This window comes from Haliotis cracherodii, unplaced genomic scaffold (genome assembly GCF_022045235.1).
Source record: "Haliotis cracherodii isolate W230 unplaced genomic scaffold, xgHalCrac1.p SCAF_16, whole genome shotgun sequence".
Lineage (NCBI taxonomy): Eukaryota > Metazoa > Mollusca > Gastropoda > Lepetellida > Haliotidae > Haliotis > Haliotis cracherodii.
In genome coordinates this window covers 22,757,835-22,902,013 of record NW_027266271.1, presented here as the reverse complement: position 1 = coordinate 22,902,013, position 144,179 = coordinate 22,757,835, and the positions used below count along the sequence as shown (strand labels likewise).

General features: G+C 39.7%; 5 protein-coding genes across 11 annotated transcripts; 2 read left to right on the top strand and 3 right to left on the bottom strand.

The window, feature by feature from the left end:
- Positions 1 to 3,412: 3,412 nt before the first annotated feature.
- On the bottom strand, positions 3,413 to 12,221 carry LOC139463942 (uncharacterized). Its single transcript, XM_071245406.1, has 5 exons — positions 12,084 to 12,221; positions 10,023 to 10,103; positions 9,228 to 9,329; positions 7,768 to 7,894; positions 3,413 to 3,661 (listed from the first exon to the last, which is right to left on the bottom strand). Exons 1-5 carry the CDS (start codon positions 12,123 to 12,125, stop codon positions 3,576 to 3,578), a joined length of 438 nt encoding a protein of 145 aa, XP_071101507.1. The 5' UTR covers positions 12,126 to 12,221; the 3' UTR covers positions 3,413 to 3,575.
- Positions 12,222 to 27,664: 15,443 nt separating this feature from the next.
- LOC139463487 (uncharacterized) lies at positions 27,665 to 32,454 on the top strand. The gene is made up of 2 exons (XM_071244759.1): positions 27,665 to 27,728; positions 31,756 to 32,454. The coding sequence occupies exon 2, from the start codon at positions 31,764 to 31,766 to the stop codon at positions 32,166 to 32,168; it is 405 nt and encodes a 134-aa protein (XP_071100860.1). The 5' UTR covers positions 27,665 to 27,728; positions 31,756 to 31,763; the 3' UTR covers positions 32,169 to 32,454.
- A 16,158-nt stretch (positions 32,455 to 48,612) lies between these two features.
- On the bottom strand, positions 48,613 to 140,151 carry LOC139463940 (beta-1,3-galactosyltransferase 1-like). 7 transcript variants are annotated; one of them, XM_071245399.1, is made up of 3 exons: positions 139,947 to 140,151; positions 98,930 to 99,002; positions 48,613 to 53,232 (listed from the first exon to the last, which is right to left on the bottom strand). In XM_071245399.1, exons 2-3 carry the CDS (start codon positions 98,974 to 98,976, stop codon positions 52,101 to 52,103), a joined length of 1,179 nt encoding a protein of 392 aa, XP_071101500.1. In that variant the 5' UTR covers positions 98,977 to 99,002; positions 139,947 to 140,151; the 3' UTR covers positions 48,613 to 52,100. The 7 variants fall into 7 exon arrangements, with proteins under 7 accessions (XP_071101500.1, XP_071101502.1, XP_071101501.1 ...); XM_071245401.1 differs by lacking the exons at positions 98,930 to 99,002; positions 139,947 to 140,151 and adding an exon at positions 84,496 to 84,754; XM_071245400.1 differs by lacking the exons at positions 98,930 to 99,002; positions 139,947 to 140,151 and adding an exon at positions 73,352 to 73,693.
- On the top strand, positions 77,652 to 80,948 carry LOC139463486 (nuclear apoptosis-inducing factor 1-like). The gene is made up of 4 exons (XM_071244758.1): positions 77,652 to 77,801; positions 78,573 to 78,705; positions 78,986 to 79,133; positions 79,887 to 80,948. The coding sequence occupies exons 1-4, from the start codon at positions 77,652 to 77,654 to the stop codon at positions 80,083 to 80,085; spliced, it is 630 nt and encodes a 209-aa protein (XP_071100859.1). The 3' UTR covers positions 80,086 to 80,948.
- Positions 80,372 to 82,440, bottom strand: LOC139463485 (putative nuclease HARBI1). The gene is made up of 3 exons (XM_071244757.1): positions 81,707 to 82,440; positions 81,103 to 81,211; positions 80,372 to 80,572 (listed from the first exon to the last, which is right to left on the bottom strand). Exons 1-3 carry the CDS (start codon positions 82,438 to 82,440, stop codon positions 80,372 to 80,374), a joined length of 1,044 nt encoding a protein of 347 aa, XP_071100858.1.
- Positions 140,152 to 144,179: the final 4,028 nt, after the last annotated feature.

Genomic DNA, 144,179 nt, shown 5'->3' with positions numbered 1-144,179 from the left:
TGCCAATTGTCTATAACAGTGTCTTTGTTCTTGGTAACCCTGCCAAATAATTTTACAATTTCAAGCAAGACATTGCTTACTCACATAGTTAACATGTCCAGTACAGTGACAGCAGTTGTGGGGGAGACATAACACTGTTCATATAATTATATATACTCACAGACAAAAGACACACGAATACCATACATGTTGGTTAATGTATGAAGAATTACTCATATTCAAGAGCTGTTAGATTGGTTCGACACACAAATGAATATACTAGTATGTTGTGTGAATCGACGCTCACGAACGATTCACGTGTAATGTCATAGATCCATGACTCGAGATGCACTATTTGTCTCGTGCAGGATTAGCGTGTGAAGTTTGGAAATCTTGGCAGCATATCGTGAAAAGAATAAAGACACTGTGTGGTAACATTTGACTAATTGTTAGTTTCGTCATTTAGTGATACACATTGGAAACATCTGTTCTTAACATACATACTTCTTTATATGTTTCTCTGGTTCAAGTTTCTTTTGGTGGTGAGTATATGTTCGAAGGATAACCCTTGTATCAACACTTGGAACCTGTACAGTCTTAGTCGGTGACCCGACCTATCTCATTTGAATATGCCTAATTTGTAATTTCCTGCTTTTGATTTCATGGAAGTTAGATCGCATGTCAAGCAGTTGAAGTTTGTGATGATAATACTTCAACTAACTGCTATCACCCCCTGATGGAATTTTAAGTCTACAGTCTTGGTGTTATCATTTTCTGATTACTTTTATAGTTCAAAGGCAGGGCTACTCCCATTAATTTAGTGACCCATTAATTTCATGATCCATCTGGTCCATTTTGATTCCTGGTCCATCGATTACTTGATTGTCTGGTTTGTTATCATTACTTGATTGTCTGGTTTGTTATCAGGCCACCGTCACATGGTTTGAGGAGTCCTGCTGTGCGGCGTCAACAATAACTACTTACTTTTTAGGCCAGTTTCGTGAATGGTGGTTCTACTGACAGGGCAAGACATGCTTACCTTTTTTGCGAACACCTGGTGTCATCGCTGACCTGAGGCAACATTTTCCTTTGACCATGTCTCACGTGAGGTTTTGAATATTTGTATTCAAGTTGTTAAAAAAATAATTTAAAATCGACTGAATTGAGAAGAACTGAAAATAAATCCAATGTCTCCTAAATCCAAGTCTTTTTTATTTTTTTTATGCAAATTGTCTGAATGGCGGTTCTACTTGTAGTGCCAGACATGCTAACCCTTTTTTCGAACACCTGGTGTCATCACTGATTTTCAGTGGTCCATTCATATAGTTTTCACAGCTATTTTGCCCTTCATGCCAAACAGAATCTGTTTTGGTGGATAACGAAGACTGGTTATGACACTTCATGTTTACAGTATCCTGTCTGTACTTCCAGGTAGGGAGGGAATCAACAATCTCTAATACAGAAAGCAGTGGGCGTTCTCCATGCATCTGTCAACCATGAGTCTGGTGTAGTGAGATCATGTGACACTGTACGTTTCACCTGAGGCAACATTTGTCTTTGACTATTTCTTACATGAGATTTTGAATATTTGTATTCAAGTTGTAAAAAATATTCTAAAATCGATTGAATTGAGGACAATTGAAAATATTTCCAATGTCTCCTAAATCCAAGTCTTTTTCATTTTTAAAAATATTGTTTCACAGATTTTAAAACCAATATGTCAGATCCAAGGAGAAATGATGAAGGGAGTTTGGAAATAACATATTACTTTCAAGGGAATGGTTCATAAGAAAGCTGCTTGATGCTTTTCATCAAATTATTAAAAAAAACAATAACAGAAAGCATTGTCAACATGATATCTGTTCCAAGAAAATACATTTCTGGTGTCCCCCGCCGTGATATTGCTGGAATATTGCTAAAAGAGGCGTAAAACCATACTCACTCACTCACTCCAAGAAAATACAGTGAGTGTTCCTTTTCAGTATGTTTGTCTAAATTTAGGACAGCTGATCCTTAAAACGAGAAAAACTATTTGACAATAAAAGTATTATGGTTACCAGTTTCAATGATTGTGAATGCAATTTTCATTCTGAAAAATATATATGCAGAAATGTTTGAAAATTGTTATTACCGACCAAAGACAAACTTGGAGTGTACTACAGTCAAGTCCCGTTAATCCGACATGGCTGGTTGCATATGATCATGTCGGATTAACGAGTATGTCGGATAAACGAAATTAAGTAGTATCAACATTCGTGATCGAAAATCGGACATTTACACGATAGATAACGATACAAACACGTAATAAAAAAAATGAAAAATGAAATATTCATATTGTTATGTTACAATGTTAGTGGAATAAGCTTTCTGATCATGCAACCTCTAAAGCTCAACACAAAAAAACTGTTATGGACTGTATGACTATTCAAAATACTTTAAAAGCATAGTCTGGAATGGAAGTTGCCAGTTTGAAACTGGTACTGCAAAGCCTAAGAAAGCTGCTTTCTGAACGAGACTTGACTGTAGTTGGATGAAACAGTCACAACAGATGTAAAATGAACGTAACAGACATGAACAAATAATTTTCTCATTAGATAACTACTGGAAGTATTTGAATGATAGCCATTTAGGCTGACAAAGGTAGGTATTACTTGAGTACTAATATAGTGTGGGAGACAGTTTGGTGTAACATGGCTTTGAACAGTATTTTAGTTACATCATGGTGTGTTATCTTGATGTGGGTGGAAATTCCAGAGTGATGTGGGTCTTCGATGTTACTACTCTAGTGAAACCCACAAGAATGGTCATGGTGCTGACAAAACAAGAAACAATCGGGGCGAATCTTGGATTCAAACTCATGATCATAGGTTTCTGGTGCACCTTTCTGTCCAAAATATTTAGATTTGCCTATTTCTGTGCATTCAGAACACAACAGTGATGAGAAATATATGCCTTGGACTTTTTATATTAAATTAAAATTTATTTTCGCACGCACTGCTTCCACATGGCATGTCAGAGTCGAATATAAATTCAAAATATTTCGGGCGGTGGTAAATAAGGTATGCATATGAAAATTTAAAAAAAATGGACATTATAGGTTATGATGCAATACGCTATATGATATAAACTACCCAAAAGAACACCTGATACTTTCATTTTACTTAATGTGATGACAAACTTCTTTTGAGTAGTATATATGAAATTTATCTTAAAGAGCAGTAAGGCATCTAAGGGATTGACTAGAAATGCAACCAAACTATCTTTGATTATAACCAAGCTGTCAAAGACACAGCAGTCATGTCCCTTGGGAGTTTCAGGATCCGATAATCAGAGGGAACCCTAGATTCCCCTTGATTATGATCCTTTGTTTCTGAACACACTGCCTGTGTCTGATGGGTTTCACCACAGTGTGAAATGTAAAGCTAACACACCATGAAAAAAAAGGCTGTTTAAATTGCGTTAAACACAATTCTCTCAGTCAGACAGTCAGAAATGACTATATTACAATTCAGTTCCACACCGCATATCTTGTTACAGTATTGTCATAGTGTTCATTACTGAGTTTCTGTGTAAAGGGATGTAGTGATCTTCTTCAGTTAAGAGTGGGCATGGACAACTTCGGCATTGGGTGCTATGCTGCCTTGGAGACCAATGCTGGAGAGATCGTTCAAGTTCATATGCCCTGAAAATAATAGAATGATTTGGTTACATTTACTTTTCCATCACAAGTCTATCCCCATATTCATAATAAACACTTACAATCAGAACTATTACTCCCTCTAAGCATCTTTTGCAACCCACTACCCATCTCCATCTCCATTACCCATCTCCCTCTCTACTACACATCTCCACAAAGCATCTCCATCTCCATCTCCACTACCCATCTCCATCTCCATCACCCATCTCCATCTCCATCACCCATCTCCATCTCCACTACCCATCTCCATCTCCACTACCCATCTCCATCTCCATCACCATCTCCATCTCCACTACCCATCTCCATCTCCATCACCCATCTCCATCTCCATCACCCATCTCCATCTCCACTACCCATCTCCATCTCCATCACCCATCTCCATCTCCATCACCCATCTCCATCTCCACTACCCATCTCCATCTCCATCACCCATCTCCATCACCCATCTCCATCTCCACTACCCATCTCCATCTCCACTACCCATCTCCATCTCCATCACCCATCTCCATCACCCATCTCTATCTCCACTACCCATCTCCATCTCCACTACCCATCTCCATCTCCATCACCCATCTCCATCTCCACTACCCATCTCCATCTCCACTACCCATCTCCATCTCCACTAAACATCTCCATCTCCATCACCCATCTCCCTCTCCACTACACATGTCCACTAAACATCTCCATCTCCACCACCCATCTCCATCTCTACTAAACATCTCCATCTCCACCACCCATCTCCCTCTCCACTACCCATGTCAATCTCCACTACACATGTCCATCTCCACCACCCATCTCCCTCTCCACTACACATGTCCATCTCCACTACCCATCTCCCTCTCCACTACCCATGTCCATCTCCACTACACATGTCCATCTCCACCACCCATCTCCCTCTCCACTACACATGTCCATCTCCACTACCCATGTCCATCTCCACTAAACATCTCCATCTCCACCACCCATCTCCATCTCTACTAAACATCTCCATCTCCACCACCCATCTCCCTCTCCACTACCCATGTCAATCTCCACTACACATGTCCATCTCCACCACCCATCTCCCTCTCCACTACCCATGTCCATCTCCACTACACATGTCCATCTCCACTACCCATCTCCCTCTCCACCACACATGTCCATCTCCACTACACATGTCCCTCTCCACTACCCATGTCCATCTCCACTACACATGTCCATCTCCACTACCCATGTCCATCTCCACTACACATGTCCATCTCCACCACCAATCTCCCTCTCCACTACACATGTCCATCTCCACCACCCATCTCCCTCTCCACTACACATGTCCACTAAACATCTCCATCTCCACCACCCATCTCCATCTCCAATAAACATCTCCAATTCCACTACCCATATCCCTCTCCACTGCCGATCTCCAGTACCCATCTCCACTAAACATCTCCATCTCCACTACCCATCTCCCTCTCCACTTCCCATCTCCCTCTCCACTACCCATCTCTATCTCCACTACTCATCTCCATCCCCACTACCAATATCCCTCTCCACTACCCATCTCCTCTAAACATCTCCATTTCCACTTCCCATCTCCCTCTCCACTTCCCATCTCCCTCTCCACTACCCATCTCCTCTAAACATCTCCATCTCCACTACCCATCTCCCTCTCCACTTCCCATCTCCCTCTCCACTACCCATCTCTATCTCCACTACTCATCTCCATCCCCACTACCAATATCCCTCTCCACTACCCATCTCCTCTAAACATCTCCATTTCCACTTCCCATCTCCCTCTCCACTTCCCATCTCCCTCTCCACTACCCATCTCCTCTAAACATCTCCATTTCCACTTCCCATCTCCCTCTCCACTTCCCATCTCCCTCTCCACTACCCATGTCCATCTCCACTTCCCGTCTCTATCTCCACTACCCATCTCCATCTCCACTTCCCATCTTCCTCTCCACCACCCATCTCTATCTCCATCATCCATCTCCATCTCCACTTCCCATCTCCCTCTCCACTACCCATCTCTATCTCCACTACTCATCTCCATCCCCACTACCAATATCCCTCTCCACTACATATCTCCCTCTCCACTAAACATCTCCATCTCCACTTCCCATCTCCCTCTCCACTTCCCATCTCCCTCTCCACTACCCATCTCCTCTAAACATCTCCATTTCCACTTCCCATCTCCCTCTCCACTTCCCATCTCCCTCTCCACTACCCATGTCCATCTCCACTTCCCGTCTCTATCTCCACTACCCATCTCCATCTCCACTTCCCATCTTCCTCTCCACCACCCATCTCTATCTCCACTACCCATCTACCTCTCCACTTCCCATCTCCCTCTCCACTTCCCATCTCCCTCTCCACTACCCATCTGCATCTCCACTACCCATCTCCATCTCCACTACCCATCTCCCTCTCCACTACCCATCTCTATCTCCACTACCCATCTACCTCTCCACTTCCCATCTACCTCTCCACTTCCCATCTCCACTAAACATCTCCATCTTCAGTACCCATCTCCACTAAACATCTACCTCTCCACTTCCCATCTCCCTCTCCAATACCAATCTCCACAAAATATCTCCATTTCCACTACCCATCACCATCTCCATCACCATCTCCATCACCATCTCCATTTCCACTACCCATCACCATCTCCATCACCATCTCCATCACCCATCTCCCTCTCCTCTACCCATCTCTATCTCCATCACCCATCTCCATCTCCACTACCCATCTCTATCTCCAGTACCCATCTCCACTACCCATCTCCCTCTCCACTACCCATCTCCATCTCCACTACCCATCTCCCTCTCCACTACCCATCTCCATCTCCACTACCCATCTCCCTCTCCACTACCCATCTCCATCTCCATCACCCATCTCCATCTCCACTACCCATCTCTATCTCCAGTACCCATCTCCACTACCCATCTACCTCTCCACCTCCCATCTCCCTCTCCACTACCCATCTCCATTTCCACTACCCATCACCATCTCCATCGCCATCTCCATCACCCATCTCCCTCTCCACTAAACATCTCCCTCTCCACTACCATCTCTCTCTCTCCACTACCCATCTCCCTCTCCACTACCCATCTCCATTTCCACTACCCATCACCATCTCCATCTCCATCTCCATCACCCATCTCCATCTCCACTACCCATCTCCCTCTCCACTACCCATCTACCTCTCCACCTCCCATCTCCCTCTCCACTACCCATCTCCATTTCCACTACCCATCACCATCTCCATCGCCATCTCCATCACCCATCTCCATCTCTATCTCAACTACCCATCTCTATCTCCACTATCCATCTCTCTCTCTCTCTCTCTCTCTCTCTCTCTCTCTCTCTCTCTCTCTCTCTCTCCACTACCGATCTCCCTCTCCACTACCCATCTCCATCTCCACTACCCATCTCCCTCTCCACTTAACATTTCCATCTCCACAACCCATCTGCATCTCCACTACCCATCTCCACAACCCTTCTCCATCTCCACTACCCATCTCCACTAAACATCTCTATCTTCAGTACCCATCTCCATCTCCACTACCCATCCTCCTCTCCACTAAACATCTCCATCTCCACTACCCATCTCCCTCTCCACTACCGATCTCCACTTAACATCTCCATCTCCACTTCCCATCTCCCTTTCCACTACCCATCACCATCTCCACTACCCATCTCCATCTCCAGTACCCATCTCCACTAAACATCTCTGTCTCCACTACCCATCTCCACTAAACATCTCCATCTCCACAACCCATCTCATCTCCACTAACCATCCCGCTCCACTACCCATCACCATCTCCACTACCCATCCCGCTCCACTACCCATCACCATCTCCACTACCCATCTCCATCTCCACTACCCACCCTGCTCCACTACCCATCCCGCTCCACTACCCATCTCCACTACCCATTCCGCTCCACTACCCATCTCCATCTCCACTACCCATCTCCACTACCCATCCCGCTCCACTATCAATCCCGCTCCACTACCCACCCCGCTCCACTACCCATCCTTTACCCCTCAGGTTCTTGTAGCAATGCCTGTAATTCCATAATAGTCTCAAGCTGAAGTCTTGCGTTCTCACCTCGGTGGATCAGGAAGCTGTCTCTATGAATGCAATGTCCCACAACGGCGAAGGCCATGTGGTCGAAGTTGATGCGGTTGATCCTCGTCATATCAAAGCCGTTCCCAATTGCTGCTACAAATGTGTTCTGTTGAATACAAGCATAATGAAACATTAATGTTTTCGTCTTACTCATGGGTCCCGAGCAAGCTGTAAATGATCGCCTAGAACGTTAATACCTTATGGTTGGTTGGATGGTTGGTTTGTTGTTAACGCCGCAATCAGCAACATTCCAGCGATATGACGGCGGTCTGTAAATAATCAAATCTGGACCACACAATCCAGTGATTGATATCATGAGCATCGATCCGCGCAATTGGGATCGATGACGTGCATCAACCAAGTCAGCGACCCTGAACACCCGATCCCGTTAGTCGCCTTTTACGACAAATATAGTCACCTAATGGATGGGTTTGTTTGTTTGTTGATTAACGTCGCACTCAGCAATATTCCAGCTATATGACGGCCTTATGAATGGGTACGGGTGGACAAATCATCTACGGCGCCGTAAGAGTTGCGTCCTTTAGTCGTTCCAGAATCTTATGACCGTTGGTTCGAGTCCATATTCTGCCTGATTTATGCTTTTTGGTTTATCTGCTTCTTTCGGTGCTTGTGGGTTTCACCAAAGTGGTAAACGTCTCAGACGCACAACCTTTGGGCGTTCCTCACAAACATAAGGGATTGTTAACACAACGTAGATCGCTTAAGTACAAAGTTTATTTTCAGATCTGCCATACGAAGGCCAGTGGTTTCGCGAACTTTGACCGACCACTAAAATGACTAACAAGAAGTCGACATCAGCCAATTAGAAAGCTTCCGTTTCAGACTACGCTTGAAAATTATGTTGACACAGTTCTCGATTAAAAATTTGAAAACTGCACAAACGAACATTCCGGAATATGTCGAATATACGGTTTAGATTGAATGGCAGTTCTTCCCACGTACTGTGCAACGACTTTTTCGTTCAAATGTTTCTCCCATGAAAGGAGAGATAGGCGATTATTTTGACGGAATCAGTCGTACGGGCCGTAACTGTCGTTCTGAATACGTTTTCGAGGTTGCGTGATTAGAAAACACATTCCGACTGTCACTTTCATGATCTGGTAAGTGACGATCTGATTGGTTGGATGAAAGGTCATTCTGACGTAACCCGTAATGGGATGTCCTCAAATCTTTGTTTAGCGATAGCGAGAACTAAGATCTGGTTTTAATGAGATTGGTACAGGACGCCTGGCGGGCCGATTGACTAGTGTTTGATCTTACAAGAGGGTAACTGGGCGCGACAGAGGTCCAAATGTACAGTTGTCATACGGGTGCGATACAGGTGCGACACAGGTCCAATGTACACTTGAGGTGTGATACAGATGCACGTGTGATGCAGATGCGCGTGCGATACACGCCACACCATGAAAGTCACTTACCTCTGTGTGTCTAAAGCCGCCTGGCGAGAGTCCGACCGAGATCTCGTTTTGGGTCAGATGCCAGAAGTAACACCCATCCGGCATCACCAGTACAAGGAAATTCTACAACATATAGTATCATTCAAGTGATCAGGGTCTATATTGTGTCTATCGTCTGTATCATGAGTCGAAGTCGTCTGTATCATGAGTCGAAGTCGCCTGTAGAATGAGTCGAAGTCGTCCGCATCATGAGTCGAAGTCGTCCGCATCATGAGTCGAAGTCGCCTGTAGCACGAGTCGAAGTCGTCCGCATCATGAGTCGAAGTCGCCTGTAGCATGAGTCGAAGTCGTCCGCATCATGAGTCGAAGTCGCCTGTAGCATGAGTCGAAGTCGTCCGCATCATGAGTCGAAGTCGTCTGTAGCATGAGTCGAAGTCGTCTGTAGCATGGGTCGAAGTCGCCTGTAGCATGAGTCGAAGTCGTCCGCATCATGAGTCGATGTCGCCCGTAGCATGAGTCGAAGTCGCCTGTAGCTTGAGTCGAAGTCGACTGTAGCATGAGTCGACCGATGCAGTTGTCAAATTGTAATTTTAATACGACCCATTGAATACAGCACGAATGATGATTATATATATATTATCAACAATAGGGGCGGGGGCAATTGGTAAGGACGTTTGAGTCATTGCCAAAGCAATGTTGGTGATGATCTTAATACTGACTTTGTAACTTGTAAAACCCTTCAGGCTGTGAATGTCCAAGGGAATATATACACGTAAAACAGACCCTGTGCAAATCAGATCGTAACATTATACTGACATGTCCAAGGTCTTCATAGAACAGCCCATTCCTGTAGTCAATGATTCTTGTTTGGGTGCTGGAGTCCGACTCGGCCGCCACCTGTCGGACAGAGAAACTGGGTATGTATACCTTTTTCTTTTTTGTTTGTTGATTAACGCCGCACTCATCAATATTCCAGCGATATGACGGCGGTCTGTAAATAATCGGGTCTGGACCGGACAGTCCAGTGATTGACATCATGAGCATCGATCTACGCAACTGGGATACGACATGCATCAACCAAGTCAGCGAGCCTCACCACCCGATCCCGTCTTACGAAAAGCGGGGGCACGGGTGGCCCTGTCGTCTAAGGCGCCGCGATTCGCTGTGCAGAGTTATGTCCCTTGGGCACGCCAGAAACCTATGATTGTGGGTTCGAGTCCCGACTCGCCCCGACTATGTTTCTAGGTTTGTCAGCACCATACCCGTGTTCGTGGGTTTCACCGATGTGGTAAACGTCTGAGACCTGCATCACTTCGGGCTTTCATCCACATTACGCTGACACGCCGTGACATAACTGGAATACTGTTCAAAGCGGCGTTAAACCAAATACTCACTCACTTCTGGACAACGCACAATCATATAAAACCCACTGGTAACCGAGTTTACCTACATATATAATTAAACAATATTTTTAGTTGCAGCGATTCTCAAACAGACTAGTCTAAAAAAAAGGCTGCAGCATACCCGTGCTCGTGGGTTTCACCGAAGTGGTAAACGTCTGAGACCTGCATCACTTCGGGCTTTCCTCCCACATTAAGCAGACACGCCGTGATATAACTGGAATACTGTTAAAAGCGGCGTTAAACAAAACTCACTCACTCACACACTCACTCACTCACTCACTCACTCTTACGAAAAGCATTGTCGCCTCTTTCACGGGTGCGAAACACACAAAAATATGAAACAAAAGGTAATGGCTAAGGGTTGGTTTGTTTTGTTTGTTTGTTGTTTAGCACCACCCTCAGCAATATTCTAGCTGTATGACGGCGGTCTGTAAAAAATCGAGTCTAGACTAGGCAATCCAGTGATTGATATCATGAGCATCGATCCACGCATTTGGTATCGATAACATGCATCAACCAAGTCAGCGAGCCTGACCACCCGATCCCGTTAGTCGCCTCTCACGGCAAGCATGGGTTGCTGAAGACCTATTCTACCCCGGATCTTCACGGATCGTTATGGGTTGTCGATGTAGTTGATACGAGTATCACAGTCGTCTTTGGACCTTAAGTTTGCAGGGTTTCAGGGACTGTTTTCAGCCTTGTAATGGTTTGATAACGTTTGTAAGTTTTTGGTCAAATCCAGTTATACTTTCTTTTGCCCGGCTGTTTAGTTCCTAGCAGAGACGACGAGGACTGATATTTTCAGCCGCAGTGAACAATGTTCCAGCTATAACACGACAGCCTGTAAATATTTGAGTCTAGTCTAAAAACAGTTGGGGTTGACAGCATGAGCAACGCTGCCTGTGCACGATAAGTAACCATGGCCCCGTTTCACAAAGCGATCGTAGCGCTACGACTGTCTATACTTTAACATAACAGTCGTAGCGCTACGATCACTTCGTGAAACGGGACCTAGGTCGCCATTGTAACCATCCGATCCTTATCAGCTCTGACGCCAAGCATGGAGCAATGGGAACTATGGACAGGAAAAACAGAATTTCAAATACATGTAAAACATTTAATTGTTTCAACTACCTGTGAAGATCCGGGATAGAATAGGTCTTCAGCAACCCATGCTTGCCCTAAAAGGCGACTATGCTTGTCGTAAGTGGCGAGTAACGGGATCGGGTGGTCAGGCTCGTTGACTTGGTTGATGCATGTCATCGTCATGCGTAGATCGATGCGCATAATGTCAATCACTGGATTGTCTTTTCCAAACTTGATTATTTACAGACCGCCGCCATATAGCTGGAATTTTGCTGAGTGCAGTGTTAAACAATAAATAAACAAACAAACAAGCTTGTTTCAACAGTATCTCATCACGTGTAGGACACACACGGGAATCGGGAATGATAGACCACCAAATAATACTTACATACATTAACGCCAGGACAAGACATGCAGGTACACGAACCATGGTGGATGATGGCTTCAGATAAACCTTGGCTGTCGAGGAGTCTAATGACGCGTTTATGTAGGGCTGGTAGTCTAATTCTGGTGAATCAACATTATTATCAGTGAAACAGTACTACCGATAACACTGCGCTTCAAAAGTTATCTTGACAAATTACATACTTTGACTCTAGTACATTTAAGTTCGCGGCTGCCGTCACTGAGGTCAGAGGCTGCCACACCTAGATACTAGCTAGATAGTATCTATTTTACAACAAAATACCTGCTGTTGTCATGACCCACCCTAACTTGTGTATCTTGTTAGAAGACCCTATGCCCGAATGTACAAGCCATTTTGGGCGAACCCCGTCCCCCCTGTCCTGTCATTGTCTTCGAATCCCCTTCTACCAAACTGTCATGGTGTTTGGAGATCAACGCTCCTAACGTGCCACCCCCAACCCACCACCACCCCACCTACCACCCCACCTACCACCCCACCCACTTGTAAAAGGTGACTATGCTTGTCGTAAGAGGCAACTAACGGGATCGGGTGGTCAGGCTCGCTGACTTGGTTGATACGTAACATCGTATCCAAAATGCGTAGATCGATGCTCATGATGTCAATCACTGGAATGTGTGGTGGTTCAGACTCAATCGTTCACGGCGTTAAACAACAGATTTAACGTTTATGGTGTTTGGAGACACTATCTCTCCAATCTCATTAAAATCAAATCTTAGTTTTCGCTTCCGCTAAGCAAAGATCTCATTTACCTGAAGCGAGAACTAAGATCTGATTTAAATGAGATTACACTCTCTCGGGCAGAGTGGCGGTGGGGTAGCCTAGTAGTTAAAGTGTTCGCTCGTCACGCCGAAGACCCGGGTTCAATTCCTCACATGGGTACAATGTGTGAAGGCCATTTCTGGTGTTCCCACACCCTGATATTGCCGGAATATTGATTAAAAACGGCGTAAAACAATACTCACTCTCTCGGACACGTTGCTGTTTGAGTAGATCATTTTCTAGAACATGTCATCCGTGTTTTTGGGTGATGCTCTCCCTAAACGACATTTTGTGCCCGAGGCAAGGGATTTAACTGACTCAAAAAGTGGACTTGCCTCTGGCAAATGAAACGATATATGCTGGTCGTAAGAGGAGACTTAATGGATCCGGTGGTCAGGCTTGGCGACTTGGTTTACTACATGTCATCGGTCCCCGAAGGAGTGAGTATTTGTTTGTTTGTTGGTATGTTGTTTAACGCCGCACTCAGCAATATTCCAGCTATATGATGGCGGTCTGAAAATAATCGAGTCTGGACTATATCAATAACTGGGATGTCTGGTCCAGGTTATTACAAACAGCCAGCATATATGATACTGCTGGGTGCGGCGTTAAACAAACATACAAACATAACAGATACTTACGACAGTGGTATGAACTGATGATATCTGGCTGGGGAACAAGAATACTCAAAAGCTGTTAGTTAGATAATTTTCCATTGGAGTGTGTGTTGCCAGCGTTGCTCTGGTCACGGATCTAAATGGTTCAGTAATTGATGCAGGCCTTCGCTCCTAATGATGAACTGGGGAGGCGGAAGTTGTCATTTATTCGTATAAATACACAAGGTCGGACTTTACAGAACTATAAGCACTGTTCACATGACACAGAACACAGTGAATCGCCGACAACCGTGTGTTTTACAGCAGACAGCTCTCATTAGTCGGTCTGAATGTCGGAAACTGAAACTGAAAATCAGATACGTGTTTTGCAATTTGAAATTCAACAAAATACGTTCACTCGTTTAAAAGGGGTTAAGACTTTATAAAGTCAGTTAACACATTTGCCGCGGGAAGATGGGTTCAGATGGTGCAGGACATGTTTGAAAAATGAAAAGTTATTGTATTTCTGTGACATTTAGATGAATGAACGCAAGTGCGTGGCATATCGAAGCTCCCCAGCAGGTAGAATTGCATTAGATCAGAAGTTAGAGGTTGGCGCCGCGTCTGTTCACATTGAGCCGTATGACTCAAGAGTTTAACATCATTTAGATTACATCCGTATCCATAGGTCTGTTCTAACCTTACATACAATCAGTACATGTTCGACCATCGATACACTTTATGTAGGGCAGGACATGCATACCCTTGTCGTGGACATCTGGAGTGATCACTGATTTTCAGTGATCCATACATATAACTTTCACCGCTATTTTGCCTTTTCGGCGGATAAATGAGAGTGGTTATTCTCCGGAAATGACGTTTTCTATGTACATGCCAACCCCTAGGGATACTAGGTTAGAATAGCCCCCTAGCAACGTATGCTGGTTGTGAAAGGCGAACCACTTGGGATTCTAGGTTAGAATAGGTCCCCAGCAGCTAACGCTGGTTGTGAGAGGCGCCCCCCTTTGGATTCTAGATTAGAATAGGTCCCAAGCAGCTAGGGCTAGTTGTGAGAGGCGATCTCCATGGGATTCTAGGTTAGAATATGTCCCCAGCAACTAACGCTGGTGATTAGAGGTGAACCCCTTGGAATTCTAGGTCAGAATAGGTCCCCAGCAACTAAGGCTAGTTATGAGAGGCGAACCCCTTGGAATTCTAGGTCAGAATAGGTCCCCAGCAACTAAGGCTAGTTGTGAGAGGCGAACCCCTTGGAATTCTAGGTCAGAATAGGTCCCCAGCAACTAAGGCTAGTTGTGAGAGGCGAACCCCTTGGAATTTTAGGTTAGAATAGGTCCCCAGCTACTAAGGCTAGTTGTGAGAGGCGAACCCCTTGGAATTCTAGGTTAGAATAGATCCCCAGCAACTAAGGCTAGTTGTGAGAGGCGAACCCCTTGGAATTCTAGGTTAGAATAGGTCCCCAGCAACTAACGCTGGTTGTGAGAGGCGAACCCCTTGGAATTCTAGGTCAGAATAGGTCCCCAGCAGCTAAGGCTAGTTGTGAGAGGCGAACCCCTTGGAATTCTAGGTTAGAATAGATCCCCAGCAGCTAAGGCTAGTTGTGAGAGGCGAACCCCTTGGAATTCTAGGTCAGAATAGGTCCCCAGCAGCTAAGGCTAGTTGTGAGAGGCGAACCCCTTGGAATTCTAGGTCAGAATAGGTCCCCAGCAGCTAAGGCTAGTTGTGAGAGGCGAACCCCTTGGAATTCTAGGTTAGAATAGATCCCCAGCAGCTAAGGCTAGTTGTGAGAGGCGAACCCCTTGGAATTCTAGGTCAGAATAGGTCCCCAGCAGCTAAGGCTAGTTGTGAGAGGCGAACCCCTTGGAATTCTAGGTCAGAATAGGTCCCTAGCAGCTAAGGCTAGTTGTGAGAGGCGAATCCCTTGGAATTCTAGGTTAGAATAGGTCCCCAGCAACTAACGCTGGTTGTGAGAGGCGAACCCCTTGGAATTCTAGGTCAGAATAGGTCCCCAGCAGCTAAGGCTAGTTGTGAGAGGCGAACCCCTTGGAATTCTAGGTTAGAATAGATCCCCAGCAGCTAAGGCTAGTTGTGAGAGGCGAACCCCTTGGAATTCTAGGTCAGAATAGGTCCCCAGCAGCTAAGGCTAGTTGTGAGAGGCGAACCCCTTGGAATTCTAGGTCAGAATAGGTCCCTAGCAGCTAAGGCTAGTTGTGAGAGGCGAATCCCTTGGAATTCTAGGTTAGAATAGGTCCCCAGCAACTAAGGCTAGTTGTTAGAGGCGAACCCCTTGGAATTCTAGGTCAGAATAGGTCCCTAGCACCAAGGCTAGTTGTGAGAGGTGAACCCCTTGGAATTCTAGGTCAGAATAGGTCCCTAGCACCAAGGCTAGTTGTGAGAGGCGAACCCCTTGGGATTCTAGGTTAGAGTAGGTCCCCAACAACAGGAGTCTAGGGTAGAATAGGAGTGTGCACACCGGTAGCACACCGATAGAACACTGCTTTTCAGTGATCCATATAAATATTTTTCTCCACTGTGTTGCTTTTCAAGCCCAATGGAATATACTAATCGAGACTGATTCTACTCTGACGTTGAGGTTATATATGTATTGATTTATTCCTGGTTTGACGTGGGAAGGGTTGGGGCAAGATTTAATGGAATATGTCGGAACCATTCCTCTGTGTAAGGAACTTTCGCCCTACATTACCAGCTGATTACCCGGCGTCAAATACACAGCACCAGAACAAGGCTCCACGAGGAGATGCCGGCGCCACCTGCCGGCTGCAGATTCCTGAAGACCAATGTTAACATTAACCTTGTAACTAGTTTTTCATGAAATGGAGAAACAATACAAAGCCCTCCTCCAACCCCCATCCCCAAAAATAAAAACAAAACAACAACAAACAAACGTATTTTCATGTTTACCTGTAGTTGCAAATCCCTTTATGAACAGGACAATAAAATCTCTTATTTCATGGACGAGCAGAAATTACATCGCCCCCAAAAGTACAATAACAACACGAAAACAAAACCCCAAAAAGATCCCCCAAACCCTAAAATCCCCCAAACCATCAAAAACAGCCTAAACTAAACAAAACAACAAAAACGAAAACAAAACAAATACAAACAGACAAAACAAACACACTGAAACAAAACACAAACACATTTTTTGTGAAACTTTCAGCATCTTGAAAGAAATTCTTGCAATGATTCATGAAGCTGGTAATTTTTTTCAAATATGTATGGTTGACCTATTTTTATACCTACAATGTGAACTCCGGTCGTTTACAGGCTACAAATGAAACGTTTTGGGCTGTTTTTTATTGACTTGGAACACGGAACACCCAAAAAAATTTATCCGACAACGAACCTTTGAACTGGTCCCTCACAAAAACTACCCGCCACATGCCCGACACTAAAATACTCAGGTACAGACAGTCGCATGCTTAACCTATATTTTTTTATCTTACCACAGAGGGGGTCAGGTGTCTAGTTTCATAACACTCGCCCACCTTGGTGGGTCAGTTACGTGTGTTTAAGCGACAGTGGGTCAGACGAGGAGTTCCATGCAGTCCATCACGTGTTCACATAAATAAAGAGTACACTATATACAGGTTTATTTAAATACAGTGAGTGAGTGTGGTTGAACGTTGTGTTTAGGAATATTGCAGCAATATCACGATGGGCTTCAGACATTGTACCTATGTGGACAATCGAACCCGGACCTTCAGCGTGGTGTGTGTGTGTGTTTGTGTGTGTGTGTTTGTGTGTGTGCAAGGATGTGCACGTGTATTAAAAAAACCCACGGAAGTGTTTGGGGGTTAACACGATAAGCGTCATAATATTATTTTCAAAAGAGAAAAGGGTCGTACCCCATATCCACCAGACCAGACACCACTGATCGGGGTACCATGACACACGACACACCATCATTTAACAGCCTACCCTCGTGGGCTTTACGTGAGAAGCTAGTTAATCCTCAATAGATGGATCGACCCAAAACTCCATCTTCACAAGGCGTTTTAGAAGAATTGTACCGTCAAGATAATCATGGTTATCAATGAATATAACAAATAAACGCCGAACAGTTTTAAACTATGATAATCTGAACCTAACAATGCTGTCCTGCCACTATTCCCCGTGCAAGACGTGCCAAGGGACAAAGGGATTATATTTGTCAAAATTGTCCAACGTTTTACTGAAAAAGATCCTCCTTGGAGTGTCCTTGAATCACCAGGAAGTAATGATCCCTTCATTTCCATTCCCAGCCAGACCTATCTCCCACGACTTTTTCTTATTACGTCGTAAACATTGTCGTCAATAGGTATTTTTGATTTGATGCTGTAATACCTCTCTCGAAAGCAAGGGACCGGCCATTTCATAATCGGGGCACAGAATGAGAGATATATTTAAAAAAAATATTCAAACTTTAAAACTAAAAAATTATTTTTAAAAACCCCCTCTTGCAACAATGTGTGTTTGTGGCAGACAATTAATTTTTTCAGCAGTCTAAAGCATTTTTTTTTTCAAGCATTTTCTGTGACAATTTCTTTTTTTCGATAAATTCCCAGTCCCCCCTCCCCTCTCCAGAATATCAAATGATCGGTCCTTTACGGCAGTGAGCCTTTCTCTTTATCTCCCAGTATTACCACAGCTCGAATTAGCAGCTACATCGGTTAAATTGTTGTGTGTGTCGTGCCTGGCATCGTCAACACAGCAGATCGATCACAAACGACTCCCGCCATTTTCTGTTACAGACGTGTGTTGACTGGCAAGATGGCGTCGGAACGTCACTTGCAGACGAGAAAAGGAAGACCGGCATCAACTTGCTTTGATTTGAAGCAAATAAGACTAAATCAACTTGGCCTGTGTAAGGTATGCGGGTCCCCTGCAGTGATGGAGAGTATATGTATCTTCGAGATGTGTTGGGCGAAAACCCGTACAACGTGGTTGGAACAGTTCTTGGTTCCTAATGATAATGTTTACAAAATACACGTGACTTTCACATCCTACTTTTTCAAATCTGTGTTTGTTTGTTTGTTTAACGCCGCATGCAGCAATATTCCATCTATATGACGGCGGTCTGTAAATAATCGAGTCTCGACCTGACATTACAATGATTGACATCATGAGCTTCGATCCACGTCAGCGAGCCTGATCACCCGATCCCGTTAGTCGCCTCTTACGACAAGCATAAGTCACCTTTTACGGCAAGCATGGGCTGCTGAAGATCTATTCTATCCAGTATATTCACGGGTAATTTCAAATCTTAGATGTCAGGTTAAACACAAGTTGTTCTTAACAAACAAAAGTTGTTTTCTCTCACCGACAATTCCCTTTCATATCTAAATCCATTTATTGAGAACAGCTAGTATGTAGACGATTGACTCAGTGAGTATGGTTTACGCCGCTTTTAGCAATATTCCAGCAATATCATGGCGGGGGACACTAGAAATGGGCTTAACACATTGTACACATGTGGGGAGTCGAACCCGGGTCTTCGGCGTGATGAGCGAACACTTTAACCTCTAGGCTACCCAGCCATCCCTACATTTTAATTATAATGTGGGCTTAACGTTGGAGGAAAGTGATGCAGGACCTTTACCATTTGGTGATCTATATTTCTGTAGTGGGTTCCATGTATACATATACAGGACATAGGTAACAGTAGTGCTGACAAGCCAAGGGTCGATCGTAATCAGGTTGAATCCGGGACTTGAACCCACGTTTCTTGGACACCAAATGTATGTCTGTTTGTTTGTTGTTTAACGTCCTACTCAGCAATATTCCAGCTATATGTAAATAATCGAGTCGGGATAATCGAGTGATTAATATCATGAGCATCGATCCACGCATTTGGTATCGATGACATGCATCAACTAAGTCAGCGAGCATGACTACCCGATCCAAGCATAGCATAGTCGCCTTTTCCGACAAGCGTAGGTTGCTGAAGACCTATTCTACCCCGGATCTTCACGGGTGACATCTAATGTACTAAAATCTACATAACTAAGTCTGGCGCCTTAGACGGTTATGGTACCGGTGTCTCATGTTAATGTGTTTATACCACACTTGTTCATTGGCTGTTTGGTCGTTACAACATTCAAGGTCTCAGTAAAGCTTTGGAAAAGTTTAATGGTAGACACGTGGAGGACATTTCCAAATTTGAGGCATCAGTGGCAAAAATGATGTCCAATGCGATTACCTATTTTGATTTGTACCATACGTTCCCGTTTTTGCCTTGCCTTTGCATGTGTTTGTGACGGGTGCCATCGGCGGGGCAGGACAAGCTCGCCTTTTCGCGAACACCTGGTATCATCATTGTTTGGTAATGGTTCCTAAAAACATGCTCATGATAGTCCGTACAGTTGTACTCTGCTTTTAGCAGATATTTCTAATGAATATGTAAAGGGTTTTGTCGCTTTTATTTTCATATCAAACTATGAAAACTCGATGATCAATCCATGATGATTAATCAGTGATTGAATGCGTTGTTGTTTGAATCCGCTTTGGCGAAATGTTCAAGCGCACGTTGCGATCGAGGGATTTGAATATTAATGTAAAGTTCTAGATACATGGCAGCGTAGTATTATTAACCCTATTTTAAAACCCGACTCTGATCCTCGAAAGCCGTCTACTGGAAGAGGTATTTCTGTAAGGTGTACTATTATTAACACCAGGTTGAGTGACTGGTGAGAAAAGAACAATATTCTTTCGGAAAAACAAAATGGCTTCAGGAAAAGTCACTGTTGCCTAGAACACAAAAATAATGTTACTATTATCAGAAACGGAAAAAAAACAGTCTGCATTTTATGGCTTCATAGATATGACAAAAACCCTTTCGACCATGTCAACTGTGACTGTTTGTGGTTTCAGATGCAACGTTAAACTACTGGAGGCAGTGAAGTGAAGGTGTAGAAGGATGTGAAATACACTGTCAGAGTTAATCGCCATCTGAGGAAAACAAGGTTGTTTGATCTCTCCGTTATTGTTCTCACTGTATGTTAATGACTTAACGGAGTCTTTACGAGAATGTAATTGTGGTATAAATGTCAATAACAGTAATGTCTGTATTTTGTTGCATGCAGGCGATATCGTGTTGATTGCCCCCCGTGTAGACATATTGCAGTGTTTGCCGGACCATGTCCATTCTTGGCGTCAAAGGTGGAGACTCAAAATACAATTTAGACCGAAAACTGCGTAATGCTCCCAAGGCTAGACGAGGTGAGTGAGTGGGTTGGATTTAACGCCGCTTTTTAACAGTATTCCAGTTATATCACGGCGTGTCAGCTTAATGTGGGAGGAAAGCCCGAAGTGATGCAGGTCTAAGACGTTTACCACTTCGTTGAAACCCACGGGCAAAAAACCGAGAAACGTAATCGGGGCAAACCGGGATTCGAAACCACAATCATATTTTCTGGCGTACCTCTGCATCTCTGAACAGCGGATGACAGCGCCTGAGACGAGGTGAATATTGATGACTCAAATAACTATAAATATCTTCGGCTTTGGCTTAATCAACATTGAGATTTTACAGTTGGATCGGACCAGACGCGCACTAGGTGCACTGTGCACTAAGTATTTTGACGCAGGTAGTTTTATCTATGACGTATTTACAGAACCATATGAATCACTGGTCCAACCTATAACCCTGTACGGCAGTGCTATTTGGAGTATTTATGAACAAAGGCGTTTAAATATAATACAAAATAGAGCATGTAAGTTCTTTCTAGGTTTGAACCGGAACGCCCCAAATATTGCAGCTCGAGAGGATATAGTATGGGCAGCCAGTGTGACTAAACAAAGACTTGATCTCTCAGATTTCTCCAGCGTTTGGGAACTATGGCACGACACAGACACCCCAGCTGTATTCATTCGTGGTCCTACCCCTAGACGCCACTCTTGGGAATGAAATGTGCATGAATTAGCGAAAAGGTTAAATATTTAAGTAAATACTAAGTGGGTGTGCCTAGTATGGATTCGACGCCGGTTATTTCAGCAAGATGAAAGTAATTGGTTCTGTGAATTGTGGAATGACCAAGGTAACCCTAGAGGCAACAAACTCCGGAACATGCCGCCTAAGCAAGAAATACATGAAGCCTGAAGCCTGTGTGTGTGTGTGTGTGTGTGTGCGTGTGTGTGCGTTCATGTGTGTGCGTGCGTGTGTGCGTGCGTGATCGTGTGGGATCACGTGCTATTGTATCGTATCGTGCATTTCAATTATATTTATACGAATCTTTATTATGTTTCGATTTTACTAGTATCTCATAGCCATCGGGTCGAGACTGGTTATTCTCTGGCGTTGACTTTTCTATATTTATGTTTTATATGCAGTGCCCGGCACGTAACGAAAGTCCCCTCGCACGTGTCTGTGGCGCGAAGACTTCACATCACGATGGCTATCGTAGTGAAAAAGATTTCCATGATCGCGTGACCCCACGTCATGCCCAAAGCAGCCAATGTAATAAACCGATAAGCAAACCTAGGGAAAAGGAGCACTTGATTTAGATGTGGTGTGGAAAGTTACACATAGAGCAGACGTCAGAAAACGCAAAGGTGACGCTTGTCACTGTATTTGGGGGCTTGTCACCGTCTCAGGCGCCGCAATTCGCCGTGCAGAGTTGCGTCCCTTGGGCACGCCAGAAACCTATGATTGTGGGTTCGAGTCCCGACTCGCCCCGACTATGTTTCTAGGTTTGTCAGCACCATACCCGTGTTCGTGGGTTTCACCGATGTGGTAAACGTCTGAGACCTGCATCACTTCGGGCTTTCATCCACATTACGCTGACACGCCGTGACATAACTGGAATACTGTTCAAAGCGGCGTTAAACCAAATACTCACTCACTTCTGGACAACGCACAATCATATAAAACCCACTGGTAACCGAGTTTACCTACATATATAATTAAACAATATTTTTAGTTGCAGCGATTCTCAAACAGACTAGTCTAAAAAAAAGGCTGCAGACAATAACTTAGTTGACGGCGTGGAATTTACCGTCCTAACAATCTACCATTTTTCAAACATAGATAATTGTGGTTTTCAGTCAAGTGTCTGTTGTGTTTCCACGAGGACAATCCCTGACGTCTAGTTTACATCGACCTGTACGATATATTAGAGGCGAACCCTAGATACCAACATGACATCACAGGGACTGTGCATTAGCCTTGATTAGAAGTTTCTTTATTACAGCACCTGGTCTTTGGGGGTTCACACTGACCATCATTCTGACCCAAAGTCGTGAACGCAGGAGGTGAGGTGGTGTTGAAATTGGGTTTAACGTCGCGTCCAAGATTATTGCATTATATAGCGACGTGTATGCGTGTGTGTGTGTGTGTGTGTGTGTGTGTGTGTGCTTGTACAAGCCCTGACTGATGCCGATTTATAGTGGTAGCCCACTGAGATACCATGCCGGAGTTCAACATGAATACCCCACTCAGACACAGTATATTGACTCCGAACCGCCTGGTCCTTGTTTTAGCCCCTTAATGCCGAGCGCCAGACAGGGTAACAACAAGTACCATCTTTTAACGTATTTTGGTGTGACGCGGCCGGGGATCGAACCCAGGACCTTCCGCTCTCCGGGCGGACGCTCACCACTAGACCGTGAACGCAGGAAAGCAGGCCTTTTGCACCAATGAAGTAATCCAATACGATGCACGCACACCAATGGACTCGCAGTCTCTGGCAAAATACCAACTACATATACTTAAGTAGGGGGTCATGAAATGTAGATGTCAACAACAAGTATTAGAACAACGAAGAGTGTTGACGACAAAAATCCTCTGCAAAAACGGTTATGTCTGTAAAACATAACACCAAAGCACATCCTATAAATCGCATGTGCCGCACGCAGAAGCGCCACACACGTGCGTAGGGTTTCATTCCTGATTTTGACACTTTCAAGGAAGGTCGATTAATCTCCGTGGATCATTATTCGTGTCAAGCTTATTGATTCCTCTTGTCATAAAGTTGTAATTTACTTGAGTCCATTCATTATTTGTGTATGAACTACCGATGTGGCGCCTGAAACGAACGGAGCGTTTATCGGCTATTGACATGGTGGAAACTGGCTGAAGTCGGCATACAGCATCTTCCCGAAGCAGGGGAGTTAACTGGCTATAAAAGTCCGTTGCCTCGGGAAGATGGCATACAGGGGCAAATATGTTCAATTGTTCTGTGATTAGTTGTCTATGGAGCAGGTACCAACAAACCCAAAATGTTGACGATCAACCTCGTTCACGGCATCCCATGTCAACGAACCAGGCTCTACGACATCGAGCTCAAACGGCAAATCCAATAGCTGCAAACGTTCTTCAGTTTACTGGGCTTACGAGTTATGTGTCAGATGATTAGGAATCGTCGACATGCAGGTCATCTCCATGCTCTACGGCCGCGTTTTGTGCCGCCCATTACTAATCGTCATATTGCCAAGAGACGTCATTGGTAATACTATACACAAGGTCGAAACGTGGGTAATTGTCGTTGGTCTGTTGTCAACTCTTCAGGTATCTTGATTCACTTTGCACTTCCTTCATAGACGTAGTCGAGTCTGGCGACGTCGACATGAACGTAATGTCAACCTGAGACCCGAAGACAGATTTGGCGATGGATCGGTTATGGGGGGTTGCATCAATGTGACTGGCCCAACCCCACTCCATATTGTGCTAGGAGGGGTCACTAGACAGTACTATCGGGGCAACATACTGACACCCTTTGTTGTCCCGTTTGCAAGGCGTGTGGGTCGACGTTGTCTTTCGGGGCGACTTCCTCGTGCTCACCGTGCACCAAGAGCCAGTGCTAACCTCCAGCAGCACAAATTCCATAGAACTGTAGAACGCCATGGCCAGCAATGGGCCCAGACCTTTGACACTTTCAACAAGTCTGGAACATGAGTCAACCTCATGGGCTGCCGACCACGTTGGCTGAACTTGGCCAGGCGCTGCAACAGGAGTGGGACAGACTCCCTCAAATCACCATTGGGAGACTCATGGGCAGTATGAATTTTCGACTGAAATAATGTTTGACAAATCGTGGCGGTATTACGCACTACTGATCCAAAAACGTCAATTTTGTAATGTCTTACCCCTATTGCCCTAGATTGACATGTAGTCCCAGAAATAAAGGTATCTTATTAAAAATATATATCTACAAAATAAAAAGAATAAATCTAAAAGGAGTGCAGGACAATCCCTAATTTCTTTGAGCTGAAGCAATCTAGACTTGCCAAATCATTAGCGGTCATTACATCTACTACTACACTTCACTGAGGATTACCATGTGTTCCTAATTCGTTCAATATTATCATACAACTATTACTAGAAACTCATATCTCTTACAATTTTGGAAAAGTTAAGATATTTCCAAGTATTCCTCAATTATGTTTAGAGAGTATATAATAGTAGTGACATATTTCGAGTGTATGGAAACTATACGTGTTTTGACGAGAAATGTATTTGGGAGACAGTGTATTAAGTAGTAGAGAAATTATGAGGAGGTAGAATCAACAGATTCAAGTGATTTCTCCGACTTTAAAGCACGTTATGGTTGATATTAAATCCATCTATAATTTTGCATAATGACCTATAGTTGCGTCAATTTTGTTTGTTCACGTTCAAAGTGGCCAGTAAATTCCTAGCTTAGAATGAACTGCAAGGACAATAGCGTGACGTCATCATAATGATATAAATGTGCTATTAATATAACAAACGTTAATTATTTCTTAACTTAAGTTCAAGTGAGTAAGTGAGTATGGTTTTAAGCAGCTTTTAGCAATATTCCAGCAATATTACGGCGCAGGATCACGTTCTTCCTTTTGTGCAAATGCAGGGACGTAAGGTCACATTGCTGCAAGATAATAATAATAATAATAATAACTACCGATTTATATAGGGCTGGTATACAGTTCGAAGAACTGCTCAAAAGCGCTTCATTTGAGTCTAAACAAAAAGAGACATTACACTAGGAAAACACAAAGCCTCAATACTCCAAGAAAGATTTGGTGAAAAGATAGGTTTTGAGTCTTGATCGGAACAAAGTAGGACTGTCGATGTTCCTGATATCCAATGGCAGCCTATTCTATAGCTCAGGGGCAACTTTGGTGAAACTCTGACCTCCGAAAGTCAGCGTTTTAACACTAGGCACAGAGAGTAGGGACTGGCAGCTTGATCTGAGAGATCTCCCAGGCACGTACTCTTCAAGAAGCTCGCTGATATAAGTTGGTTTTTGATTTGACTCACATCGAACACAATCAGCATCACTTTATACTGGATTCTCTCATTGATAATGCCCACCAAGACGTTGCACGTGTTGTAACATACATATTGAGGTATAACATTGCTGTACTGCCATGGCCGGCTGTTTCTCCATACCCCTCCCCACAGAACATGGTGAAGATCCGGGGTGGAATAGGTCTTCAGCAACCCATGCTTGCTGTAAAAGGCGACAATGCTTGTCGTAAGAGGCGACTAACGGAGGTCAGGCTCGCTGACTTGGTTGATGCATGTCATCGTATCCCAATTGCGTGGATCCATGCTCATGTTGTCAATCACGTGATTGTCTGGTCCAGACTCGATTATTTACAGACCGCCGTCATATAGTTGGAATATTTCTGACTGCGGCGTTAAAAACATACAAACAAAGAAACATAAAAACTGTTTGACGGTCATTTTTTGGAGTTGGTAAGTAACAATAAAGACAATATATTTTATGGATGACTACTTCGTTATACTATTATGATGCAATGGTTCGTTATAGATCCTTATACGGTTGCTTGTCATCCACAACATGTCTTATAGCAGCAATAGTGTGAAACAACAAACAAACAAACCCCAATGTACGGCGATATTTTCTAAGCATGTATTAACTAAGTGAGAACGAGGGAAATATACACAAATTTACACATTTTAGGAAATTTACACAATAATAACATATAAGAATATAATGTAGAATGTATGACACTATATTACAGAATGTGCTTGAGGTTGTATTTGTGTAGAGTAGATTTGCAAGGAAATCAACGTGCTAGTGATCACTGGACAGTTTCAGTTCAAACCAGTTCTGGTTTTAACGATACCACTGTTCTGGATTTCTGGTCCATCACTTGATTGTCTGGTTTGTTTTCATGCCACCATGGCATGCAAGGAGTAATGCAATGCGGTGTCAGGCAACAAACATATATATTTTATACAAATTGCGCATTCCCTTTTCGCGACCACCTGGTGTCATCAATGATTTTCAGTGATCCATTCATATAGTATTCACCAGTATTTAGCAATATATTCCCAATGGAATCCGTTTCGTCGGAAAATTCTCTTGCACTGACGTTTTATATTAACTTTATATTTACACATTTTTGTCGTTATTTTCTCAAAGTTGTGTGGTCTTCTATTTATTAAACCCGAAAGCTCAACTAGCACTGTTTGAATCAATAAATTCGAATTTCGTTCAAAACAATATGCAGTAAACTACGTTTAAAAAGAACACGCATGTAACGAACTAACGGATATAACGAACTGTTTTTTTGGTCCTGGCAATTTGCTGTATATATGCTGTATACCTGCTTTTAACGAATTATGGTTATAACGAACTAGGATTTAATGTTCCCTTTGAGTTCGTTATAACCGTAGTTTACTGTAATTCTTTCATCAGAAACCTGTCACAAGCCGAAACCACTGGTGACTGTTTACATCGGGTCACAACGCGAATTCAGCTCTAGTTGGAAAAGGAGGGGAGCTGTCCAAATGCAATTTGATTAAAATATGTTTTTTTCAAATCAATCTTAAAGAAAAGTTTATAGGACCATAAGTGCCAACATGTGGGTGGTCCAAGCGATGTCAACACCACCATAAACAGGAGATTTCAAAGGGAGATAATCTTTGAGAAGAGGGAATCCTGGAATGGTCAGCAAGAAGATTGGCAGAAGCAGATCGTCCAAGAGTCCAACTATATTAGCAGCAAATCCTGAACTGATCTGAGACAAACCACCCCACGCACAACCTAAGCATGTCACAATACCTAGCGCATAATCAATGCAAATTCTTGCCCAATTTCGACGTTCACTCCAGTACAGCCATTCCCTATTCTTTGCCGTTAATCCCCGCTGATAATTGCCTGTCAACGTATAAATGACTCGGCAGAGACAGTTCTATCTCTTAGATTTAAATCTCTCACCGGCAGAAGTCTATACGGTAGCGAGCGTTCCGAGACGTGTATCCCCTTACACACGAAACAAGGTAAGATGCTTTCATTATTTTTCAATAGTGCCTTGTATGCGAGTCCGTTTCAAATGCTTGATATTGTATGCTTTAGTTGAAGATTACACCTTGTTAGCGTCTCAATCATGTTCACGTTGGTCTTAAATAGTGCGACTGATTTGCTTGTACTTCAAAGCGTGTATAAAAGTGATGTTATAACATTTGCGAATTATGATTTCCACGACAGCAGTAACCTTGTTTATGAGTTGGATTAAAGTAGCCTCTAAGATTCCTTAGTTTTGCGCGAGAAATATTCACATGTCATATGCTATTGTAACCTGGAATCCCCAACGGCGTGGAGGAAGTGTAAGTGTAAGCTATTGTATTAACTACGTTACATGGTTATTAGGTTACGAAGGCACTACATTCACTGAAAAGATCATTAGAGTGAGTTGTGTTTAACGCCGTTTTTACCACTATTCCGGTTATATCGCTGCGTGTCAGCTTAACGTGGGAGGAAAGCACGAAGTGATGCAGATCTTTGTTGAAACCCACGAGCACGGATATGGTGCTGACAAACCTAGAAACATAACCGGGGCGAAACCAATCATTGAAGCTGATTTTTCCAAAGTGGGGTTCACAATAGACAACGAGCTATTGGTCACACAGCCAATAGGCAAAATGTATATTGATTAGTAGATCACCAATTGTCGAGATGTTGGCTTAGGTTTTCAATATTTCTTTGAAAAGAAAGCGCATCTGACATTCTGTTAAGTTATACGTAATTCTGAAAATCTGTACCTATTCCATTCTGTTACTTCTCGTTTGTACCACGTACTGAACCGCAAAAGAAACGTCCCTTAATGAAAATAATTCATGAAAGCTTCCCATTGAAATGTGAATGAATTCTTTGGAGGTATCTCGTTTTGACATTAGTCTGTGTCCAAATTTATCATTAACGGCAAAAACGTGACACGATTTATGGATATTATGGGTCGCCAAAACGCAGCTTAACACACATGGTACAACGTCCCGAATGCTTTCCATGAAAATCAAAATGAATTTGCGTTTCCTTGTGCCATTTTGAATAAACGGTATTTCAATACGTAGATCCATATTCTTGTATCGATACTAGCGCCATGCCAAGACTTACGAAGAATCAGAGAAACCACACGTTAGGACGACTGCATGCTTTTCAGACTGCATGAATGGCTGCCAAGTCTACAGATTTCAGCAATGCCAACAGCAGGTCACCAACATCATGCAGTGGTCTTATCAGTGGCACGTGTCTATTTTTTAAATGAAATGAAGCTGTGCATAACGGAAGTTAGGTAACTCCTTATCCGTGCATGAACGTCATGCGAACCCTACCGTTGTCTGACGGACAGACGCTTCATCCACTAAACTAAGGAGGTTGTTCACGGGTGATGGAAGAGTTAGTGAGTAAGAGTTGTTTAACGCCGCTTTCAACAGCATTCCAGTTATATCACAGCGTGTCAGCTTGATGTGGGAGGAAAACTCGAAATGGTACAGGTCTTAGACGTTTACCATTTTGGGGAATCCCATGAGCACAGGCACGGAGCTGACAAACCTAGAAACATAATCTGGACGAGCCGGGATACGAACCCACGAATACCGGTTTCTGGCGTGCCCAAGGGACGCAACTCTGCACAGCGAATTGCGGCGCCTTAGACGACTGGGTCACCCGTTCCCCCAGTTTATGTGTACACAAACCATTGAAGTACTGACGAAGGTAAATAATCGAGACAGACCATTTGTTAATAGCATGATCAACGATCCACACTGTCTGGACACGATGAAAGACAGTCAGTCGAAAATGATTATTCTCTTGCTTCGACGTTTTATATTGTCATGTTTACTTCATGAAACCTCTTTAAATGTCTTTGTTGTTTTTATTAATCTTAAACATATAAACATTTATGAAATATGTAAACATATAAACATGTATTATGAATGTAAACACAAACACATTTGTTATCAGTTTCACGGGTTATTATCATTTGCATGTCGACATTACAGGAAGTACAGTTCTATAACGCGTATAGGGCCGTCCCGTAACCATCCCACTGACCATCTTCCTGAGGCAAGGAAGTTAACTGACTTTAAAAGTCCAGTTTCCACCCTTTCCGAACTGGGCTGCAATCCCGTGGCTCGATCGTAGCCAGTGGCTAATACGAGTTATGTCCCTTTATATCGCTCCCATTGACCAATCTAATTCCACCCCTCATTTTACTTGCATTTGCTTCAAACAAAATGGCGACGCCCAGTAAAGGCGCTCTGGTCGTTCATAAAGATCTTTTTGTTATAAAACGGGTCTTACCAGCGAAATACATCAAATTTCTTGAGCACCTTGATTTAAAACATGAAAAGATTTGGAAAATATCTGTAAAAGCCCAGTTGACGGTACAAATGCTTTGCAAATCCTGCAATCTACCTAATTCTGCATTGCAGTTTACGCACCGGACGTTGATTTCGTTACGCGATTACAGGGATTCTGTAGTTCTTCAGGTTCTACAGCTGCGAATCCAGATATGTTTTTAAATAGACAACTTAACTTTTTTCGATAAAATCCCGGTCGGTCCCGATGTGACTGCTTATTGTGATGCTTATCCAAGCATCATTCTCTGTCGATCAGAGCCCGGTTGAGTGTGTGCCATCATACTGTAACAGCTAAAATTGTAGCTCATGTTATCAATCACTGGTTTAGATGGCTCGTTTATTTGCGACTGTGCTTGTCGTAAGAGGCGACTAATGGGATCGGGTGGTCAGCTTCGCTGACTTGGATGATGCATGTCATTGTATTCCAATTGCGTGGATCGATGCTCATGATGTCAATAACTGGGTTGTCTGTTCCAGACTCGATTAAATTACAGACCGCCGTCATATAGCTGGAATACTGCTAAGGGTGGCGTTAAACAACAAACAAACAAACGTTGAATAAGACAACGCTTTTATACTAGCAATTATGCATGTGTCATTGTACAATTTAATGAACATGCTGTGGGAGTGCTGTTCAGTCTTAAACCGTGTATGATCTTTTCAATCTTATGTAATATTGGCAAAAATAGGAAAAAGAAATCAGGTGAGCTACAGAGCCTTGTGGCTATATCATTTTTCGTCGTAAATGGCCTAGTCCTGCACCATGACCGTGGAATATATTTATTTTATGAAAAACATAATCTTGAAATGCATACTAAAGCAAGACTAGCCAGCTCAAGCTAGCTCTATTCCACACTGAAATCAGCATAGGGATTTTTTTCTTATTTTAGAGTCAAGAAGGATAATGTGTAATATAAGATTTCAGAGGCTTGATGTTAGTCTATAAAAGACCCTGTGCCTCAACTGTCTGAATCCCATTGTGATTTGATTCACTGAGTTTACAGGGTTCAGACACTCGACAATATACAGGCCGCCGTTTTTAATTATCGCTGGAATATTGCTTACGCCAGTGTCAAACAACAGTCATTCACTCCCGGCTGTGTGTTTCCCTATGTTAAATACACGGTTACTTAATCGTCGACAACATCAACATGTCTACATTTATTCCAACAGTTTACTTTTTCAAGATCGCGATCGATTACCTTTAGAGTGAATGAGTGAGTATATGTTCATGTCGCTTTTAGCAATATTCAATTACTGACAGTCATGAAAATTTCGTAGATCGGACCGGCGGACTGTGTGCCATCGTACAGAGAGCTTAGTTTGTAGCTCATACTATCAATCACGGGTTTACATGGCTAAGACGTGTTGATTACCCAGACAACCCAGTCATTGATATATCGAACGTCTCAGACGTCGGGGTATAATCACACGCAGTTTACTAAGTCACCGACCCCGATACAATATTAAGTCGCGTCTTACGACAATCTTAGGTTAATATTGAGGTTCGAGTCTAATCCGGGAGAGTTGGAAAGTGGCTGCCTGCGGCGTAAAACACCACTCACTCAGGCAATGTTTGGCTAGAGTTTTGCAGAGAATATAAAAGGAACATACATCTGTATATATAAAGAGAGCATGGTGATTAATATTCTTGTGTGTGTTTCAGCGGCCGCCATGCTGCCGAACTGGCTTTTCCTCTGCGGCGTAGGACTTATCTGTCTGGGCTGGGCTCTTGCGGAAGAGAACGAGTTCTCCGACAATCTCCATACATACAACGAGGAAGATTACGACCCTGATGAGGAGTTCGATAAACGAGGCTTCGGCGACAAGCGTGGCTTCGGCGATAAAAGAGGTTTTGGAGACAAAAGGGGTTTCGGAGATAAAAGAGGATTCGGCGACAAACGAGGATTCGGCGACAAACGAGGATTCGGCGACAAAAGAGGATTCGGCGACAAAAGGGGTTTCGGCGACAAGAGGGTGCCTAGTGAATTAAACTCCCGTCTTTTCAGCATGATATTTCGAAGCCTTGGTTACCCCGAAGGTCGTAGGTTGTTAGGCAGACGTGGTCTGTTTTTATAAACTGACGTTTCACAAGACCCTTCGCCAATACTGTCATCAGAGATCAGGGGAGACAACTCAGGAACCGTAAACATTAAATACATTGAAAGTTACATTATTCGGTTACCATTACGGCTAATATGTATGCATACTGTGTACAAATGTAACCGAAAAGTTGATGTGTCTACCATGCATTTATGAAAGACGAAGCTGAACGTCACGCCGTACACTGTCAGCGGAAGCTCAATTATTCAGTACTGAGCGTTCGACCAAACGACTTTATATAGTTATATCATAAAAAAAAATAGATCATAGCGATTGAATAAAAAATATTTTTTACCCTAAAGTTTTTCAGTGTGTTTAAAGAGATTGGACAAATAGAGTGTGTGTTTAAAGAAATACTCTATTTGTCCAATAGCCTTTCGTTCAGTGAGAGTCTGATTTGATTCATCGGGATGGTTACCGTGGCAACCGTTTCCCCCTCTAAGCGTTCACCATTACATTGTTATGTATGTAACTTCGCCAGTCCTATCCAAATGTGTAGGATTTGTAGGACACTTCACTGGCGGATCCAGAGGAGGGGTGGAGGATTTCATTCCGCTGTCTCGCTTGTTCAGTTCCGATGAAATAAGGAGGATAGTTCAAGTGTGAAGTGGAATATCATGTTCTCTCATCGAGTCGACAGCCCCCTGAGCGTCACATGTGGGTAGGGTCATCGTTTATATACTACAACATACACACATCACCCAGTCTTGTCCGGACTGGAACACACTTACACAAACGTGCATGCACGTCTCTATATAAGTGCAATAATCTACAACCCACTTCACTTCTCACCTGCAAATACGTGTTAAGTTTTTTTTTAATATACTTCAGTGAGACAGTTTTCTGAAGTTGAGAAAAGGTACTTGATATTTCACTGGTGAAAACATATCACTTCCATGGAACCATTGTCATACAAGAGCGACATCCCAGCAAATTGTTTCCCTTTATCGCAAGTGTCCGGCCGGAACACAAACATTCGTGACCAACTCGTGTTATTCCGGGACAAACCGAATATCTGTTAACGGAAAGGGGCGAATGGAAACAGAAACTGTGGGCTTCCTTTTTACGTTAGTTCCACATTGACAAGGCAAAATAATGACACATGGTCATTTAGATAGTTAATATCGCTTCATGCCGTTTGTAATTCTCTTTAAAATGATTTCTTTATAAACTGTAAATTCTCACTTAACTCGTCAATAGATATCCAGCGTGATTAAACAGGTCCCCAGCTCTCAACTGTTTGTTGCAAAAGGCGATTAAATTGGATCGGGAGGTTGGCTCGGTGACTTGGTTGATTGCGTGACACCATACTGCGGCGCCTTATATCATTCGTCTTGTGTTTTGGCTGGCAGTTATTCATGATAAACTCACAAATAGTATGATTTTTTGTTTTGTTTGTTGTTTAACGCTGCACTCAGCAATACTCCAGCTATATGACGGCGGTCTGTAAATAATCGAGTCTGGAAAAGACAATCCAGTGATTGACATTATGAGCATCGATCCACGCAGTTGGGATACGATGACATGCATCAACCACGTGCATCAACCAAGCCTGACCACCCGATCCCGTTAGTCTTACGATAAGCATAGATGCTTTTTACGGCAAGCATAGGCTGAAGACCTATTCTACTCCGGATCTTCACAGGTCACATATAGTATTAGTATTATGGCCAAGGGACACAATTCCCTTTTCCACGATATTCTCATTGCCTGATAAGACGCTCCCCTGAAGTTGAAATTACTTAATAACATGATCGAAGTATGTAAGGAGTGGGTATGGTTTTAAGCTGCATTTAGCGTTCCAGTAACATCACGACAGGGGACACTTTAAATGGACTTCACACATTGTACCTAGGTGGGGAAATGAACCCGGGTCTTCGAGGTGACGAGCGAACGCTTTATCCACTAAGCTACCCGACCGCCCCTAATATATGATGACATCTCCCTTGATGGTGTACCCTGAAGTTTAGCTTAATACATGTTTGTTGATAGACGCTCGGTTTCAAGGTGTGAAGATTTAATAACGTTTGTAAAGATACAATAGGCAATGGCGTTCGTTTAAGAACACAGTGTGAGTGAATGAATTGGTGAATGATTTTACGCCGTTGCAATATTCCAGCCATTTTACGGCGGGGAAGACCTGAATTTGTATCCATGTTGTAAATCGACATCGGGTAATATGAAGTTTTGATAAAGTAAGTGAGTGAATATTGTCGGATTTTGTCCGAGAATTAGGCTGAAGCGAAAAGAAATTGTCTCCCACAAAAGTTACATTGTTGCAAGTTGTTTTCAGTATCACATATTCAGGCCCACAGTTTTTATTTTTAAAAATATCTGGTTTTGCAGCTTTAGCCGGAAAAAAATATCTAATCTCTATACAAAGTCCCAGCAAAATCCCCGGGTGGACGCTCCACCACAAGACCACAGAGACGGTCTTCCTCATTCCTAGATATACTCTTCGAAAACAGAAACGCAACACGGATATGTTTGGACATAAAAGCGAAATTAGGGGACCAAGAGGTGCAAAATGATGAGGTTTAATGTGTTATGGTGTCAGTGACAAATTTCCCGGATCAAAATGATCACAACAAGGACATGCAAACCATAAGTCGGGAAGGGAAACACTTACGATTCGGAAAAACGAACCTTGTGCATTAACAAAAGGGCCACGGAGAACGTGCAGAAGCTCTTTATAATATTATTAAAGTTTTTTGATTGCCTGGCATCTGCGTCAATCGAACAGTGACAGTTCAACAACATGCCAAGATTAACAGAAGTGTAAAGAAACAACGTCATAGGCCGCATGCAGGCAGGGGAATCCCGATCAGCTGTATAGCCAGGATTTTCACTGTAGCGCCCAGCACCATCACAGGGCTATGGGGTCGGTTTCAACAGCATGGGTCAACACGTGATCGGCCAAGGTCGGGACGGCCAAGAGTACTGCATTGGTGTCAACTTCACACAAATCTGGCTATGCGTTTCTTTTTTTGAAGAGATACATAGAGGATATTTACAAATGGATATATTTACAAACATATTTCGTCAGCTTGCTGCAGATAGTGTGACAGTTGACCGATCTCGCCTGATCATCTCCCAAGAGTGAGTGAATTTTGCTTTAACGCTGCTTTCAACAGTATTTCAGTCAGCATGAAGTGGGAGGCTAGCCGGAAGTGATGCAGGTCTCACGCACGGGGCATGGTGCCGACAAACTAAGAAACATTAAATCACGCCAAGCCCGAAATTGGAACCAACTACTGAACTTGTCGAAAGCCACGTTAAAGAACATTATCATACCTCAATCAATTTCTCAGCGGGGGAATAATTCTCTTATACCCCGCCACGAGAAATACAGGCTGCACGTGCATTTATGAGAAGCAGAATAAAATCCCTTTTACACTGCTTCAAAGCAAAGAGCCGCACGCTTTTTCCGAGGCAATGGAAGTCACGTGACATAGCACAAGTTAACATCAGTCCAATCGAACAGGGGTGGGGGCTTGGGGCTTGGGGCACGGGTGGCCCAGTCGTCTAAGGCGCCGCTATTCGCTGTGCAGAGTTGCGTCCCGTGGGCACGACAAAAACCTATGATTGAGGGTTCGAATCCCGGTTCGCCCCGATTATGTTTCTAGGTTTGTCAGCACCATACCCGTGCTCGTGGGTTTCACCGAAGTGGTAAACGTCTGAGGCCTGCATCACTTCGGGCTTTCTTCCTACATTAAGCTGACACGCCGTGATATAACTGGAATACTGTTAAAAGCGGCGTTAAACCCAAGTCACTCACTCACCCAATCGAACAGCTGTTTTCTATCAATTTTGATTTAATTCTTATACAATGTCATATCAAAACATGTCGGTAAAATAAATTCATTGTAGCAGGATCACTCGGGGGAAACATAAAACACCATGTACCCCTCGTGATCATGCTACAACTTATAGCGATTAATTGATATCTATAGCAAAGAGAGTCACCTTCAGTTGTGGCTGGGTGGGTGGGAATTCTTTCAGCTACACACGTTGAAAACCCGGGTTCGATTCCCGACATGGGAACAATGTGTGAAGCCCATTTCTGGTGTCCCCCTCCGTGATATTGCTGAATTATTGCTAACAGCGGCGTAAAACCAAACTCACTCACTCACTTTCAGCTACATTTGCGAAAACAGAGAATTTTTTACTTAACCCATGAGCCTAAATGTTTTTTTGTTTGTGTTTTTAAATCATCAATGTAACAATGTATTTCTTTTTGGCAGACAATTTTCTTTCTTTTCAACAGTCGGATATAGTATATTTGTAGGGACATTTTTTAAAATCCATTTCAAATGGCCCATCTCCAATATCTACATTCTGTTTCAAACAATGCAACCAAGCAAATTGTTGTTATATTTTATTCAGAGGGAACTGCATAGTCTTTTGTTCATACAGCAATATTTTAGTGAACTAAAGCATGACAAGGTAAAGTCTCTCTTTTAGTGTGTAGCTATATAGCAAAACTAATTCCCAAAAGCGTCGTACGAGAACTTGGTATGCTCATATCCGTTGGAGTTTGTGTTGTTTCTTCATTGCACTAAAATTTTAACATCATTTTGGAAATTTAGGCAACAGAATTGGAGAGTTTCTCGTTGGTGAGAGTAACGCCACTTCTCAAACGGTCTGTAGAAGAAGGCTGCATCAGTTAGTTTGGAAGAAGTCCCATCAGCATATCACAATCAGTTTGGGCGTCCCCCGTGTACGGGAGTCTGCACTGATGGTTCATGTCGTCAAAGAGCATCCCGTCCTGACACGCGGTGGCCACCAGCTGATCGCCGACACACGACCCAAAATGCGTGCAGTTAATCTTGAAGTTCACTTGTTTGAAGTCTATACAGGCAGGATTTGCTGAAAGGAAAAGACAGTCAGATTAGTTTACTTTTCATACTGCGCTTAAATATGATTTCACGTGATGTGAGTGAGTTGGGTTTTAACGCCGCTTTGAACTGCATTCCCGTTATATCACGGCCTGTCTGTTTGATTTGATGTCGGGGAAAAGCCCGAAGTGATGCAGGTTGGGGACGTTTACCACTTTGCTGAAACCCTCGAGCACGTGTTTGGTCCTGACAAACCTATCACATAATCAGGGCTAAACCGGGATTCGAACCCTCAACCATAGGTTTCTGGCGTGCTCATGGGACGCAACTCTGCACAGCGAATTGCGGCGCCATGATGTAAACAGAACACAGATGTGAACAGAACACGGGTGTGAACAGAACAGGTGTAAACAGAACACAGATATAAACAAAACACAGATGTGAACAGAACAGGTGTAAACAGAACACAAATGTAAACAGAACACATATATAAATAGAACACAGGTGTGAACAGAACACAGATATAAACAAAGCACAGATGTGAACAGAACAGGTGTAAACAGAACACAGATGTGAACAGAACAGGTGTGAACAGAACACAGATGTGAACAGAACAGGTGTGAACAGAAAACAGATGTGAACAGAACACAGGTATGAACAGAACACATATGTGAAAAGAACACAGATGTGAACAGAACACAGATGTAAACAGAACGCATGTGTGAACAGAACATAGGTGTGAACAGAATACAGGTGTGAACAGAACAAGGATGTAAACAGAACACAGGTGTGAACAGAACAGATGTAAATAGAACACAGGTGTAAACAGAACACAGATGTGAACAGAACAGGTGTGAACAGAAAACAGATGTGAACAGAACACAGGTATGAACAGAACACATATGTGAAAAGAACACAGATGTGAACAGAACACAGATGTAAACAGAACGCATGTGTGAACAGAACATAGGTGTGAACAGAATACAGGTGTGAACAGAACAAGGATGTAAACAGAACACAGGTGTGAACAGAACAGGTGTAAATAGAACACAGGTGTAAACAGAACACAGATGTGAACAGAACACGGATGTAAACAGGACATAGGTGTAAACAGAACACAGGTGTGAACAGAACACGGATGTAAACAGGACACAGGTGTAAACAGAACACAGGTGTGAACAGAACAAGGATGTAAACAGAACACTGGTGTAAACAGAACACAGATGTAAGGAGATGAGTGTGTTACTTTGCTCCCGATGGCGGACACTGTTAAGACACTGAGGGACAAGAGAAAGTATACCGCATAGGTGTTTTATGTCATTGAATATTGAAAGAACTCTTGTTAGATTTCATTATGTCTATTTAAACACAACTCATTCATGCGACAGTTTGTAAAAGACAGGCGACATTCCACGGATCTGACCCTACCCTTCTATATGCATAGCCTTATACAATCAACATTCAGCTCATGTAGACATATGAAAGGTTTAGAACAACACATCAGCACTTACGTGGGGGTGGACTTCCTGGGGTCTGTCCGAAGGAAAGGCCTGCAAATAGGATTGGACATAAAAGATAAGAAATATATATTATTCAGATATATCAGCCAAAATTAAAACGAAATATGATGTATTTATGTTTTAATTTGGTATATCAACCAAAATTAAAACGAAATGTGATGTATTTATGTTTAATTTGATCCCTCATTTATACGTAAGGTGAGGAGAGGTGAAAATGGGTTTAACGTCGCGTCCAAGATTATTGCACTGATGCCGATTTATAGTGCTAGCTCACTGAGATACCATACAATTTAAAAGGAATACCCCACTCAGACACAGTATACTGACTACGAGCCGACCAGTCCTTGATTTAGCCTCTTAATGGCGAGCGCCAGACAGGGTAACAACAAGTACCATCTTATAACGTCTTTTGTTATGAAGCGGCCGGTGTATACACGATATCTCAGATATACCTCTGTCTCGATCTCCCGCAAAAGGATGTCATGCTTGGCGCAGACAAACCACTGCCTGAAAAAGAGTCTAAATATCGATCGACGCATTGGAAAGCACTCTCGCTTCTTCTGATATATGACAACAGGGGGTTTGCCACCATTGGGGTGATCTTTTTAAAAACATTAAACTATTGGGAACTATTCTTAAACTAAACATCTATTACACAATACACGGTATAAGTTTAGATTTTCTCCTTCATACAGCGGAAGTATTATGCACTGATTATTGCCAAGTCTCAATTATCCAACGAAACAGATTCCATTGGGCGAAAAAGGCGGGGAAAATGAAATCAATGAATCACTGTAACAAGGACACCGGGTGTTCGCAAAAAGGGCAATCATGTCCTTACTGTGTGTGTTTGTTCCCTAACCCATACCAAACAGGTAGATGTTGTGAATCTATCAGCAAGATAGTGATATTAATTAAATCCCTACCCAGGTCGAAATGAATGAAATCGCCTTTTGAATTGTGTTGCTTTGCATATCACTTGCATTTGCTCCATATAAAATGGCGGTGCCCATTGAAGACCATCTGATCAATAGTCAAGATCTATATTGTAATAAAACGGGTCTTACTTCGCGAAGTGCGTCAAAGCGCGCGAGCTCCTTGATTAAAAACATGAAAAGATTTGCAGTACACATGCTTTGCAAATCTTACACTCGATCGAAATCTGCACGGCAGTTTACGAACCGGATGTCGATTTCGTTGCGCGATTTTGATTGGACTATGCATATAATCGCTAGTCCAGCCAAAACATAACTCCATAATTCTAGTCTAGTTCGGCAAGGGTGAAAACTGGACTTTTATAGAATCTATAAAAATCGGGAATATGCACACTGAGTGGGTGCTTTTTGAAACTGGATATATGTACAACGACTCTTAAAAACAATGAAAAGTGTAAGATTGAAGGTGATGGAAAAAGCTACCCTAATCAGACGCCTGAACTAGTGAATTAGTCAATTCGCGTGCAATTCATGACAAGTAACAGTCAATGTGGGTATAAAATGGTTAATTCAAGATGCAGCTGAACTGCCCAGCAAATGTATCACCAAATCCATGTCTCAAAGATTAACCGTAATCCTTAATACAATCAAAGAAGGACTTTCTTTATATTCTCAGGAAGTATTTGAGACAATCGGAATTAATACCATTTGGTTTCTCAAATATTCAAATTATTTGCATGACGTTTTGTAACCTCAGAAAACATGAGTTCAATTCTGCCAAAACATTTTGATTTTTCAACTTTGTACATCAATATCCCACATGACAAACTTAACTATATATAGATAAAGGAGGCCAGTTTGACCACCTCATATGTTTCATATTTAGATCTATGCATAAAGATTCAGAGCGATAAAACATCCAACGCCACCGGTGGAGCAGAATACGCTCCCTTTTCGCGAACACCTGGTACCATCACTATTTTGATAGTGATTCATAAACACCTGCTCATGATACAGTAGTAATCGTACAATCCACTGCTTTAAGCAAAGATTTCTTGTGACTGTATAGGGTTTTGCTTCCTTTATATCTCGACATTATCTTCTTGATTTCTAATTGTAATACCTCTTTCGTATCCTGTGAAATCACCAACTGACTTATTGATGCTAGTAATTATGTAATGTGTTACCATTTCATTTTGACAAATGAACATACTCACCGATGGCCAGCATACAAAGCAATAAAAGTTTCATGATTACTCGGCTCCAGCCCTTTCAGCGACTTAAGTTTTGGCATATGTTGTATCGAGTTATGAGGAGGCGAGCAGCCAATCGGGTTGCTTCAAAAGTCTTATCGTGTGAAAAAAGACTTACGAACACACCCCCAGTTTGGTATACTTGCCATTCATGTTACGACATTTTGAGTGAAATTGAAAATCTTTGAAACAGAAATGTCACATGATTTCAAGCCAAAGCTCGTACCAGTTAAATATCGGTTCTGAAAGCTTAGGCGCAAGCAAAACTATTTACGGTGAGCGACCTGTGCTGTGCTCATGCCAGGTCGATATGACACAGTCTATGGTGTGGAAAGGGCAAAGGACGAAATGCCAAACAGCAGGTTTTCAAAACTAAAGGTTTACAAATAAATAATATCTTGACGACCAGAAGGTGATACATATTCAGATTGAGCTGCAGTTATTGCATGTTTAACGTTATTGACAGGCATTCTCTCCGCAGTAGGAAAGGGAGGAAGTTTGCAATAATCATTGATCCAATGCTATTAATGGTAGATCAATAGATGTAGGTAGACAGGGGTGGTAGATGGATGTAGACAGGAATGGTAGATACATGTAGACAGGAATGGTAGATGGCTGTAGACAGGAATGGTAGATAGATATAGGTAGACAAGAATGGTAGATGGATGTAGACAGGAATGGTAGATGGATGTAGGTAGACAGGAATGGTAGATGGATGTAGACAGGAATGGTAGATGGATGTAATTCGACAGGAATGGTAGATGGATGTAGACAGGAATGGTAGATGGGTGTAGACAGGAATGGTAGATGGATGTAGACAGGAATGGTAGATGGATGTAGGTAGGAATGGTAGATGGATGTAGGTAGACAGGACTGGTAGATGGATGTAGGTAGACAGGAATGGTAGATGGATGTAGACAGGAATGGTAGATGCATGTAAACAGGAATGGTAGATGGAAGTAGGTAGACAGGAATGGTAGATGGATGTAGACAGGAATGGTAGATGGAAGTAGGTAGACAGGAATGGTAGATGGAAGTAGGTAGACAGGAATGGTAGATGGAAGTAGGTAGACAGGAATGGTAGATGGAAGTAGGTAGACAGGAATGGTAGATGGAAGTAGGTAGACAGGAATGGTAGATGGAAGTAGGTAGACAGGAATGGTAGATGGAAGTAGGTAGACAGGAATGGTAGATGGATGTAGACAGGAATGGTAGATGGGTGTAGACAGGAATGGTAGATGGAAGTAGGTAGACAGGAATGGTAGATGGAAGTAGGTAGACAGGAATGGTAGATGGAAGTAGGTAGACAGGAATGGTAGATGGAAGTAGGTAGACAGGAATGGTAGATGGAAGTAGGTAGACAGGAATGGTAGATGGATGTAGACAGGAATGGTAGATGGGTGTAGACAGGAATGGTAGATGGATGTAGACAGGAATGGTAGATGGATGTAGACAGGAATGGTAGATGGATGTAGACAGGAATGGTAGATGGATGTAGGTAGACAGGAATGGTAGATGGATGTAGACAGGAATGGTAGATGCATGTAAACAGGAATGGTAGATGGAAGTAGGTAGACAGGAATGGTAGATGGATGTAGACAGGAATGGTAGATGGGTGTAGACAGGAATGGTAGATGGATGTAGATAGACAGGAATGGTAGATGGATGTAGACAGGAATGGTAGATGGATGTAGACAGGAATGGTAGATGGGTGTAGACAGGAATGGTAGATGGATGTAGGTAGACAGGAATGGTAGATGGATGTAGACAGGAATGGTAGATGGATGTAGGTATGAATGGTAGATGGATGTAGACAGGAATGGTAGATGGGTGTAGACAGGAATGGTAGATGGATGTAGACAGGAATGGTACATGGATGTAGACAGAAATGGTAGATGGATGTGGACAGGATGGTAGATGCATGTAGACAGGAATGGTAGATGGATGTAAGTAGACAGGAATGGCAGATGGATGTAGACAGGAATGGTAGATGGATGTAGACAGAAATGGTAGATGGAAGTGGACAGGGTGGTAGATGCATGTAGACAGGAATGGTAGATGCATGTAAACAGGAATGGTAGATGGAAGTTGGTAGACAGGAATGGTAGATGAATGTAGACAGGAATGGTAGATGGATGTAGACAGTAATGGTAGATGGATGTAAACAGGAATGGTAGATGGATGTAGACAGGAATGGTAGATGGATGTAGGTAGACAGGAATGGTAGATGGATGTAGACAGGAATGGTAGATGGATGTAGGTAGACAGGCATGGTAGATAGATTTAGGTAGACAGGAATGGTAGATGGATGTAGACAGGAATGGTAGATAGATGTAAACAGGAATGGTAGATGATGTAGGTAGACAGGAATGGTAGATGGATGTAGACAGGAATGGTAGATGGATGTAGACAGGAATGGTAGATAGATGTAAACAGGAATGGTAGTTGGATGTAGGTAGACAGGAATGGTAGATGGATGTAGACGGGAATGGTAGATGGATGTAGATAGACAGGAATGGTAGATGGATGTAGGTATGAATGGTAGATGGATGTAGACAGGAATGGTAGATGGATGTAGGTATGAATGGTAGATGGATGTAGGTAGGAATGGTAGATGGATGTAGGTATGAATGGTAGATGGATGTAGACAGGAATGGTAGATGGATGTAGGTATGAATGGTAGATGGATGTAGACGGGAATGGTAGATGGATGTAGGTAGACGGGAATGGTAGATGGATGTAGGTATGAATGGTAGATGGATGTAGACAGGAATGGTAGATGGATGTAGGTATGAATGGTAGATGGATGTAGGTAGGAATGGTAGATGGATGTAGGTATGAATGGTAGATGGATGTAGACAGGAATGGTAGATGGATGTAGGTATGAATGATAGATGGATGTAGACGGGAATGGTAGATGGATGTAGGTAGACAGGAATGGTAGATGGATGTAGGTATGAATGGTAGATGGATGTAGACAGGAATGGTAGATGGATGTAGGTATGAATGGTAGATGGATGTAGGTAGGAATGGTAGATGGATGTAGGTATGAATGGTAGATGGATGTAGACAGGAATGGTAGATGGGTGTAGACAGGAATGGTAGATGGATGTAGACGGGAATGGTAGATGGATGTAGACAGGCATGGTAGATGGATGTAGGTAGGAATGGTAGATGGATGTAGACTGGAATGTTAGATGGATGTAGGTAGACAGGAATGTTAGATGGATGTAGGTAGACAGGGATGGTAGATGGATGTGTAAGAATGGGTGGACAGATGGATATAGATAAGTAAGGGCGGTTGGGTAGATGGATATATATGAATAAGGATGGTTGGATAGATGGATATACATACTGTAAACAGCTTTATTTCTGCGCCGTTAAAATATTGCGAATACCACGCCAAAGACAATACTGCGACGAGATATTTTTGCGAGTTGCCGTGTTGAGATGACCCCTCGCGTACCAAACAATAGACAGCTTCTCTCCGAAGCTAGTTTTTCTGAGTTGGCCGGAAAGTTGACCGGAAGAGATTGCGACCAATTATCAAATACGATAATTGACTCATCTCAGTGTCATGTCATGTGTGGACAAAATTGCAAAGGACACTGACGCAATCAAGCGAGGTTGGAAGAAGGCAGGATTACTGTGAGGTAACAGTGACACTAAGGATGGTTGGATAGATGGATATAGTTAAGTAAGGACGGTTAGATAGATGATATATAAATAAGGATGGTTGGATAGATGGGTGGAGATAAGTAAGGATGGTTGGATAGATGGATACAGTTAAGTAAGGACGGTTAGATAGCTGGATATATATGTATAAGGATGGTTGGATAGATGGATATATATAAATAAGGATGGTTGGATAGATGTGTGGAGATAAGTAAGGATGGTTGGATAGATGGATACATATAAATAAGGATGGTTGGATAGATGGGTGGAGATAAGTGAGGATGGTTGGATAGATGGATATAGATAAGGATGGTTGGATAGATGGGTATATATAAATAAGGATGGTTGGATAGATGGGTAGAAATAAGTGAGGATGGTTGGATAGATGGATATAGATAAGGATGGTTGGATAGATGGGTATATATAAATAAGGATGGTTGGATAGATGGGTGGAGATAAGTGGGGATGGTTGGATAAATGGATATAGTAAGGGTGGTTGGATAGATGGGTAGAGATAAGTGAGGATGGTTGGATAGATGGGTAGAGATAAGTAAGGATGGTTGGATAGATGAATAGAGATAAGTGAGGATGGTTGGATAGATGGATATAGATAAGTAAGGATGGTTGGATAGATGGGTAGAGATAAGTGAGGATGGTTGGATAGATGGATATAGATAAGGATGGTTGGATAGATGGGTATATATAAATAAGGATGGTTGGATAGATGGGTGGAAATAAGTGAGGATGGTTGGATAGATGGGTGGAGATAAGTGAGGATGGTTGGATAGATGGGTATAGATGTGAGGATGGTTGGTTAGATGGGTACAGATAAGTAAGGATGGTTGGATAGATGGGTATATATAAATAAGGATGGTTGGATAGATGGGTGGAGATAAGTGAGGATGGTTGGACAGATGGATAGAGATAAGTAAGGATTGTTGGATAAATGGGTAGAGATAAGTGAGGATGGTTGGATAGATGGGTAGAGATAAGTGAGGATGGTTGGATAGATGGGTAGAGATAAGTGAGGATGGTTGGATAGATGGATAGAGATAAGTAAGGATGGTTGGATAGATGGGTAGAGATTAGTGAGGATGGTTGGATAGATGGGTTGAGATAAGTGAGGATGGTTGGATAGATGGATAGAGATAAGTGAGGATGGTTGGACAGATGGATATAGATAAGTGAGGATGGTTGGACAGATGGATATAGATTAGTGAGGATGGTTGGATAGATGGATAGAGATAAGTAAGGATGGTTGGATAGATGGATAGAGATAAGTAAGGATGGTTGGATAGATGGATAGAGATAAGTGAGGATGGTTGGATAGAGATAAGTGAGGATGGTTGGATAGATGGATAGAGATAAGATTGGATGGTCGGATAGATGGGTAGAGATAAGTGAGGATGGTTGGATAGATGGATAGAGATAAGTAAGGATGGTTGGATAGATGGATAAAGATAAGTGAGGATGGTTGGACAGATGGATAAAGATAAGTGAGGATGGTTGGACAGATGGATAGAGATAAGTGAGGATGGTTGGACAGATGGATAGAGATAAGTGAGGATGGTTGGACAGATGGATGGAGATAAGTGAGGATGGTTGGATAGATGGGTAAAGATCGTTATAAATAATTTAATGGATGGACTGTAGATAATTATTCCCTGAGTGAAAAAAATGGATCTACATATCTAAACATTCAAAGCCTCTGTAAAGCTTTCTTAATGTTCCATGGCAGACATGTGGAGGACACTTCCAAAGTTGAACCGGGGAAAGGAAAGGATTTTGGTGCTACTATACTACATGTATTACTTTGATATCAATCAGTAGGCTGGTTTACAGCATAATGATGATGTGACTTCAGTTTACTATCTGCATGATCAAGAATCATTTAAACAATTCTTGTACTCAGCAATATATTAGTTATACGATGTCAGACTTTAAATAATGGTGCCTCTACCACAACACAGCCTATGATTGACCAATTGAGAAATGTCCCATGCCAATGGGGAACGATGACACGCAGATATATGTATCTTGTGTATGCGCTGGTGATGCGCTTCATTCCAATTCGCTTTATAGACGGGATTCATAAATTAGCATCAATTTTAAAGGCTTGTAGAGGGGGGTCATCTTATTGATGCTCTTTCAGTTCAGACACTTTTTCTTCATATATACACAAACAAATGATTAATTAATATTCAGTTTATTCCATGGAGTGCTGTCAATATATACAAAAATAGATTTAAATACATGATTGTGTTTATACTTACATCAGTCTATATACAAATATCACATGTGCTTCACTCATCAGTAACTGTGAAACCATTCATACTTCATCTATACTACTCAACATTTGCTAAGGACCCTTGCCTAAAGATGACGATTTGGTCCTTAGCAAATGTTGAATAGTATATAACACTGCCTAGGAAACATCAAATGAATTCGTGCAATATCACAGCTGGTTGGAACACCCTCTGTCCCTTCCACAGCCTAATAATGCAGAGGGATATTGGGATATGAAGGTCAGAGGGATCTCAGACATGTATTTCTGAATAGTATGTGTTAATACTCTCCAAGCGAATCCTTTCTTATAGAACATCTTCAAGAGCTACCCACCTGATTAGATACAACACAGTGGCTTTCAAGAGTTTAGAGTGGGTGAGTGAGTGAGTGAGTGAGTGAGTGAGTGAGTAAGTATGGTTTTACGCCGCTTTTAGCAATATTCCAGCAATATCACGGCGGGGGACACCAGAAATGGGCTTCACACATTGTACCCATGTTGGGAATCGAACCCGTGTGTTAGGCGTGACGAGCGAATGCTTAAACCACTAGGCTACCCAACCGCCCCTCAAGAATTTAGATGGAATTGTATTAAAAAACATGTCTTATTGTATTAAACTTATTAAAGAATGAGATTCTATTGATTGTTAAATAAACAAAAGGACAGACATACATTTTTATTCCCACTGGGTTCAAAAGTCATCTCGATTCTGAGTTTGACACAATATGACACAATATATGACATAATATTTGGGGTTGGGTAAAAATCATGACATATGATTTGTTCACTGCTAGTCATGTACCTTTTATCAATATCCTTCTCAAAGAGTAGAATGCAATAGATGAATCTGGAATGAAGAAACAGAAACGTTAATCTCATTCAAGTCAGACCTTAGTTGTCACTACCGCTAAACAAAGATCAGATGACATTCCATTACAGACAGGGCTCGATTTAGCTATATAAAACATGCACAAGTGCAACCTATTATTGAAAAATGCAACCGAATATTCATGTCTACATGCACCATGTAAAAAAATTCGAATTTGTGTCTGACATACCCTTATTTTTCCCCTCCAGAAAATCAATCTTTGAACGAACTCAGTATCTGTAAGGTGTACCATACTACATCACTCGTCCCCGTATCATGTGCAGTGTGTCGCTCTTTATTGGGCTTGACATCGTCAAACTTGTGGTACAAGATTATTTGCACATGTTCCTATTATGTTTTACAGCAAAGCATCGATAATTAAAGTGACGCTGGCAGCTGACTGACCTATGTTTCAACTTTGATAACTTTATGTGACCACGGTGCAACCTGGTTTTGTTCGGTGCAACTTGGTTTTCAAAACAACATGCACCTGGTGCAAGCTAAATCAATTCCTTAAATTGAGCCCTGAGGGGTCATGTCAGACCGACCTTTTATCAGACCAATCAGAGTTGCTGACCAGAGCAGGAAAATGAAAGTTGGAATGTGTTTTCTGATCATGCAAACTATCCGGTGAACACTTACAGGCTTACAACTGATTCCGTCAAAATTATCTCTCTCACATCAATGGGATAAACATTTGTAATGGAAGAATGGGCTATGGAAAGTACGGCCATATGATCTCATTTCAGCAATTTTGAAAGTGAAGGATGGAATGAAAGTTGCTAGTTTGAAACTAGTTCTGTAAAGCTCCCGAAAGCTTCAGTCTGATTGGCTATTGTTGACTGCTTTTTAGTCATTTCATTGGTCAGTCAAAGTTTGCAGAAGGTCGCTCTGATGTGACCTGTAATGGGATGGCCTCAGATCTTTGTGTACAGAGCACTAAGATCTGATCATAATGGGGGCACGGGTGGCCCAGTTGTTTTAGGCGCTGTGATTCGCTGTGCAGAGTTGCTTCCTTTGGGCACGACAGAAACCTATGAGATCCCTGTTCAACCCGATTATGTTTCTAGGTTTGTCAGCATCATACCCATGCTCATGCATTTCATCGAAGTGGTAAATGTCGGACACCTGCATCACTTTGGCCTTTCTTTCCTCATTAAGTTGACACGCCGTGATATAACTGGAATACTGTTAAAAGCGGTCTTAAACCCAACTCACTCACACTGATCATAATGAGACTGCAGAAAAGTTGGCCTAAACCAGTTAGAAGAATTGACTTGTTAAACACAGTTAAGCCACAACAGTCATATTTCTAAGGTTGTTTACTTAAATACTAACATGAGAATGTTATCTGGATGAAAACAACAATGAATCTGCCTCTGAAAGTTCATGTTTCATGGTTTCTTGGGTATCATTTCCAGACGTGGAGGGTTGCAGAATGCCAGCTAATCAGTTGCAAAGCAGTCACTCCACATGAGACAGCAAGAAAAATTACGATAGAAATGCATGCTGATTTAAGTAATGCTCCACCATGTTCGGTGGCCATGACAGCACCCAGCATGTCCCGCAGTAAATACAAGGGCATTAACTGATTAATACTCATGGCAACAAGCATATTGAAAGCTGTAGATATTGGAAGATATTAGGAAATTGGTCATTCTACCATGAATTTGTCAGTTCCTTGATGTTGATTGGTCAATTAGAGGTTTCAAATCACAATAACCACCTTTGGTTGAAACAGACAATTTCATGGCTCCATCAATGTTAAAGTTACTATATAGAGCAACAGTACTTCTTTCTCACTCATTGTTGGTAGGTATTTTTAAACAATTATATTTACACTTAGAAATCCACTAAGAGAGTGAAAATAAAATTTTAGAAACAACAGAGAGCTTGAGTTTTGGCTCTTTTTCACATTAAGTTGCTCACTTCTAAATTAAAATAAGACGTTTCTAATCTAGGCTGAGACTACCCTAGATATCTAAACACAGTTGGGATATCTCCTAATTGGGTAAGGAACCGATATGCATGTTGATCACACAAATTCAGTTCCATAGATCTGTATGAAAATTTCTTACACCTGAAAATAATTCCCACTTGAAGCATGAAATACATTTCACGCAACAAATCTTTTACAGTTTCAACAAAACAACCTTCTAAACTTAAGAAACGCACAATCAACAAACTGTATTAAAAGTCCCATGCTGGAACTACATCACAAGAGCTCAAATGAACAGAAAGTCTGATGTTACACATATATGGTAATGAGAATCTGAATACATTGGTCCCCTGGTTATTCTTAAACCATTTTTAACTTCAGAAAATCACAGGATAATAATGTCTGAAATACAAAAACACAATACATTCACTTCAACTTTTAAACTTCAGTTTACAAACCTTTCAAATCCAAAGTTCTAGTTAACGCCAAATATGAAATAGAAACAGCATCCTCTTCTCTCACACACAAAATGTACACATCATTTTATTTGTTCATGTCATATTCATCTTAAATATTCTTTGGACATCAAGTGTATGTACAAAAAAGGTGCATAGATCATATAGATAAATGCCAACATCGGAATAAAAAAGAAGAAAAAAACCCCACCTGTTTCTGGAAGCCAAACTGACCCGCCATATAATTTACAATGCCCTATACCAAGCATTGCAGGTATGGGGTCACATGAAATTACTAGTACTGAAAAAGTGCATCTTCATTTCTTTCTGCTAAGAAAATATCTATCAAAATTTAGACTTTCAACACATAAACTACCACACAAAAGAAAGTATACACCCATATAAGGGTATTTGATGGTGATGTATTTCAGATGGGTATTACAAGGATGTTTGGGACCTTAAAGTTGCATATGCTTCATCGACTGTTTTCAGCCTAGTAACATTTTGATGTTTGCATTTTTGGGTCAAATCCAATTTCAAGTGTACACTTTCTTTTCCCAAGCAGTTTAGTTAGTTCCACAAATTAATTTAGTTAGATCAGGTTTACACAGGCCAGACCACTGTTTTTACTTGTAAGTAATGAGCATATCCTAAATACTCCCAAGAAAATAGGAGAGGATTAAATTGTGCACCTGCTGCCTAATGTTATGTAATGTTCATAATTTGAAGCTATTTGTGGAAAATAAAACATTTTAATGTTAAATATAAATGACCCCAACCTACTCATGCCAAACAAACTCAGTATTCTTCATATGTTATTAAAATATAGGAAAACCTTTAAAACACAGGAAAGAGCAATTTGACCTTGAGTGTACTTTCTAAGGGCCCGATGGCTGCATGGCCTTGAGAACGTACACACGCATGTATCCCCATGTGACATGTTTTTGAGCCCCTAAACAAAACATAACCATGCGATGTTGAAGTGTTCACAACTTGTCGCTGTAGTTATGCTACAAATTAAGCTTAACGGGTAAGACATTCAATAAGTAATGAAAACATAGCTCAAAACTTATTTTTTCACTCAGCACATTTTAATCAAACTTGATCTCATGATAATTTTGCATCAGAACAATTGTATGCACCGATGATGTATCGACTGCTGTTGGTGAACATTCTGTCTTTAATGTCATGTGGCTGATCAAGTTGTGCATCTATTCTTAACCTGACTGTGATGGAGGGGGTTGAAATCATGTGACGGTAACAAGATGCTGCTTGATCAACTCGTCTCGCTTGGCAAGGCATTATCACGATTAACAAAGATCTGAGGACATCCCATTATGGGTCACGTCAGAACAACTTTTCGCAAACTTTGACAGACCACTGAAATGACTAACAAGAAGTCGACATCAGCCAGTTAGAAAGCAGCTTTCTCGAGCTTTACGGTACTCGTTTCAACCAGGTGACTTCCATTTCAGACTACGCTTGAAATATATGTTGACACAGTTCTCGATTAAAATTTTGAAAACAGAATGAACGAACATTCAGGAATGTCTGATATAGGTTTCTGACTGTATGGCAGTGCTTTCCACGTACTGTGTTCAAATGTTTATCCCCCAGGAAGCGAGTGATAGACGATAATTTTGATGGAATCAGTCGTACGGGCCGTAACTGACGTTCGGAATACCCTGTGTTAACATTTTTGAGGTTTCATGATCAGAAACACATTCTGACTTTCACTTTTATGATCTAGTAAGCGACACTTTGATTGGTCGGATGAAAGGTCGATCTGATGTGACCCATAATGGGATGTCTTCATATCTTTGTTTAGTGATAGCAAGAACTAAGTTATATATATACGTGAGTTGGGTTTAACGCCACTTTTAACAGTATTCCTGTTATATCCCGGCGTGTCACCTTAACGTGGGAGGAAAGCCCGAAGTGATGCAGGTTTCAGACGTTTACCACTTCAATAACCCACAAGCACGGGTATGGTGCTGACAAACCTAGAAACATAATTGGGGCGAACCGGGATTCGAAACCACAATCATAGACGACAATCATAGACGACTGGGCCACCCATGCCCCCTGCAAGAACTAAGATCTGATTTTAAAGAGATTGGGATATGATAAGTACACTTGGATCAACACTTGGGTGGAGGGCTGCTGTATAACTCCTTGTGTATTTTATACAGATCCTCAGGTTTGTAGTCATGTCCAGTTACTGCTTGCACAAACGCACATCCAGTGGGATGCCTATGCAAAAACGAAAAGCCACCATCATGAAACTGTTGAACTCCAGCTTTTCGTGCACACAATCCTGTGATGTAAATGTCCTCAAGCCAAAACAGCTTAACTTGCTGTGAAGCGATATACAAGTCTGGCACTGCTTTCACAGACATGGAATAAGACGTCCCTGACGTATATCGAGGGTAGGTTTTCTCATTGAAGTCACTCACTGGTGTATACCATTTAGATCTTTTGTCCTGAACAGGTCTTGCACCAACAAAAATACATCCAAGAATAAATTTTTCTTCTTTCCTTTTCCGAAGTGATGTCAATAGATTTGGAATATTTATATACATATCATCATCAGCTTTTAGTAAATACTTTGCTGAAATGCAGTACGTCTTTACCCATTTCAGCATAGCAACAGATTTTAAACTAAGGTTCCTGTAACTATCGTGGAAATTTTCTTGCACTATGTCTCCATATGTATTGCTTTCATCAAGAAGATTTTTCTGCATATCTTTGGAATCTGTTGCACCTAACAAAAACACAACTTTAGTTTTATGTAAAGGGTCTTTAACATATGATCCCCAAGTATCTCGAATTGCAAGTCTTTCTTTGACGTTTTTCACCCCGGTGCACACCACTATGATAAGTTCAGGCGCTTCCTTGCACATGTCAGCTTCATTAATTAGGTATGAAAAGTCATGAGGATTCACAATTTGGATGGTTGATTTTGTTGAAGTATCAATCTTGACTTCAGTGACGTTTTTGTCATCCTTTGTCTTGCTTTCAGTCACAGGAGGTTTGGATGTTCTGCTTTGGCCATCATAGTCATTTGAACTCTGTTGTAATGTTCGAAAGCTTTGGATATTTGACTGAAACTTTGGTACCGTGCTGGCAGTGTTGGCTGCGATCAGGTCTGGACTGTATCCATTGATTCGGAGCACAAAGATGAGGCCATTGACCAAGAGACACAGAAACAATATGGCCGCCAACAACTGGCCGAACCGGGACATCTTGACCATGTTGGACCAGCTGAGTGCCCTGAAAAAAATAAATGTATTGTTAGTGGATTTGAAAGTTTGACAATAATATTTACGGCGACTGAAACACAAAAACAAACCCAAGTAGTTTTCTGCTCAAAGAAGTTTAAGAACATAAAATTCTTTCATATTAATTAAGTTAGTCTCTCATGCCATGACAGAATAACTGTAGCAATATGAAAGGCAGTGTATAACATTTCTAAAAGACAGGAAAAAAATAACAGTCATCAGCCTCTTGGTATGAAAATATTCCTTGAGAAGAGAAGCCGTGAAAGGAAGTCTGTTTTCTTATATGTAACACAAGATGATATATTTTATGAGAGCTTCAGTTAGTTTTTGTAAGATTATGGCTTGAGAAGGAGATGCTGTGTTTTTGTGTCAAGCTTTGTCTCACAAAACTGAATGAAGCTCTCATAAAATATATCATCTTGCATTACACATAGAAAGCAGACTTTGTTTAAAAGTGAAATATAATTTGACAAACAATAACTCAGAGAGGACATAGAGAAATTATGGATGTGAATGTATGAAACTGTATGTATATGCATGGTGTATTAGTGTAATGATTTATATAGATCCATTGCACATCCATGGCAGTACTTTGATGACAAGTTCCGACATTACAGTTGACATTGATGCCTGTCAATAAGTGAGCTAGACATCATGAAAAAGTAAAAATACTTAGAAGAAACGCAGAAATTAATACAGAATAAAAATATACGGAAATAATATTTGTAATTCCGGTAGTATCGCAAAAGTGTACTTAAATAGTTGCACAATGGCCTCAATAATGCCCCTCTAAAATATGAGGTTATAAAAGAATCATTATTATCCAACCATGTTCCTGTATATACAGGATTTTACAAGCTAAATGTGACACTTCCCGAGATAAAAGTTTCATACGATCGATTTTACGAGCTGAAAAGTCTAACATGACCTGAGAGTGAAGTTACACAAGATTTAGCGAGCTCAAGGATTGACCTAGGCCACAATTCGCCGATATTCTTGCATAGTGGTCATCGCATCAACATTCATTCAGTGCATATCAATCATGCACACCCAACAAATCTGTCCATAAAGATTGAAAAATGTGACTTAATCATTCAAATGTAACTCCTAAACATTGTGAATGTCAACAGTCTTTTCAACTTCCGGTTCTCATTAACATTTTCTGGCTGCTACTCATGGCAAACACACCGCCTTCTGCGGGAAATAAATGACTTAATTGTTGCTAATTACACAAAAGAGTGAACCAGGAACTATATTCATTGTGTAATGAACGTATGATGAAGTGCCACTACTAATTAATTGAAACTTTAATAGTAGTTCCTTCAATATGGTGGGCTACACACTACAGAAGGAAATAGATAGTGAAATTGATGAATGTAAATAAAACTTGAACACCAATTACAACAGTCACTATTTCATAATTTTTTACTTTGAATATTTTCAATTATGATCTGAACATGGGAAGAAGTTGTAAGGCATTGTTTGAGCTGAATGCTTTGCATGTCCTTGGACTGAAGTTGTAAGGCATAATCCACAACTACCACAACAACTACAAGTATCCATATTCAAATAACACTCAAATCCACAAAAAATATATTTATTCACTGGGAAGGCCTCTGCAAATTTCCATGTCTGAACACAACTGTAAATGCTAAACTAACAAAGGGAAACTGCCTCAAACACATAAAACTCTGGTATGGTTGTTCCACATGCTGTTGGTTGGAACATAGCCTTGCTCCAAGGCTGTAAAGAAAAGTCCATCGATGTGTAGTAATTCTATCCTCCTAATAGGCAAGTCTAGATATGTGAATACTACAGACTCCAGTCTCTTATAGGGACCACTTGTTCTTATTATTTACATAATCTAGAACTTATGATTTAAACTAATGATTAGATTAGAGACTTGTGCAAGTCTACTTGGAACACTCCAGGAACTATTCCTTCCTGCTTGGCGCCACCTGGTAGGACCCTGGTCATGGAACTGTCAAGCAAGCGCTTGTTTAGAAAGTAAATAATACACGCATTCTTCAAGAAACATGACCTTTCATCAATATTATGCCACTGTTCCCATCTCTTCAACTGGCAATTCCGGACATAAATCGGGCCTTGTTTTACTGAGGCCAATCTCAATAATTCCCCTGCTAATTCTCCCACCTGGCGCTCAATGACAGGCATCAAAGAGGGTGGTAAAGAGGGAATGACAAAACTGCACAACAATATCTCAAGCTTCGTGGGTATCCATGATGGCTGGATCGTATTACTGGGTGCTATAGAGGAAGTTGTTATCCAGGAAGAGTTTTATGTCTGCTCATTTTTCCATTTTCTAAATCTGAAGACTATCAAATGATTATCTATGAATACTGTACCATCAATCATTCTGTAACTCACGTACTTATTTGTAGTTTTCCTCCAAAGTCACACCAGTGGGATTCCCACTGGTGGGGTTCTCACACAACTTCTAGTTAGAGACGAAGTACTGATCAGAAATTGTTAGGCTTGGTGACATTGTAAGTTATCCTTGACTGCTCTTTAAATAAATCACCTGCTTGACAAGATTATTTATAGCCCCGTGTGATACACATGCTGCAGAAAAAATACAAACAAACATACCTGCATACTGTTTCACCTTATAAATATCTGTCAACGTGTATACACTAAATGGAGGTGTGATACTATTTATAACACTGTTGCCATGGCAACCTTGTGAGGCATATCATAATCCTAATGAGGAAGTGTCATGAAACTATCTAACATATCTTAATGATGACCTCATAATTCTAGGTCACATTTCATAAGTTTTCAAGTTGATCTCCTGACTTCAACAATAATTACATAAACCACCGTCAGTGTGACAGCAAACCTAACATTCAGTGGAGGACACTTTTGCGGCCATTTTAACCATTATATAATTTTTAAACTATATCATGGAGAAACATTTATACCAAGTTTTCATGTAATAATTAGATCCACAGCAAGTGCTTTCATAAGTTGTCATGGTGTAACATTTATACAAATTTTCACATAATTATAGAACTACAATATATTAGCATCCAGTGAAAATGCAGAAAGACAATATTAGTTTCAGTTATAGCTTTGAGATGAATACTAGCCTGAGGTAACAGGAACCCATCTCCCAGACATACTATTCAATAAGACAAAATTTATGTCTACATAGTTTAATAGATTGTTACGAGTTATGTCCCTTCTATGCCGCTCCTATAGACCAATCAGATTCTACCTCTCGTACCACTTGCATTTGCTTCAAACAAAATGGCGACGCCCAGTCAAGACCAAGTGTACCCAATCATGTGAGCACCTTAATTAAAAAAAATGAAATGATTTGCAAATCCTGCAATCAACCAATATCTGCTGGACAGTTTACAAACCGGATTTAGATTTTGTGATTGTGATTGGACTATGCATAGAATCAGCCAAAATGTAACTCCATAATACCAGCCAAGTTTGGCAAGGGTGGAAGCTTGACTTTTATAGTCAGTTAACTCTCTTGCCTCGGGAAGATGAACAACCAATGGTGTATATGTAACACTTACCTTTGGCTTTGATGATTATTTAAATATTCCAAAATACAAAAGATTGGTGTGCTGATTTAAATTGATAAGAACTCGATAGTCTGCAGTACAGTCGTGCCCCGCTTATACGGACTTCAGATATCTTGAAACCTCGGTTCCCGGACGATTTTCATTCAAAACGAAATAATTACTATATAAATTTACCCGTATATACGGAAATTCAGTTTCCGGAACCGGACGGTCATTTTCATACACAAAACACTGAAACGCACACAAAATTGTCTCACTTATCCGGACAATACACTTCCGCTGGTGGTAATTCTTTGATTCGTGAGAAGTCAATTAACCAAGTGACACATTATTGTTTAAAATTCAAACCTCAAAATGTGGTAAAGTTAAAACTTCCATGACAGACTTTTTGAAACGTGTATGAATAAAGATTGAGTGGATGTATCTGTTTGTTCTGTCATCTGTCATGAGTTGAATAATTGAAGGGAAGTAACTCTTCCAGTAAGAAGCTGGTTTCAGTTATACGGAAATTCGTTTATACAGACGAATTGTGAAATGACGCAAGTGTCCGTATAAACGAGGCACGACTGTATATATTTTACTTTATACAGGTAGATACTACCACTTATACTGGACCAGTGTATACTACAAGGTCACATGAGGATAGATTAAAAACAGTAGTAATAATTAGGAGTGACATAGCTATCTGGTTTAATTAGGGTTGCCATCAGAACACTGCAAATGCAACTAATCCTAAATCTGTATGTGGAGATTTATTATCAGTTCTTAACAAGTATAACCCACAGAATAAACTTTGTACGTGTGTAAGCTGTGGTGTATTTCCTACTAAGATAAACTGGAAGCAACTGGTTAATAAAACCATTTATGAATATGAAGAAAATATGTGGCGCAGAAAAGTTTCTGTTAATACAGGTCTTTAACAAATGTGAATAAAGATTTTTTAAAATTTTTTTTTAAATACAAAAAATACAGGTCTTTCACGCTTCATTGCTAATACACACAAAGCTTACTCACCATATATTATGGCAACTAGCATATCTGTACCCAGAACAGAGGACAAGTTTAAAATTTTGTGTTAGAGTTTCATCACGAAACAAAACTTCCAGGGAGTGTATATTGTGTAACAAGCATGCCTTTGATTATGATAGTCACATCATATTACATTGTGAAGCTCTACTGCAGGAAAGAAATGAACTGTTTTCAACTTATCTGCTTGATGTTGAAACCTATGTCCAGTTGGAATTACAAGATGAAGAAGATATGTTGTCCTTTATCTTTGGTGCTGATACTCACTTCTCACAATGTATTGATATAGTTACATGGGAATCTGTTATACTGATATTTTCTGCTTATGTACTTACACTAAAGCCTTACCTTGACTATGTCATCTGATCTAACCTTTTGTACTGTGTGAATGGCATAACACTGGTGCTACTCTCTTGTATTGTATATATGTACAAGTAATATGAGTTTGTGTGAAAACATTTGATTAATTATGTATAATCTTCGGATTAACTTCTGGTGGAAAATTTTTTTTTTTTAAATTTGGTTTTCTGATGAACAGTTTTCCTGAGTTTTGTGCCACGGTTAACATTAGGATCTATTGTGATCTTGACCTTGGATGGATGTCAAATTCCAATATCCACTCTCTCTCTCTCGCTCTCTCTCATGATAATTCTGACAAACGTTGTCATGACCAGGTCATGACAACAATAGGACAGATTGGCTTTCAGTAATGTGTACCACTGGCACTTGCAAAGGAACAGGTGTGACATTTGTAATCTAGAAAGTTTGCCTTCTCCAATTTCATTGAGATTGATTACATAGCATTCTATCATTGTATTATAATCAAATTTCCCTTGTGTACATTGTTATTCCTGCATTCTGATTACATGAATTGGTCACATATGTTATTACATTTATTCGCGGATTCATACAGTTTGCACATCAGTTTTTTCGATTCATACCTCAATCAGAGATCCAGATAAGCTGCGTATCTGCGTAAAATACGAATCAGAAATGCAGAAATACGCAGTAAAATAAAATCCACGCATATCAAATACGTAATGAACATTACAGATACGCTACAAAATAAAACTTGTGCGTATCATCAAAATATTGTGAAGTAACCCTGCGTATTCGATTGGCAAATCAGCAACTTATTTTGAAATTATAAATGGGCATTCCGTCAACCTTGCCAAACTCCACGATGACAGTTACATCATGATCATTTGCCATCACACTTTCTTGTGGAAGTATCGTGGCATTTTTGAGTCCTATAAAGCTCTCGAACCCACACAACACCAGTTTGCGGGGACTAGATGAATAGTGTTTTTAAATATTTAACTTAAATACCCACATGTGTAAAAACTAGTGGGTAACAGAAATTTGAATACCCAGATAGAATAGCTGATACGCAGTGATTTTAAAATGCATGGGTAAAATACCCACAACACCAAAAGCTTATCTGGAGCTCTGTCAATGAACCAAAAAGATCCAGTCAATCCTTAAGTATTTATGAATCCAAATGTACTGTGCATTAAGCATGTTTGTAAATTCATTTTACCTGTTTGTACAGATTACTTTTACAAAATAGCATTAATCACTACCACATTTACAATAATTAAATAATTATTTTTTTGTCAAGCCAACACATGCTTAATACTAGAATGATATCCACCAACCGAAACACAACCATTGTAACTCAATTATTAGCCTACATGTTGTGAGTGCGACTGCCTCCATTATTTACAATAAATACTGATAACACTGAATTATCTGAGAATACTCAGGATATCCTGTGTAGGAAAAATCCCTTCACTTACTTAGATAAATATGCTGTTCATTCTGGCTGCATATGCTTAATGCCTGGTATATAGGAATAATAACATCCTCACTGTAAGGCTTGGAACATATAAACAGAATCAGCTAGCAAGATTACATGTATGAAAAACCTGTCAAACATTTGTCTGCATATTGTGGACTTTTCAATTGATTCATTGGGGTAGGAGTGGGGCTAGCCTTGCTCTAAGGCTGCACTGAAATATAAGTCCATGGATGTGTAGGGATTGTTTCGTTAGAATAGGCAAGTCCATATAAAGAAACAGTATTCTAAGGGTGCCAATCTTTTATGGGGACTTATTAATACAATCTAGAATTTATTATTTAAACTGATAACTATTGCCTAGGAGACTTGTGCAAGTCTAAAGTGGGGCCTCCTCAAGGATAGTTTATGCTTTTTTTAAAAAATAGGACATTTGTTTGTTTGATCTCAATATTTGAATGGTAAAAAAACCCTTTTTTTCCTCCCCACATTGTGTACCAGGTATTTGGTGGATGCCGTGATTCAAAAAGGAGCCCAACATGACCTTAACTAAATTTGAAAAAGAAACAAATTCGGGAAAAAGATTCACCAATCCGACTTACCCCTTGGCATCCATGTGCTTCAGTCCGTCTATCATAGAAATCGTGATCATCGTTATTTATATACAGTTTGTCTAACCATTCACATGTCTTCTCACCAGGCCCACAAAAGTACAATGCCAATTGTTTTATACAACAATGTAACAGTCAACCATTTGCCAACTTGGTGAGATAAATTGTCTTTTCATATCATATCATGTGTTCATTGTTGACATACATCTCAATGGATGAATTATTCTGTGTTTCAGGTGATTGTGACTTGAGTTCTGAAGTCTGTAGATAGTGTGCACGTAACATAACACAAAAATCATCCACATGAATTCTCACACCCAGAAAGCATGATGTAATGCTTGTAAACAAACTTTGCTTGGTTAGACCGTTAGCTGAAGGCAGGGCAGTGCAACATGTTGCTATTTTAAACAGCACAAGTAAATATGACCGGTCGAGGCCATAGATCACATTCTCATGTTGTTTAGACTGAGCTAAACACCGAACTCACAGTTCAGTCTGACAGGCCGAAATGAAATTCAGAATGTAAACATGGAAACGCTGTCCAAATTAAGCTCTACACAAACACTGGCACGACACGCTGGCAAAGTTCTGTAACCGAGATTCACAACTAGTTATGCTCTGCATCTGATTGTCCATCATGTGATTGACACATTTACTTAACGCCTAATCACTAGAATGGCGTCAGTGTCACAAATAAGGTATGTCATCATCAGGCATGGCTGTCGTCACTCATTTTAGGAGAAAATGACGAAATACAAATAGTTTCAAAATATCAGTAAATAAGAGTTATCACACGCAGGTGTTTTCACTGGCTGATGAATATTGATAATGCTGTCCTGGCTTATGCAATCATGAGTTATGTCCCTTGTTGATTAGTCCAAACTTTTGGGTAACTCGACTCTTACGACAAACCAAAACACGGAGATCTTTCCTCTAAAAGATATTCCAGTCACACTGATCAAAGCTTGAATCTAGATCCATCTTAATCTCCCAATAACACCACCACACAAGACGTCAATATCGGCAGCGTTGTCACACAACATTTGGGCTACTGACATTCATTCGAAGAATGCTGACACAAGATGACACAGACTCTCACAATGGTGTACAGAATAGCAGTACCCTCTGTCCCGTTACAACAAGGCATGCTAGTCTCCATATTCAGTCCTATGATTCATGGGCATCAGAAGTGTCTGTAATACCATGGGCCGATCAATATCTCACTTCTCCAATTACTAAATGCATGCCTGGCTTCCAGTCCATTCCAGACAAGCTATATTCCACACAACTCTATTCTGTGTTCATCTTCGAGGTTAAATTAACCAACTTCCATCCAGTTGGGGATCCTGATGTTACGAGACTCACAGTATCCGACTCACAGTATCAACTCTCCCACCAACTCACACAACTTCCTCTCTCGCTTTCCTTCTCCTCCCCCAACTAACGATTGCATGAAACCAGGTCACTAACTTGTGCCAAACGCACTGTGTTTATGCTAGAACACTGGAAATTCTGTGGCAGCATCGCTGCCCAGATGACCCAAGTGTGTTCCCAGCTTGTTGACATATTTTACAGCCTCCATGATTCCGATGTGGGGTCAGAGACCATACAACAGACATGGTCTCTGGTGGGATACAATTACCAAGATCACTGTCCACTGTTTAATACAGCCAGGATTCAACAGAGTATTTGATGTGTTGTCGTTGAGCCTACTGGGATGGGATTTTCAAATTTAAAAAAATATATTTTTGTATGATACTTTAAAAAACAGCCACAATCTTGATACACTGATAACCTTGGTATTCATGTTCAAAATAAAATTGAGAAACTATAATTACATAAGACGAATCAAGAATCCAATGACACATTTAAATAGGCTTTGCTTGAAAGACCCTCAGTAAGAGAATCTATAGACTGACATTTAGTACCCGCAATAAAGTTATCTTTTTTGAAAGTATCTATCTACAAAATAAAAAATATATAATCCAAATGGAGCCCAGAATAGCCTACAACTGAGGCAATCTAGACATACGAAATCATTCTACGCTTGAGTTGGACTTTTTTCAATTACTCTCTAGGGCCTAGGTGAGGTGAGGTGAAATCAGGTTTAACATCGCGTCAAAGATTATTGCACTTATATAGCGACATGCATGCACCATTGTGTGTTAGTGTGTATGTGTGTTAGTGTGTGTGTGTGTGTGTGGCTGCTTGTACTAGTCCAGACTAATGCCGATTTATAGTGCTAGCTCACTGAAATACCATGCCGCAGTTTAACATGAATACCCCACTCAGACAAAGTATACTGACTCCGAGCCAGTCAGTTCTTTTTTGACAGTTTTTATGCCGAGCACACACACGGTAAACACTGCTGGGAGAATAAACCTCTTGGGCACATGCCAAGGGCTCCAGCACAATATAGTCTAGAAGGTAAATTTAAGGTACCGACATTTACTACAATATCTGAAATATCTGTGTCATATGACACAGTTGAACCAATCAACTCAACTCGAATGGGTGCATGGGAACCACGCACATTGAGACGCCCAACGCTAACACCGTATTCAAGCGTGCGTGATTCCCGTGCAACCTTTCGAGTTGAGTTGATTGGTTCAACTGTGTCATATGGCCTTGTGACGCAGGGGTAGCATTATGCAGATGGCTGTTTCAATGAATGCTCGTTCCACCCGTGACAAACAGGTCTGGTTGTTGATGAAATATAGTGATAGCTAAATAGACAGATTTTGTATTCATGCACCGATTGTTTTAAATGTAATGTCCAGTTATGTATGACTGTTTAATAATCTCATACCAACTTTGACTGGTGTAGATCCGATAGTTTTTCAGATATTGTAGTAAACGTCGCTACCTTAAATTACCTTCCAGACTATAGACCTGAGTGTCTCCTTAAGATAACCCCTAAACAATGTCACACATTGATATCAGCTGACCTATCTGGGTGACAGCAAATCTCAATGTGTAGAGTCAATAGATGAATGTGAAAAATGTGAACTGCTGTTAAAATTTGCAAGTTTCCTTGAAAACTTTCTCATTGCATGCTTCAAGTGTGCCTTACAAAAAGTAAAAACTATTTGCTTTGAAAGGAAAAATACAATGGATTCATTGTGTATCTTGAACAGGATATACCGATCTCGTCAGGGTACATCACACCACATGCCCCAAGGGAATTTATCACACTGACATTCATTCATACAGACCCGGAATACATGTCCGAAGTTTCACAAAGTAAAATACTTTAATTCAGCCATTTCGACAGCTAGCAGACGACGCAAACTGAATTATTCTTTACCCAGTGCATTTGGATAAACATTGGTTCATTTCATCTCAATGATACAAGATTGATCTCTCAGAGGGGTATATGAGCGGGCTACATGGAAAATAATTATCCGCTCCTTAACCAATAAGAAGCTAGCATTTTAATGTAAGGTGAGATAATGAATATTGTCGTTCACTCTCTCTTTTCTTTGTACATCATATCGAGAAATCACTTCGTCCCAGAAATAAAGTCATCTTATTTCAAATATATATATCTACAAAATATGAAATATAAATCCAAGTGGAGCCTAGATCAATGCTTAATTTCCTAGAGCTGAAGCGATCTAGACCTGCCAAATCATTCAGATATGAAACACTAAAATTCAAAGCCTTTCTCAGGATTTTAAGGGCTGTCAACAGTCATTTTCATAGGGTTTTTTAGACCTAAACAAACAGTATGAACACCCAAAATATTCCAACAAGATCTATTTTCACAACCTAAAAATAGAATAAGACTGTTATGAATGCTTCATGAACTGGCACACAAATCTATCACTGTGACAAATCACACTCAAACAGTATATGTCATTTTGAACAAATTCAAGGCTTTTCAAGCTATTTTGGTGAATTTTCAAGGCCTTTCAAAGACCTTTTCAAGATTGACACAAAAACATCAAGGATTTTCAAGAGGATCCTTAAACTATGAATCAAGTCCTTTTCAAGCCTGTATGAACATTGACTTCAGCAGAAGTCATTTCTTATTTCATTCTCTAGGGTTTAGGAGAAAGACGATGGTAAGAGCACCAACATCGTGATTTACTAGCTAAAGTTTCAAGTCACTAAACCTAATCCTGGAGATTAGGATGTAAGATAAATCTTCGTAGACAGAGATTGCTCCGCATGTGGGCAGGATGCAGATATTTACCAGCTTGTAATAGCAAATCACTAAGGATGTAGTGCAAGCTAGGTACAATGACCTGCAAGCTGGATTGTTGACTTCATGTTAGCACTTCTACTTCAGCTTGTTTGTATTCACACCCCACTCAAAAAGGACATTCATGACCATCGCAAAAAATAAGTGTAATAGCGAAAACATGTTCAAACAGATTTATACTTACATGATCCAGTGAATTCTCCTCAAACTTAACAGAGTGAATTAAATATGTGCTTGATGTTTATAGAGAATAAATCTGATAAATCATGCATTATGCTAGTCAATCTATCAACATATCTGTATCAAAGGCAGACTACTGCAGTCACACAACAAACATTTCTGTTCAAACAATATTCTGGCTCTCACCGTCACGTCCAAGTCATGTCAATACATGTGCAGATTTATAAAACTCACCCATTGTCATGGCTCCTCAAAATAGACATACACCTGCGAAGGCATTTTGAAAAGATGTTTTTGTTCTGTGAAGTAGTTTAAGAAATAAATAAATCTGTCTCTATTTGAACGAATAAACATCATCCTATGTGGTGTTCTCAAACATCTTGATAATTTTTAAGGCAGAATTAGAAATATATTTGAGCAACATAAAGTAAAACACTCAGGTTTTATTCCCACATGGCTACAATGTTTCCAGTAAAATATGTTTGTAACAAACACATGTATATCGAACTGATGGATATAGAACTGACAAATATAATAGACTGTTTTTTTTGGTCTTGGCCATTTGCTATGTATCTTATATAAAATGATATATAATGACCACACTTACAATGAAATAACGGACAAAAGCGAACTTACTTTGTGGTCCGAGGTGTACAATGTTTAAAATGGACAGTTAATTTCTGAGCTGCTCACATGTCTCCAATCAGCCTAACAAAACATCTGTTGCAACACTTGATTGATTAAACAATTGATTAACTGCATTGTGTACTCCACACCCCTAATTAAAAATAGCAAAACTGTGATAAGGCGTTTGAAGTGGATATATTCTGTCTAGAAAATGTAATGACTAGAAAATGTGAAATGCTTATAATGAACTACGGTTATAACAGATTAAAATTAGTGGTCCCTTTGAGTTCGTTTTAACTGTAGTTTACTGTACCTGTCATACTGTCTACATAGACCTCATTCTCATAAAGTTTGTTGGTTGGATCAAAACATTTTCAACAAATCAAATCTACAATGTAAAAACTTAAGAATATAAATACACATTTTAGACCACCTAAAGTTTAGCTTCGTGTCTGGAAATAATGACAGATTTCCAGATGTTGTCATGAATAAGTTGATAAAAGTGTGACAAAAGTGCACAAGTCATACAACAACAGCCTGTTAGATTGTTCTTTATAATTATAATCAGGTCAAGAATGACCAAAGATTGACTATCGCAACAGCCCCACATGTTACAGATAACCATGTCAGAAAGGGGATATCGATACAATTGAAAATGGGGCTCAATTTTCCTTTTTGCAGTCTACAGTTATGGAACTCTTTGCCTTTGAATCTGAGAAACACTGCTTCTAAGGAAACGTTTAAGTCTCTCCTCAAACCCCACTTCTTCACTTCAGCTTTTCAATAGATCTCCTGATTGTTGGCATATGTACATAGATATTACCTTTAAACTTTGTCACAGAGCCAGTGAGCAACTATCGGTGGATATTAGGTGCTTCACAAATCAATTATTATTATTATTATTATTATTATTATTATATAAAAATATACTACATCTAGAATACATTCCTGACTATAAAACACACTTTTTTCATGTTTATTACTATTTTAAATGCTTGATGTTCAACTCAGATGCCAGCATGCAACAGAGAATACCATTCTTACACTGAACTTACTTTTCATATTTCAAACGAAAACTTGATCCAAAGATTTATAAAATTTCAATTTTAAATTTTATAACATTTTAATCCTTCAAGAAATACCAGTTTAAGTATAACAAGTATTGGAACAAGCAAATATGATGGGTCTGGGCTGTCAGACGAGTTTGGTTGCTGCAGGTTATATTGACAGACTACATGTTTTATTGACAGATTACAGACCGTGTCATTCAGCTGCTACATAACAGATAGCGAGAATGGTTGCACCCTCAAGCAAACAGTATTGCAAAAAAAAAACAAATATGACTTTTAACGTGTAAAAGTATGGCATTTATGATATATGTATCCATTCTCTGTCAACTACAGTTTGTTTCAAGGCCTCAATAGCGGTAATCTGACCGTGGTTGCTGTTAATAACGGTACTTCAGTATGGATTTGTTGACATGGTATTTCCGGTGTTATGTGTAATGTCTTTCCATGGGGCAAAAAAAACATCAAAACTCATAATTCGTGTATAATGCTCACACGCTTCTACACAGCTGTTTTGGGGGAAAAAAAGTGTGCACTATACTCCAGAAAATATGGTCGCTATCAACATAACTGATGTAACAGCAGAACCAGAACCGAGTGACTACCCTCCAATCTTGTGGTAGAGTTATTGCAAGCCTTAGAAATTGTTTTTTCAAGATGAGTCCAGAAACTATTTTAAAACTTCTGTCACCAAGCACTGAGTTTTTAGGCTGGTCCTGTTTATATGTACTAAAATCACAGCATGTGAACTCATTGACGTAATTTTATAGTCATTAATGAGAACCATCATCAGCAAATACAGGTATGCAAGCTGAAAACATTACATTACCCACAGCGTTCTTGTACATTTGGGTTTCTGACATTATTAATGAGCATCTGTATGCAACAAACTAAGAAACTGAGAGGGTAATGGCGATTTTCTTCGCCTATTTTATGCCTGTTTGCAGCTGATCAACAATCTCATTTAAAAATCAGATCTTAGGACTCACTACTGTTGAGATCACTACTCACTGAGATCTGAGTACATCCCATTATAGACCATGTCAGACCGACCTTTTGTGAACTTTGACTGACCAATGGAAGAACAAGAAGTCAACATTAGCCAATCAGGAGGCAGATTTCTTGTGCTTTACAGCACTAGTTTCAAACTGGAGACTACACTTTGAAACATATTTTTACAAAATCTTGACTAAAAATTTGAAAACTGAACAAAAGAAGACACTGGAATGGCTAATAGATTGCCTAGATTGTTCAGTCATAAAGCCTATAACTGTCGTTCGGAATACCCTGTGTTAAATATTTCGTGGTTGCATGATTAGAAAACACATTCCATCTGTAACTTTCCTGATCTGATCTGACCAACAAACCAGAAAATAGAATCATCAGTCACCTGATACGCTGTACCGCATCACAAACAGTTATCACAATGACACTCCAATAAACTGCGGAAACAGCTGGTTAGTACTCAGTCTATGAAAAACCTATCACACCAATTACAAGTATACCATCTGTATTTTAAGCATTAGAAACTTATCTTGTGAAATTCAACAGCTTGCAGAAAAAGAAACAACAGATAAAAAAAATTCACTCAGAAGGACAGCAAAACATGTTGAAGTACAATTAGTTGAAAGACAAGAACACACAAGATTTTATCAACGTTGTTCATAAGAAAGGGTGAAGAATATGTATTAAAAAATCAATCATCTATCGGCATTGTTTCCCAATCGTGCTTCCGTGATGGTCTAACCCACAAGTTGGTTTACATTCATTAGTATAAGTACAAATCTGGAAGTTGAAAAACATTCTAAATTTCCCCTTCCTCTGACCAACTACATTGAACTTTAGCCTCAACATTTTGAAACCAACTAATAAAATACAGGTTCAGTCGGGAATCGGAGCAAAAACAATCCCATGTTATTGGTTTTAATATGACCCTCAGCCATCCTTAGAGTGAGTGAGTGGTTTTTCGCCTCTCTTTAGCAATATTCCAGCAATATCATGGCGGGGGACACAAGAAATGGGCTTCAAACATTGTACCAATGTCGGGAATCAAACCAAGGAAGTGAGAGGTGACTAACGAGATCAGGTGGTCAGGCCCTCCGACTTGGTTGATGCATGGCATCATATCCCAATTTATGTATCCCAACGTATGTTTTGTTTGTTAAGAATTGGCGAGTTGCCATTGATGGTAAATTTAGGTAGAAGATGCGGTATAGAGTACTGTAATAGGCAGTGCAGATATTGTAATTTACAGGAAATTGAAGATGAGTTTCATTTTATGCTTGTCTGCCCATGTTACAGATATTTAAGAAATAAGTATTTACCTATTTATTACTCTTCCAATCCTACCTTATTTAAATATAATACTCTATTATCTTGTAACCGCACTAGTATTGTAACTAATTGTGTTAAGTATATACTGGAAGCACTTGCAATCCGAAATACTCTCACTTAATACCCTCTGTCATCTGCCTCATACTGTATTTTTCAATGAGTATTTGTACGTGGGCCTATGGCCTTTATACTGAAATAAAGAATTGAATGAATATCCCAATTTCACGGATCAAAGCACATGATGTCATTCACCGGATTGTCTGGACCAGACCTGATTATTTACAGACCACTGTCATATAGCTGGAATATTGCTGAGAGCGGCGTTAAGCAACAAACAAAACATACATAAAATTACTGGTATTATGGGAACATAGTCTGACGACTCACACAACCTTTAGTGAATCCGCACCCCTGCATTACATGTGCCGGAAGTCAAGAGAATAGCATTTAACAGCTCAGAAAAACGACGAAGGAGGGAAGTAGCTCTGAAAACATGTAACATGCAGGACGAGATTATACTGCTACCAGGAAACTCCAACATGCACCACATCATTTCCCCGAGGCAAGAAAGTTAACTGACTTTAAAAGTCCAGTTTCCACCCTTGCCGAACTAGGCTGGAATTACTGGGTCGAGCGTAGTGCCACCAGTGACTATTACGAGTTATGTCCCTTCTACGCCTCTCCTATGGACCAATCGGATTCCACCCCTCGTATCACTTGCATTTGCCTCAAACAAACTGGTGGTGCCCAGTCAAGATGATCTGAGCGATAATCAAGATGTATATTGTGATAAAACGGATCTTACATTGCAAAGTGCATCATATCACGTGAGCTCCTTGATTAAAAACATGAAATGATTTGGAAAATATCTGTTGTCACCGAGTTGGCAGTGCACATGCTTTGCAAATCATGCAATCGATCGAAATCTGCATGACAGTTTACGAACCGGATTTAAGTTTCATTGCACAATTTTGATTGGACTATGCATAGTCTCCAGCCAAAATCTAACTCGATAATACCAGCCTAGTACGGCAAGGGTAGAAACTGGTCTTAGGCGTTTACCTCTTTGGGGAAACCCATGAGCATGGGTTTGGTGCTGACAAACTTGTAACATAATCAGGGCGAATCTGGGATTTGAACCCATGATTATATGTCTGTGGCAAGCCTATGTGAACCACCTCTGTACAGTGGATGCAGCATTTTAGAAAATTGCGACACGCTTGCCCAAAAAACACCTAGCAATATATTGGGAATAAAGTTCAACTGTCGTATATCATGTGTTTGTTTTTTGTTTAATGCTGCACTCAGCAATATTCCAGTTATACGATGGCAGTCTGTTACCAAACAAGTCTGGACTAGACAATCCAGTGATTGATGATGGGCACCAATCCAAGCAGTTGGAATACGATGACATGCATCAACCAAGTCAGCGAGCCTGACCACCTGATCCCGTTAGTCTCCTCTTACAACAAGCATAGTCAGTCGCCTTCTACGTCAAGCATGGGTTGCAGAAGACCTATTCTAAACCGGATCTTCACGGGTCTCGTCTATCATCATAACATAACTCATTATGACATCCAGGTACCGGACTTGTTAGTCGTATACATGGAATGTGCCAACATATAGAGATGATAACAACCGTTGAGACACAAAAATTAGTCTGTCTTACAGTCCCTGAACCATATCATTTTCTCTTTCGCTCAGCCCTTACTGTAGTGCTACAGCCTTAAAGCAAGTCATGCTTCAGGGTCTGTTACGGTACCATCTCATTGGGGCTCCTCCTCAATCATATGTAGTTTCTATCAAAATTATATATTTTCAGAGACTAAGTGTGAGTCTACACAACCTTCAGCAATTTGAACGCTTGTCTACAAACTTGGCAATTAGCATTAGGTGTCAGGACTGACATTCTATAATTATCCAGGGACAGCTCATGCTAGTTTATGATAAGCAAATATTTATAGATCATATATAAAAATATGATCATGAAATTTTGTGTTCTCCCCAATAATTATAACTACACAATACTGTTGCTCTATCAGTATATGAACCTTTTCTAACACCTCTGTGAACTGGGGGCACAGGTGGCCCAGTCGTCTAAGGTGCCGCGATTCGCTGTGCAGAGTTATGAAACCTATGATTGTGGGTTTGAATCCCAGTTCGCCCTGATTATGTTTCTAGGTTTGTCAGCAACATACCCTTGCTTGTGGGTTTCACCGAAGTGGTAAACGGCCTGCATCACTTCGGACTTTCCTCCCATATTAAGCTGACACACTGTGATATAACTGGAATACTGTTAAAAGCGGCGTTAAACCCAACTCACTCTGTCAACATGATCAATGTATTCTATTGAAGGAGTGCAATATATATTAATATTATGTTTTACACATCAAAGTAAGGGAGGTGGGCTCATGGACATATATATAATTATGTTGTTACATTTAAACAATTTGGAAGCCATAGTGTACAAAAAAATGTCTTCATCCAAACCTTTTCCTATTGAAAACAAAAGTGGACGTAATACCCTTGTAGACCATATGGTACAATAATCAATTCCATGATTTCTGAAATCATTTCTTATTCTAATAATGTTTTATTATGTATACTGTAAACAGGGAATTTTTTGCGACCGTTTTATTATTGCGAGTTTTGCGAACGAGACTCAATCGCAAAAATTAAAAACGCAAAAATAAGTATAAATAGTACATACATACTTTATTCATTGTAACACGTCATCAAATTTTGAAATCATCAACCTAAACCACAAGTTACTCAATCAGTTATGAATCACACAAATGAATGCAGAATGGTCACACAATACATCACAAATGACAGTGTAAACAGACCAATTAGTGTCACTGTTACCTCACAGTAATCCTGCCTTCTTCCAACCTCGCTTGATTGCATCAGTCACAGTCTCACAGTCCTGACACAGAGTTGAGTCAATAGTCGAATTTGATAATTGGTCATCTCAACACGACAACTCGCAAAAATATCTCGTCGCAGTATTGTCTTTGGCGTGGTATTCGCAATATTTTAACGGCGCAGAAATAAAGTTGTTTACAGTAGTCATATCTTTGAATGGTTACATACAAGTTTTAAGTACAGATCCGTTATTTAACAGCCCATATTGTGAACAGGTTTCTCTATAATCTAAATGTAGTTATAATTAATGTACAAGTTCGGTTCTACTCACTGGATGTCTGAAACACTGGCGATGTGACTTTAAATTTTAACTCACTCACCCCAAATTGCCACGCAGACTCAATAAACGTTCAGATCTTGTTTATGTATTTCAAATGGCAATAAAGCACCAAAATTTTCATTTAATTTCCTTTTATGGGCGCAATCCACATGCAGGTTGTTGAATCCCTGGTAAAACATGTCAGCCATGGTCAATAAAGGCCAGTTAACAGGGAGTGGTGCAGTGAACTTTTGTAATCAAATGGACAGGGTAAGGATGAAAATCCCACATATAAATATATTGTGGCCTTAACATTATCCATAACCATGAACCTCCTCCATATTGCCATGTAAAACTGATAGCATTAACCATGTACTTTTGCAATTATGTTTGCAATAGAATACATTTAACAAGATGTTCAAATTGGTTGATTTACTATGCTTGTTTATACCTTGTCCCATGTGGACGTTAAAAATAAACATTACACACACACACACACACACACACACACACACACACACACACATATATATATATATATATATCAACACATATAAATATATATATATATTACATGTAACATATATATATACGCACACGAGTGTATTGTTAACATCATCCATTTTGACGTCATTCGAATCATATTGTGATGTCAGGTCAGAATGATATCACAAACGAAATGGCGTCATGGCTGAAATTTATTGACGTTATTCTACAATTGTGTTTTTCTGACATGGCGGTTGTGATCAGTTCATTTTTTAAAGGGGAGCTGAAAGAATTAAGAAAACGTGGGTAATGAGGAAATTATTACAATCACATGTGTGTCAAACTGTTTCTACAAAACGTGGGTAAGAATTCATGTATTACTCTCGCTGTCGCTTTGTAAATACAAGAATTATGACTCTACTATCTTTCTGTCCCTTCTCCTTTGTATATATATATATGGACTGAATTGTGCATTGAGCATGTCCATCATTGATGTGGATTTTGTGCTATATAAACTTATTATCATTATTATTATTATTATTAAACTTGCTTCGTAAAAATCAATATGATACACATGCTTGTATAATAACCTCTATAAATGTACATATACATGTATATACATATATTTTATGTAAAATATACCCATATACCCACATAAACCCATATAAATATATACATGACTATGCTTGTAACCTGTCCTGTAAGGACATTCTGTACAATAAACTGCTATTCTGTTGTAGAGAATCATAGAATGATGAACACACAGGTGCTCAACCATTGATGTAGTTAGCTCCCAATGTACACTAATCAGAGGGCACTGTTAGGCTTCACTAGTGGCCCCAAAGCTGCAAGGGAACATATATGCCAGTAATCAATAATGTTGGATTGCCAGTAATAGCTCCAGTTACAGTTTTCAGACTATACATCCATGGTAGTGGAAATCACAACATTTGAGTGAGTCCTATGCTGAAATCTTAGGACAGACTTGTCCCTTCTCATTTCCATGGTATTATGAGCAATCAAATACATACCTATTTTCGATTTCACTCAAATTAGATTTCATGGCTCTGTTTCCTTGGCATGCACAGATTCCCAATGAAAACCACACAAAATATTCCCCCTCGAAAAGTCCTCATTGTTTACGTTGATCCAAATACATTCAAGCATTCACTCTTGGTCCAACATGGTGAAGAAATAAGGCTGTGATACCCTATGATATTCAGGACATGCAATGTTTCCATGACAACTGACATCCATTTACATCAGCAAAATCTGTTGTCTTGATATAATTTCATCCTGCTCCTCCCACAGTCCAGTCCCACCTGTGTAGCTCGTTACAGGTGTAACACATAACAGGGAGAGGAGATCCCCAAACACGGTCACAGCTCTGCAGTTATTTCAGTTATGTTGTCCACAGAACAATAGGCTGGATGAAGTGGAAGCCTGATCAGGTAGACTTGTCCAGGGCTCCTGACCACCTAGACTTGCTTGGGGCTCTTGGGTCATTGTTTGGTAAATTGGTAATAACAAGTACAGATAGTATTTTTCTAATGGGCTTATTTTGCTGTTGTTACAGAATGTGCTTACACATCTCACACTGTAATATTTCTAAACAGGAAGCAAATATCTCAGGATACTCATTGAACTGTTATGTTTCTTATTCTTTTCAGGACTTAACTAGCAGTTCTCTGAGGCTAATATTCTACCCCTTGTCTATAGCCAACAATTTCCAAATTGGATATGAACATATTTAACAGAAAACACAGTTGTTAAATCATAGTTATAAAATATAACAAAAAGGAGCCCAGAGACCTTCTTCATTTTCACTTTCCAGATACTGCAGTTATCTAGACTTGCCAAACATTATAGACTTGCATGAGCTGTATTGGATATATTTGTTTCAGGGTCTGTATGCCAATCTACCACACTGCCAAACCAAGTGGAAATTTACCTACCGGTAGTCATGAATAAATGGCTACGAAAATAAGCGGAAATTGGGGAATAAGTGACAGACACTTACAAAGGTTATGTGAAGTCATGGTCGACAGACATTATGAGTGATCACAATATCTATTGTCACACTCATCGCAGCCCATGATCTGCAAGAGTTCAAGTGGTGAGGAATGAGCCGATAGGCCTTCAGATGAAAATGGCTCCAGGCATCAGACGTTGAATACACAAGTACGCATGACTGATGGGTATTTTGTACTTTATTGGCTGATTTTGTGACAGAAAGGTGTGGGAGGGAACACTGTAATGATAATGTGGATTATAGCAAGGAACGAGAAGGCTACTGAGTGAGTGAGTGAGTGAGTGAGTGAGTGAGTGAGTGAGTGGGATTTTGAAGCATTACAGAGCAAATTTAGCAAACCTGGCTTGAGTGGAAGTTTCATGAGTCTTCTTCAGCCAAATATTTCGATACAATACCACCTAATCCAGATGTTTTTATGTGAAGTCAAAATGAAGCTGACAATTTGAAAGCAAAAATTTGACATGAATACCCTCACAAATCCACTATGTCCATGCTTCAGCTCCCATACTGTAAAATGCATGATACGGTGGTGCAACACCCAGATCGCCTGCCAGAGTCAAGTCGGATATTGTGTAATATAAGATTTCAGAGACTAAATGTTAGTCTATCCTGTGGGCAACCAGATCCTACTCTCGATCCACTTGGACACTTCCTACTTCACTTGAGTAAACCAAATAAAGCAAAATTCATACATTTCCTACTCAAACCAGGACCTGAATTATCAGGAAAACACAGGAGATGCATCCGTAGAAGCACATATAGGATGATTAGTTAATATGTTTTAAAAGTATCGGTATAAAGGACCAGTCATTTATTACAGAGGTGGGTGGGGCAGAGGTTTCAGATGCATGTCAAGTGTCACCGAGATAAACAGGGAAAGGACTTATTTAGTAGGGCTGCAACAAATACACTATCAGACGAATACGATACGCATCACGAATATAGGGTACCTAATACAATTTTTTATTTACTCGCTACAACGCTACCTTTGGGGTCCTAAACATCTGATGAGCGTTGACAATCAGCCATTTAACTGAGGTGGAGCTGTAGATAAGCCACACAACAGACTACTGCATGGCTTGTATACATTCCATTTTGCATATCTTGCTTTGATAAATAACAGACGACTACAAGTAAAAACTCTTTTAAATAATTTTTTTTGTAAATATTCGATTCTAGTGACCATGAATAATGAATTCAGTTCATGGAAGGATATGGTTCGATTCACTGATTCCGCAAGTGAATCATAATTGCTCGATTATTTAGGATTCCTAACTAAGTGCCCTTGCACTAAGTGCACTCAAAATGGACAAAACAAACTTGTTTGTTCAAAAATCGAAACAAATATTTTTCATTCTTCTTAATTTCAGTGGTATTTTAACATTGCAATGAAATATTGTCAAACTAAGCATAAAAGCCTTTTACTCTTTATAAGCCCTGTTATCAGTGAATACAAATCATCTTATCAAAGAAAATAACAATACATAGCTGGAATCCTACAAAGGACTTATCTTTTTCAGAGATTTCATATGATTATGGAAAAGGTTTTGTTCGCTTTTTGTTAATAGCAATAACAACATGAATTGGGAAATATTAGTTCTAAGTTTTCTCTGCCACACCCTGCCTTGGGCCGCCATATCAGCCTCCGAGCAGGTCTAAATACATCCCTGACTGCATAATCCACATCATGATAAACTGGAAGACTGTTCAGTTCTGTCGTTACTTTCCCAGCCCAAACAATGATAGTTGTGTATAGCACAATGTACATTTCACTAGAACTACTATACTCTAATATCATTGTGGTTAAAAGCATTTAATACCATAAAACACCTCATTCATTTGAATTTATGTAAAGTTTCATCAATATAACCAACAAATGTATTTCGATATATTTTATAACATGGATGTCTAATCTTTATTAAGAACATTTAACATTTTATTAGATTGACATCTTAAAATTTGTAATGTAACTAAACCGGACTATGCAAATAAATGGCATGGATATCTTGCCAAATAGGCCAAACTGACACTTGGCTTATTATAGAGGCATATGGAGGATTATCCCAGATACAGCGCACTGCGTCCACATTCGTACCATAATGTGGTATATCACCCTTGCATGTTGAAACAAGCTTCTTGTGCAACTTTCAGAGAGAATTTGAAAATATTGTATTTTACCAAATGATTGAAAATGAGTTTAATTTTTTTAGATCATTTGCCTTTCAATCTTTTTAATGCAGCATATGAAAATAACCCTTGGTTATATAACTTTAATGACGAAGGTAAATTTGTATATATAATGAACCAAAGCCTTTTACCCCCAACAATTTTTAAAATGTTTAAAAGAAAGCAAATGCATATGTTGAAATCCTTTTTTAATACAACCAAGTATTTTTTTTAAATATTTATTTTTCAGAATTTCATTTTAGTGTTACCCCGGTATATTACACTGGATCATTGACATCTGTGACGTCATTCCATTGTTTGAACGCTCCATTATTTTTCAGGAATGGAGAGTTGCTTGTCAACTGTACATTATCTTGAAGCAACATTTGAATTAATTTCCACTTGGAACAGACGGAACTTTTTTAAAATTTTTATTTACAAGTGAATATTTCTATTTTTTCCGAAAACAAAGTTTAAAAGTAGGGATGAGTTTTAAGTAGGGGAATATCCTCGTAACTCTCCATTCCTTAAAAATAATGGTCCTCGGCCCCTGCGGGGCCTCTGCTCCATTATTTTTAAGGAATGGAGAGTTACTCGGACATTCCCCTCTACTTAATGATTTATCAGTAGTGTAAGGTAACAGATGTTGTTCAGGCATGTCTAATCCATATAGGTTGATTTGCACAGTGAACGCCTGTCAACTGACATCAATTATAAGTTATGCAATGTCACAGGCTTTGGTTGTCCTGGTCCTGGCTAGCTGACTACATATCGTGTTACATGGGCCACAACAATGACTCCATGGCTGCAATTCTGGGGCGGTATTCATAAAGAAACTAAGATTTTTCTTAAGTGTAAACTTAAGTTTTAGAAATCTGACTTAGCTAAGTCTGAGACTTAAGTTGATAATCATAAAGATGCTAAGTCCGAAACTTAGCTAAGTCTCAAAAGAAAAACTAAGTCAGTTTCGTAGTACGTACGCGCGTGATCACTAGGGTGAATCCCGGCTATTTTTAAACTTCCGGTGGAACTCTTTAAAAAAAAGGTGTGAACGTCTTTTTCGGTGGGATTTCCCGGTTGCTATTTACGGCAGACGACACACACAGCGAAACTTTGTCCACATTGCCAACGTCATGTCAGAGGTCGATATGAAGAAGAGGAAGCCTAACTGGACGAAAGAGGAGGTTTTACTGTTGACGGAACTAGTGAAAGCAAATGTACATGTGTTGGAAGGAAAGTTTGGTCCGGGCGTGACATCGGCGAGGCGTCAAGAGGCGTGGCAGGTACAGTGACACTTGTTGTCAGTCACTCAGGCAGTCGTTGTACACAAATGTAGTATTTACACCAGACATGAGTTTTATGAAGTTATATTTTAGCAGTGTTCATCTACTAATTTAACTTATTCGAGATATATTAGTACGCCAATCAAGCGATTATAAATGCATGATTAAGGGACTTGCAATTTGTTGTGGGGTAGGGGTGGAGAGGGAGCCTGCTGGAGGAAATAATATTTTTTTTAAATCGATTAAATCTAACGTTATTTAAATATTAGTATAACAAATACCTCACACCCCCATAATAAATCACCTGTCCAACTTGTAATCAACTTGCTGATTTTCAGTAACAATATTTTCACTAGTATTTACCACTGCATGTAGATTTAATGCAACATTCTACCACTGAGCATGAAATCATCACTATTGGTGATTGGTTCTGTTATCAGTGGAATTTAAGTCACCTCTACTTTTGCCATAACATATTCTATTACTATGATAAACTGGGACATTTGTTATTTCCAATTTGAGGTTTATTTTACTGACAGTGCCCTTGCAGCAGACTTGGGGCTAAATATGAAATCTTGAAGTGATATCCAAAATATTAACATCTTAATTGTCGGCTGAATAAATTAACTTGAGAAAAATATTTTTTATATATATTTGGGATCAGACTACTTTTTTAATATAATCTCAGCACCCTCACAAACTGTTTAGCCCCTTATTATCTTCATATTTCCACAATTGTAAGACACTTACTACTTTCCCTTAACTCTACAGGTTATTACAGCTACCCTCAATTCCTCTTGTTCACACCCGAGAACAAAGGAAGAGGTGGAAAAAAAATGGAAGAACGTGAAAAGCCAGGCAAAACACAAGTACTCCGAATTTGGGAAACTGACAAAAGGAACTGGCAAGTACTTTTCTTCCCTTCATACATACTGTATACAAGTCAGGGTTATTGCATGACAACTCTTCTATCAATGGTCATTATAAATACGGTATTACCAATAGATCAATTATCAATCATAATGTTCTGTGTATTTTTGTATGAAGAATATCATTTCCAAAATACATTTAGATAATGATGATGATTAGAAATTTTATTGTCTTATCCCTTCCATTAACGAACATATATAATAAAATTTTAAACGATATAAAAAATTACAGTTTGTAATTAAATGTTTATACAGGAGGTGGACCAGCACCAGCACCAATCAGCCCAGTGACCAATGCAGTCATTGATATCTTAGGCCAGGACAACGTGACCCTAACTGGTGTGCCAGGTTCAATTGACACGACAATGCTGCAGGTGCTGGATCTGATGCCACCTACTGACAGGTACATCAATGATATGAGATACCTTTCGGGTTAGAAAATTATCATGGTTCTGTTCTGACATAAATACTGGGTGCTTGGAAAGGGATTATGGTATCACTATAGACGAGCTTGTATATGGCTTATCCTTAATGAGTCCAAATTGAAGTATTTTCTGAATGTTATTCTAGTATAGGTGATGACAGATTTGCTTAATTAAAATAGTTCAAGGCAATCTATAACACTATCTTTTGTCTTATTAGATATTATGTCTGGGAGATGGGATCTTGTTACCTTTGGCTAGTTTTTATCTAAAAGCTTTGAATCTATAAAACCATGTATACATAACTTTTGTCTTGTTGAATAGTATGTCTGGGAGATAGGTTCATGTTACCTTAGCTAGGCTAGCATCTATCTAAAAAGCTTTAACTGAAACTACTAATATTTGGTATTTGCATTTTCCCTGGATCCTAATATGTATAACTTGCTGTTCTGTAATCACATGAAATTTTTTATAAATGTTACACCAAGAATAACTTATAAAACCACTTGCTGTGGACCTAATTATTATTTGAAAACTTAGTATAAATGTATATTTTTTTATAATATCAACACCTCAATTGTGCACAAATTAAGTCAATTGTTATTTAAACAATTAAGATATGATTATAAATGTAAATGTTCTCATTATAATAACACAAAACAACAGGCTTGTTGAAATTGAAAAGAACATTTATGTGAAAATTACAATTAAAACTTTAATATTTTCTGTTTCAGGGAGATTTATGACACTGCCATGTCAGATCCACATCCTCAACCAGAAGGAGCCAACATGTATTCCAAGGAGCCAGATGTCACAGGGACCCTCACTTCACCAACCGTGGAAACTCTGTTGAAGCAAAAATTAAAGCTTGAAATCGAATGCCTCACTTTGAAAAAGGAATACCTTAAATTGAAAATCACGAAACTGAATTAGCTAAAAGTATCATCCATGTTGTTTGGGCATTAAAGAATTATTTATATATTTGAATATTTAATGTCACAATACATACTACCGGTAAGCCCAATGTTATGATACAACAGATTCTGGTAGAAAGACCATTGTGGAACATTTTTGAGAAATAGTACATTCACTACATTGCATTTAGAATATTGTATATTTAAGAGGGTGAGGGCTAATTAAGATGATTAAAAACTAAAGATACTTTGCAAAGAATGTACTGCTGATACAAATTGGATTTGTTATGAGGAAATGTTGAAAATTAAAATAAAATAATCTTACATGGAAAGTTGGTATTGGCAAAGTGCTCCCGGTATCGGAGTGCAGCTACTGGTGGAGCAGTCACTGCTTGAGCTCCATTCTGCCCATCAAGCCTGCCAAGTCCATCATGCCCATCAGTGGGTGGAACTGGGATATTTCTGTCCTTGCAAATATTGTGTAGGACAGCACATGCTATTATCACCTAAAATATGAAATCATTAATGATAAATTAACATCATTACACTTAACATTTAGGCTTTTACCTGGCCTCAGTTGAACATACAAATATTACTGTAAATAACGAATAAGTTCATACAACCCCATCATTTCCCTTATCTGCTCCTAGTCATTACCAATCTACAACTGCCCTGTTATTGCCTTAAATACCAAACTGTATATATATATTCACTATATATTCACTTGATTTAGATACAAGTCAATCTGAACATGTTCATGTCCATGTACAAACTTTAATAGATGATGAGCCACTGCATTGTTCTTTTCATATTCTCAATGGCATTTGTTAACATAAATTCAAACAACCATGTTTGAAATAATTATGTAACTCAATAAAATCTTGTTGCTTTTTTCAATCATTGCTTTCCTCTCTAGGAATTGTTATTTTATATATCTATTGTCATTTAGCCTTGTTACATTTTTGTTCTGTTTAACTTATTTGTGTGGCAAATAAATAGTGCACACAAATTAACATTTGTTGATCATAATTTTTACCTTGCAAGCCTTCTCAGGTTTTAACCTGATTTCCCCATGGAGAACAGGAAATCTGCGTTTGAGTTGACCGATGGCCCTCTCAACGGTGCTCCTGGTTCTTTTGTGTGACCTGAAAATAACATAACATATCAGAGTGTAACCTGTAACATTAATCTTCAACAGGGTTTAAGAAATATATATTTATCTTTTTATTGATAAATGTCACTTGTTGAAGAAATAATTTTGATCATGTGAAAACAATAATTTACACTTCGGATTATGTAGGCAATTCATACCGGTAATGTTTAAAAAAAAATATTCCTAATTACCACCAATATTCAGCATATTTACCAAAGCAGCACATGATTACTTGTACATTTAGAACAACTAACAAAGACATAATAATAGATGTTGAAATAAAAACATATGGTTATGGTGTGAATAATATTCCGTATTTTATTAAGAATGTTTTAGTAATTTTTGTAATTGCTTCGATTATCCAGACCAAATATTGCGTTTGTGCTCTATGAAAAAAGAGGGGCAAATATGTAATCGAGGCAAATATAAGGGACATCACTCTAAGTTGTTGATTACGCTCGGCAACGTAACATGAAACTTTACATACCTGTTGTAGTTTGTTTGTGGTCCCGGCAATGGTCTTAGGAAAGGGGTAAGTAGCCACTTCTTGCAGGGATAACCACTGTCACCGAGGAGGTGACATCCGATGGGGAGAACATTGCGCTCGAAAAGCTGGTAGAGCCCGCTGTTTGTCAACATACGTGAATCGTGTGTCGATCCCGGCCAACGAGCAACAACGTCAATGACTCTGTCGTCGCTGTCAAAAGCGATCTGCGTATTTATGCTATGATAGTGATGACGGTTTACGTATTCATTTTCGTTTACTGTTGGTGCCTGGATTTGTACGTGGGTTCCATCGATCACCCCGACAACTCCGGGAAAGTTCGCAATGTGATAGAAGTTTGTTTGGTGACGCCTAATGTCCCCGAGTTGCAGTGGGAAGCGGACAAACTGTTTCACAATCCTTTCAGATGACAAACTGGTGATACACTGATTTACAACTCTGGAAATGGTGGGCTGGGTGACACCTTGATCATCTGCATTACACAACTGAAACTTTCCCGTTGCAAAGTACCTTAATGTGATCAGCGTCTTTTGTACCTCGTCAAGTGCGTGGTTACGGTTGGTTGCAGGCTCCACGTCAGCTGCTATTAAATTAGCTACGTACCTAATGCCATTTCCATCTAAACGGTATCGCCGTATCAACTCCTCATCGTTGTATTCAACAAGACTTTGTCTTCTTTGATGAAACGAACGACGACCTAGCGGTACGGCAGCCATTTTGTTTACTGACTTAAGTCAAACACCTTGTAGTTAAGCCTACCCCTACCCAGTCTTAAGATTTAAGACAGAAATTGGTAAAACTTAAGCCTAAGTCGCTTCATGAATATGACTTAAGTAAAATCTTAAAAATTAAGTCAGATAAGGTAAAAAACTTAGTTATTTTCAAGATTTAAGGTTTTTTTCAGACTTAAGTTCTTTTATGAATACCGCCCCTGGTTACCACCTAGCCTTACTCCAAGTCTGCAATGAAAACAAAATCCATGGATGTGTAGTAATTCTATCCTGCAAATAGGCAAGAGTCGATAAGGATTCCAGTTTCTTAAAGGGACAACTTGTTCTTATTATTTACATAATCTAGAACTTACTATTTAAACTAATGATTATTGCCTTAGAGACTTGTACAAGTCTAGTTACCACCATGCACACACACTGGTAGAAGAAGGTAGAAGATGAAAAACACTTCCTTCTGAACTGTCTGAATTAAAGTTATGAAAGACAGTTACTTCTTCAAACACTAGATTTATTAAACTGCCAAAATGATAACAAAATGTTTGTTTGCAAGTATATTGAGCCCCTGTTCTGTAAAGGAAAATATGTAAGAAGAATTATCTCTTTATAAATAGAACCTATCTTGTAGACGACTTTTAGATATGACATTAAATCTTTACAACAATTGACTTATCAATACAGTATCTACACTAAGTTTTGTTTTGTTTTGTTTGTTTGTTTAATGCTGCACTCAGCCATGTTCCACCTATATGACGGCGGTCTGTAAATAATCAAGTCTGTACCAGACAATCCAGTGATTGACATCCTGAACATCAATCCACTCAATTGGGATACAACGACATGCATCAACCAAGTCAGTGAGTCTGACAACCCGATCCTGTTAGTCAACCCTTACAACAAGCATGAGGTGTAGGCTGTCAGCCACCTTATGATATATATAATTGTTTATGTGCCGTGAATGAAAATAATAGATAATATCTCTAGACATTTCATGTCTTTAATTATATTTATTCCCAAATATAGATAGTTTGTACCCTGCCTTGTCCTGCACCATGACTGTGGAATATATTTATTTTATGAAAAAAACCCACCCAATCTCGATATGCAAACAAAAGCAAGCCTAGCCAGCTCTATTCCATGAAATCAGCATCAGAAAAATTATTTGTTTTATTTTAAGAGCAAGAATGTTGGTATTGTGTAACATAAGATTTCTGGGTCTAACTGTCAGTCCATACCCTGCCCTACGAAGGTGTTCGGTACAATAACATTCTTGATGCTTGATTCTTGATACTGTTACTGGGTAACTCTACCTATAGAAAGCCAGCTAACCCCAGTTTCCGAAAGCTTAAAGCATGAACTTTGACATAACCTAAATTTGAATTAAATGAGTATTCTCATAGATTCAAGATAATGTACAAAACACTCCAAGGATCCGGGTACAGAATATATACTTCAAATATAACATATTTCTCATAACTGAACATTCATAAATGCACACAGAAGATAATATGGGACTAATAACAGCATTCAATAGAATTATGTGAGAACAAGTGATGAGTCGATGGAGGCACTCACGCACACACATATTTGAAATTTCAACTTGTTTTGTATCATGTTGTTTGTATATATTATTAAAAACCTGAGGGGCGGTGGGGGTGGCCTAATGGTTAAAACATCCACTCGTCATGACGAGGGCCTGGGTTCAATTCCCCAAATGGGTACAAGCCCATTTCTGGTGTACCTCGCTGTGATATTGCTGGAATATTGCTAAAAAAAGTGGCATAAAACCACACTCACTATTAAAAAAACAAATCTCTATATATTTCACAAACAGCATCAGAAAAGGAAGAGCATATACAGAAAGTGTCAATTTGGGAAGTGTTTGTCAAAAATCCCAAAATGGGATGTGCTGGTAAAAAATCTTTATACACGGGACTTGTCCTGGTCAAACTATATTAATCTGCTACAAAACTACGAACAAACATTTGTACCATATCCTACCATTCAACATGCAAGAAACATGACATAAACAAAATAGCTTACCTCACAAGCCGCACCTTAAGGCAATTCATAAAGCTGACATACTCCTATTCTCTGAGACCACACCCTTATCCAGCTACACTCCCTGTAACCTGAATCCTGCTTACATTGTCACAAACAACATAAGCACACGGCATCGGGGATCACTTTCAGAATGTGACATGAACAAGGGGTTATAACTATAACGTTTCTTCACACAGGCTGAGATTTAGCTCCGCAATGTCCAGTGTCCTGGATTGAAGTAGAGAATTTGACCCGCACTGTTATCTGTAGGCTGCTATGAAGAAAGGGAGTTAACTTGTGTTTGACATTTGTTGTATGAGCCTCTCGGATGTAATAATGCCACTTGGTTGAAACAAACATTAAAATGACATCACTCCTACTTTTGGGGAATAAGTGTTCAGAGAACATGACATATTTATATATTAATCTACAAATGTCTACCTCTTTAATATATTTTCTTGTTCTCTATGCAAAATTGCAAGAGCACTTTCGGGCTAAATACGTTATTAGGTTTGATTTTAGCATTATTTTTTATGATTTAAATGTCTAAACAATATGTTCAAAGCATATAAATATGTGATGTTGTATTTTCCGGATTTTTTTTGCCAGGATGTTCACCGGATGTAGCCCGTGAGCAATGGCCTTTACACATTACCACAATGAAATGCAGGAAATGAAAGTTATGAAGCTCGAATGTTTTTCTTTGAAGTGAAAACAAGTTTAATCTGTGCCATCCAGACTGTTCATGGTGGTGACGAAGATTTTGGTGGTTGTGAGTGTGTTGTGCATCTTTGCGACTTTGAAGTTTTTTTTAAAAATATTGGATTTATATGACCAAACGGTGGCGACTTTGAACTCGTATGTTTCTTCTCGTGTAAATGTTCTGTTTAAACGTCACATGTTCAGGTTCACATTCCGATACATCATGTGTACCACACGTGACACTTCATAAAAATGTTATTATTATGCTCATTCTTCATGTCACTAATTGACACGGTAATCGCATGACACATAAAACTTTTGATGTTGGCTGCCAGGAATTTAATTGCAAAACAAACATCATCAAGTGTTGTAGCTGTCTGGTCAGTGAAACACAAAATAGTGTGTAACTTGCACTGTTGGTAACTGAATTTCACTATCCAGATTTGGTAACAGAATGTCTGGATAAAAGAAGAATGTTAAGGTGTATATATTTCATTTGACATAAATATTGTCCAGTATGTGAGGTTTCCAATTATCTGGGGAGTGGAGTTCCACTGTACCGTCTTTTAACATCTTTTGGTATGAAGTGTGTCCGGAGATCAACCACTAATGTTACGCTCTACGCTCTAGCCACTACGCCAAGGAGGTGTGCCACAGTTTAGAGTAGGAGTGTCACAATGCACTGACGTAGCAATTCATCACAAACGTACCCTTTATTAATCTTATAGAATAAAAGTCTTGAGTCATGTTTTACTTTTGTGTTCTTTTTCAAAAAGTAATATTTACGAAGTCTTACAATAACCCAGCCTGTGAACTAAAGGGCCTAACATTGCCTTTTGGCTTGTCATGAAACAGAATGTTTGTTTGTTGTTTAACGCAGCACTCAGCAATATTCCACCTATGTGACGGCGGTCTGTAAATAATTGAGTCTGGACCAGACAAGCCAGTGATTGACATCATGAGCATCGATCCAGGCAATTGGGATAAGATTACATGCATCGACCAAGTCAGCGAGCCTGACCACCCGATCCCGTTAGTCGCTTCTTACGACAAGCATAGTCACCTTTTATGGCAAGCATGGGTTGCTGAAGACCTACTCTACCCCGGATTTTCATGTGTCTGAAACAGAATACTCTGTTTGTTCACAAGATGATGATTAGAATCAGCCCCAATTAACCTCATGCTGTTAAGGTCATTGATAACAACATCCCCTGGCCAGCCAGCCACATGGAACATGGAGAATGTCACACAAATACAGTACAAATTAAGTATCGTGGTACATATCTTGACTCAAGTACCATTTAATGTATCGACGACTGCCTTCATGGTCAAGTGGAAAGAGCATCTACCCCGAGAGAGGAAGACTGTTTCATTAACGGCCACAAGTTACTAAAAGATGGTACTTGTTGTTGCTCTGCCTGGTGCTCGGCATTTAAGGGATAGAACAAAGGCTGGTTGGTTCAGGATCATAGTAACGGCCATGTCTTACTAGAAGATGGTACTTGTTTTTGCACTGCCTGGTGCTCAGCATGAAGGGGATAGAACAAGGACTGGTCAGCTCAGGGTAATAATAACAGCCATGTCTAACTAAAAGATGGTACATGTTGTTGCCCTGCCTGGAGCTTGACATTAAGGGGATAAAATAAGGACTTAGTATCGGAGTTAGTATTCTGTGTCTGAGTGGGGTATCCATACTAAAACTGTGGTATAGAATCTCAGTGGGCTAGCACTACAAAACTGGCATTAGTCCGAATGAGTACAAGCAGCCACACTTCCACACATGTCGCTATGTAAGTAATGGCCGCGATAATCTTGAGACGACGTTAAACCCCATTCCACCTCACCTTATGTACTGACACAAATAGCAGCATATCATGACAAAGAATGGAGTTCATTACAAATCTGAGTCTTCAGTGCTGGTAGAGACAACTGTTCTCATCCAAACCAGAAACCCAAGACCACTCAAATTAAAGGAGGCATGCTTTTGTCTTGCACAGGTTCTCCATCAAAGCAAGAACACCAGCACCTTCGTCTCTGTTCCTGCATACCATCAGCTGGCAGTGATCCCTGCAACCCTAACCTCTGTCTCATTGTACACTACACACATACAACACGCACATTCTGCTGTTAATAACACTGCCACATTTATCAAGCTGTCCTGACAAACAGGGATGAAGTATAGGGCTGTAGAAGTTGTCGGACAAGCAGTCTCATTCTCTCACCTGGCATAACTAACACTTCAGAAAGACATAATACTCTTCCTTTGGCTTTGAGGTGAAAGTTTTGACAGATTTATTTCAATACATGTGGTGAAAGGAATTTGATGGTGTATTTAATGGATTGAAATGAATGGAAATTATTTTGAGGGAAATGCTTCAATGTGTCCAGCATAGTTTATTTCACAAAGTTATCTCAGTGCTACGACTATTTTACATGTATGTTAGAGTATAGGAGTTGCAATAAATGTAGTGGCTTTTGTTTAATGTCCTGTGGAAAGATCTCTTTGTGAAATGGGCCCCTGGACTATTAATCACAATAATTTGTAATTTTCATGTTGTTGAAAGATGGACAAATCAGTAGCCTATGGTTAAAAGGATCGCATATCATGCCGAAGACCCGGGCTCGATTCTCGACATGGGTACAATGTGTGAAGCCCATTTCTGGTGTCCCCCGCCATGATATTGCTGAAATATTGCTAAAGCAGTGAAAAACCACTCACTCACTCTAAGGATGGCTGAGGGTCATATTAAAACCAATAACATGGGATTGTCTTTGCTCAGATTCCTGACTGAACCTGTATTTTATTTGTTGGTTTCAAAATGTTGAGGCTAAAGTTCAATGTAGTTTGGTCAGGGGAGGGGGAAATTTAGAATGTTTTTCAACTTCCAGTTTTTTACTTATGCGAATGAAGTAAACCAACTTGTGGGTTAGACCATCACGGAAGCACGATTGGGAAACAATGCCGATAGATAATTGATTTTTTAATACATATTCTTTACCCTTTCTTACGAACAATGTTGATAAAATCTTGTGTGTTCTTGTCTTTCAACTAATTGTATTTCAACATGTTTAGCTGTGAATTTGCAGTGAATTGTTTTTTCAACGTGTGAAGCCCTTTCTGGTGTCCATGCAGTGATACTGCTGAAATATTGCTAAAACCATACTCACTCACTCTTTTGACAACTGGGGGCATGGGTGGCTGAATCATCTTGGCACCACAATTCGCAGTGGAGAGCTGCGTTCCTTGGAAACCTATGATTGTGGGTACAAATCCAGATTCACCCCGATTATGTTCCTAGGTTTGTCAGCACCATACCCATGCTCCTGTGTTTTCACTTGAGGCTTTCCTCCCACATTAAGCTGACACACCATGACATAACCGAAATAAAGGTTAAAACAGGTTAAACCCAACTCACTTACTTTTGTGGCAATTGAGTTCATTGTTTTAAATAGGGGGCTCTAATTAGAATATTATTTTGGTGAAATAAAACAGAGTTGAAAGATCGTAAATTTTGTGGTTTATGCTGACAGCCTGAAATGTTTATATGACTGATATATTTTCCAGAATTTAATTACCCATAATTAAGGGTGCATATAACACATGACTGCGTATTATAGACGAATAATAAAAGTCTTGTGTACATTGATCAATCGGAAAGGGTGCTAATTGGGATTGTTCACTAGCCAATATATTATTAAATATTGCCATGGGCGCTTATTAGAGCGGGGCGCTTATTACGCTGAATACGGTATTTTATATTGATGCCAAATAATGGACTGCAAATCTTCATGCTGATGCGACCTAACATTTTAACTCCCTCAGAGAGTTTCAGCTCCCTGGGAGTTATTCTTTGACATTTAAGTGTTGTTTGTTTTCTGGCAAAAAGAAATCTTAGTCCCACTGTGCTGCTATGACACATACCAACATTTCACATTCCGAGACCTTGTGGTTTCTTTGAAGAAGATTCAAAAAGATTTTACACCATTTTGTTTTTGTAATAGATTTTTCTAAAACAAAATTGTTTTCATTATATCGCTACAAGACAAATCTGGATCCTTTGATGGTGCTAGATATACGTCTGAAGTATAATGCTGAGCCCTGAGCCTGTGCAGAGAAGTTAATAGATGGATGTTCCATATACCACAAGGAGATAAACTCACTTGACCTTCAGTCTTGTTGACCCACCTGCATAATTGTGAACCCATGGAATATATCGTATTCACTGTAATGAACACCCTTGACAAATGGGAATGCTTATTAAAATCATAAATGGGTTAAATCTATATTCAGAGATTGGGCGGTTTTCGATAAGACTTACAAAAACTTTGATGTTTCTTGTCCTTAACAAGCAAAATTGCACAAAGTATAAACAATGTTTGCATAAGGAAGTTAATGTTATAAATATCATGAATCTTAAATCAACAAACATCCTAATTTACTGAGATATACAACATATCTTCTGCCCTCTACCCCCAGAAGCAATCTTATGTCTTTTGTATAGACTGAAAATAAATTTGTGATCACAGTCCTCATACTATGGCTGGGACGAGTCCAAATTTACTCCACAGGTACCCACACCCCTATTACCTGACCCTACCCGCGTACCCTGTTGGTGTCAAGAGATGGGTCTAAAATGTCCGGAATAGTTTGACAGCAGCCCTGGCAGAATATATTTCGATACTCGTATAAAAAGATGTGGTCATGCATTCACTGAAGTTGACTGAAGTTTTAGCTTTGTTCAAACTTATATAAGTCAGAAGAAACGTGTTCATAGTTATAAAGAAATGCAAACATTAGAGACTTAAAACTGTCGTGTAACCATGTATTTATGTAGTGCATTTTTGTCATGAAACAATTTATCTCTTGACTAATGAACAACGGGTCCGGGTAGTCCTGATGGTACGCTGCTTTTAGCAATATTACAGTAATATCACAGTGGGGGACAACAGAAACGTCGTTCACACATTGTACCCATGGGAATCGAACCCGGGTCTTCGGCGTGACGAGCAAACGCTTTTACCACTAGGCTACCCGACCGCCCTTCCAAGCTAAAGTGTGGCATGGTATATCGGTGGGCTAAGACTATAAAACCATTATTAGTTTTGATATGCAAGCACACATGCAAGCACACATGCAAGCACACATGCACACACCACTATATAAGCGCAATAATCTTGAACGCAGCTTTAAAACCCACATCATCTCATACCTCCCTACATCACTTGTGGGTTCCACCAAATCAGTAAGCACTTCTCCTTCCACATGGGTTTCCTTTGAAATTACTCTTGAACTCCCTGACATCAATGAAATAACTTTAAACCCAACTCACTCCTCAAATGAAACATTTTAACAAATTTGAAACACAAAATGACCCGTATAACAGCACTAGAAGAGAAGTAAGCTTGTTCAGACTGCATAAGACATCATCATGATTGATTGGCTAGTTAACAGTTTGATTGACAGTTTGACAGGTCATCAGTCAAGCCTGTGACATGGACAACCCCCTCTGTTCCTTCACCATCAGTGTTGAGGGATGTACCTAGTCAAAGGTAATGTGGCTTACAAGGAGCTACACACAGTCAATCTGTTTTTTACATTTACTTTTGACTCACAAAAGGTTTTGCATCTACATACTCTCATAGTTTGCCATGATCCCTCTGGTGTATTAATCCAAGCATCACTTTGAGGTTTTTTTGGTGTTTTTTAAGGTTCCCTAATCATGCGTAGAAACTTCTTGTGATATCCTCAATAGTTCTTGGGTTTCGCCAACGTGGTCTAATGGTAGAGCATCCACCCTGAGAGCGGAAGGTCGGGGGTTTGATACCCGGCCGCGCCATACCAAAAGATGTTGTTGTTATCCTGCCTGGCGCTCGGCATTAAGGGGCTAAAACAAAGATTGGTCAGCTCAGAGTCAGTATACTGTGCCTGAGTTGGGTATTCAGGTTAAACTGCGGCATGGTATCTCAGTGAGCTAGCGTAACGTTCTGTAGGTATCTCATTGTAACCTTGTGTGAGGTACTTCTTTCATGTAAGGCATGCTGAGTGGTTTTACATTTGAATTTTAGGACCTGCTTGGAGGTTTAACATTTCAATTGTAAGACTTGACTTTTACAGTTGAAGTGTATAAACAGACTTTTATTGTTGATTTTTTACTGGTCAACACAGCTGAAAGTCCCAACTTTTCCCTTACTTGAGATTTCAAATTTTTTTTCAAACAAAACTCCAGTGGTGTTTAAACTATACCATATAGGTAGTTCCCTTTTAATTATTAACAATGATAGCTATTGTTTGAAAACTGTTACGAATATAAACCTCTATAACATCATTGCCAGAATATTCTCAAGAGATCGGTGGGTTCTGACATCTAGAAATACCCTGGATAGTTAACAGTCTACTGAATTCAAAGAGAAAATTTAACCCCAAACTGAGGTTTAGTACCATTACTAATTCACTTATTAGTTTTAAATAGGGATTAAAGTTAACTTTTGTAGCTCATAACCAGGTACATTTTAAATATGGGATTAAATCATAGATTAAGCATATAAAAAACAAGTATCTTGAAGAAAAAACATTCTGAAGTCAATACTAGTAGCAAAAGAAAAGTTAAAAACCTACATGTATTCCGGAAATTACCGAGAGTTAATGAGCAGAGGTGTCATCATGTGACGAGACTTCATATTGGAGAGTTGACTTTTAGACGACCACTCTTTCTGTAGTGTTTGGCAGATTACTAGATTTCACCATACACCACCAGACAATGAAATCCATGAAAACGTAGAATTGTCCCTCAATGACCTTACACATATTCACCTGTATCAATATGAGCTTGTTGTTAGTCAAAATAGTCTTGACAGCAGTGAGGTAGATTTTTTGTCCTTTTGGTGTAAACATGTAGTTTGTAAGACTATTTAACGTTCTATAAAAAGTTTTGATTCAATAGATCCCCTTAAACATGTTAAACTGAGAACTTATAGATAGGCCTTACAACCACAAGCCTGTGAAACTGGAGTCAGAATCAGGTACTAACCAGTCTCTTTGGATTAGCAATTTTCCAGATATATCTCAACCTGTCAGTGATAATTTCCCTTGTTGACAGAAGGTATAAAGGTTTTCATATTTCACCAGCGCCCTCTACAGACTGAGAGTAATCACAACTGCCAACAAGGATTTCTTTGCCGTTACTGTGGAGTTTATGGCACCCAAGTCCCACCGCCTACCATTAAGAACCACTGCGTCAGCATGTTTCCTCAATGACCTGTTGACAGAAGGAGTAGTAACAGCAGAGATAAACATGTAATGTCTGCTGGTTGTACATAACCACACACTGCATCCTCCTGTTTGTTGATGGTCTCTGACAGAAATATGCCTGGTCTGATGCACGTGGACAAATCCACTAGAGAGTGACTTACAGCTTCACCTGGGTTCTGCATTACCTGCCCCTTCATACACGTCAACATAAGCACTCCTTCACTTTGGGCATTACTGACCAGAGCCTGGCCGCCAAGAAAGATACCTTCATAATTTGATCTGTCTTCAAAGGGGTCAGCATGCTAAAAAACAATGACCCCACAACTAATCCTTCACTTGCAACCATCTTTTGACACCACAAGCATTCCTTCACTCGGAACCACTTTTCACCCAACCAATCATTCCTCTACTCTAAACCATCTTCCAAACCACCATTTGTCCACTCTGAACTGTTTTTCAACAGAACCATTTTCAACTTGGAACTCAATTCTCAGACATTCCAGCTTGTAAGCCATATCTGCATACTAACACTATGCTGCTTCTGCTGCTGCTGACTGCCTCCATGGTCTAATGGTAGAGCGTCCGCCCGGAGAGCGGAAGATCCGTGGTTCGATCCCAGCCGTGTCATACCAAAAGACGTTAAAAGATGGTACTTGTTGTTACCCTGTCTGGCGCTCGGCATTAAGGGGCTAAAACAAGGAATGGTCGGCTCGGAGTCAGTATACTGTGTCTGAGTGGGGTATTCATGTTAAAATGCGGCATGGTATCTCATTGTGCTAGCACTATAAATCGGCATCAGTCCTGACTAGTACAAGCAGCCACAAACACACACACGTGCATGCACGTCGCTATATAAGTGCAATAATCTTGGACGCGACGTTAAACCCCATTTAAACTTATGTCTGCTTCTGCTGCTGCTGCTGAGAGAAGTAAAGGGCCATGCTGAACCACATAGAGCCTTCAAGGGATTCGGCTGGGACCAGAAAGTTACACTAACCAGATTTTTAGACTTCTTGGCCGACAGATATTTTTATGAAAAATCCTACACTGCAGTGAAAAAAATTAAGGTTTTGTTAATGTCCAAGAAGTAAGCTGGTCTTGTCTGACTTTCAGTTTAACAGAACAAAAGTTTGTTTTGGTAATTTGTGTGTAAATTTGTAATAGATGGTAACAAAATATTGTGATTTTAGATTTTGTTACTATTCCTTTTTTTCTTTCATTAGGGGCACAGATTCATAAACCTTTAATTTTTAAGTCTCACATGACCATATACGAGTATATGATTGCGTTGAAGTTAGCAAGGTATTCACTGTCTGTCTCTCATTTCTTGATACATCAAGAAAATGATTGAGGTAAAAAGATGGTCGATCACTTAACTCATTATTTTGGTCAGCTGCACAAACTGCTTGTTTACTTTTCACAGACAACGACTACTAAGCTAATTTGATTGGTCCATTCAATGATTCATGCACTCATTCCATGTATCACTGTATTAACATGTAATGAATTTACTGGATGTGAAATATTATGTTCTATATGCATACAAAATAAGAATTGACACAAATAATATCGACTACCGATTCCCATGGGATAGAAAATATTATCTGCAGTACAACACCATGTTTTGTACTTGTCCTGCAAGACAACACCATGTTTTGTACTTGTCCTGCAAGACAAAACCATGACGTTGTACTCGGCCTGCTAGACAACACCATCATGTTGTACTCGGCCTGCAAGACAACACTATCATGTTGTACTCAGCCTGCAAGACAACACTATCACGTTGTACTCGGCCTGCTAGACAACACCATCATGTTGTACTCGGCCTGCAAGAAAACACTATCATGTTGTACTCAGCCTGCAAGAAAACACTATCACGTTGTACTCGGCCTGCAAGACAACACCGTCACGTTGTACTCGGCCTGCAAGACAACACCATCATGTTGTACTCGGCCTGCGAGACAACACCATCACGTTGTACTCGGACTGCGAGACAACACCATCACGTTGTACTCGGCCTGCAAGACAACACCATCATGTTGTACTCGGCCTGCGAGACAACACCATCACGTTGTACTCGGCCTGCAAGACAACACCATCATGTTGTATTCAGCCTGCAGTACAACACCATCACGTTGTACTCGGCCTGCAAGACAACACCATCATGTTGTATTCAGCCTGCAGTACAACACCATCACGTTGTACTCGGCCTGCAAGACAACACCATCATGTATTCAGCCTGCAAGACAACACCATCACGTTGTATTCGGCCTGCAGTACAACACCATCACGTTGTATTCAGCCTGCAAGACAACACCATCACATTGTACTCGGCCTGCAGTACAACACCATCACGTTGTACTCGGACTGCGAGACAACACCATCACGTTGTACTCGGCCTGCAGTACAACACCATCACATTGTACTCGGCCTGCAAGACAACACCATCCATGGACATCTGGGCTCTCCACACAACCGAGGCCAATTCCTTGCTATCTTGCTGTCTGTGAAGACATACAACACTACTTGATATCCTGACCTGTGGAAAATGTTTTTGTAGTAAATGATGATTTTCTATTCCTGTCGATGTTTGTTTTTGTCCTGGCAGTGCGGCATGCCGATGTGGCCCTTGAGGTGGCCTGGTGAGTCAGTTTACACTCTGTGATGCTCCGCAGCATCAACTTTTTCAGATGCTCAGATCTTTTTCTGATTAAACAATAAAAGTGCCACTGCCACTCCAGAACACCTGATTCTATCACACAAACCTGAATAATGTTGACATATTGCGTAAAACAACAGATAAAAATGTCTGCTGACATGGCAGATCTGCTACAAGAAAATAGTTCCATGAACTGTAGCTCACCTGAATATAAAAATAAAAAAGTAAGTAAGTTTGGTTTAAAGCTGATTTACAAAGTTCTTTAGTTATATTGGGGCAGTGGTGAAGCATTCGCTCATCTTGCTGAAGACCCGGGTTTGATTCCCTACATGGGTACAATGTGTGAAGCCCATTTCTGGTGTCCCAACTGTGATATTGCTGGAATATGGCTAAAAGTGGTGTAAAAAACATACTTACGCATTCACTTCATATATATCGCAGCATGATGACTTTGATGTTGGAGAAAAGCCCAAAGTGATGCTTGGAGTACCACTTTGATGAAACCAATGAACAAGGGCAAGGTGATGACAAAAATAATCCCGGGATCTGAGATTTGAACCCCATATCACTAGTTTCAGTCATGTCCAAAGGACAACTGCACTGCACATTAAGGCACCTTACCCCACTGGAACACCAATACCACCTTCTCCATTAACAGTGATATACCCACTGCATGTACATTACATTACACTTCTTATGCCACGTCAATCTTATGCAACAAAATAGCATTCCCACATTTTGGAAAAAAAATACTGTATTCGACATAATAAGCGCCCAGGGGGCTCTTATTAGAATATTATTTTGGTGAAAAACAACAGAGTTGAAAGATCATAAATTTCGTGGTTTATGCTGATAGCCTGAAATGTTTATATACGACAGATATATTTTTCCAGAATTTAATTTCCCATAATTAAGGGTGCATATTACAAACAATATGCACGAATAAATAGTCTTGTGTACATTTATCAATCAGCAGGGGTGCTAATTGGGATTGTTCACTAGCCAGTATATTAGCAAATATCGCCGTGGACGCTTATTAGGTTGAATATGGTAAATAACTTATGTGCACATGTGAAGTGCCAAATTTGTTTCCCACTGACTAGTTTACCATGCCCACTTGGAAAGGAACATGAGTACAGTGTGTACCGTTATTAAACATGATTGTACGGCTTGTCTCTAACTAGGGCTAGGACGGGTAACTTGGGTATACGGGTCGGGTGGGTACTGACTAGGACCCGGGTTCCTGAAGGTCACGTGATATATTGTTTAAGACAAAAATTATCTAGAACTCTATGGTTACACTACAAGTTACTAATGTTCACATTTCTTTCTCATTATGCACCATTCCTTCTGATTTTTCATATGGTTGAATAAAGATATAACTTAAGTCAACTTCAGTGTATGAATGAGCAGATTGTTTAATACATGTATCTTAATACGTTTTGCCAGGGCAATGCTAAACATGTTCCCAATTGGACATTTTGAAACATCTCTTGAGACCTACAGTGGGTAATATGGGGGGGGGGGGGGGAGGTATCGGGTTGGTAAATCTGGACTCATCCCAGCCCTATCTCTAGCCTTGCTCCAAGGCAGTACTGAATGATAATTCTATCCTTAAGATAGGCAAGTCTGGATAAGCGGACATTTCTAAAGATGCCAGTCTGTATAGGGACAACTTGTTCTCATAATTCATATAGTTTAGAGGTTATGATTAAAACTAATAATTATTGCCTTATAGACTTGTTCAAATCCAGTCCATTCCTAAATGAATGTTTTTGGCTGGAAAATATTGAATTTTGTCAGATAGATGTTGGTTCCTGGAATTGTGTAAGAATAGTATTTAGAAGGTAAAGCGTATCTAACAGTTTACCCAAATCTGGGTCAGTATTGGTACGACTGTTGTAAGGTATAAGGGCCTGGGATGGCTTTGTGAAATGGGGCCATGGGTCCTTGTACCAATAGCCCTAGTCTCCTAGGAGGTATGTTGTAGTCATTGTTCCTGTAGATTGCCTCCATGGATTAAGTAACAGAAGATTTGGCCAAATACCAGAGCATCCTACCATCTACTGCACCGCTGGATATAACCCAGATTGTGAAAACAGGATCAACTTCAAGTGATCTGGAACTGGTTAGCACTGAACTGGAACCAGTTTGTTTCCAGAGAAGAGAAAATGAGTACTGTTTGTCACTGATCTGGAACAAGTTAGCATGGCCGATCCAGGTGTTATGGCACTTGAGGAGGAGTCTGTCTGTATCAGGAAGGGCGATGGAATTTTAATCTGATACTGTGGATTTGTGATCACAGGTGGCTGCAGCAGCATCTCTGCTCCGGATTCAACAGTGATGCTGTGTAGTCACAAATTCAGAAGTTTGGTAAAGTTTTACTTTGAGAGTCAATTATGACTGTAACAGTGTCTCCCCACAAACCTGATAATGCTCAAGCATATTATTATACCATGGCCCATGGTGGCATACACAGTCATATACCACACAGGCTAGATGATAGTCACATTATCATACCATGGCCCATGGTGGCATACACAGTCATATACCACACAGGTAAGATGATAGTCACATTATTATACCATGGCCAATGGTGGCATTCACAGTCATATACCACACAGGCTAGATGATAGTCACATTATCATACCATGGCCCATGGTGGCATACACAGTCATATACCACACAGGCTAGATGATAGTCACATTATCATACCATGGCCCATGGTGGCATACACAGTCATATACCACACAGGCTAGATGATAGTCACATTATTATACCATGGCCAATGGTGGCATACACAGTCATATACCACACAGGTAAGATGATAGTCACATTATTATACCATGGCCCATTGTGGTATACACAGTCATATACACACAGGTAAGATGATAGTCACATTATTATACCATGGCCAATGGTGGCATACACAGTCATATACCACACAGGTAAGATGATAGTCACATTATTATACCATGGCCAATGGTGGCATACACAGTCATATACCACACAGGTAAGATGATAGTCACATTATTATACCATGGCCAATGGTGGCATACACAGTCATATACCACACAGGTAAGATGATAGTCACATTATTATACCATGGCCAATGGTGGCATATACAGTCATATACCACACAGGCCAGATAATATTCATGCAAGTCATATTATCCTGGTCCATGGTGGAAAATAGTCATATACCACACAGGCAGATGTAGACAAATGCTTTGTCTCTGAAAATATATAATAATGATAGAAATAAGCAGCTACATTTACATTGAAAAGGAACTCAAGTGAGATGGGAGATTAAGAAACGGAGGACGAAAATCTAGACTTGCTTCATTTACGGCTATAGCATTACAGTAAGTGCTGTTCTGAAGAGAAAATAGTATGGTTCAGGGACTGAGACAGATAGCAAATTATTATTCCTTGGCCCATAATGGTCTGAATGTAGCAGCAGGCAAAATGAAAATGAAAATGCTGTCCTGGCTCATTTGAGGATAAATTCCCGAATCAAACACTTTTGAAGCAATAACTTCCAACAAAATAAAAATAGAGCCACTAGGTTCTGCAGCTCACCAGAAATATGAAGAAATATCATGAACAGATCGGTATTCTGTGAGCACTTTTTATTGACACCATAGCTGGGACCATTCATACAAAATTTCAGCTCAATAGGCCCTGTAGTTTCAGGGGAGATGTCAGTTAATGACAGACTCGCGACTTATGCTTACTTGACTTTTATTTCCAATCTAACAGCTCCTTTTTTGCATAACTTCATCGCGAATATATTGGTCTACAATAAAAATTACAGAAGCTCACCTTATCAGCAGTTTTTCCAGTTTACAGCACATTCTCGACTCGTTCATAGTTCCATTAAAATTAGGAGGCAAGTCTGAAACAGAATATGATTATTATTAGTCTTTCTGCAAGTAGTACCTTCATCAATGCCAACTGATACAGAATTGTACAATGGCTGAGTTGTTTTTTAACACTATCCCTTGTCTGTCTCCCAGACCCCAGAAACATGAGAATATATTGCCTCAGCTCAACCATAAGCCTTTGCACTTTCGTCCAGTTGGTTTCATCTATAGTTGGTTTCATCTATAGTGTTATCAAACGCCAGTGATTAGAGGTATTATAAGCTGACCCCTTCTGAAACATAGTAGACTAACCTGTGTAAGTTATTACAAAGAAAGATAAAAGAGAGTTGAATATATTTATTCTCATATATCCCCGTCTATAAAGCGATCCCCCTGTAAAAGCCTTCAAACTCGATGTTTATTTACATTTCCCGTCTATAAAGCGATCCGGAATGAAGCGCATCACCAGCGCATACATAGTCCCTACATTTGTAATAAAAACAATTTTGTCTTCTCTTCTGCAGACATTTTTGACATTGTCTCCCTTCAGTGAATTCAGGTGATAACAATTAAACTTGGTCAATACAAATTTGAAATCTGAGATGAAATATCACGAGACATGAGGATTTACTGTTTAAATTGTACTTCCTGTTCTGCTAGGCATTGTATTATGTGCAGAGATAAAGATTACCGTGTGTATTTTCTCGTAAACTAAGCCAGTGTACAAGCACATCATAATACCCTAGTCCATGGTGGTATACACAGTCATACTCCCAACAGACCAGTTAACACTCTCAAGCACATCATAATACCCTAGTCCATGGTGGTATGCACAGTCATACTCCCCACAGACCAGTTAACACTCTTAAGCACATCATAATACTCTAGTCCATAGTGGTATGCAGTCATACTCCCTACAGGCCAGTTAACACTCTTAAGCACATCATAATACCCTAGTCCATGGTGGTATGCAGTCATACTCCCCACAGGCCAGTTAACACTTAAGCACATCATAATACCCTAGTCCATGGTGGTTTGCAAAGTCATACTCCCCAGACCAGTTAACACTCTCAAGCACATCATAATACCCTAGTCCATGGTGGTATACACAGTCATACTCCTCACAGACCAGTTAACATTCTCAAGCACATCATAATACCCTAGTCCATGGTGGTATGCACAGTCATACTCCTCATAGACCAGTTAACACTCTTAAGCACATCATAATACTCTATTCCATGGTGGTATGCAGTCATACTCCCCACAGGCCAGTTAACACTCTTAAGCACATCATAATACTCTAGTCCATGGTGGTATGCAAAGTCATACTCCCCAGACCAGTTAACACTCTCAAGCACATCATAATACCCTAGTCCATGATGGTATGCACAGTCATACTCCCCACAGACCAGTTAACACTCTTAAGCACATCATAAAACCCTAGTCCATGGTGGTATGCACAGTCATACTCCCCAGACCAGTTAACACTCTCAAGCACATCATAATACCCTAGTCCATGGTGGTATGCAAAGTCATACTCCTCACAGACCAGTTAACACTCTTAAGCACATCATAATACTCTAGTCCATGGTGGTATGCAAAGTCATACTCCCCACAGGCCAGTTAACACTTAAGCACATCATAATACCCTAGTCCATGGTGGTATGCAAAGTCATACTCCCCAGACCAGTTAACACTCTCAAGCACATCATAATACCCTAGTCCATGATGGTATGCACAGTCATACTCCCCACAGACCAGTTAACAGTCTCAAGCACATCATAATACCCTAGTCCATGATGGTATGCACAGTCATACTCCCCACAGACCAGTTAACACTCTCAAGCACATCATAATACCCTAGTCCATGGTGGTATGCAAAGTCATACTCCCCAGACCAGTTAACACTCTTAAGCACATCATAATACCCTAGTCCATGGTGGTATGCAGTCATACTCCCCACAGACCAGTTAACACTCTCAAGCACATCATAATACCCTAGTCCATGGTGGTTTGCAAAGTCATACTCCCCAGACCAGTTAACACTCTCAAGCACATCATAATACCCTAGTCCATGGTGGTATACACAGTCATACTCCTCACAGACCAGTTAACATTCTCAAGCACATCATAATACCCTAGTCCATGGTGGTATACACGGTCATACTCCCCATACCAGATACCACTCAAGCACATCATCATACCATGGTGGTATGCACAGTCATACTCCCCACAGACCAAATAATACTCAAGCACAATTTCATACCCTGGTCCACAGTGCCATATGGTCATACTTCCCAGAAACCAGACAGTACTCAAGCACATCCTTACTCCATGGCCCATGGTGGTATACAGTGATACTCCCAATAGACCAGACAATGGTTCCATATGGCAACAATACATCATTGTTGGCCTCACTGAGAGTTCCTCTGCTCCACAAACACACAGTGTGATAAATGGAATTGTTGTAACCTTTTCAGCCCAAGATGTGCTGTCTCCCTTGCTACACCTCACATTACAAGAATGTGTTCCAGGTCTCGGCACCTGTACCCATCCTGCACTTGTTCACGACTACCCTGACACCAGCCTCTGCCCGGGCTGTTTGCTTGTACAACCGAGGAAACATGGAGGAAACATGGAGGAAACATGGAGGAAACATCAAACAACATTTCTGCCAACAGCCATCTGTGTGCCTGAGCACCAATACCAAAGGGTATTCGTGATAATGTTCTGATGTCTAAAAGATATGTTACGTCAAAACTGAAAAATCAGTTAAATTTATAAAAAGAATTCTAAATACATACACAGATACAGATAACACTATTATACTGGAAAATGATTAACAAACAAGATGATTTTTTTTTTTTAAATGACTCAAATAGAAGCAATGAGATTATCTGTCTGCTGCATCAGCATCCTCGAACACACAAACAAACTTTTTATTTCATCTCACCAAACAAATGCATGGAAGCTGATGTGATTGCTTTGCCATTTCGTCTGTCTCACATACAAAACTTGCAAATGATACAAACACAAATACAAATCTAGGCCCACCCTTGTACAATTATACACAAGAGAAGCGATAAATTCTATTTGTAATGTGTTCAAAAGGTGCCATTTCGCATGTTCTACCAGAACCTAGCGTCAAATCTAATCACCGAGGTAATGTTCCACATGATGCAGTAAGAACAGAGTAGCTTACTTACACAAAAAGTCAACACTTGATTGTCGGACTATACCTAGTTGTGAGGAATGTAATACAATTAACACATGTCTCATGTGATGCATCAGTGTTTCAGGGCCAAAGGTTTTGTCCTAATTGGAGTCTTCATATGGTCATTATAACATCCACATGTGCATGACATTGAGAAGTGCAAGTCATGTGTGTGATTATGAAGCTCCACGATAACATGTAACAGCGACAAGCAATGATGTAAGCAGGTGTTGCGTTGGACACCATTTTCCAAGATGGCAGTTTATCATGAAATTGCATTATCATTCTGATTTTGACACTGATCAGTTAACAAAATCTGAATCTACTGTATTTGACATTTCTAAAACCATGCTATAAACTGCATTTTGATATACTTATACATTACTAGGAAACATTGGGACAAAGATAGAACTGTATATGCCGCAAATCACATGCCATACACGATACAAGCTTCATATCACAGGACCACAGGCCATACACGATACAAGCTTCATATCACAGGACCACAGGCCATACATGAAACAAGCTTCATATCACAGGACCACAGGCCATACATGATACAAGCTTCATATCACAGGACCACAGCCAATAAATGATACAAGCTTCAGATCACAGGACCACAGGCCATACATGATACAAGCTTCATATCACAGGACCACAGACCATACATGATACAAGCTTCATATCACAGGCCATACATGATACAAGCTTCATATCACAGGACCACAGGCCATACATAATACAAGCTTCATATCACAGGACGACAGGCCATACATGATACAAGCTTCATATCACAGGACCACAGGCCATACATAATACAAGCTTCATATCACAGGACCACAGGCCATACATGGTACAAGCTTCATATCACAGGACCACAGGCCATACATGATACAAGCTTCATATCACAGGACCACAGACCATACATGATACAAGCTTCATATCACAGGACCACAGGCCATACATGATACAAGCTTCATATCACAGGACCACAGGCCATACAAGATACAAGCTTCATATCACAGGACCACAGACCATACATAATACAAGCTTCATATCACAGGACCACAGACCATACATGATACAAGCTTCATATCACAGGACCACAGACCATACATGATACAAGCTTCATATCACAGGACCACAGACCATACATGATACAAGCTTCATATCACAGGACCACAGGCCATACATGATACAAGCTTCATATCACAGGACCACAGACCATACATGATACAAGCTTCATATCACAGGACCACAGACCATACACTATACAAGCTTCATATCACAGGACCACAGACCATACATGATACAAGCTTCATATCACAGGACCACAGACCATACACGATACAAGCTTCATATCACAGGACCACAGACCATACATGATACAAGCTTCATATCACAGGACCACAGGCCATACATGATACAAGCTTCATATCACAGGACCACAGACCATACATGATACAAGCTTCATATCGAAGGACCACAGGCCATACATGATACAAGCTTCATATCACAGGACCACAGGCCATACACGATACAAGCTTCATATCACAGGACCACAGACCATACATGATACAAGCTTCATATCACAGGACCACAGACCATACATGATACAAGCTTCATATCACAGGACCACAGGCCATACATGATACAAGCTTCATATCACAGGACCACAGACCATACATGATACAAGCTTCATATCACAGGACCACAGACCATACATGATACAAGCTTCATATCACAGGACCACAGCCATACATGATGACAACTGTCATTAATTGATTCTATCTTGTAACTCCTGCTGATGTAATAACTGATGACATGTAGGATAAACATTTTGATTTTAAGCTTGACAAGGTGTGAGTGAATTACCAATCTGCAAACTCTCGGAACACTTACTACCAGTTGTTAAATGGATGCTAGTTTCTGTCCGTTGTTTGGATGCTAGTTTCTGTCCGTTGTTTGGATGCTAGTTTCTGTCCGTTGTTTGGATGCTAGTTTCTGTCCGTTGTTTGGATGCTAGTTTCTATCCGAGGTTTGGATGCTAGTTTCTATCCAAGGTTTGGATGCTAGTTTCTATCCGAGGTTTGGATGCTAGTTTCTGTCTGTTGTTTGGTTGCTAGTTTCTGTCAGGTGTTTGAATGCTAGTATCGGTGAGGTGTTTGGGTGCTAGTATCTGTGTGGTGTTTGGATGCTAGTTTCTATCCGAGGTTTGGGTGCTAGTTTCTATCTGAGGTTTGGATGCTAGTTTCTATCCGAGGTTTGGGTGCTAGTTTCTATCTGAGGTTTGGATGCTAGTTTCTATCCGAGGTTTGGATGCTAGTTTCCATCAGGCGTTTGAATTCAAGTTGCTGTCCTTTGTTTGGAAGCTAGTTTCTGTCCTTTGTTTGGATGCTAGTTTCCGTCAGGCATTTGAAATCAAGTTTCTGTCCTTTGGTTGGAGGCTAGTTTCTGTCCGTTGTTTGGATGCTAGTTTCTGTCAGTTGTTTGGATGCTAGTGGTAGACTTATGATATTTGCACAGCCTTGTCTAAATATATATTCAGCTTTCTTTGTAAAATCATGTCTTTACCTCACTGAGTGATCTGCCAAATAAGATAAAGACTGCCCAGGGGAGCCAAATGGTCTAACTAATTTGTTATACTTACTGATCTTGGTCTGAGCAACAAATTATTTTCCATAAGTATATTATGTCAAAGCCAGAGACATCCTGATTATCCAACAAAACATAGTAGATCATGAATAAATATAGTAGATAAACAAGACAATCAAATTCGTGTTTTGATTGGGATTAATCCACTTTAAATACGTACCTTACACGCCTTTTCTACAGCTTCAACTGGCATATGCTTGCTCTACAGCTAATTGTCACCACATGACTTATAACATCCAATCAGCTGGCTTGTACCATGTACATGTTGTAACTACTTTTTAGTATGGCAGAGGAAAACAGAGAATTAATATTTTCAGGTCTGTATTTGTCAAAACCCTAAAAAGCATTAACGTGAAGGTGTGGCTGAATAAGCAAAGCTGGTTAGGCCTGCAAGCTGATTGGGTATCACCCTCAGTCGGGTACAGAATATATGCGATTGTTTCATTAGTTGTGGGGAGACCTGTGTTGAATATATAATACCGGTTATTCAATTTTAGTGCCGTTTTAAAGATAAACATTGAATTATCTTTGTAGGCAATTAGTGCTAATAAACCAGAACAGTATTTGTCTCACCTACCGCTTATCTGCGGGTCATATCATTTTCTTTCGTATTTCAATGGTCAAGTTAATACCTCGGCTTATCTACGGGGTCTGCTTACCTGCGGTCATATACAGTATATATAAATGGGGTATCACTGAATTTCAGCCTTTGAAATTGATAGACAGGACAAAAGCGCAATTAACATTATTTACATGCTGCATTTGATGTTTTAGATACTGTATTTGCATTAAAGATGATACAGTCGATCCAATATACATACCTATGAGACTAGCACTTTAACATCAGTTTTGTTTACTGCATTCTAATTTGTCTACATGGCCTGTGCCCATCTTTTACACAAATGGAAATAAGCTACGCATGGAGACGATGTTGAAAAGGACTTGTCAACTCAACAGCTCATCACTATCATAAAGCAAGGTGGTTGGGTAGCCTAGTGGTTAAAGCGTTCCATCGTCATGCCGAAGACCCAGGTTCGATTTCCGATATGGGTACAATGTGTGAAGCCCATTTCTGGTGTTGATATTGCTGGAATATTGCTAGAAATGGTGTATAACCAAACTCGCTCACTCACTCAACATAAAAGCCTTCTTCAAATAGAAACATAAAGCTTACCTACAGCTATTGGTTGGTTGGTTGGTTTGTTGTTTAATGCCACACTCATCAAATTCCAGCTATATGACAGCGGACTGTAAATAATCGAATCTGGACAAGACAATCCAGTGATTGATATCATGAGCATCGATCAGCCTTAATGGGATTGATGACATGCATCGACCAAGTCAGCGAGCCTGACCACCCGATCCTGTAAGTCGCCTTTTACGAAAAGCAGTCGCATTGAAGTTGGTTGACTTGTTTATTCAAGTCACATATCCTGGCTTGTAGAAGAAAATTATGGCATCCCACAGGCATAAAAAGTTACAATGGATGCAGTCATTACGCACAGTGCCATGGGATGCACAGAGCATGTCTGAATCGACGACCTCATTTCAAATGTAGCATGCACATTAGATTTAAGTGATATATCATTGTTCAGAGTCTCAGCATTTCAAACCGTTAAGTTTTTCTTCAAGGAAAAAACATTTATTATTAGGCAAAGCTTGACCCTGTGACCCCCATGCTTTTCAAGCTTGATCCTAAAAACTATTACTGATTCTGAAAATCTCCATGATTCACACACAGATGAAGGCAAATCCCTGCTCATTCTTCTTGATAACAGACTATATCAGCTCTTAAAGCACAGACAATAACGTTGTTCAGTGGATGGTCGCTATTTTAGTCAGGTGGGGTACAGTTACATGCTGATAAAGTACAGTAAAGTACGGTTATAACGAACTTAAAGGGACTACTTATTTTAGTTCGTTATAACCGTAATTCATTATAAGCATATATACAGCATGACTACAGCAAATAGTCGGGACCAAAAAAGTAATTTCGTTATATCCGTCAGTTCGATATAAGCGTGTTCATTATAACCTTAGTTTACTGTACTGTAAAATATACAGCTGTGCGAAACTTGTACATTCAGCAGGAGAGGCCTTAAACAAAGAACACTTGACACCTCGAGCTGTACAGTTTATATGAAATTATGCACCCTGCTCTGATAGTGGAACTTGTGTAATCTGCGGGGTAAGCTCGTGAAACTTGAGTATTTGCCTGTGCTCTGAGATAGATTAAGAACTTGCCAGTACTTCATCACGTTGTAAAGTAAGTGAGAAAGGTTTTACACCCCTTTAAGAATTATTCCAGCAATATCATGGCAGGGGACACCAGAAATAGGCTTCACACATTGTACCCATGTGCAGGGAATGGAACCCGGATCTTTGGTGTGACGGTCGAATGCTTTAACTGGGTTGTCTGGTCCAGGCTCAAGTATTTACAGACTGCTATCATACAGCTGGAATATTGCTGAGTGCACTACAATGATAACGATGTAGGCACTAGAGAGTGAGTGAGTGAGTGAGTGAGTATGGTTTTACGCCGCTTTTAGCAATATTCCAGCAATATCACGGCGGGGGACACCAGAAATGGGCTTCACATATTGTACCCATGTCGGGAATCGAACCAGGGTCTTCGGCGTGACGAGCGAACACTTTAACCACTAGGCTACCCGACCGCCCCGTAGGCACTAGAGAGCATATGCAGGGATTAACCGTGACCTTTACAGCCCCAAGTCTTTCAGTATAGGTCCATCATTAGACTAACATATAGTCTCTGAAATGAACATATCATACAGAAAATAAAAATCTAATAAAAAGGGAGCCCAGTGATTCTCTTCATTTTCAGATACTGCAGTAATCTAGACTTGCCAAACATTATAGACTTGCATGGGCTGTAGTTGATATAAATGTATCAGGGTCTGTAAGACAGACTAGTCCATCATACACTCAAACACTGTTGTGTTGAACTTTGACGTACCGAATTTACGGTTGTTTCGATGTGAAAGCTAGGTCCCTGCATATTCTTCTTTATTTACTATTATTCAACTTTTGATGTGTCAAATCGATTGGGTTGAAGTTACGTCTGTCTGGAAGTCCTTTCCAGTCTGCCATGTACTTCCAGCACAAATGTACTAAAAGACAATCTCGCTACGACTCATGGATCATCACAGTTCAATTAACGGCATAACAAGCCGGAAAATTCCACTTCATTGGGTGTGTCCTGTTGTCTTGTTAGTTCCACTCAGTCACACCTAACTTCAAAGAAACGTTTAATTGATTTGTCTATCAAGGATTAAAAAGTCATCTATCAACACCACACGCAGAAGTCAAAGGAGGCATGTGAAATTATCTCGAGTTAATGATCAATCATAAAAATAATGTTGGACATGTACTTCATTTTCCCCTTGTTTGTCGGATATGTTTTGTGTTAATCAATCTTTATGCCAATCGGTATTTCAGTAAAATTCCCTCTACTCAATTCATGTTAATATAATTCAGTTTAGTGATAACTAAAGCATTGGCCTCTGGAGACCTGTATCCTCTTGAGGCAAGGGAGATAACTGACTATTACATTTATTCCCCCTCTATGTCCCTCCTATTGACCAATCAGATTCCACCTCTCATATCACTTGCTTTTGCTTCAAATAAAATGGCATTGCCGAGTATAGAAGATCTGATGGATAATCAAGATCTGTATTGTAATCAAGTCGGTCTTACATCGTGAAATGCATCAATTCATTGAATGCACATTGATTAAAAACATGAAAAGATTTGGAAAATATGTTGGTACCCATGCTTGGCAAATCCTTCAATTGACCAAAATCTGCACGGCAGTTTACGAACCATATGTTGATTTCGTAAGACGATTTTGATTGGACTATACATTGACTGGTTAGTCCACCCAAAATATAACAGCCTAGTTCAGCAAGGGTGGAAACTGGACTTTTAGGGTAGTTTACGCCCTTGCCTCAAGAAGATGGGAGACTTGTGCTTCTTGGTAACATGGCCAGTAATCATAGTAATGAGGACAAGGTCCTATACCATGGCTGTGGAATAATGTATTTTATGATTTTTATCATAAAAACGCAAGACTTGTCAGCTCAATTTCATTTTAGAGGAGATAAATGTAAAAGATTTCATTGACTATAGGTGGTGAGGTGAAATGGGGTCGCGTCCAAGATTATTACTCTGTGTATGTCTGCTTGTACTAGTCTGGAGTCCACTGGCGTCTACTCTGGACTGATGCCGATTTACAGTACGCTATGCTAGCCCACTGAGATACCATGCCACAGTTTAACATGAATACCCCACTCAGTCACAGTATACTGACTCCGAGCCGACCAGTCCTTGCTTTAGTCCCTTTATGCCGAGTACCAGACAGGGTAACAACAAGTACCATCTTTTAACATCTTTTGGTGTGACGCGGCCAGGGATTGAACCCCGGACCTTCCGCTCTCTGGGTGGACTCTCTATCCCTTGACCACAGAGGCGGTCTGACTATAAGTAAGTCTAAGGTATTGGCTTTGATAGTCAGCTGAAGCACATTGCATTGAATGCAACGTTGAGAAGACATTGGTAAAATACCTCTGAATTTAAAAAATAAAGAAAATCCAAATCGAGCAAAATAATTATTTTTTTACCAAACTTGCCTGCCAAAGGCACTTAGTTTGGAATGCAAGATAAATCCCTGACTTGGCTGAAGCATTTCTCACAGGGCATGAGAGGGTTGTAGAAAGTGTGTAAGCATTGTTTCTAGCCATGCATCAACCATCACTACCACTGCCATTATGTAAGTGTGTGTAAGTGTGACTTCAAATAGAGAATACAGAGCACCTGGTGGTAACTTCAGTCGCAGGGCATGAGAAGGTTGTAGAATGTTTCGACAGAGGACAAACTAAGACCTTAGTCTGCAGGCTGTTATGTCAGTGCATCTTGATATAAAGCATCCACAGTAATTGGATCAGGGAGGGACTTTAAAGCTTTCAAGAACTCCTCTTCAGGCAAGATGGTCTGTAGTCCTCGTTTGATCCCTGCCTAGTTCTTATCTCCGAGGTAAATCATCATGAAAGCTGGAATCTTACACATACTCCAGACACAGAGCAATAGACTACTTTCAGTCTTCAGGCCAATAAACAGGTGCATGGGTCGTATTGTACCGCATCTCACTGTCAAGAGTTACATCACTTCGGATAGCCAACAGGATCCTGTGGTTGGGGAGTCTACCGGTAATCCATTTTGCCCAGAGTTTATGGTAATCGGAACCATATAAGCTACATTTATGGATTTCAACAAAAGTGGTCAATGTCTAAAAGTTACTGTTACTTCAAGTGAAAGAGGTGGAAGGCCACAGAACAAAAAAATTGTCTGTTTCCACAACCACGTCTGCATTCCAGGGTAGAATTGGTCCCCAGCAACCTATGCTTGTTGTCAGAAGCAACTTCATAGATCAGATGGTCAGTCTAAGTGATAAAGTTCATTGCTTGTCATAATTGCTTGCTTGCTCATAATATTAATCATGGGTTTGTCTGGTCTAGGTTATTTACGATAAAATATCTGGAATGTTAATGAGTGCAGCCTTAAACAATATACAAACCTGTTTTTTATAAGGTTAGTATGTCCCAGATATCAGGGGAGATGAGGTGAAATGGGGTTTAACGTCGCGTCCAAGATTATTGCACTTATATAGCGACGTGCATGTAGCATGTATGTGTATGTGTTTGTGTGGCTGCTTGTACTAGTCCGGACTGATGCCGATTTATAGTGCTAGCTCACTGACATACCATGCCGCAGTTTAACATGAATATCCCACTCAGACACAGTATACTGACTCCGAGCCAACCAGTCCTTGTTTTAGCCCCTTAATGCCGAGTGCCAGACAGGGTAACAACAAGTACCATCTTTTAACGTCTTTTGGTATGACGCGGCTGGGAATCGAACCCCGGACCTCCCGCTCCCCGGGCAGACACTCTACCACTAGACCACGGAGGCGGTCCCCAGAGATCAGGGGATGGTCACCAAAAAATATGACAGTCTCAAGGGGAGGGTCCTAAAAAATTAAGCACCTGTTCAGGGAGGGTCATCCAAAACAATGACAAGCATGAGGGGAGGGTCATTATTTTCAGTACATTAGTGCATCAAAACCTCTTCCCCCCCCCTCTCTGTAATAGATGACCAGTCCCTAAGAACATTTCATAAGCAGCCATTTCATTAAGAAAAAGTGAAACTATGGTAACAGACTAACTAGATTAAATATGATTACCGGAGAGTATCGACACCAAACAAAAGAGGTATAATATCAATATGAATCAATATAAGGCTAAATGGAATTAGAGACTGACTAATTGAAGGATTGCAAAGTAAATGGAACAAGGGCAAAAGTAAGCGTGGCTCACTAATACCCCCGACCCGCCTAGTGTGTCAGCAGTTTCAAATTAAATAATGGACAGGGTTAGGTTATGAAAAATTCATAAAAAATGGAAAATTAATAAAAACAATTTTTTTCTTTTGACTGCACCCTTCCATATGACACAGATCATATGTACTAATTTTGAGATGAATCCACTGAATAGTTTAAGAAAAATCGCGGGGACAAAGTTTTCGGACGGACGGACGGAACTTTGGTATAACTATATTGGTTGTTATGTGGTATAAACATGATAAATATGTGACTAAACAGGAATAAGAAGAAAACTTAGCATTGAAAGATAGTTGCTGCATTTTTAAATGACCATTCATTTGAATATTCCGTAGCCATCTGCAAGCAGACGAGTTTTAGTACATATGCTTCTCTGATATGGTGGAAGTTGGCTCTCCTTGTCTGGGGCATGTTGTGAGGGCCCACGAGAGGGTACTTCTACAGCAGCACATCATAGCCACAAGATGGATGAAGTTCCTGTCTCCTCAGGATGAGGATGGAGAGACTTTGGATAAGAGCACTTCACATGGCACGAAGTTGTTCCATTTCTTACCCACTAACAATGTAGAGCTGCTATAAACTGGAGACTTTTTCCTGCAGGATATTTTGAAACGGGAAGTTAGACCTTGATCGTGGAGTGCAAATATATTATTTCGTCCAAGCAACTGAAATGTAGATGTGAAGTGATTGTTTGTTTTGAGGGTTTTATTGCCGACTAGATACAGAACACGGTGTGTGATGATGATGATTGAAGTCGGGACAAACAGAGTTGACACTGAATAATGACCAACAAACACCATCAAGAACAGAACAAGAAGTGAAAAAGGACAAAAACCTAGGTCTTCCTGTTTGTTTGGACAACTTGTAAAGAAAACTCCATTAAACATAATGAGAAATATTGCACCTAAACAAAACCTAATCATCAAGTTTCCTGTACATCGCACAATGTGTTTAGAAATTATTATGTTCATATTACATGTATTGAAAACATATATTCATGAATTAGACATAGAAAATATGGAAAATTGCTAATATGAAAATTATGGTGAGAAAGCCCTTTCCATAGCCATTAGAAATCTCTGCTATAACCTGACTTGATTGTACGATTCTGACTGTATCATGAGCATGATGAGCATGTCTTTATGAATCTCTACCAAATAGTGATGATACCAGGTGAGTGAGCATACCCTGACCCGTCGGTGATACACATCACAAATACATGCAAAGGCAAGTCAATTAGTCAGCTGAAAAAAACATGGGAAAATATGGTACAAGTCAAAATAGGGCATTGCATCGGCCAGGAAGTTGTGTTCCACTCTATGTAAACATGACACTACAATGTCTACAAGGATATTAGAACCAGATATGAAAGTGTATCCTAACTAAAGACAAATCATTTTATGGAATTGTTCTGACCAACTGAATCACAGCCTCACTCCAAATTCTAAACTACCAATCCCTTCAGATAAGGACATTAGCTTTTGGTTTGTCAAACTATTACACAATTTATATATACAAATTTTCAACTACAATGCAGTTAAGCTTATTCAGCATCTTACATGAGCAATGAAGTATAACCTCCGGCAAGAAAGTGTTATCCCAAGTATAACATTTGTTACAATTGAAAGAAAGGCCCCCTGAATGCAATATTAGTGGAGAGTGAGTGAGTACGGTTTTACGCCACTTTTAGCAATATTCCAGCAATATCACGGCGGGGGACACCAGAAATGGGCTTCACACATTGTACCCATGTCGGGAATCGAACCCGGGTCTTCGGCGTGACGAGCGAACGCTTTAACCACTAGGCTACCCGACCGCCCCGAATGCAATATTAGACAAATGTTAGAAAGTATTAGATATTATTGATAAATGAATAATGAACTCAAAATACAAACCTTACTTAAAGGCATTGTGTATTCATTTATTTCAATTTCTCTATTGTTTATCAAATGGCTGTCCATATATAGCCTATAACTGAATCTATTTACTTAGGGGACATAAAACAATATTATCTATATACAATAGTCTACGTATGACTCAGTGTTCACCATCTGGTTCAGGAAAACTCCACATCGTCCACACACCAAAGGCAACTTAAAAACGCATTCACCTGACCGAAATCTGGATCGAATTGTCACAGCCTTTGCCTGTTCTCCCCCCATGGAAAGTGAATGTTTTTCCCATTTAGCGCATGGCCGAGATTTCATCTGACATTCTTGCCTGTGTGGGCAACTCCCGCGGAATTCAGCAGCATTATTAGATCTAGATTATCTCCACAGTTCAACTCATTTCATCATACATCTATTCACAAACATCATGTCTGATGCTTATTGAAACATATCATGCATACCACATAAACAAATCAGTAAAAATTCTGCAAGATCTTCTACAAAAAGTCTTACAGAACTATCTTACAATCCTATGTGAATTATCAAAGAAATCTGATTTACGATTCAGACTGAAACACATTCCTCTATCTTTGTACTTTATAAACCTCCAAGGAACTGCACATTCTCATTTTCACTTCATTTACTGCATCTGTTATCTAATGCCAGACGACCATTGATTTTTAATGTGTTACGGATAAGAGAAAATCGTCCATATGTCATAATGGCACACATACCCCCATCTGTTGTCAGCAGGATTTATCCCTCCGTCTTTTATGGGCCATGATTATTTTCATAGAGAGTTATATTTATTTTCCCAGAACAGCAAATGTTCCCTTATCAGAGCTGGTATTTCTCTTCCATATGGCCACTATCTGCCAATTCCATGTAAGAACACACCGACTCTGATAAGCTGAGAATAGGTACAAACAATTTGTACATTCATTCATTGATTCCATCAGATAACTCCCCGATGCCTGATAAGGTGTGGCCTTTGTGCTAAAGTGTCAGAGAAACGTTCCTTTATGTTTTCTGATTAATATCATTTGCTATTTTCTTGATGCTGGCCCCTGGGTGGCAAACACATAAACTACATTAGAGCACATGACATGATATGCTGGTGCAATAACACATCAAACAGCTGGTACATAAATGATTCATATCCGTCATATCTTTCATATCTATATCATAACCATGAAAATAAATTACAAAAAAAAAATTGTGGATAAGAATAAAGTTGGGAATTTTTTTCTATTTTTTTGTAATGTTAATAAACATAAATCCAAATTAGATTTAGGTTTCATATTTCATCTGCAAATATATTTTACAGCTACTAAACATGATAAATCTGAAATAGTTGAGGTTCTCTGCTCCATCAAGTTTGTGGCCTCTATTAATTCTCAGTGACACTAAGACGGCTTGGAAGGTATAATCCATTATCAACATTGATCAGTAGGATCGTGTGAGCACATGAACGTGATGTACAAGTGATAATACGCATATAAAGTCCACAGGAGATCACACAGACTAATGGAATGACACTGATATGAACCAACTTATATTTACAGTCATAAGCCCTATGTGGTGAGAGACCAGAGTGCCGGGGTCGGTTCTACAATTTCAACTATCCAGCCTTCGAAATTCACACTAGTCTGCTAGCCCGAGACTACTAAACTGTGCTGAAGACAAGTACAAGTGCAGTGATGGTAGTCCTCATTGACTAGAAGCATTTGAGAGTTATTATTCTGAACCAGTTCTCAATGCTTCAATTTTAGCTCCAAATTGGAACTGAATAAAACTGACAGAAAATGTAAACAGTAATTTGTTAATCTTATTCAAGTAGGACTAGCTACAAACTCTAAGGATGAGCAAAATAAGGTTTACACTAGTCTTAAACACACCCACAAGGTAGTCCAAAAAGATGATGATGATGATGATGATGATGATGATACACTTGTAAAGCACATAGCTCCATTCGTAATGTATGCATGAAGCGCACAAGGATAGATTCAGTTTGAGTCAACGCAGGTATGCTTCTGAAGGTGAGTCTTTAATCAATGCTTAATGATCTGGAAAGTTGGGGAAACTAGTCCGAGTGGGAGAATTTTTTTTAACTCATTTGCAATGATGAAGGAAAAGGAGAGTTAGCCATAGCTGACAGTCTTTAGCTGTGCCACATAGAGGAGATGGAGAGATTCAGTTCTGAGGGTAAGTGCTAGTGTGTACCATAGGGCACTGAACTGGAGTGGAGGCGGGTGAGGTGAAATAACGTCACTCTCAAGATTACTGCACCTAGATTGCGTGTGTACATGCGTGTGTGGTTGTACTAGTCTCGACTAATGCAGATTTTATTGTACTAGCCCACTGAGATACCATGCCACAGTTTTACATGAATACCCCACTCAGACACAGTGCACTGTCTCTGATCCGACCAGTCCTTGTTTTAGCCCCTTAATCACGTTAATGCCGATCTCTAGGAAGGGTAACAACAAGTACCACCTTTTAATGTCTTTTGGTATTACACGGCTGGGGATTGAACCCTGACCTTTCGTCCTCTGTGCAGATGCTTTACCACTAGATCGCAGAGGTGGTCAACAATGGTCAAGTAGAGAGGAGAATCACCAAACAAGTTGGTAAGGCAGAGAAGTTTCAAAGTGAGTCTGAAGCCTACAGGAAGCTAGTGTCAACTGGAGAGTTTGTTTGTTTGACACACTGTGGTCAACGAGGCATGAACAAAATGAATAAATGAGTTGTGTTCCTTGGCGTTGTGTTTGTTTGTTTGTTTAACCCAACTCAGCCATATTCCACTATATGACGGCGGTTTGTAAGTAATCGAGTCTGGACCAGACAATCCAGAGATTGACATCATGAACATTGATCCACGCAATTGGGACACGATGACATGCATCAACCAAGTTGCAGAGTCAGACCACCGAATCCCGTTAATCACCTCTTACGACAAGCATAGTCACCTTTTACGACAAGCATAGTAACCTCTTACGACAGGCATAGTAACCTCTTATGACAAGCATGGGTTGCTGAGACCTATTCTAACCCCGATCTTCTCATAGGATTACACTGTAGATTACAGGAGTAATGTTCACATGCAATAAAACTTATAAACCACAATTGTCTCTTTGATTTGTCGTTGCCTGATCCAGACAAACTGGTTAATAGTACAAGCATCAATGCATACACTTCGGTACCACCATAATCTACTGGTGAAAACAACCAGTTCTCCCATTGTAACCACCCAAATCTCCATTTGATCATTTCCAACTGCAGTCCATTGTGCAGTTGTGTCCCTTGGGCACGCCAGAAAACTATAATCTTGGATTCGTCCCAATTATGTTTCCAGGTTTGCCTCACCAAAGTGGTAAACGTCTCAGACCTGCAGCGCTTTGGGCTTTCATCCACATCAAGCTGAAGCGCTGTGATATGACTGGAATGTTTGTTTGTTTGTTTAACGCCGCAGTCACCAATATTCCAGCTATATGATGGCGGTCTGTAAATAATCAAGTCTGGACCAGACAATCCAGTGATTGACGTCATGAACATCGATCCACGCAATTAGGATACGATGACATGCATCAACCAAGTCAGCAAGCTGGACCACCCAATCCTGTTAGCATGGTTAGTCACCTGGGTTTTCTGGTTCAGACTCAATTATATTTACAGACTGACGTCATATAGCAGGAACATTGCTTAGTGCAGCTTTTAACAACAAACAAACAAACAAACAAACTAACAGGTAACCATTGGTCTTACAAGTGGCCATGGTCTAAGTGACCATGATGGTCTGGAGAGTCAGGACTCCTCCACCTAACAGTGGCTGGTGTCAGGCAGGCCTTCCACTGTATCAATAGATGATGAACTTGAACTGACCCTTCATGTTACAATCGGCAGTCTCACTTGAAGCCCATCCAAAGGTTTCAATTGCTTCTAAGATAGGGGTGATTTACACATTTGTTTCCAAGCTTTCCAAACGTTTTTGATACACATCGGATGAGATGAACACATTTCAGAAAAGGTATGAGCTGATAGAAATGTAATTCTATATTCATTGAGCATGTGGAACAGGAATAATTCAATGGATCCAAACTCAAGTGTGTACTGGTCAAGTACCGGTATCTGGTGTCATAATGAAGTTTGACTTTACATGTAAACAACAGTAAACACCTTTGAAGATGTAACTTCACTAAGAATCTGAAATGGAATTTTTCCAATCAAGTTTGCCACTTGGCGAGTGTTGCTGTGTGGCACTGGGCAACTAACAAACATTAATGTTTTCAACATTTAATGTTTTATATCAAATTTCATACTTTCATTGACAAAAAGTTTGTTATGCCTGTTTATTCACATGAAGTCGGTGAAGGGATACAATAACGCTCATCAATTATTTGGACCCCGAAGGTAGCGCTGTTTATTTTTTAAAATGTCCAGACAGAAAAATGTAAATGTCCGGTAAGCAATTTTTTAAACCGGACATTTGAGATTCCCAATTGGACATGTCCGGCGTATATAACCGTTTCCGGACCCTGGATTTCATGCAAATATGTGAGATGCAAGTACCACTGATGCATCAGAAACTACTTATCCTTTTTGCAAACACCTTGTGTCATCACTTATTTATATTATCTTCATCACTATTTTGCCTTTTATGCTTAATGGAATCTGATATTGGAGACTGATTATTCTCTGGCATTGATGTTTTATTTTCACATAAGGCCACACTGTTACATATTTATGTTTTATGGATTTGTTCCAGCTTTGTCAATCATTTATTTATGTAGTGGAGTAAAAACTGAAGGCTTCTTGACCCCTTGTATAAGTGGGTTAATATTACTAGCGGGAGACATAATAAAAATAAATCTTTTCTTATAATTTATTTCTTTTCCAGTTGTATTTCAGCATGTTCAGTAGGGTCGGCAGGTCCGTGAAACGAAAAATAAAAGATGTGAGGCCTAGGGGTTTGAATCAAAAGTCTTTGCAGCTTATGAACATGTTGAATGATAACACACAGCTGATATCAATTTCAGGTATTTTAATAATCACAGGACATAAGCGATAAATGTATATTTGAGGAAGGGATAAAAAGAAATTTCGCTTCACTCTGTCCAAAATAAATAAAATTCTGATATAAAAACATCCCAATACGAATGTATTATCAGACAAGTAAACAGTCTGTATGCTAAATGCGTCACTGCTTCTGTGAATTTTCTTTGCATATGTTGCAAACACGAGGAAACAGATTATTTGTCTGAAACAGAAAACTCGGTTGACGTAACGAGACAGTATCCTTCAAACTTGCACTGCTGCGGAAGCAGATTGGCTTGTGCTGGGTCACAATGTTATATTGGAGAGCATCTGGCAGCTACCACATCAAGGTTCTCCATAGTTTGTTTCTATATCATGTATATGTCACAGATACGTTATGTTTTAATCATCGAAGTAAATACACGACCGATCTGATTGCCTCTGTTAAATATATCCTTGTTGTTTTTGCATCATAGTTGAGAAATATATCCACTACACTTCATTTCTTAGTATTATGTTTGTTTGTTTGTTGTTTAACGCCGCACTCAGCAATATTCCAGCTGTATGAATTGTAAATAATCAAGTCTTGACCAGTGATTGACATCATGAGCATCGATCCATGCAATCGGGATGAATCAATGACATGCATCAACCAAGACTGTTATAACAATAAACTTAACTCAAAATGAAATCCAGGCCTTTAACATGACAAGCGAATGCTTTAACAATTAGGCTATCCCACCACCCCCACGGTGTAGAACAGACAGACAGACAGACAGACAGACAAATGTATTCAGTAATAAAGGCCATTGGCACACAATACAATAACATGAAAATTTACATATCCTGCATACAAGGGTATAAGCGTTTTCTCATTGTAAAATTTGTAGTTGAATAGACCTATGTTAAATATAGCAGATATAGCAAGTCTCTCTGTAGATTTCATAAGATGGATACATTTTTCAGTTGTTGTATAATCTGTTTAATAGAATATATGTCTAGAATAATGTCCCTATGATCATGGATTTAAATTACAGATTTCCCTGATCATAATTCTGGGATTGTTAGCATTCTCACCGTGTTTGTGAGTTACACCAAAGTGGCAAACATCTATGGCCTGTATCAATCTGTGTTTTCTTCCCTAACTGATTAACCTAACAAGCCAGGGCTCGATTAAAGGAACTTGATGTAACTTGCACCAGGTGCATGTTGACGTGAAAACCAAGTTGCTTCAGACAAAACCAGGTTGCACCAGATCCCTAAAACATATCAAAGCTGAAATACGTGCACATCATCTTGATGTGCCCACATTTGGATGACGTCAACCCAAAAAGCAAGACAAATTACACATAAACAATACATAAAAAGGGGTTATTGATTTAGTAAGGTAAATAAGCTGACAGGTGTTGATTGTGTTCAAAGATCGATGTTGTGTGGACATGTAAGGGTTAGCCACAATTTTGAAAGATTTGGACATGCACTTGGCGCACTAGGCGTAAATATTTGGTTGCATTTTGTGATAATAGGTTGCACTGGTGCATGTTAAATACATCTAAATCAAGCCCTGAAACCCAACTCACTCACTCACATCACGTTTTGTGCATACAAACACCTCCTATATCTGCACATTATTTTTTACAATCTGCTTGTGTAAAACTGGATATAATTTCAAAATGCAGGATAATAAATGTAATATTTTCGATTTAATTCTCTCATATAAAATAGAAATGTGATTATATATGAATAACAGGATTTAAATCTGACCTTGCACATGTAACACTTAAAACAATAATTTCTTATCTCAATATGATCCTGACGATGTGACATTTTAACAGTTCGTCAAAAATGGCAAACTCATCAAATTACCTCAAATCCTTGGGTTTGTTGCGTAGTCATACGAGGAAAAGATAAGATAAATAATGATAATTGTACTTTGTACATAGGTGGCCCATTAGTCTAAAGCTGTGGGCTTAAGTTGACACGCCAGATCACTCCATTAATGTTCAAAGCCGCATCAAACCCACCTCACTCACTCACTCACTGCTAATTGCACTGCCTCACATCATTTCAATGTGAAACTACTTTCCCGAAGCCACAGGTATGTTAATGTTGTCTGATGGAGTATACAAATTCTTCATTAATGTTGCCACTGAATAGACATCACAGTAAGTTGAGTAACCGCAGTAATAAGTATTTGTCGGTAGAAGCACTCAGCCTTCCTAATCCTCAGTGTAAACTATATACATAGCGGCAATCATATTACATGCATGCTTCCCCCACGTCAGATGTCGGAAACAGGTTAATCTGCCCAACAAATGGAAGAAGGCCGCATGTTTTTAATTTTATGTTTCACGGATTTATTCCAGCTTTTCATACAAGGTTGGTCCAAATAAAAATAAATCAGCTATGTCCCTCAATTATTTATCTATGTGCAAGTCCTTCTTCAGTTTAGTTAAAACAGCAGCTGGCTTCTTGAATCACTGTTTGTTTGTTGTTTAATGCCACATCCAGCAATATTCCAGCTATTTGTAAGTAATCGAGTCTGTATCAGAAAATCCAGTGATTGATATCATGAGCATCGATCCACGTTATTGGGATACGATGACATGCATCAACCAAGTCAGCGAGCCTGACCACCTGATCCCGTTAGTCGCCTCTTACCATGCTTACGACAAGCATAGTTGCCTTTTACGACAAGCATGGGTTGCTGAAGACCCGATCCCGTTAGTCGCCTCGTACCATGCTTATGACAAGCATTCTTGAATCACTGATAGGGATGTAGACATGGAATTAATAAATAACATATTATGTTGTATAGGAGGGTCTTGTTTACTATCAGGAGACAAAATAAAAATAAAAATAAATTTATTTCTTTTCCAGCTGCTTTTCAGTAGGGGGGGGGGGGGGGGGGGGGGTGGGCCCGTGAAACGAAAAAAAAAATGTGTGGCCTAAGTCTTTAATCATGGCAAAGAAAACAGATGCACAATGATTTCTGCCCATGTTGTAATATCAGGGTAAAACATTCCTTGTCTATGATTGCCAGAGGCATGGTTGAAATAAGTTCCATTTAGAATTCTTTTATAATACCTTGCATCAATGTTTATTATACAAAGTCAGTGAAGAATATACTTTAACTCAAGCAAACTGCACAACACATGGAAAATAATCAAATCAATATGCTTGATGCACAGTAGGATTCACCCAAAAACAACGATGCAGATCGAAAAACTTGAAAGTGTCTTATCAGTCTCAATGATGAAGGGCAAACTTTCAAAACTATGACTGCTTGTTATCTACTACAAGGGGAAACGGCATCCACCGAGTTTAATGATGGTCACAAGTATTCCTGTTGACACACTGAATTGCAAAGAGCACACTTAAACCTCCTTAAGAATGCCCCCCCCCCCCCTTCCAACTGCTTAGAAAACAATTCTATCCCTGAAAATATCTCAAAATGCTTAGAAAACAATTCTATCCCTGAAAATACCGTCAACTCTTTAGATAACTCCCAACAGATTGCAAACATTAGCTGTGAGAATATAAAAAGATGATAATACAATTCTCTCTCACACACACAGTACAGGATGTCTGCATCACCTGTGCACAGCATGGAGGAGTGGGACTTCATACTTGCCCGACAACCCTCAGGGAACAATGGGTGCACCATTGTATTGACATTAAAAGCAACAAAACCCTTTCCATAATGCTAAGAAATCGTTGCTAAAAGTCCATTGTATGGTTCTGACCATCTTCCTGAGGCAAGAGAGTTAACTGACTGAAAAAGTCCAGTTTCCACCCTTGCTGAACTAGGCTGGTATTACGGAGTTACATTTTGGCTGGACTAAAGAGTCAACATGGTCAATGCATAGTCCAATCAAAATCGCGCAACAAAATCAAAATCCAGTTTGTAAACTGTCCTGCAGATTTCGGTTGATTGCAGGATTTGCAAAGTATGTGTCAACAGATTTCCAAATATTTTCATGTTCTTAATGAAGGTGCTCACATGATTTGATGCATTTCGTGATGTAAGACCCATTTTATCACAATAAAGATCTTGATTATCGATCAGATCGTCCTGACTGGGCCCCGCCATTTTGTTTGATGCAAATGCAAGTGATACAAGAGGAGAGGGCGCTACGATCGAGCCCAGGAATTCCAACATAGTTCGTGAAGGGTGGAAACTGAACTTTAAAAGTCAGTTAACTCTCTTGCCTCGGGAAGATAGGTTCTGACTATATCATAAGCATACATTTATGAATCCTTATAAATTACTGATGATACCAGGTGTTCTTGAAAAGGTGAACTATCTTTCACCACTGATGGCACTCATAGCAAACACATGCAAAGCCAAGTCAATTGTTCACCTGAAAGAACATGGGCACTTTTGGTACAAGTGAAAATACGGAATTGCATCAGACATCATTTTGGTGATTGAATTGTCAAATTTGGAAATGTCCTCCACATGTCTACCATACAACTTTTGAAGTAAGTGTTTAGGAAGCAAGGTCTAGTTTTTTAGAGACCTTGTGATTCTCGGTAATACATTTTGGGGGTCCCCGGCATTGAAATGGGGGTCCGGAGTGACCACTGTACTAACAGCATAAAAAGTGTACCAAGTGCTTATCATCGTTAGGTATTCCAATTCATAAATCGAAACTTAGTGATTGAGGGAATTATATCTAACATGGACTGTCCGAACATTGGTTCTATTTCTTATCAAAACAGAGAAATCAGAAAAAAACGTATGCCCATGCCACAATGTAAGAAATGCATATTAATCTAACAAATCTACTACACATACAATTAAAATGATCATAAAATGATCAATGGAGCCCTCTCTTTTGTAACATACAGTGCATATTTTCTGCATCTCTTCAAATCATATTCATACAAGACGCAATATTTTCTACCTGTGCTAGGTGATATTACTTAGGATGAGTATTGCCAGTTATATATTTGTATAAACTCATTGTCTGGTGCTTGAGATGCATATTCAATAACTGGCTTATATTATACAAGTCTGCAAAACTTTTCACGATGTTTAGTCTTTGGGCTTTGATATATAAATATCACAAGGCCGAACTTTCTGCAATAAGTTCTAACTCCAGAAAATACAAATATTCCTTTAATCTCCTTCCAGGATGAGAATCCTGTTTCCTGAGGGAGTTAATTTGTGTAAACACTTCAATAAATAAACCACTTTACACCGTCTTATTAAACTGTTAGACCTTGCACCCATCACCAAAGTTCATCCAGATGTTTAATTACTCACACACACACACACACACACACACCTAACCCTAATAACTGAAAATCACCATCAGCTCCCAGAAACTCCATCTCGATGATGGAAGCCATATTGAAGGCAGATGGGCAGAGATGTGGGTCACAGTTGCCGGGTTATGGTAATATAGAAGTTGTGTCAGCTTTTCACAAGTGTCTGTGTTTGTTTGTTTTGTACTTGTAGAACAATATGTGGCTCCCCTGTGGTCTGGCTATCACCTCCGCCATCAACATAAATCTGTCTGAAACAGCCGATGGAAGCAAAGTTGTTCTCTGGAAAATCTTGATTTGTTTTTTGTCCAGATTTTGGTTTTCTGTTTCACCGAGACGTAATATTTATGTTCCCCCAAAAAATGTTTTAAAAAAAGCAACAATGGGAAATCATACAGAAAATATGTCTTATGGCTTTTCAGGCAAACATGGAGGAATTGAATTGCGTTTAGGTCTTTATGTGGTGCTACACTGCAAACATGAAAACGTTGTTTCTCCCCATATATGGGAATTGGACGAAAAAACGTTTTTTGAACGCTTTCTAACATTCGTTTTTCCGTCGAGATTCTGTCATTATTTGACATTGGAATTTACGATGAACTTACAACAGAAAGATTTAATCAAGCTCCTCCCTTTGCTTGATTGACATTGTCAATCGAGCTTCAGCGTGCTCTGGCATTTCTATTTGTCAAGCTTTTATTGGCCAGCTCTCGCGTGTTAGATTACAGGTCTGAGTTTGGCACGGTGTTCTTTGCTCCTCGTGAAAGCAATGACTTCTACCAGTAGAGTTCTTCGCAGATTGTTTTCAAATTTGCCATTCCACGCTCATGTGACTTCGCAGTTTGTTCACAGCACGTAACTGACAAAGAGACAGTCGCATCTGTCAAAATTATTAGAATGTGAAGTGAATGTTGAAGAAACAGTCACACATACTTTCCGTTTCGTGGTCAAATGTAACCAATAAATACGTAAACAAAAATCTGTAAACTGCAACTGAATAACTTGCAAGTCGCCTCTTACGACAAGCATAATCACCTCTTACAACAACCATGGTTTAATGAAGACCTATTCTAACCAGGATCTGCGCGGGTTGTCCAAATTATGTGTAGCATTGTGATGTAATATGTACAAGAAATGGTATTCAATTATCCAGCTGAACTGATTACAATATTCTAGCATCGGTGTGAATTTTATTAACGCCCCCAAACCATATTTTTAAACACAGATTATTACAGGTCATATACATGCATGGTACCAGAATTGAATTACTACTGTATCCTCCAGTGTTGGGAATTTGGTGGGATCAGAGCAGATATTGTGACGCTGAAGTTACCAGAGTACGTCCCATTTACACGCCCTGTTCTCGCACTTATGCAAGACCACGGCAGATGGTGACAGCTGATGATTGATATCCTTCAGATGACAAGCAGACGACGCATTAATAATTCCACAAAAAGAGAGAAATACAAACACAAACAACTCTACTCATCTTTTAATTATAAGAGTTTCAAGACAACAAGCTGCTCTTAAGCTTATCACGTAATTGTATTGTACTTAAACATGTATTGTCCTTGTTTCAAACTATAATTTTGGTGTTCATTTTCCATCACATCTACAATATATCTATAAGCAATCATCCAAATTATTCTAGCATGTTTTTGTAGCTCTATGTGGTTACAGATTAGGTCTACTTTCGCCTACAGGAAAGTTCGCCAACAGTCATATAATTACACCCCTTTGTTTGTAATGGATCAGTCCCAACAGCAACCATGTATAACAAAAAACAATAACAAAGACAATGTTGAGTGTAAGTAACTAAAGTAAAATTACTTAAGTAATAATAGTCCATTCTAATCGCTCTAGGCAACAACTCATACATTTACTGTTTTTACCAAATAATAGGCAACCAAGTGTCTGATAGAGCTAACTGTGCATGGCAGAGGGATATGTGATGTCAATAAACTTGGTAACATGGTTTAGTTTGTCTTGGCGCATGTCTGAATTCCATTGACAGTTTGAATATCCTAAAACTGACTTATGAGCAAATCTTGCTGCCCTGCGAGGGACAGCTACGAGAGAAAAGCACGCCACCACAGCCAGAAATATGAAACCTACTGCATCCTAACGGAAGCCTTGGGCATCTGCTGCATTAGGGGACCATCGTAATGTAATTGGTCGTTAACATTTGTACAAGATGGAGCAAAAACATTGTTTTTCCATCTATTTTAAGCCTGAAAAACTCGATGTTTTTCCGTACACTTTCTGCATGTTCTGGACGCTCACCAATTAATCAATTTAATTAATTTTTAGTCGTTTTTCCATCCATTGCCCATATATGAAAAACAACGTTTCGTGTTTGCAGTGTCTATCAGCTTCACTGTTTACAAGATTATTTCCCTTCCACACAAGTTTTATTTTCATCATGTTCATACTTTTTTCAGGATGCAAACTATCATTTTCACAGATGCCACTTCTCAAAATATTTTTCTTCTTTGTAGGTTTCTTTGTCAAAAAAAAAGAAGACCTATCCTTCCTACAACAACAAACTAACGCAGATCCTGCCTCTAGAAACAAATTGAAACAACAAATAAAGACGATCCAGTCTCATAAAATGTATATGAGTAATTCTCCAATGTTGGGACCTTAAACGTCATCTTTATTTCCAATTTTGAGAGGGCGATCATCACATTTCAAATCTTCCCGAGGCAAGAGAGTTAACTGACTTTAAAAGTCCAGTTTCCACCCTTGCCAAACTTGGCTGGAATTCCTGGGCTCGATCGTAGCGCCGCCACTTGCTATTATGAGTTATTTCCCTTCTAAGCCTCTCCTATGGACCAATCAGATTCCGCCTCTCGTATCACTCGCATTTACTTCAAACAAACACAGCGGCACCCAGTCAAGACGATCTGATCGATAATCAAGGTCTATATTGTGATAAAACGGGTCTTACGTCGCGAAACGCATCAAATCACGTGAGCACCTTGATTAAAAACATCAAAAGATTAAAAAAATATCTGTGGACCACGAATTGGCGGTGCACTTGCACATGTCTGCACGACATTTTACGAATCGGATTTCGATGCGCGATTTTGATTAGACTTTGCATAGACTTGTCAGTCCAGCCAAAATGTAACTCCATAATACCAGCCTAGTTCGGCAAGGGTGGAAACTGGACTTTTATAGTCAGTTTACTCTCTTGCTACGGGAAGATGCACATTTCATGACTTATTTTATCAAAATTGCAATAAAATGATACACCCTTAACAGTGTATAATATCAGTTTGTAGACACAAAACTTTCGGCAACATGAATTGTATATATTTAACAACTCCATGTCCAAACATATGCTTTACTCATAACAAACTTAAAATAGTCGTTGGTTGGTTGGTTTGTAGTTGTTTAACGCCGCACTCAGCAATATTCCAGCTATATGATGGCGGTCTGTAAATAATCAATTCTGGACCAGAAAATCCAGTGATTTATATCATGCGCATCGATACACACAATTGGGATCAATGACATGCATCAACCAAGTCAGCAAGAATGGCCACCCGATCCCTTTAGTCACTTCTTATGACAAGCACAGTCACCTTTTACGACAAGCATGGGTTGCTGCAGACCTATTCTACCCCGGATCTTCACAGGTTTTAAGATCGTCAATAAATGATACAGTTGGACGAGTAAGTCATGTTTTTTTTCCTACTTGAACATGAAATATAAATATTACAGAAAAAAGCTAACGCTTTTTTTGGCATTTAATTTTTTTTGGGGGGGGACATCATTACTTACATAATGATTGATATGTTGCACTTAAAAGGATATTACAAAATACTGATAAAAGGGTTTGTGTTTCCAAAAGAACACCATAGGCATGTTGAGCGAGTGAGTGAGTATGGTTTTTATGCCGCTCTTAGCAATATTCCAGCAATATCACGGCTGGGGACACCAGGAATGGGCTTTGCACACTGTACCCATGTGGGGAATCAAATCCGGGTCTTCAGCTTGACAAGCAAACGCTTTAACCACTTGGCCAACCCACCACCCCTGGACATGATGAACGAAGGTAGGTACACCCCTCAGATGAAGAAGACATTTTACATACTGACATTGTATATCTAAAACTGATCAACAAGTACATGTGAAACATAGACACAAGTGAAACATTAACACGAGTGAAAATTAAATGTGAAAAATGCGAGTGGTCTTCGCTCGCATTAATTCACTTTGCATTTATGTCTCCAAATGACTATCACAAATAAGACAACCTCACTGCACACTTTGGAAAGCGGAAGTACCAACTTGAATATAAACACCATTGTTTTTTGAGTAGCAGTTGTAACAAATATATAACAATGCCATTAAAAAAAATAGGAATTACACAATCGGTATCTGGTGAGTTATCACTGCTGGTGTCAAGAGTTCTACCCACTCGTCATCCCATATTATGTTCTATAATATAGCTATTTGTAATTAAGTGACCTCCGTTGTATGCCTTTTTACTAATAAAGTCACGAACATGGTTTCCTTAAACATGATAAACATTAATATCTTTGCACATCACAATGATATTAAAACACAAAACAATGTCAAATAACGAATTTCTGTACCCAAATTTTCATGTGAAATATGTGAGGTGGGTGTTGCAAAATCCAAAATGGGTGCTACTGATGGTATACGGTCTCATAACAACCATCTTGGATTTTTATTGACATTATTCAGGCTCATATTGGGTTAGTAGTTCTGCTCTCTGATTGGTCAATCTCACTTTGAGACATAATAAATACATACATGCTCTAAATCATCTCTCTAATGCTCTATATCACATTTCAATAAAAAACATAAAAAAATTTGACACGTTCGGTTACCCCAAGAAAACAGCGTGCATTTGGCTTGTGTGGTAACAAGTGCAACATGCATATCACAATTCACCTGACAACTGTTTTCCTTTCAAGAGGGACATTAGACTACTAGACTTTTCAAATTACTGAAGATATGAAAAGAGAAATACATTAACCATGTTAACACAGGCCAGTACTCATCTTAATAACATCCCCCAAGCACACTACAAAAACTGTCATACACCATGCATGCCAAAACATGTGTTCAACTTATGCAATAAATTTAACATTTTTGCCCAAACACCCAAATCAGATTTGTTTTCTTCACAACTCTTAAACAGTTAAAAATGATAGATACTTATCATGTGTAAACATCTTCAAAAGACTGCAACATATCTTACAGGAGGTAACCTCAAATGACGCATATCCGCATCAATTAATTATGTTCTGACAAAATAAAGCAGTAGTTTTAAGAGAACCTAATAACTAATTTGGCAAAAAACTGTGTTTCTTGAGCAGGCAAATTCCCCCTATTCTCAGGTGCATCCAAACATTCCTCTGTGCACACAAACACACCTAACATGTGGCGAGGACCATAGCTTATTTCTAAAAGACGAAGATACCTGTGGGAAATTGACACAGCTGTTGGTTGGATGGCGCTTCCTTTTGATACCAAACTTGACGTTTTCTTTTATATTTTAACAGAAAAATTTAGATTTGATCTTGAGGACAGTTTCTGAGGCTTAATGTGCTGAGTAAAGATTGGTGTTAGTTTTAGGGGGATGACATATGTGGGTATGACACTAAGGCTAAATATGCTGAGTAAAGATTGGTGTTAGTTTTAGGGGGATGACATATGCAGGTATGACACTGAGGCTAAGTATGCTGAGTAAAGATTGGTGTTAGTTTTAGGGGGATGACATATGCGGGTATGACACTGAGGCTAAATATGCTGAGTAAAGATTGGTGTTAGTTTTAGGGGGATGACATATGCAGGTATGACACTGAGGCTAAGTATGCTGAGTAAAGATTGGTGTTAGTTTTAGGGGGATGACATATGCAGGTATGACACTGAGGCTAAGTATGCTGAGTAAAGATTGGTGTTAGTTTTAGGGGGATGACATATGCAGGTATGACACTGAGGCTAAATGTGCTGAGTAAAGATTGGTGTTAGTTTTAGGGGGATGACATATGCGGGTATGACACTAAGGCTAAATGTGCTGAGTAAAGATTGGTGTTAGTTTTAGGGGGATGACATATGCGGGTATGACACTGAGGCTAAATATGCTGAGTAAAGATTGGTGTTAGCATGGTTAGTTTTAGGGGGATGACATATGCGGGTATGACACTGAGGCTAAATATGCTGAGTAAAGATTGGTGTTAGCATGGTTAATTTTAGGGGGATGACATATGCGGGTATGACACTGAGGCTAAATGTGCTGAGTAAAGATTGGTGTTAGTTTTAGGGGGATGACATATGCGGGTATGACACTGAGGCTAAATGTGCTGAGTAAAGATTGGTGTTAGTTTTAGGGGGATGACATATGCAGGTATGACACTGAGGCTAAATGTGCTGAGTAAAGATTGGTGTTAGTTTTAGGGGGATGACATATGCAGGTATGACACTGAGGCTAAATGTGCTGAGTAAAGATTGGTGTTAGTTTTAGGGGGATGACATATGCGGGTATGACACTGAGGCTAAATGTGCTGAGTAAAGATTGGTGTTAGTTTTAGGGGGATGACATATGCAGGTATGACACTGAGGCTAAATGTGCTGAGTAAAGATTGGTGTTAGTTTTAGGGGGATGACATATGCGGGTATGACACTGAGGCTAAATGTGCTGAGTAAAGATTGGTGTTAGTTTTAGGGGGATGACATATGCAGGTATGACACTGAGGCTAAATATGCTGAGTAAAGATTGGTGTTAGTTTTAGGGGGATGACATATGCAGGTATGACACTGAGGCTAAATGTGCTGAGTAAAGATTGGTGTTAGTTTTAGGGGGATGACATATGCGGGTATGACACTGAGGCTAAGTATGCTGAGTAAAGATTGGTGTTAGTTTTAGGGGGATGACATATGCGGGTATGACACTGAGGCTAAATGTGCTGAGTAAAGATTGGTGTTAGTTTTAGGGGGATGACATATGCAGGTATGACACTGAGGCTTAATGTGCTGAGTAAAGATTGGTGTTAGTTTTAGGGGGATGACATATGCAGGTATGACACTGAGGCTAAATGTGCTGAGTAAAGATTGGTGTTAGTTTTAGGGGGATGACATATGCAGGTATGACACTGAGGCTAAATGTGCTGAGTAAAGATTGGTGTTGGTTTTAGGGGGATGACATATGCGGGTATGACACTGAGGCTGAATATGCTGAGTAAAGATTGGTGTTAGTTTTAGGGGGATGACATATGCGGGTATGACACTGAGGCTAAATATGCTGAGTAAAGATTGGTGTTAGTTTTAGGGGGGATGACATATGCGGATATGACACTGAGGCTAAATGTGCTGAGTAAAGGACTGGTGTTAGTTTTAGGGGGATGACATATGCAGGTATGACACTGAGGCTAAATGTGCTGAGTAAAGATTGGTGTTAGTTTTAGAGGGATGACATATGCAGGTATGACACTAAGGCTAAATGTGCTGAGTAAAGATTGGTGTTAGTTTTAGGGGGATGACATATGCAGGTATGACACTGAGGCTAAAACAAAAAACTTCTCATTACACTTTTAATATGTTGTGATTGCATGATGTTTAAACTTTTAACAAGATCATGGTCAAAAACAACTAAAATAGCTCGAATACTATTCTAATGACACATGCTTGTGATTCTGGCCTGAACATGTGGAGGTATTTCCGTTCATTTGGTACAATGTTTGGTTCAAGGATAACAAACACAAACTAAAAACATGACTTTACTGAAAGAAACGTTTTCATAACAGGTTACCAAGCATATCAGTTATAACAATGTGTATTTCCAGAAATATTGAAATATGTATACAAATACCGTCATAGTTCAATATTATTGAGAAACAGAAAGTTCTAACAGGTTCTTATTTCAAACAACCTATTCAGACAATAATAATTTTTTTTCAAATATGTATATTTTGATACAAACTTATTGATATCATTATTATTTTGTTTCCAATCCTTTGTGATACCAACGCTAATGATATAGTTAATATCCATGGTCATATTCTCATGTATGAAGTATATCTTTTGAGGAGATAAACCTTTAAAATTGAGTGTTATTGGTATTTGGTGCCTAGAAAATTCGTTTGAAACAGACAGCACCAGCTGCAGGTTCAAAACAATACCATGAATACACAATACCAATGTTTTTCTAATTAACTATCAAAAGCTAGAAGTGTTTTCATGTATACTTGCTAAAACAAGCAGCCCTTCACTTCTATTTCCTCAAAGTTCTAAAAATTGTTTCGCGAAGATGTAACCACAAACATTTAAGTAAGATTTTTCTATCTTGTGACCTTGATCTTTGATCTTCTCGGGGGCCCATGCCCATGCCAACATAATTTCCAAGGTCGTGTGAAATAAGGCCATCGTCAGGTACTCTCTGTTGCCAACAATCTGGGCACAATGGTCAGAAGAAAGTAAGAAACAAACACCTGAGGCCTGTTAATTATTCCATGAGCCAGTCTGGGACCCGATATGAACTAGTTGGCATATATCATGATGATATATAATCTGTAGGGATTTTCTCTATATCTATAAAGAAAATCCACTTGGGTCAAAGACTTGCTCGTGTTCAAATATCAGAAAAAACAATTCACAAATGCAGCCTGTTTCACCTACACCAAGTACACATTATGTGTCTAAATATGTCCAAAACATTCATGGGCTGAAAATAAAGTCTATAACTCATCTATATCATCACATCTGATAACTTTCATAATAATTTGTAAAAGTTTTCCTCATTCCGTAAATTATACATATCCAATGCACAGATGCAGGCCTCAAAGTTGTGACTAAAACGGTCGCCAAAGTGACCTCAATTTCAATTTGTCTACTTTCAAATATTCAGAGGTAGCCATGGCTACCTTGAAAAATATCTTGTGGCAACTAAATTCTATTGCTACACATCTGTAGACCATGGTAGACACAAAAATAAATAACAGCTGATCTTGGAAAACATGTCTGCTAATAATTGTACTTCGAATAATTCCTCCTAAAGTTGACAATGAAGTACATAAATATTAACGTAATTAGTATTATATTTCAGTTGACAATGCTCATTGGATAAGCATGGATATACCTACATAATCTAGTCCCAAATCATGTACATTGCATCATTATTTGAGTCACAAATAACAAAAATCAAGTACAGTTTCCACTTATATACAATCCCAAGACTGGTGCTATGACTTGTACATATTATAATAGCTTTTTGATGAAAGATACTTTTAACATGTTTAAATGCTTTTGGCTACTGACAATATAGGCTTGACTTCCTCATTTTCCCACTGGCTACCTGAAAAAAATACTAGTAGCCATATGGCTAGTTGGTAAAAAGTTAGAAGAGGCCCTTATCATATCTCCTTTGTATACTTGTCAGGAAAATATTCATCATAGCCTATGAACAGTCATCTTTGTTAATCAAATCCTTTTTATCAACATTTATCAACCAAACAGCCTGTGTCACACACTTTTGTGTTTGATAAGTTACCATTAAATTACCAATCACACAAAGTGAACCCTCCTCAAGTTACTGTGTTATTCATTGGAAAGGACGGAATCGGTTCCCTCCACACTTCCAGGAACTGGGTTCACAACATGAGATGGATACAACACCAAGCTAACAAGTTCTTCCACAGTTAATAAGATTACCAGAATTGTGAAAAAAGCTGGAAAGCATCTCAATTATTTGTAATGAAAACAAGGGTTTTGTGAAGCAGCTCTCCTCTCTGACATGAAAAGTCATTATATACCAATTAGAGCATCGTTGAAGAACGGCATGTCAGGTCAGGGATAGATTACTTTAATAAAGTCAGAGAAGAATGAACATTAGCTAGAGGGGTTTCCAGCTTACCTAGCTGTTAGTGCAACTGTCAAGATGATTTCGGGTTAATGTTGGGGCTGCTCGTAATTGTATTTTACGAGCTCCAGGCTCATCTTCTGTGTGTTACTTCCTTCAACATGTTCATAGTCAGACGATGAATGAAACCACATTTAATCACACAGATTTATGATAATTGTAATTTGTATTTGTTGCCATAATTATCATGAGATCAAGCTTACATACATAGGCCTATGTTTGGTCAAGATATGAAATGTGGGCAGTCAATCTTTTTAAAAAAATTTACAAATGTAGTTTGAACCTGTTGAGCTTAGTAAATGTAGATATCATAATACTTCAGAACGCTTTTACAGAAAGTACATATTTGGTTAAAAAAAACCCGATTAGGATGGGTTTCCCAGCTCAATCTATTCTTAGGAAAACACAATTTGAGTATTTCAGCTTTCCTATCACCAATATTCAAAGAGACAATCAAATCTAAATTCAACTCCCTCTTCAAGGAATCTCTTCAAGATGTAAATACAACAAGAGGCACAGGAAATAAACTTAGGACATATAGGATAGTTAAAAATGAAATAAAATTAGAACCCTATCTCAGTCACTGTAAAGTAACAAAATATCGAGTTCACTTTTCTAAACTAAGATTAAGTAACCATAAATTAAATATTGAACTTGGAAGACACACAAAGCCACCAACCCCACTACATCAGAGGCTATGCTCTACATGTCCAACCATTGATGTTGAAAAACACCACTTACTTCACTGTATTAAACACACTCCAGAAAGAAATTATACTCTTTGAAAAATTACCCAGACAAAATGTAAATCTAAATGTCCACAGTCATGAAGATAAATTATTTCACTACATCCTGTCAAATAATGAAGCAGTCAATATCAACTGCATTTGTTTCCATATCTATAATTTCAAACAATAAATACCCCTTCATAATCAACCGTTGACATTTTATGTATAAAAATATCATCAAATATGTAATATTGATTGTTTTGTTTTTGTATGTGTCTACAGGAATGTAAATTATGTATGTCTGTATATATGTATATATGAATCATAATGTCTTGTCTTTTTAAAATTGCATCTGTTCCGTAATGGAACGTTTCTGCAATAAATATTATCTTATCTTATCTTAACTATCAACATAGACTCGCTTCCAATAAAGCAAAATTGAAGCTAGAAGTTTTGTAGCTAGTCCTGCTCAGCTGGAATGAGACAAAAATGATTACTGTGTATATTATTATATATTCAGTTTTATTCTGTTTGAATTTGCAGCAAAATCAAGGCATTACAAACCGGTTCAGAATTATAGGCCATAATTGCTTCTAGTTAATGAGGACTACCATCACTGGATATTGACTTGTCCTGAGCTCAATTTAGTAGTCTCGGGCTAGTGGACTAGTATGAAATTATAAAGCAGGCTACGATTTTATTCTGTTTTTCACCCTGCACAAGGTGCAACCAAGTCAATTTGTCTGGTTGCACCACCAAAATATTGGCTGCACCATTTTATCATAAATGAAACACTGTATTTTCATTTATTTTGAATATTATGTAAATTAAAAGAGAAAATAAACTTGAGAATGTGCTCCAGTAGTTTATTTAGAAGAAATCTGTATATGGCTTTTCACATCTTGATATCAAGTGAACAACCTTAAACAGAAGTTTCAAAGTCTCTGTTTGATGTGATGTAACCCCATGAGTGACTGTTCAAATGGTAATTGTGAAGAATTAGTTCACAGCATTGAGAACTGTGTATTTCTTATTTTCATGAACTTTTGTTTCCTGGATTCTAGGGCTGGGAAGAGTCCAAATGATAATACCCAGGTACCCACCCCCCTATTACCTGACACTACCCAGGTACCTACCCCCCTATTACCCGACCCTACCCAGGTACCCACCCCCCTATTACCCGACCCTACCCAGTTACCCGCTGTAGGTCTCAAGAGAGAGGTACAAAATATCCGATTGGGAAATGTTTGACCGTACTCCTGTCAAAATATATTTAGATACAAGTATAAAATGATCTAGTCATGCATACACTTAAGTTCACTGAAGTTTTATCTTTATGCAAGCCTATAAAGTCAGAAGGAAAGTGTGCATAGTCGGAAAGAAATGTGAATATTTGTCACTTATAGTGTAACCATAGAGTTCTAGATAGTTTTTGCCATTAAACAATATAATCACGTGACTAGCAACGGGTCCGGGTAGTCCTGTGGGTACCCGGGGCCTACTCAGTACCCACCCGACCCGAGTACCTGACTACCCGAGTTACCCGTCCCAGCCCTAGTGGATTCTAAAAGATTTGCAGCTAGTACTTAATTCAGTTTTCCACTCTTATCAAACATAACTGCTACCATGCACTTGTGGTGGGAAATATAACCTGCACTGGGTGCATCCTGACAATAAAACTTGCCTGCACTAGCAATGTGTTACCTGCACTGGTGCACCTTGGATATCGCGAAATTAATTCCTGTAAGGCTGTATCATGTATGGAAGTAGGTCATATGCTTTGTTTGTTTGTTGTTTAACACCACACTCAGCAATACTCCAGTGATATGAAGGAGGCATGTAAATAATTGAGTCTGGACCAGTCAATCCAGTGATTTACATTATTAGCATCGATCTAAACAATTGGGATATGATGACATATGCATCAACCAAGTCGCATCAGTCGCCTCTCAGGACAAGCATGGGTTGCTGAAGACCAATTCTAACCTGGAGCTTCATGGGTCTGCTATATACATGATACACAAGAATTGTAAAATACTATATCGTAAGTGTGTACAAGAATTCTCTAGCAATTATTAACTTAACTGCCTCAAGCTTACCCTACTTACTGTTACTGTTAATACTGACCCGTGAAGATGCGGGTGGAATAGGTCTTCAGCAACCCATGCTGCCCGTGAAAGGCAACTATGTTTGTAATAAGAGGCGACTATCGGGATCGGGTGGTCAAGCTCGCTGACTTGGTTGATGCATGTCATTGTATCCAAATTGCATGGATCTATGCTCATGATGTCAATCACTGGATTGTCTGGTCCAGACTCTATTTTTGTACAGACCGCCGTCATATAGCTGGAATATTGCTGAGTGTGGTGTTAAACAACAAACAAACAATAATACTAAACTGAAGTTTTCACTTAAGTCACTCACATTGAGGACAGAAATGAGAAAATGGCTTGTAAATGTAATACTTAGTATTCATACATCAATCACAGTACACCTATATGTATTGATAAAGCCCTTGACAATACAAACTACAATTTCAATGTTGAAGCATTCTTCATAAATATTCCAACATAATTACAATTGAGTTTCCTTTCAGGACTTCACTTGCTTTAGGCAGTTTAGGCAGTTTGGAGATTATTTTAAAACAATTCTTGAAATTGATGTTTTATAAAATGTACAAACAAAAAGATGCTCAAAAAATATGTTCCAATGAACCTAAGTTGTCTTATTTTTATGAAAATTAATCAAAATTTAATATCAACTTATCTGTAATTTGGTGTAAAATGAAAATAAATTGGTCTGGCAACACTAACTGATATTTCCAAACTTTATGAAGAAAAATAACTGACGAACCAAGTCCTAGACTAACATCTAGTCTCTGAAATGAACATATTATACAGAAAAAAACAGTTGTTCAATTATCTTAATAAAAATATAATAAAAGGGAGCCAGTGACTCTCTTCATTTTCAGATACTGCAGTAATCTAGACTTGCCAAACATTATAGACTTGCATGGGCTGTATTTGATATATGTTTGTATCAGGGTCTGTAAGACAGACTAACCAAGTCCCAACAATTCTATTTTTCGGTTTCCATGGCAACTGGGACATCTGTCAAAGAGTAATTAAAAAGGAACACTTCTGAGAGAAGTGCTACAAATCCCAGCTACTTTTATTTCCAGGGGGAACTCTGTGTCACGGCTCAGCAGGGCGGGAGGTAAGTGTCAGGACCATTTCAATAAAACACTTTGATGGTTTTGGGGCAAACTGACTGTTCCTACCCTGAGCCTACGCTTGAGAAGTATTTATGCTTGTCTTCACCTCCTGCAGACAAAACAGGGAATAATGACGTTCAGCTTGGGTTATTGATGCAGTAAAACAGCAATTTGTCAGTGGCTTGTATGCAGATGAAGAAGCTTTGATGAAGATGAAGTTTGCATTGATGAACAATAATTTGAAGCCTTAAAAGATAAAGGATTTTGGTCCAAGTGGAATTTGGGGGACTTTGTGTGACCAATTTGTACCATGCAGACAACGCATGGGCAATATTGGGTGAAGTAACACTAACATTTGTCATTGAATGTTGTTGGTTAACCTCTTTGATGATGGCTTAATTAACAGTTTAAGATTTTAGAGAATATGGTATTTGTTCGTTGCACACTCAGCAATATTCAAGCTTTATGACGGCGGTCCATAAATAATCGAGTCTGGACCAGACAATACAGTGATTGGCATCATGAGTATCGACCCATCCAATTGGGATACGATGACATGCATCAAACCAAGTCAGTGAGTCTGACCACCCGATCCTGTTAGTTACGTAAGCATAGTCGCCTGTTACGTCAACCATGGGTTGCTGAAGACCAATTCTACCCCGTATCTTCACGGGTCGAGTGTATGGTAGAATTTCAAGCACAAGAAACCACCATTTAATGGCCATGTATTTTACAACAGGGCCAATGAAACAACAAGACTTTACAAGGAAAAGCAAGTGATTCTTTCAAGCTTTAATTTCTCCTGAAATCTTCGCTTAAAATCAACATGTTGATAAAAATATATATTGTCTATTTATAAAACTATTTATACATACAGTAGAAGTAAAATGTTACTCAACTCAGCCTCATACCAAAGATGTTAAAGGTGGGGACTGGTAGTTATCCTGCCTGCACTTGGCGTTTAGGGGATAAAGCAAAGACTGCCTGACTTGGAGTACGTATAAAGTGTTGGAGTGGGTTGGTTATTCATGTTACATTGCTGCACGGTATCTCAGTGGGTTCAACCCCTAAAACCAGCATTAGTCCAGACTAGTACAAGCTCCCCACCCCCCCCCCCCCCCCCCCCCCCCCCACACACACACACATTGCTATGTAGAGCAGCAATTTTGAATGCAACTATAAACTCCACAATAAACCAACTAATTGATTCTTTTAAATTAAGTGGTAAGAACTTGAGCAAGGATTTTAACAATCCTTTAGAACATATGCACAAATGACTTACCATGCTTACAGGTAAACACGGAAGCCTTCAACCTCTGTACTTGCATAAAAGTTTTGTCACATCTAAAAGGTCTGAGACTTGGTAAACCAGTTGTCTGCCAGTGTGCATGTTCTGAAACAGGCAGTTCCACCCTGCCCTGAGAGTTCACACACTGATGCTGAATATAATCTGGAATTCCATGGGCCATGGCCATTAAACCTTATCTTATCAAAAGTTATCAGCTAAATTGAGGTGACTAGTTCGCAAGCAGACAGCCCGTGTGCCGATGGATCTGGGAGGTTTCAGGGAAAAGAACTACCAGTGACTCACTTCTATTGGTAGAGGAAAACTTAGTCTGTGATTTTCTTAAAAATAATTGTTTTTGTTTTTTTCAAAAGAATGTGGAACCAAGGAAACAAGACTTGGTTCAGTTTGATCGGGACAAATATATTAAACTTTTAATTCTGGCAATACAAATTGTATATTTCTTGTATACAAACATTAACTGATAGATGAATATAGCCATGACTTATTCTCCCCCCCCCTCCCCAATAAACTTCACCATATATATATATATATATATATATATACAAAAATGAGGTAAATGTTCACTAGGTGTACATGTAATATATAATAAAATAATAAAGTCCACGTTAGTCCATCATCTTCTTTATATCAGTTTCATATACATAGTACTTTCGCTGTCTCATGACAGCTCTTCAGCACTGAAGACAGCGAAAGTACTATGTATATGAAACTGATATAAAGAAGATGATGGACTAACGTGGACTTTATTATTTTATTATATATATATATATATATATATATATATATATATATATATATATATATATATATATATATATCAGAATAATAATACATAGAAATATATTAAACAAACCAAAATGGAAAAAAAAAGATTTTCATCTTTTTCGTAGAATGGGGATGTGGTTGAGAGAGAGCTGATTGTGGTTGGGTACAAAATATACATTTATGTCTTAAATCACAAGTCCAAAATGAGTTGGATTTGACTCATGTCTACCTAGTTCTGTATTAGATAGAAGGCTAGTCTTCATTCTACATTAATTTATCACACGTGAAAAGTTTATTAAACCCTTTAGCCAGATGTAGTTCCTGGAATATGATGAATGATATGTTTTCATTTCTCTAAAAGACCGCTTTACAGTTCATTTACTTGTAATATCAGTCAGTAATTCAAACATAAATCTGTTCACACACGACAAAACATATCGATCAAACGGAACAACAACTGCCCGTCGAACATCAAGTATTGAGGAGAATGTAATGTTCATTAAGCATATTTCGCCGACACACTAGTACAGGGACGTGACAATAATTGAAATAAACAAGCCACAAATGCCGAAACAAATACTCACATATTGCCTTCAAAGTCCAGCCGCCAGTAAATATATATCCCGGGGGAAAACTTTATGTTTCTCCGATGTCAACACCTCCACAAGTAGCTAGCACTGTGGGCGCTCGCCGATTCTCGTATCTTTCACCTCAACGTTCGGCCCATTCCATTCGGGCATCGGTTCGCCTCGCGCGCGCTCTATCAAAGCAGTGTTTATGGAGTCTCGTATAACGTGTCTCGCGCAGGCTGTGCGTTTTTCGTTCTAAGCTGTCTTAGGTTAAAAGTTTGAAGTTTGAAAATTGAGAATGTTTTTATATTTCTTCTCAAGAGCGGCGGAATTTAAGGAAGTGGTTTATTACGATCACAGACAAAGAACGACTTGTAACATGCCCCATGCCTTCCTTCGGCGTTATGTAATCTCTCAGTGTGGGACTTAAGGGTTTAAAGGAAAGGAAGCGGTCGGTGGGGTGTTTTTGAAAGATTGCGTAACGGTTGTTACAGTCCTGGTTTTGAGGTCTGTTCCTACGAGAGTCGTGGAAAACAGATTTGGCTGCCCGCTGTTATCTCTTCGATTTGTCTAGACTGATATTTAGTCCCAGAAATAAAATTATCTTACATATATATATATATATATATATATATATATATATATATATATATATATATATATATAATTTAACAAAATAAAATCCAAAAGGAGCCCAGAACAATCCTTAAAACATCCTAGAGCTGAGGCAATCTAGACTTGCCAAATCATTCTAGACTTGACTCCTTTTTCAATTTATTCTTTAGTGTCTGGAAGATCGACAACGGTTTATCTTGAAAGGCTGGACCGGACTTGGCACCGAAACCAATGTTCTTTGGAAGGAAATGGGAATTCGAATGGGGCTGGATGGGAGAAGATTAAGATAATCAACAACTATTGACATCTTGGGTCTTCTTTGTTCCTAAATAGTCATATTAAAAACATCATCTAGATACAATCAATTTGCGAATGAGCGAAATATGCATATATATTTTCATACTGACTATTAAATATATGCTGTTGAGAATACCATTTTTTATGTGATAAATTTGAAATTCATCCAAATATTCATCAAATTTTCTTTTTTTGATGAACGAAGATGGGAACCAGCACAAATCTTTACAATGCATCATGGTACATGTCACTTAACATCTTTTTGTTTGTTATTGTTTGGTTTAATGCCGCACTCAACAATTGCAATACTCGATCTATATGACGGCAGTCTATGAATAATCGAGTTTGGATCAGACAATCCAGTGATAAACATCACGCAATTAGTGACGTTTCTCGAGTTGAAAGGGTTAATTGATACGTGAAATGAACATAAAGGCACCCTGCCCTGTGATAAAACTGATAACATCACCCTTCAACAGATGTTTCAATGTTAGAGCAGGGTCGGTCTTGTTTGGTCTTGCTTTGGCTCAGCTGATAATCACAGCATAAGTCACAGTTCATGATGTTTGGTTTGAGATTGTAAAGTTTCGTTAAACCGCAGCTTATGATACAGCCAGAATCGTACAATGTACTCAGTAGCGATTTCTTATGGTTGTGAAAATGTGTGAACATTCGTTGAAGTTTATTTCATGACGTAAATTATTTATAAAAAAACACATTTGTTACATATTAGTGAAGGTTTGGGAGCACAGAACCTCGGACCAAGTATTTAGAAAGGTCTCATTTCAAGGACACAGGAATGCATTATTTGAAACAAAGGACACCAATTATCTGTTGACGTATCGTGTTAATTGAGAATTAAGGTTTGCAGATGTTACACAGTAGATAGTTTGGGTGAATTAAAAATAGAAACGCATCAATGCTTCCTGAATTAAGTTTATCAATTTTATAGTCAAGCTCTACATTTACATCGATATGAAAATTATGTCCCAAAAAACGCCAATATGCACACGTAGACAATGTTCAGCTATACTACAGTGTACCTGCCAACAACTTGTGTCGCCTTGGCACAGCTGTTCAAACGCTCCAGGTTCCGTTCTGTCCATGGCAACAGGGGTCGCGATTTCGAGGTTGCCGCAATTCGCTGTGCAAACTTTCGTGACAGTGGATTCGATTCCAAAATCACCCACTGTGATCGTGTGCAGCAGGAAATCTTTCCACTCGGAACAGCTGCTGGCATTTATACTCAACTCTTGAGAAATTTTGGAAAATGATTCACTGAAACGATGTTTGCAAGCTTACCTCTCGCAGGGGAAACGGGTACACTTACTTCCCTTTCGGAAAGATCGCAAGGATCGATCGCATGGGTGCACATTCGCCCAACTGTTGTCTCAGTGTGTTGAAACGTGTTAAAGTAAGTGATTGGTTGGTTGGTCTGGTTGGTTGGTTGGCGGTCTGTAAATAATCGAGTCTGGACCAGACAATCCAGTGATTAATATCATGAACATCGATCCACGCAATTGGGATCGATGACATGCATTAACCAAGTCAGCGAGTCTGACCACCCGATCCCGTTAGTCGCCTTTTACGACAAGCATAGTCACGGCAAGCATGGGTTGCTGAAGACCTATTCTACCCGGAATCTTCACGGGTCGTTTGTAAGGTGCTTCCTCTGCCTCTTCCTATCACATGAAGTGAAACAGTATTTGCGACCATCAAGAGAAATATACATTGGTCTTGTACCAACCTTTCATCAAATAGACCCGCATCAGACTGAGGTGAGTTGAAATGTGGTTTAACGTCGTGTATGAGATTATTGCTCTTATATAGCGACGTGCATGCACGTGTGTGGCTGCTTGTACTAGTCCGGAGTGATGCCGATTTTATAGTGTTAGCCCGCTGAGATACCATGCCGAAGTTTAAAATGGATACCCCACTCAGAAACAGTAAACTGACTCCGAATCGACCAGTCCCTGTTTAGCCCCTTAATGCCGGGCGCCAGACAGGGTAAAAAACAAGTACCCCCCTTTTAACGTCTTTAGGTATGACGCGGCCGGGGATTGAACCCCGGACCTTCCGCTCTCCATGCGGACGCTCTACCACTAGCTAACGGAGTTTGTCGCATCAGACTGAGGTGGATATCATATGTAGAAATTCCTAGAGGAACATAGTTCGAAACATTGCATAGAAACACGGAGTGGTGCTTACCCTTTTCCTAGGTGCATATTTCCGATGGTCCTAAGGTAAGGTGAGGTGAGGTGAAATGGGGTTTAACGTCGCGTCCAAGATTATTGCACTTATATAGCGACGTACATGTACGTGTATGTGTGTGTGTGGCTGCTTGTACTAGTCCGGACTGATGCCGATTTATAGTGCTAGCTCACTGAGATGCCATGCCGCAGTTAAACATGAATGTCCCACTCAGACACAGTAAACTGACTCCGAGCCGACCAGTCCTTGTTTTGGCCCCTTAATGCCGAGCGCCAGACAGGGTAACAACAAGTACCATCTTTTAACGTCTTTTGGTATGACGGTATGGTATGGTTTTGGGGATCGAACCCCGGACCTTCCGCTCTCCGGGCGGACGCTCTACCATTAGACCACGGATGCGGTCTCGATGGTCCTAAGGACTAACAAAACGATGATATTGGAGATTTAACGAGTGCCATTTCTGTCTATAACATTGCAGTATACGACTTACCTAAGAGACGTTTTTCCGGAGTTTGCCGGGTGTTGGTCCCTGGCGTCAACAACGTAAATGTGCAGCTATATCTACAAGCCAATACAAGCACGATGGTTGAGATTAATAATATTGATATGTTTCAGCGACCACACCCACGACAAACAATGAAAGTGTGGACAGAATCGACTAAATTGCCTTAAATAATTCAAACTGTCTGGCAGACAAACAAAGAAAGACATTTCGGAAATGATGGAGGTGAAATTACAGGACGCGTCACATGTGTATTTCACAATAAATAACTTTGTACTAACACGGACATATTTGAAAGGTTCCAATGGTTAGAAGGTTTGACATGAAGTATATTACGAATCTTTTGTATGTATATATTGCTGTAACTGTGTATCTTTTTATAAACTATAAGGTGTTTCACCTGTACAGTAATGTTTATATGACACAACCCTTTACATATTCATATATCACGTTTGATCTCGTAATAATGCCCCGTTTGATTGTCAGGCTTATTTAAATGTAAATTGTTTGTTTGTCGTTTAACGCTGCACTCAGCAATATTCCAGCTATGTGACGGCGGTATGTACATAAATGAGTCTGAACCAGACAATCCAGTGACTGACATCATGAGCATCGATCTACGC

Bases quoted from the DNA above. Each gene is read 5' to 3' on its own strand.
- LOC139463942 (XM_071245406.1), bottom strand. From the start codon at position 12,125: ATGGTTCGTGTACCTGCATGTCTTGTCCTGGCGTTAATGTAT. The intron at 10,104-12,083 runs GTAAGTATTATT...TCTGTCCGACAG, and splicing joins TTGTCCTGGCGTTAATGTAT to GTGGCGGCCGAGTCGGACTC. The intron at 7,895-9,227 runs GTAAGTGACTTT...TGTATTCAACAG, and splicing joins GCGGCTTTAGACACACAGAG to AACACATTTGTAGCAGCAAT.
- LOC139463487 (XM_071244759.1), top strand. From the start codon at position 31,764: ATGCTGCCGAACTGGCTTTTCCTCTGCGGCGTAGGACTTATCTGTCTG.
- LOC139463940 (XM_071245398.1), bottom strand. From the start codon at position 60,276: ATGATCACGATTTCTATGATAGACGGACTGAAGCACATGGATGCCAAG. The intron at 53,233-60,226 runs GTAAGTCGGATT...TATTTTTTTCAG, and splicing joins AAGCACATGGATGCCAAGGG to GGCACTCAGCTGGTCCAACA.
- LOC139463486 (XM_071244758.1), top strand. From the start codon at position 77,652: ATGTCAGAGGTCGATATGAAGAAGAGGAAGCCTAACTGGACGAAAGAG. The intron at 77,802-78,572 runs GTACAGTGACAC...TTAACTCTACAG, and splicing joins GGCGTCAAGAGGCGTGGCAG to GTTATTACAGCTACCCTCAA. The intron at 78,706-78,985 runs GCAAGTACTTTT...ATGTTTATACAG, and splicing joins GAAACTGACAAAAGGAACTG to GAGGTGGACCAGCACCAGCA.
- LOC139463485 (XM_071244757.1), bottom strand. From the start codon at position 82,440: ATGGCTGCCGTACCGCTAGGTCGTCGTTCGTTTCATCAAAGAAGACAA. The intron at 81,212-81,706 runs GTATGTAAAGTT...TGTTATTTTCAG, and splicing joins CCACAAACAAACTACAACAG to GTCACACAAAAGAACCAGGA. The intron at 80,573-81,102 runs GTAAAAATTATG...TTCATATTTTAG, and splicing joins AACCTGAGAAGGCTTGCAAG to GTGATAATAGCATGTGCTGT.